General features: G+C 35.0%; 12 protein-coding genes and 1 non-coding gene across 24 annotated transcripts; 5 read left to right on the top strand and 8 right to left on the bottom strand.

The window, feature by feature from the left end:
• Positions 1-5,406: 5,406 nt before the first annotated feature.
• Positions 5,407-25,364, top strand: LOC112294730 (uncharacterized). The gene is made up of 10 exons (XM_024545508.3): positions 5,407-5,692; positions 21,403-21,863; positions 22,064-22,129; positions 22,449-22,603; positions 22,816-22,925; positions 23,263-23,552; positions 23,909-24,076; positions 24,187-24,280; positions 24,521-24,736; positions 24,960-25,364. The coding sequence occupies exons 1-10, from the start codon at positions 5,407-5,409 to the stop codon at positions 25,199-25,201; spliced, it is 2,088 nt and encodes a 695-aa protein (XP_024401276.2). The 3' UTR covers positions 25,202-25,364.
• Positions 25,365-31,936: 6,572 nt separating this feature from the next.
• On the bottom strand, positions 31,937-33,969 carry LOC112295883 (GDSL esterase/lipase At4g01130). Its single transcript, XM_024547910.3, has 5 exons — positions 33,545-33,969; positions 33,233-33,451; positions 32,895-33,073; positions 32,453-32,726; positions 31,937-32,347 (listed from the first exon to the last, which is right to left on the bottom strand). Exons 1-5 carry the CDS (start codon positions 33,792-33,794, stop codon positions 32,061-32,063), a joined length of 1,209 nt encoding a protein of 402 aa, XP_024403678.1. The 5' UTR covers positions 33,795-33,969; the 3' UTR covers positions 31,937-32,060.
• A 2,440-nt stretch (positions 33,970-36,409) lies between these two features.
• LOC112279042 (uncharacterized) lies at positions 36,410-40,270 on the bottom strand. 2 transcript variants are annotated; one of them, XM_024513100.3, is made up of 7 exons: positions 40,155-40,270; positions 39,196-39,719; positions 38,599-38,898; positions 38,147-38,464; positions 37,546-37,710; positions 37,084-37,167; positions 36,410-36,733 (listed from the first exon to the last, which is right to left on the bottom strand). In XM_024513100.3, the coding sequence occupies exons 2-7, from the start codon at positions 39,688-39,690 to the stop codon at positions 36,602-36,604; spliced, it is 1,494 nt and encodes a 497-aa protein (XP_024368868.1). In that variant the 5' UTR covers positions 39,691-39,719; positions 40,155-40,270; the 3' UTR covers positions 36,410-36,601. The 2 variants fall into 2 exon arrangements, with proteins under 2 accessions (XP_024368868.1, XP_024368867.1); XM_024513099.3 differs by having other exon boundaries at positions 39,196-40,186.
• Positions 40,271-49,925: 9,655 nt separating this feature from the next.
• On the bottom strand, positions 49,926-51,020 carry LOC112278797 (uncharacterized). 2 transcript variants are annotated; one of them, XR_016500042.1, is made up of 3 exons: positions 50,879-51,020; positions 50,646-50,729; positions 49,926-50,350 (listed from the first exon to the last, which is right to left on the bottom strand). It is a non-coding gene; the product is annotated as an uncharacterized LOC112278797 (transcript). The 2 variants fall into 2 exon arrangements; XR_012219199.2 differs by having other exon boundaries at positions 49,926-50,289.
• A 665-nt stretch (positions 51,021-51,685) lies between these two features.
• LOC141044352 (uncharacterized) lies at positions 51,686-53,157 on the bottom strand. Its single transcript, XM_073539531.2, has one exon. It carries the CDS (start codon positions 52,885-52,887, stop codon positions 51,772-51,774), a length of 1,116 nt encoding a protein of 371 aa, XP_073395632.1. The 5' UTR covers positions 52,888-53,157; the 3' UTR covers positions 51,686-51,771.
• A 988-nt stretch (positions 53,158-54,145) lies between these two features.
• Positions 54,146-57,496, top strand: LOC112278920 (UDP-galactose/UDP-glucose transporter 3). Its single transcript, XM_024512836.3, has 7 exons — positions 54,146-54,464; positions 54,999-55,096; positions 55,336-55,466; positions 55,900-55,930; positions 56,096-56,199; positions 56,511-56,632; positions 56,838-57,496. Exons 1-7 carry the CDS (start codon positions 54,364-54,366, stop codon positions 57,259-57,261), a joined length of 1,011 nt encoding a protein of 336 aa, XP_024368604.1. The 5' UTR covers positions 54,146-54,363; the 3' UTR covers positions 57,262-57,496.
• Positions 57,497-58,119: 623 nt separating this feature from the next.
• LOC112278921 (large ribosomal subunit protein uL24z) lies at positions 58,120-59,753 on the top strand. The gene is made up of 4 exons (XM_024512837.3): positions 58,120-58,192; positions 58,875-58,987; positions 59,192-59,333; positions 59,484-59,753. The coding sequence occupies exons 1-4, from the start codon at positions 58,177-58,179 to the stop codon at positions 59,654-59,656; spliced, it is 444 nt and encodes a 147-aa protein (XP_024368605.1). The 5' UTR covers positions 58,120-58,176; the 3' UTR covers positions 59,657-59,753.
• Positions 59,754-60,596: 843 nt separating this feature from the next.
• On the bottom strand, positions 60,597-72,009 carry LOC112278919 (endoribonuclease Dicer homolog 1). The gene is made up of 20 exons (XM_024512835.3): positions 71,109-72,009; positions 70,722-70,835; positions 70,329-70,539; positions 69,714-70,108; positions 69,348-69,582; positions 68,938-69,110; positions 68,455-68,577; positions 67,610-67,770; positions 67,009-67,242; positions 66,738-66,888; positions 66,403-66,585; positions 66,096-66,260; positions 65,797-65,892; positions 64,676-65,307; positions 64,161-64,261; positions 63,709-63,908; positions 62,537-63,478; positions 62,137-62,301; positions 61,452-61,837; positions 60,597-61,242 (listed from the first exon to the last, which is right to left on the bottom strand). Exons 1-20 carry the CDS (start codon positions 71,868-71,870, stop codon positions 61,071-61,073), a joined length of 5,601 nt encoding a protein of 1,866 aa, XP_024368603.1. The 5' UTR covers positions 71,871-72,009; the 3' UTR covers positions 60,597-61,070.
• A 4,971-nt stretch (positions 72,010-76,980) lies between these two features.
• Positions 76,981-79,512, top strand: LOC112279108 (short-chain dehydrogenase ptmH). The gene is made up of 4 exons (XM_024513234.3): positions 76,981-77,046; positions 77,271-77,627; positions 78,101-78,260; positions 78,630-79,512. The coding sequence occupies exons 1-4, from the start codon at positions 77,019-77,021 to the stop codon at positions 78,988-78,990; spliced, it is 906 nt and encodes a 301-aa protein (XP_024369002.1). The 5' UTR covers positions 76,981-77,018; the 3' UTR covers positions 78,991-79,512.
• A 5,115-nt stretch (positions 79,513-84,627) lies between these two features.
• On the bottom strand, positions 84,628-90,533 carry LOC112276316 (protein SPA1-RELATED 3). Of its 4 annotated transcripts, none has more exons than XM_024507505.3 (8): positions 90,073-90,215; positions 89,082-89,907; positions 88,524-88,681; positions 87,050-87,962; positions 86,505-86,651; positions 86,001-86,318; positions 85,752-85,811; positions 84,628-85,375 (listed from the first exon to the last, which is right to left on the bottom strand). In XM_024507505.3, exons 2-8 carry the CDS (start codon positions 89,880-89,882, stop codon positions 85,184-85,186), a joined length of 2,589 nt encoding a protein of 862 aa, XP_024363273.1. In that variant the 5' UTR covers positions 89,883-89,907; positions 90,073-90,215; the 3' UTR covers positions 84,628-85,183. The 4 variants fall into 4 exon arrangements, 3 of the variants coding, with proteins under 3 accessions (XP_024363273.1, XP_024363293.1, XP_090102333.1); XM_024507525.3 differs by lacking the exon at positions 90,073-90,215 and having other exon boundaries at positions 89,082-89,168; positions 89,318-89,771; XR_016500037.1 differs by having other exon boundaries at positions 86,505-86,741; positions 89,082-90,295.
• Positions 90,534-98,680: 8,147 nt separating this feature from the next.
• Positions 98,681-102,482, bottom strand: LOC112278721 (uncharacterized). Of its 3 annotated transcripts, none has more exons than XM_024512385.3 (2): positions 101,777-102,482; positions 98,681-100,619 (listed from the first exon to the last, which is right to left on the bottom strand). In XM_024512385.3, exons 1-2 carry the CDS (start codon positions 101,964-101,966, stop codon positions 99,025-99,027), a joined length of 1,785 nt encoding a protein of 594 aa, XP_024368153.1. In that variant the 5' UTR covers positions 101,967-102,482; the 3' UTR covers positions 98,681-99,024. The 3 variants fall into 3 exon arrangements, with proteins under 3 accessions (XP_024368153.1, XP_024368154.1, XP_073395612.1); XM_024512386.3 differs by having other exon boundaries at positions 100,968-102,449; XM_073539511.2 differs by lacking the exon at positions 101,777-102,482 and adding an exon at positions 101,642-101,716.
• Positions 102,483-104,954: 2,472 nt separating this feature from the next.
• On the bottom strand, positions 104,955-106,700 carry LOC112279120 (septum site-determining protein minD homolog, chloroplastic). The gene has a single exon (XM_024513259.3). It carries the CDS (start codon positions 106,492-106,494, stop codon positions 105,304-105,306), a length of 1,191 nt encoding a protein of 396 aa, XP_024369027.1. The 5' UTR covers positions 106,495-106,700; the 3' UTR covers positions 104,955-105,303.
• A 9,513-nt stretch (positions 106,701-116,213) lies between these two features.
• LOC112273932 (psbP domain-containing protein 4, chloroplastic) lies at positions 116,214-119,849 on the top strand. 5 transcript variants are annotated; one of them, XM_090246195.1, is made up of 6 exons: positions 116,214-116,318; positions 116,478-116,820; positions 116,971-116,995; positions 117,142-117,238; positions 117,431-117,540; positions 117,766-119,849. In XM_090246195.1, the coding sequence occupies exons 2-5, from the start codon at positions 116,622-116,624 to the stop codon at positions 117,536-117,538; spliced, it is 429 nt and encodes a 142-aa protein (XP_090102321.1). In that variant the 5' UTR covers positions 116,214-116,318; positions 116,478-116,621; the 3' UTR covers positions 117,539-117,540; positions 117,766-119,849. The 5 variants fall into 5 exon arrangements, with proteins under 5 accessions (XP_090102321.1, XP_090102315.1, XP_090102328.1 ...); XM_090246189.1 differs by lacking the exon at positions 117,766-119,849 and having other exon boundaries at positions 117,431-117,749; XM_024503015.3 differs by lacking the exon at positions 117,766-119,849 and having other exon boundaries at positions 116,220-116,318; positions 116,520-116,820; positions 117,431-117,749.
• Positions 119,850-123,043: the final 3,194 nt, after the last annotated feature.

Raw genomic sequence — 123,043 nt, 5'->3', positions numbered from 1 at the left:
GAGTGCCAAAAGTACCAATTGCAGTAGAAATGGGAGCAGTAGGAGACCGAACTACAAGTATGGCACTATTACCTACTTTTAGTGGTTGGCTGGGCTATGATCCCGATCACCATATATCTCAATTCTTGACAATCTGCATAGCTAATAATGGTAGAATTGAAGACATTTGGTTGAGATGGTTGCCAACAACTTTAAAAGATACAACTTTTGAATGGTATATTTGACGACCAGTGGATAGATTTTCCAATTGGGAGGCCTTGAGGAATGCCTTCTTAATCCATTTTAGACCAATTAGATTTGAAGATCGACTTAGAGAAAGTTTTATTAATAGCAAGATGTTTACGGAGGAATCAATAGAGTCCTATTATGGCCGGATCATGGATATATTTCGTAAATGGATAAATAATCAAATGCCAGATGTATTTATATTGTTGATATTAATCAATGGTTTGCATCCACCAGAATTGAAAATGTTTGTAAAAGATGCTCAACCAGCTATGGTAGAGGCATCATTGACATGAACAAAGGTGTAGAAAGAATGTCATTATGACCAATTGTTAACAGTGGAGGACATGATGATTCCAAGTTCAAGAAGCCAACAAATACAATTGGAAAATGTGTTGATGGGTAATTATTCATAAATGGCTGACTCCAACATGAAGAATGTTATGTTGCAACAACCAATTAATGCTACACTACTCCAAGCAATAGTGCCAATAACAATGACACCTTATTTTACATTGCCAACCTATCAACAATCGGAGTTGTTCACAAATGTGACTGTTAAAGATTCAAATGAGGCCTTGTTATTAAATCTAACATAGAAGATGGAAGAATTGGCCGTGAATTTGGTTAAAGATAAGGAGAAATAACATAAGCCTTCTTATATGAGACCTAATATATAGTATAATAATTGTAAGGGACAAGGTCATTTTGATATAGAATGTCCATCACCCAGACAAACGGGTGTTCAATGTACATTTTGTGGAGGAAAGCACCATACCCAAAACTGGTGGCATTTACAAAGGCAACAATAATTCAGTAATCAGACCATGATTCTACCGACTCAGTGGAAAGTCAATCAAATTCAAATGGGAATTACATATGGATGGAATGGAAATCGATCTAATCGATAAAATCGAACATTCAATAACTTTCAAAGTTCCAATTTTAATCAAAGGTCAGCATCAAACCCCCAGAACTATGAGAAAGAGCAGCAAAGATATCAAAAATATGCTCGACCAACGTCATCGAACTAAGTACCCTCCGTACCAACTGAACAACCAGGATCATTTTCTAATCCTACATAAAACAAGCCTAATAGGTATATACTGGTGGAAACACCCAATATGCCAGATGGAGGTGCAAGAAGACCACTTCGTTGTTTCCGTTGGAGACAGATTGGTCATTATGCTAGTGAATGTCTCAATCCCAGAGCCAATGATGATTATGCACCAGTGTGTGTGAATTGCAAGTAGTCGGGACATACTTATTAGCAATGTAATGCTCCGTTCAATTTCAATAATCGAGATCAGCAGATCCAAAGCCAAGGAACAATGGAAGAGATAAATCAAGGTCCTCAAGTTTCACCAGCTCATCGGATAGAAGTAGTCCAAGCTATTTTTACAAGAAGTCAGCAAAAGGAGAAAAGATCCATTCAACATTTGGATGATCTTGAAGCAAAGGACCAATTGGACCCAATTATGGAGATATCCAATCCAGGTCCTGACATGGGCCCCTTACTCAGTATAAGACCTAAATCGGTTGTGCACCCCAATGAGGTACCAATTATGGAGGCTTCAGTTCCGTCTCAAGCTGTTCTGTTTTCTATACAGTTTTAAAAAACGTCCTTTTCGTTGAAAGATCCTCTCAAAGGCGTGAATTCCAAAGAACTAATATCAGTCCAATTGGGAGAACAATCATATCCATTGAAAGAACCAATTTTACAGGCTCTGTCAAATTCAGTTTTAGTAGCTTCATCAATTTCTAATATAGAGAAAATCAATTTACCTGCGTTGGTGTCTAGGAATGGGAAGAAGAAATGGACATTGGGAATTACCACTAATACAGAATCATATGATATTCTAAAAGATTTGGACACCATACAGCCCACGATCTCTATGAAGCAACTATTGGCAATAGCACTTGAGTGCCGAACTATCTTGAATTCCTCATTAATTTGTCACAGATCTCGAAATAAAGAAATCCGAGAAGTAAGTTTGAATCTCAATCCGGATGCACCAACGATTGATGTCTCAATTGATGGAATATTATTATCAAGAGTGCAAGTAGATGGAGGATCTAGTATAAATCTTATGAATGCCACTACAATGGAGGAGTTGGGATTGGATCACTTATTGCCTATTAAAATAGTTTTGAGAATGGCTGACTCCAATCGAGTTAAACCTATGGATATTTTACAAAGTATTGATATAGTAATTGTAGGGATTACTTACAAAATTGATTATATTGTTTTCTGATTGCGAAGCTCTATATTATCATACCTAATTTTATTGGAACGACTGTGGTTATATTAAGTTAAAGCTCGAAATGACTGGGACCGAGGTACATTGATAATTGGGAAAGGTAATGATAAAATTGTGCTTCAAATGTACCCTGTCCAATATCACAGAGAAACTCAAGTTGCCAGTACAGAATTCATGTCGGATTGTGAAGATGAGTCTACAGAAAAAGAAATTGGTGTACCTTACCTAATTTATGCTGATACAAGGCAAGTTGTTGAGCATACTAGAATGAAATACCAATGCAGGGGACTAAGAGAGTACTTAGTTCCTTCAGATGTTATTAACGATTCTGATCATATGATTGCATATTGGATGAATAGACAAGATGTTAATCACGTTAGTGCTATGGAATTGGAGTTGGAAAGTTCTAATGTGTCAGAATTTATGAAAGATTTTAGAATTGAGCAAAACATTATTCTAGAGACTCTTGAAATTTTACAGTGTCAATCAATTAATTTAGGTATAGGGGAGGCTCCCCAAATCATTCAAATTTACGATGGTATAAAAGGCAAGGAGAAAGAAATTTGGGTGGATTACTTTTTAATGCATAAAACTACTTTTGCATAGCCATATGCGGATTTAAAAAGAATTCCAGCTGAAGTTTGTGAGCATCGAATTATATTGGAGGAGAATGCTACACCAGTACGCTAAAGACAACATCAACTTAATCCAAAATACTCACTTATGGTAAAAGAAGAATTGGATAAATTCTTGGAGATTGGATTTATCTATCCAATTCCTTTCACTGAATGGGTTTCACCAATTGTTATGGTACCAAAAAAGAATGGAAAAGTTTGCATCTGTCAAGATTTCCGAAAATTAAATGCGGCTACCAAGAAGGATTATTTTCCTTTACTATTCACGGATAGTATATTGGATGCTGTCGCTAGACATGAATGTTATTCATTTCTTGATGGATTCTCCGATTATAATGAAGTTAAGATTGCAAAAGAAGATCAGTTAAAAACTACTTTTACTATGGATTTGGAGACCTTTGTCTGTAAGGTTATGTCGTTTGGGCTTTGTAATGCACCAGCTACATTTCAAAGGATAATGATGCAAGTGTTCCAAGATTATCTATGAATTTCAATAGAAATATTTCTAGATGATTTTTGTACATTTAGTACGAGAGCCAAGTATTTAGAATGTCTCAATCAATGTTAGAATCAATGTGCCAAATATGAAATTTCTTTAAATTTAGAAAAGTACCAATTTGGTGTACCTTCTAGTAAACTGTTGGGTCATATAGTTTTAATGGCAGGCATTACTACAGATCTGGATAAAATAAATATTATAGTAGAATTAAAGCAACTAAACACTGTCACGGATATTAGAGCATTTGTTGGCCATATCAGTTATTATCAATGATTTATCTATCTATTCTAGAGTATAATGAAATAATTCAATATTTGACATTTCAAACCTTCTTACCTAATTTTAATAAAAAGCTTAAATGATGCTTAATATTAAAATATGCACCTTATATGATGATTGGTGAAGCTTTATATAAACAAGGCCAGGATGGAATTTTGCAATGCTATATTTATCAGACTGAAGTACGTACTATATTGGCAGATTGCCACTTGGACAGTTGAGGTAGATAGTACGGCTCGTAAAGCTTTACAAGCTAGTTATTGGTGGCCAACAATGTTTGCAGATGCCCGCCAATTCGTCTGTCATTGTGACCCATGTCAAAGAATTGGTCGACCTAGTGAAACTTCAGCAATGCCATTGGTACCAATTCTGGCTCAAGCACCTTTTAAAAAATAGAGAATTGATTTTGTGGGACCAATTGCACCAGCCTCAAGAAATGGACAAAAACGGTATATATTGGTAGCAACGGATTACATAACAAAATGGGCTAAAGCCGTAGCTACGAAAACCAATAGTACAAGTACAATAGCAACCTTTTTATATGAACATATTATTATATGGTTCGGTTGTCCAAGAGAATTGGTTAGTGATCAAAGAACTCATTTTATAAATAGTATAATCGAAGCACTCATGGTTAAATATGAGATAAAACATCGGAAGACTACACCGTATCATCCTAGAGCCAATGGACAAACGAAAAAGACTAATGAAATTTTATGTAAAATCTTAACAAAAACAATTTCAGGAGTGGGAACAGATTGTGATACTAGGTTGTTCGCAGCTTTATGAGTATACAGTACTATATATAAAGTTACTACCAATGCTACTCTTTTTCAATTGGTTTATGGCCAGGAAGCAATATTACCTATTAAATTGAAAGTCCAAAGTTTATGAATTGAAATAATAGATTGAAAGATTATGATTTATTACGGCACCGTTTAGAAGAATTGAAAAAATTGGATGAAACTAGAGCCAATGCATTAATGATAATGGAAACTACACAAAAACAAAAAAAAACTTATTATGATAGTAAGCTTAGACCAAAGGCTTTTATGCCAAATGATTTGGTACTTCTTTATGATAGTCGATTTAAAAATTTACCAGAAAAATTTCAAGTTCAATGGCATGGGCCTTATCGAGTTATTGACGGATTTCCAAATGGTTTAGTACAATTGGAAGATTTTATGGGTACTAAATTTATGACATGGATCAATGGCAATCGGCTTAAACTTTACTATATATAAAACCGAGACGGATTTTCTATTACAAAAGGGAGAGGGGAGGTAAATAATGATGATGATAGGATATTTCATCATGATGAATTGTGGGAAATAAGGGAGAGTCGATCCAATTGATTGGACTATAGTAAGAAGTAAGAGGATGGCTCTTGACAAGCATTGTGTTTTCTTTTGTGGTTAAGGAGAAGATGGCGAACATGGTATCTTAGAAAGCAAGGTTGGAGATCGATTGGAAGGAATGGCAAGAACGGTTGCAGGTAGAGGTTGCGATGTTGCAGTCTAAACTAATTGCATTAGCAAAGGAGGCTAATAATTTAGTGCGGACCAAGACGCCAATTTCAGTGACAACACCTTTGGAGATACTTTTGAAACCGACAGAAGAATGGCAAAAGTTGTTGGAAGAGCCTGAAAACCAAATTGCCCGACGTGAGTCTCACGTACGGGAATTGGGTTTGTTGAATGAAGATATGACAACGCATTTGAATGGAGAATCCTTGAATATTGAGGCAAACGATGAAGATGTAGCAGAGGAAAAGGTCACCAATTCAAACGGTGGTAAGCCAACACCATTGACTCAAGAAGCCAACGCTGCTACGTCTTTATAAGTTGAGGCTAAATAAAGTTTGCAAGGACGCTGCACAATTAAGAGTGGAGCTATATAGAATAGATAAATAAACTTTGTGATAAGTTATTAGTTGGTTATTAATAACCTTGAGAATTAGACTGATGGTTAGATAGTTTAGTTGGTAACAATAGGTTGTTAGTGGAATAAATGGTTAAGAATTCAAAGGGTCATAACCTTTGGAATCCATTGGTCCACGGATCATCTTTTTGGTAGGATAAAGAGGTTGAGGAAAGAGAATTCAGAGCCAGACTGTGAGAGTCGCAAGTTGGGGCAAGCTTGGTATTATCTCTTTTTGTTTCTTTGTTGTTGACGAATAATGGATAGTTTCTGAATATTGAGAAATTAGTTTGGAGTGCTATACTATGAGAGTTGTAATTCTGTGTGATGAATTGAGAAATTGAATATAATAGGTAAGTTGGAAATCAATAATTGAATATATCTAAACCGCAAAGAGAATAAGTGGGAGATGAACAGATAAGAATATGAAAGTATTGTTGAATTGATAGTCGTAGAATGGATTATGGGTTGAATTAAGATGAAAGTAGTAAGCCTTGGTATTTTGTAGCTAATAATTGATTTCATATAGTCAAAGTACAGTCAATTGTGACACTAATAGATCCAATTCATATAACCGATCTTTCTCCATGTTCGAACCCACCTCTATTAGTTCAATAGCTTTAGTATATTGAAGCTTGAATACAACGAGAACAATACAACGCATTAGAAATTTGTACTTTGCTGCTTCAATAAATATATTACTTCGATATTTCAAAGCTAAGGATATACAAATTGATATAATATGATTCAAATCTCTTATAGCAGATAAAAAAAAGTGTCAATTTTAATAAGGCCTATAATTATATTGTAATGAAGAAAGACATAAATTTGGAAATTATTCAAAGAAAAAAAATACAACTAGGACTAGAAGTGCAACCATTCAAAAAAATAAAGAATCTCAACCACAATAGCAAGTATGTGGCTAGGCATTTCAACACCTTAAGTTTATCAAGGGCCTTCTTTTTATGTCTAATTTACTTATTAATTTGTTATACTTTTATATTTTAGGCTATAAAAACTTCAAACAAATGATTTATTAGATTTAGATGTATTTGCTTGCTTTTTAGATGGAGATTTTTTCAAACTTTATAAAATTCTTCTAATACAAAAGTCAAAATCTATTTATGTAGAAGTAATAGATGGTTGACCTTTATCTTCAGGTAATGTTATTTGTAAGATCATACTACTAGAAATATTATTTGAAGGCAATAGTGGCAAAATAGTATTTAATATTATTAGAACCTCATCTAATTCTATCATTCTAAGACTTTTGTAGTTAAAAAGATATAATCCATCTATAAATTGGAGGTTTGATAAAATTAAATTTCTTATAAAATCCCTTTGAGAAAAACCTATTAAGAAGTTATCAACAATAAATCCTTTATTTCTTAGAGCAAAGGCTTTTATGAAGATGGTTAAGAATAAATGTTATTTATTATTTATGCAACTCTAGCTCATGAAGAAGCAAGCATGCTAATAGCTATGTCAAAGTAGTATAAGAAGTTTCAAGATGTCTTTGAAAAGATGAATGTTGACATATTGTCAAAGCATTAATTCTATAATTGTGCCATTAATCTTCAAGAAGGAGTTCAACTACCATTTGGCTCAATCTACAACCTATCATAGAACAAGCTTTTGGCATTGAAGGATTATATTGATAAAAATCTTACAAAGAACTTTATTTGATATTCCAAATTTTTAGTAGGTATACCAATATTTTTTATGAAGAAAAAAGATGGATCTTTATAAATGTGTAGTGATTATTGTTATGTCAACAAAATAGTGGCAAAAAATTATTATTTATTATCATTAATATCACGGCTTTTAGAGTAATGTAGTTAAGCTAAAATCTACACCAAAATAGATCTTTATAGAGCATACAATTTGGTACAGATTAAGGAAGGAGATGAATGAAAGACAACATTTTGGATAAGATATGGGCATTTTGAATATAACGTCATACTTTTTAGATTGAAAAATAATCTTACTATATTTTAGTATTTGATAAATGATGTTTTTTAAAAATTCTTAAATAAATTTGTTGTTTGCTATCTTAATGATATCTTAATCTACTCCAAGATTCCTAAAGAACATAAAAAGTATAAAAAATTAGTCTTACAAAAGTTATGAGATAGGAGATTATATGCCAAATTAAAAAAATATATATTCTATCATGTAAAAGTAGAATTTTTTGATATATTATATTCAATAAATACTTATTAATAGATATAAAGAAAGTTCAAGTTATAACGGAATAGACGACTTCAAAGACAATATGAAATGTATAATATTTTCTTAGATTTGCTAATTTCTATCAAATATTTATTAAGATTTATTTCAAAATTTTTACTCCTTTTACTTAAGTGACATTCAAAGATAAATTGGAAAGAGAACCTTAAGCACAAAAGACTTTTCAAGATTTGAAGGTAGTTTTTATTACAACTCTAATTTTATTGCATCTAGATTTTATAAAGGTCTTTTATTTGGAAATTGATGCTTTTGACTTTCTATTAGAAGTTGTACTATCACAAATGAAAAATGATAGAAAGTTCTATCCAACTATGTTCTATTCTAGAAAAATTTTAATTGTAGAGATCAATTATAAGATTCACCATAAAGAGCTTTTTGCAATTATAGATCCTTTTTAAGAATGACATCACTTGTTAGAAGATGCTACACATATTGTGATGTATAAATTATAAAAATTTGAAGTATTTCATATTAGGTCGGATTTTAAATCACAATCAAACTTATTGGAATATATCATTATCTTGTTTTGATTTTGTAATTACATATCAACTAAAAAGCAACAAGAACTATCAAATGTTTTATGAAGAAGTTCATATCTTCTTCTAAAGGCCAAAGAAGTAGTATTTAATCAGTAATATATTATTCTCTTAAAGCTAGAATAATTTTATCTTTGTCTTATTTTTATGATTACACTTTTGGTTTTAATTTTTTTTTAATAAATTTATGCAGTATCAACCAAAGATATTTTATCTTATACAAAAAAAGAAAAGATTTTTTTTTTGAAAAGGCTCTCTTTTAATAATATATATATCAATATCATTGCCTATTTGATGAAATCATTTTTAATTGAAGATTTCAATTTATATCAAAATTTTAAAAATCCTTTTTCAAGATATATTCTTCATGCTTCAATTCAATAAACACCATTTTATTCTAATGATGGTTACTATCTAAACATTGATTTGTTAGGTATATAAAAAGATAAAAATCTAATAGTTGAAGATCTTACAAAATAATTGTTATAACTTCAAACAACTTTGAGGCTCCATTTATAAGCAGCTTAAGATTCTTACAAAGTATCTTTAAATAAATTTCGAAAAGAATCTCTTACTTTTTAAGTTAGAAATAAAATATGGCATTTTTTTGACAAAATATCAAGATCAATTGATCTTGTAATAAGTTAGACTACTGAAGACTAGGACCATTTTGTATTCAAAGACAAATCAATCTAGTGGCTTATCAATTGGAACTACTTACATCTATGAAGGTACATCCAGTCTTTTATGTTTTTATCTTAGAGGCTTATTTAAAAAAAAATATTTCAAGAAGAATACAACCATCATCGCCTTGCCTTGAAATAAATAATCATATAGAATATGAGATAGAAAAGATCATTGATTCTTGGCAAAGAAGACATAAGTTTGTATATTTCATTCATTGACGCAACTATGATATCAATAAGCATATGTAGAAACTAACAAAAAATCTAATTAAAGATTCTAAAAATAATCTAAAAATATTTAGAAGATTTTAAATGATTTTAAGAATATTCTAATAGATTTTTAAAAAATTTAAGATGATTAAAAAAATTGTCTAAGAAGCTACCTAGGATTGCATCATCTTCAAGCAATATGAGAACTTTTTAAGAAGATTCTTAATATCTATTATATATTAGAGTCAAAGCTAAAAAGATCCTTAGTCTTGACAATATATCTTTTGAAACATTAGCTCACCTTTCTTAATATTGAACTTCTATTTATTTGATTTAATTAAGTTCTTGCCAACTTTCTTATTGAAACTCTTTTATTCAACCTCTTGTTGGTGTTTCATATAGTATATCCATGATAATATTTTAAGTATAAATTTTAGATGGAAGCCATGATAAATATAATGTATGCAAGGAATAGATATTGTACAATTGCACATACATTAATGAATCTACAAAAAGCTTGGAGTGGAAAGAAATCTTGAATTTTATGCATAAGAACTTTTAGATCTATTGCTTATGAAAAGATATTAGATTGTATAAGGTTCAAACTTGATTAAAAAATTATACAATGTATTTTTCTTAGATATTGTGAAAGTACTAAGATATACAAGCTAATGATTTTGAATACCAAGAAGATCATCAAAAATTGTGATGTTAAATTTTTAGAGCATAAAAATACTTGTAAGCACTTAAAAATATGTCCAAATAAGAGTAATAGTGTGTTTGTATATACATCTTCAAAGTCAACAAAAAAAGAAGAAGATAAAGACAATGAAGAGGGTGGACATGAGAAAAAATATAAAAAACCAAAGAAGATGGAAGAAAAAGTCTATATAACTTCTAATATTAGTAATAAAAGAAATAAATATATTAAAAATGATGATAATGAAGAATGTTAACTTTTGAATAAACAAATATAAGCTTTAAGAGAAGAAAAGCTTGAAAGAAACCATGGAGTACAATAGAACAAATCTTCTTCAAATGAAAGAAAATATTCTATGAAAAAAAAAAGACAATTAGATAATTTATAGAAGAACCACATCTTTCCTCAAGTAAATAAAAAAATACTAATATTACACTTTTTGCTGATCTATTGAATTTTTTTGATGCAATAAAATCCACATATGCTATAAAGTGAGAAAAGACCATAGAATAGAGTATAAATCACTTATAGACAATGGAGCATGGAAATTGACTCAATTTTTACCAAATCAATCTTCAAATAGTTATTAGTAGATGTTTAGAATGAAAAAAATGTATCATAGAAAATATTTTGAGATATATATAGTAAGATTGATTGTCAAAGATTATTTACAAGTTGTCCATATTGATTTCAATAAGACATATATTCTCTTAGCTAAATTTACCACTAATAGAATCATTCTAAGAATTGAAGTAATAATAGACTTGGAGTTACATAAAATAGATGTGAAGATAGCTATCTTGAAAGAAAAATTGAAAAAAGATATGGATCAACCTCAAGAAATTATTGAAGAAAGCAAAAAATACCTCATTTGTAAGTTGAAGAAATCCTTATATGGGCTCAAACAATCATAAAAGACATAGCATCAATATATTGATATTTTTTTGTAAATGAAAGATTTATAAAGAATAAGATTTATTATTCCATATATAAAATGCAATCAAAGAGTTTTTATTGATTTTTATTCTTTATGTTGATAATTTAATCACATTAAAGATGACAGATTTATCAAAGACAATATAAAAAAAGAATATGAAATGAGTGATTTGGAAGAGCTTTATTATTATTTAAGAATAGAATGTAGCAAGATATAAATAAGATATTGTATTATTGACACAAAGGCAAAGATAGTTGGAACCATGTTTGAGAAGTTATAGAAGTTTCTAGAATTGGAGCTAGATTAATAGACTATATAAGACCTACTATAGAACCTTTTAAAAAAGGCTTAAGGTGGTTATTTATATAAGGCCTACTATAGAACCTTGTAAAAAGAGTTTAGGGCAATTATCTAAGTGAGATTCATCATCTAAGAACATTCTAAAAAGTCCAAGGTATTAGAATAAAGTAGAAATAAGACTAATTAGGGCCATTTGGGACATCTAGTCAAGTATGGCTTTGATCTTTTTTTCTTTGTAAAGTTTGGTTTTTTTATTTTCCTATTTACTTTTGTTTTATTTTATTTTTGTAGTCTTTTGTGTTCTATCCTATTTAATTTTTTTTAATATTATTTTGGTCCATTTTGTCCTAGTTTGTGATGAGATTTTATATTGTTGTGGATTTAAAGAGTCTTAAAATCTCAAGATAGACTGGTCTTATTTCATTGGTATCAAAGTGAGTATTAGACTATTCTTTGGTAGTGTGTTGATAGCCATCATTTAGTTCGAGGTTAATTATTGTAGTCAATCTAGATACTATTTTGAGGTTACTACGGACTACTCCTAAAAAATCAATTCGAAGGTGAGAAGGCATTACAATAATAGAGTTTAGCGACAAAATTACAACATAGGAGATATAGTAGAGCAATCCTAGATAGAGGCTCAAATACAACATTTCTTAGACTAGATAGCTACTTTACAAGGACAAATAGAAGATTTTAGGACAAGGGAGCCAATATCTGCCAGGCTAAAATTAAATAAGCATGGTACATACTCTAGAATTTCAAGAGAAGAAGATATATGTCAATGGCTATTCAACATCCAACAATACCTCCAACTATTTGGAGCAAATACCATTGAAGGAATTATGTATGCAGCTAGTTATTTGAAAGATGTGGCAGCCATTTGGTGGTGACATTGAGCTCAAAGCTATGAAGCTCAAGGTGGATTTTGTCATTGGAAGGAGTTTGAGACCGAGTTTAGGAATCAATTTTGGCCCATCAATGCAAAAAAGATAGCATGCAATTAGTTGAAAAATCTTATACAATTTAGATTAAAGTAAGATTATGTCTCCCAATTTAAGTCTTTATATTTTCAAATTAGCAATATTTTAGAAGCAGAGATAATGGATCGATTTCTACAAGGTCTGAAACCAAGGATCGAGCAAGAGGTGGAACTAAAGAATTTACAAATATTTGAAGAAATAATTAAGATTGGAAAGAGGGTCAATGCTATAGATTTTACAAATTATAGAAGACAACCTATAGTATAAAGCCCTATGCTACTATCTAATACTATGGCACAACAACCAATGCCAATGGAGATTGATGCCTTATAAAGATTATTGATACTATAATATTTGTATAAAAATGATTAAGTTTCTATTATCGAGAGCCAAGCCATCACATTGGAGGTTGTCCAAAATGTCAAAATTCAATCACCAAAAAAATAAGACAAGTTCATAATTTCAAGATTCCCTAAGTCAATATTGAGACAAAGTAGGAAAATGAGGCTCCTCAATAAAAGTGCCGAGGGCTAGTATTGGAGATAGCTACTATCTATTAGAGACAAATGGCATAGCCTTCAACAATTATAGAAAGAGTCGAGTGGTCCATTTAATGGGACTATTAAAAGGATAACCATGTCAAGTATTTGTAGATTGTAGCTCTAAGAAAAATTACATCTCAACTAAAATTGCTGACTAATTTAGAATTAAAACTAAAGTAATCAAAGAAAAGAGTATATATCTTGCAAATGATCAAGAGAACATATTAAGTGAGACATGTGAAGAAAAAACCTTGAAGTTGATTGACACCTACATCCTAAAAGAAAAATTCAAAATAACAAAGCTAAGATATGATGTTATCTTTGGTATGCTATAGCTAAAGGTGGAAAATAAGCAAGTTGATTGAATAGCAAGGACAATCTCTTTTAAAGATGGCAGATACAAGATGACTATTTGTACCTCCGCATGAAGTGAAGAGAAAAACAATGTGCAGATAAAGACTTACTTGTAGGAATGACATTTATGAAGAAAGTAATACAACATAAAAAATTGGTATATATAGTAGTTCTAAATCTTATGTCAATGGTGGAAAAGACAATCAAAGAAATAAGATGGGTAAAGCAACTCATATGAGAATATTGAGATGTCTTTCCAATTGACCTACTTAGTGGAGTGCCTCTTAATCAAAGTGCCTTCTTTCAAATAGAACTATTACCTAGAACTAAACTAGTAACTTGGCCAATTTATCGCCTAGCACCAAATAAACTTGAAGAGCTATAGAAAATATTGGACAAATTCTTAAAGAAGAATCTTATTCGAGAAAGCACATCACTATAGGGGGACCTATACTCTTTGTATTCAAGAAGGATGGTGGACTTTAGCTTTGCATCAACTATCGAGGCTTCAATAAGTAGATTATTAAAAATGCATATCCTCTTTCATGTGTAGATGATCTTCTTGATCAACTTCAAGGTATGATCATCTTTAACAAATTAGATCTTTGAAATAAATATTAGTAGATACTTATTGGAAGAGAAGATATTTTAAATACAACATTTTGTATATGTTATAGAAATTTTAAATGGCTTATTTTAACTTTTGGCCTCACCAATGCTCCAGTCTCTTTCATGGATGACATGAATAGATTGTTTTGGGACCTTTTAAACAAGTATGTAGTTGTCTTCATTGATGATATCCTTGTATATAGTAAAACCTCTAAAGAGCATGAACAACACCTATATAAAGTGTTGTGTTGGCTACAAGATAGTTGCTTCTATTACAAGCAATCAAAATATGAACTTTAGAAGTCAAAAGTCACCTTTTTGGGGCATGTAGTATCCTCCAAAGGCGTGTGCATGGAGCAAGATAAAATAAAAATAATGGAGGAATGGTCAACCTCCAAGAAATCTTTTAAAATTTTCTCATTTTTAGGCCTTATTGAATATTATGGCCATTTTATTTGGTGATTTATGAACATTACTTCTTCATTGACAATCTATTGGAGAAGGGTGCTCCATTTGATGGAAAACTATAGTAGCAAAGTGCCTTTGATAGGTTGAAGGAGGCTCTCATTGTTGCCCCAATATTGCAATTGTATGATTCCAACCTTCTTTGTATACTTGACATTGATGCTTCTCACTTTGCTATTGGAGCGATCTTTCAATAAGACTTTGGTAGGAGCCTTCAACTTGAGGTATATGTATCACGCAAGCTCAGAAGGACAAAGCATAATTACTTTGCATGTAATCAAGAGCAATTAACAATTATACTCGCCATAAAAGTATAGCGACACTATTTGTTGGAGAAGCCAGTGGTTGTTTGGATTAACTATCAATCTTTGCTATATGATTTGCATTTGAAAAATATGAAATTATGATATCATCATTGAAAAGAATAGTTACAACTTTTTGATATCTAACTTGAGTACAAATAAAGGCAATAACATACTATGCTAGACAGATTATTCCAAAGAGCAAACTTGAAGGTTGAATTGAAAGATAAGGCATAAGTTATTACTATTTATAGTATTATTTTAAACCTAATTAAAGAGACAAAATAGAAAAAAACTCTATATTCAGATATTTATTTCAAGATGGTTAGTGATCAATTGAAGGTGGGCAATACATAGTATCAAGATTATAGTCTTAGTGATGGCTTATTCTATTTCAAAAAGCAAATTTATGTACTTGATAATGCTATATTCTAGATGCACATACTTTATGAAAGACATGACATTTCAATATCTGGACATCTAGAGTAAGAAAAGACTCTAGAATGGATTTCAAGGACATGATTTCGGACAAGTTTGGATTATGATGTTTGAGCTTTTATGCGCTCTTACAAGTCATATCAATGTAATAAAGCATGCAACACAACGTCTCTTAAACTATTGCAGCCAATTCCACTACCTACACAATGTTGACAGCAAGTGACTATGGATCTCATTACATGTTTATCTCAGACATGTCATAATCAAACTATAGTTGCTGTCTTTGTGAATCAATTTTCAAAGCAACTTCACTTAATTGTTGTACATTCAAATATTGATATCCCAACACTTGCACAGATCTTCTTTGATATTGTCTTTCGGTACCATGGATTATCTTGTATCATCATTTCAAATTGAGATCCATATTTCACGAAAAGTTTTTGGCAAGCCTTGTTTAAGCTATTAGACACACAACTTGTCATATCTACAATCTTCCATCTCTAAACAGATAGACAAATAGAGTGTGTAAATCAAACCTTGGAAGATATGTTGTGGGCATTTATGGTAGTTCATCATAATAATTGGAATGAATACTTGATGTCCTTGGAATTTGCTTACAATGATAATATTCAAGCAAGTATCGATCATTCACCATTTTTTTTTAATATTGGTCAGCATTCTATTATGCCAGTAACTCTCCATTGTCCCATGGACACCAACAACTTAACAACAAAAAAGTTTATACAATGGCTTATAACAGCCTTATAAGAGGCATAGCACTACCACCTTATTCTATAGAATTGACAAAAGCAATATGTGGATAATCATCGACAACACAAGATCTTTTGAGAGAATAATGAGGTTTTACTCTCTAAGAACAACTTACCACTTATTACATTAATCCAAATTTGTAAATTGGTACTTTGATGGCTTGGACCTTTTCGCATTTTTGCAATGATTTCTCATGTCTCATATTGCCTCAAGCTTCTACCACATATTTGGATACATCTAGTCTTCCATATTTTGCAATTGAAGAAATTACATATCGAGCCAAAGTGCTTTTTGGATTGACACAAACTACCACCACTACTAGTTGTAGTTGATGCCTAATAAGAATATGAAGTGGACAGCATTTTTGAGCATTGCTACCTTTGACATGGTAGTAGATGTCCACAACTTCAATACAAAGTTCTTTGAAAAGGTTATTCTATCAATGATGCAAAGTGGGAACCTACACAAAACTTCATTTCTTACCAAGAAACAATTTGGAAATACCATTGGAAGCAAAATAGGGATGTTCTACATTAGTGGAGGGGAATTAATTGTAATAAGGTATAGATAAGATATTTGTATTATTAACACATAGAAATAGATAGTTGGAACCATGTTTGAGAAGTTATAGAAGTTTCTAAAATTAAAGCTAGGTTAGTAGACTATATAGGATCTACCATGAAATATTCTTAAAAAGGATTAGGATAGTTATTTAGATGAGGTCTACCATAGAATCTTTTGAAAAGAATTTAAGGTAGTTATCTAAGTGGGGTCTATTATCTAAAAATATTTTAAAAAGTCTAAAGTATTAAAATAAAGTATAAATAGGACTGGCCAGGGCCTTTTGAGGCATTTGATCATGTATGGCTTTGGACCTTCTCTCTTAATAAAGTTTGGTTTTGCATCTTTATGTTTAATTCTGTTTTGTTATATTTTTGTTTATATAGTTTTGTCTTTCATCTCCTATTTTATTTAGCTCTGTTCAGTTTTGTTTAGGTCCATTTTGTCCTACTTTGTGATGAGGTTTTATGTTGCTATCAATTAGAAGAGACTTGGACTCTCGAAATAGACTAGTCATGTTTTATAGAGTGAGAGATTGTAAAAAGACAAGACTATTAGAGTGAGCTAAGGCAAGATGGCTAACATTTAGATTTTTAAGATGAAAATATTTTTTTCTTCTTAATTTAGCTAATATCAGATTACAGTTGATAAAGGTAGTTTATTGTCATGGATTTTTTTTTTATTATGGTAGAAAATAAGGAGGAATCTTAGATTTAAAACAATCCAAATCTTTACCTACTGATTGGATGTGGCTGGTGATCGCTGAGGAGCTGCTGGTCCAGGATAGTTTGGAGCCCCAGCGGATTTCTTCGGCCGCTTTCTTCATTTTCTGTTCCGTAATTGAGTAGAGAGCTCCGCATGAGGCAGAGTCTGTAAGTGCGCTTCCTTACTACGATGTTCATATTGTGGGCATGGATGTGCGGAGAAGCCACACCCAGTTGGTTTGTATTTTTATTTATTTTTTATTTTGTCTCTTTTGGAGGGCGACGGAAGCTGGCCCTTTGGTGTTTTGCTGTGGCGGCTGTGCGTTCCGGCTGCATTCTCTTTTCTCTATTCCGTTGAGGTGCTGGGCAGCAATTTTATTTTTTGTGGTCAGCGGAAAGCTCCCCAATTGTGTCAACTAGGATGGCAATGTAGAGGCTTGGTGATTTGGATCTAGACCTTCTTCTTCGCAGCCATGCAATGGGCGAGATTCGATTGTTATTTATTCTTCCTCTTTTGGTTTTGCGTGTAGTTGGAGGGCTTTGCACTAAGCGGAGTTTGCAAAGATGCTTCCCACGTGGGTGTGCACACTTTGTTGTGTTTATTTATTTATTTATTTTTAATCCTATTCTTGTAGCACAAAGGACAAGCTCGAGTGGTGCGGCATTGTGCTACTAGAGGTCGTCGTTGCGGCCATGGCTGAAGTGGATCTACTATAATAAAGGAAGGTTGTATTGTTCTATCGTTCTCCTATCAACGATCCCATTCGCCCTTAAATGAGTAGAAGAGGGTCACGTGCTTCGACCATGACTAAGGAGGCTGTTGAGCGTCAAAGATCAGGTTACATATAAGATGCGAGGTGGAGATATCGATCCCAACACATGGGTGCAAGTTTTTTGTCTGTCGCATTAAAGGCTCCATTCCTAGGCTAAATTTTACACATTAGAAAGGTGGCTTCATTGTAAGAGAAGCGAGCAAACTCGGCGGTGGTGCCATGTCGTCCCAAATTCTGACTGGCGGTGATGCTGGGACGTGTTGCACTCCAAGTACTCATGCTTCCGTTTAGTGGCCAATAATTCACCAGCGAGTATGCTTGGGTCGCAAGGCTCGCATTACCTATTCATATCTCTGATTTTTGTAATGCTAGGAGGTTAGAATAGAACTCCTTGTTGGTTGCCACGAGCACTACGACAACTATTAGACGAGATCTTTCCCTCAGCACATGTAGATGTCAACCAATTGGAATGTATTAAGAACCTCGTATTCTTAGCGTGGATGTTCTCAGTTGTAAAAGTTGTGTCTATATTGTGGTCCATATTACCATTTAGTACCACATTCTATTATTGCAACACAATAGCCTAAGAAAAGAACCGCTCCTGCACCTCTAAGTGGTCATGAATGTTTGGAGGTCGAAGGCTCTAAAGGGACGCTACTGAGAACCAAAACTTCAACAGCTCTAGTGCGCAGAAGTCGTTAGCACATCATCCGCAACAGGGCATACTTTGCTGCTAAGAGCGGAGCGGACTGCATTAGGAGCACCAAATTGCCGTTGACAAAAGCAATTCATGGGTGGATGAAGGTGTATAACTTTGACTTTTACGTTAGATGGATCTATGTTTGATTTGGTTGAATAGGTTAGAATAAGTTTAGATTAAAATTGAATGAATTATTATTGGATGAAAATCAATTAAGTGAATGAAGTTTCAATCAAGGATGATTTTTTAAGGCATGGATGAATTTTGAGTATAGATAAATTTTAAGAGTGGATGAGAAGATGAGAAATCATTTGTGGATGCAAAATTATTCACAGATGATACCTCACACTTGAATGACTTTTTGTTAATGGATGAAAATTAATATAAAATAAAATGTAAAATAAAATAAAACAAAAAAACAAACAAAAAAATAAAAAATTAAGAATTAAGAAAAGAAGATTTTGAATATGAATTTATTTAAAAAATATTGTTTATAAATAAGAATTAATGGTAGAAGTTGGACTTGATTACATAGGTGTTTAAGAAGATTAAAGAATGATTTAATTAGGATTTCATAAAGAGCTACAACTTATAGAACTTGCATAATTAATTTACTTATTATGAACAAATATAAATATCTAAGTAGTGGAGCATTATTTATCTTATACTTGGATGATTTAAGGAGGTTAAGTGTGAATTGATTAAAATTTAGATAAGAATTAGAATTTCTAAGATTTCCATAATTAATTCACTTATTGTAAAGTAGAATAAACTTTCAACTAGTGGAGGTTTATATTAGCTCAAAAGATTTAATTCCTTATCTTCAAGCAAAGTATTACTTCTATAATAGAAATACAAAGATAAATGGCATATAAATTATAAAAATTTAATTTGTTAAATCCTTTTAGCTTCTTATACTAAAAAAATTATGTAAAATTAATCCTATGATTTGATTGATAGAAGAATACATTCAAATCTATATTAAAGACTTTATAGTCTTGATTATTAAAATAAAAGATAAAAAGAAATTATTCTCTAAAATATATTATTTTTAAATACTACCAAAAAAAATTCTTCTGAAAATTCTATTTTATAATATAATCTATTTAGGTAAATATTATTAAATAAAATAAACTTTTCTTTTTTATCTTTTAATAAATATTAGATGATGTGTTACTTTCTAATAAAGAAATTAATATAATGAATTCTCTTATATTTATTTATTAATGCTCAAAATAAAATTTATAAAAATAAAAAATTATATATCTTAGAAGCTTTATATTAAAATCCATGGAAAAAATTGGCTTTGGTTGTCACTATATTTTAGTAGATAAGCCATTATTTATTGAAATAATATTAACATCAATACTATTTTATTTTTAATATTTAAAGAAGTGTTAAATAAGGATATTCTTTAATATCTTTATTTTACTTTATTATTAAAGAAATTCTAAATTATAATCAAATAAATCAAGTGGAATTAAAAAGATTATAAGGCTTATGCTTCTACTTTGTACAAACCAAATTATTCTTAGTGAATATACTAATGATTCCACTACATTCTTTACAAGTAAAAAAACCAATGTAGATACCACTCTTGAGGCAATATTTATGTTTAAATTTGATTTTAGACTCAAAGTTGATTAACTAAAGTCAAATATGATTTATTACTCAATAAACACATAAACCTTTTGGATTGACAAACATGCATAGAAGTGGTCTGACATTGATTAGAACAACATGTTTCTTAGTACTCTTGTTAAAATTAATAACAACTTTTTAATTTTTTACAAATTTTCTATCCAAAGAATACACCAAAAATAAAATATACGTTTCCTAAATATAATTATTTTTCAGAAAAACTTCTTATTATGAAACACATAATTTTTTCATTCACTTTTTCCTTCATTATGGTTTGAACTAGCTATCTTAAGACAATGCAAATAATTAGAAAAATGGCTAAAAACTTCTTACAAATAGACATAAATACAAATTCAAGGATAAAAATATCTTAGCATATAACAATCTAGTGGACAACTAAATAGTGACCCAACCTTATTAATTTAAAATTTATCTTTAAAACATTAGTAGTGAAATAGATTCTCAAATTTATTGTGCAATGTCAATCGAAGCTTCTTATCTTTCCATGGCACAAAATCCAAAAAATTCAACAATTAAAGATGTAATTTGATTTTGTCCAAATGTATTAAGAACTTAAAATTGGAGCATTCATTATTTATAGGCTATTTGTGCTTATTTTTAGATTTAATAGTAAAAATATATAAATTTAAAAATCACTTTTTTAAAAATAATATAAAAAATTAAATTAAATTAAATTAAAACTGTATCTATCTTATCCATCATAATTAGGCCCTTCTAATGTAAGACATTGTCTTTCTTGTCGTATATTAAGTAATGTAAGATACTAATTTCTACTAATAAATAACATGAAAGTTGAGCGAGGATGTGGAGGAGGAGTAGGGAATCATATGTCTATGAATAGAGAAGGCTTCAATTCTTATGCATACTGGAGTTGGACGTAAGGGACAACCTCACATTTAAAGCTCAATAACTACATGTTGTCTAATGATTGGCGTCTCATTAGATTGTGAGTTTTACAAGAGAGATCGAACAAGAGAGAGGGCGAGAGAGGGCGAGCCACAGCGAGATGGAGTCAGGCGGTTTTGGGGTGCAGAGAGGTGCAGGGAGGAGGGGGGGGTAGTAGGGCGATGCCGCGGGGCCACGTCGTTAAATCGGTGGAGACACCTCGCTTTGGCTCGTGAGGCCCAGATGCGGGACAAATCTGGGACAGGATGACGAGTTCGCCACAGGACGAGCCCTGCTCCGAACGGATGAACACCCTGGAGCCGCGGGAGAGCGACAAGTGCAACGCCCGCTCGCTGGTGGGGCCATCCTCGTGGTGCCGTTTGTGCAGGCCCTTGCGCCAGCTCCAGGTCCCAGGTCCTGCAAGCAGAACACCAGGGCTCATCTCATTGCTCCCCTTCCGTCTCGGCCTCGGCCTCGATCTCCACTGACTCCCCCTCCCCACCTCCTCAAGCTCTCCTCTTGGGAGCGCCACCAGCGTCCAATTCTATTCGTGATATGCATCGCCATGGATTTGCAGCTTCCACGCCAAGACGCTTCCACGCCCTTGCCTGCTGCTTCGTCTACTCGCCCGCTCGCTCCTCCTCCTGCTCCTTCGTCCCCTCCGTCGCTCTGCCAGGTTTGAGTTCACTTGTTTTGGAATGGTCCGCCCCCTCGGATTCTTGTGTGTGTGTGTGTGTGTGTGTTTTTTGGTGCTGGGACAAGGCGGTTTTTGATTTATAGGTGTGCGGATGGACGTAGGTTGCGGCCAGAGGGCTGCATTCGGGTGGTGATCATATTACTTAATTGCGGAATTGGTCCATCGTGTTCTTGTTGCAGGCTAAACGAGCTCGTCTTACTCCTATGAGCGATCAAATTCTCTCAGGAATGGCCAACAATGATGAGGTGGTTCCATTGCTTTGTTTTTATTGCGTTTGAGCATGTATTTCAATTCTATTAGTTTCCAAGCTGAAACGACTTTGAAGGTCTATTCATTCGCTCCTTCGAAGTTGAGAGCGTGTTAATGTTTGTTGATTGGGGAGGTGATCCATGTAAGCAAGTACAGTTGTGTGTGTGTGTGTGTGTTTGTGTGTCTCGATCTCTTCGATTGAGACAGGAATAAGAAACCTAGGAGTCAAAACGGTGAAGATCTCGGAACGCTGTGAAGGCTAAGTTTTGGAAATCGTCCTTAAAGACTGATTCGAAATTGGTGGGATGTTTGAAGGGAGTGGGTCCTGTGTACGATCCACATAGCAATAATTTAAAAGAAACGCCTCGAACAGAGAAGTTGTCGGGAATAAGCGCACTACCAAATGAAACCAATGGATTACAACCAAACAATGAAGAGCATCTGCTTGACAGCAAAATTATTCATTCCAAGTAGGATTCTAGGACCTTCACTTCGGACTTGGGGCTTAAGTTATATCACTTAAAGTAGTTTACTTTTTCTTTCCATGTTTGTACGTTCGAAGTATATGTGTGAAGTTTAGACTCAAATGCTTACATTCACGATTTATTGAATTCTAACATGTTCCTCTTGAATCTTTAGATTAAGCCCTAATAACGTTCTTTTTGACCCTCTATGCTCTTAGGTATACTGAAGAGCAACTGGCAGCAGAGCCATTACTCGGAATTGCAGAGTGGCTTAACTGTGCTCCCGCAGCTTTGACTTCACCGCCTCCGCCCAAGTACCATTCCCCAAGTAAGATCTCAATGACTTGTGAATTCTCTCCACTTAGTTTGGAATAATTGTCCTCAGCTTTCGACAGCTTTCATTCTTGGTTTGGACACTGTTTAAGACCATAATGACATAATTTGCTGTTTCTTTATGCAAACAAATCAATGCTGCGATGTTTGATTTTAGCTGGTTTTACTGGTTCCCATTCTTAATGATTAGATAAAGAGAGTGATAGTGCTATTTCAAGTGGCAAGCATAGTCTCTGTACTTTAGGGTAGGGTTTTTCATGAGCAACAAGTGTATGGTGAGGTCAGTAGTGATGCGGACAGGCAAGATCTTATGCTGGCTTTGTGGGACTAAGAATCTGGAGGATCCGATCGATCAGAGGATATCAACGAGGTTCGGAGTGGCTCCGAGACCCCACCAAAGTTACCTGAAGTTGAAGGCTCGACGAGGCCAGTGAAATCTACTGATCCAACTCTTTACGTTTGGGATTTGGATGAGACTCTAATAATATTCCAGACTCTTCGGAACGGAAGATATGCTGAGTTGTATAAAGGATCCAAGGATCCGAGGGAGGCGTGTGAACTCGGAAGACGCTGGGAGTCACTTATACTTGACATTTGTGATGACTACTTCTTTTACAAGCAGGTCAGATTACTCGCAGAAGACTCTACTGTGCTACATATACTCCTCATTAATTTAATTCTCTGCTTGTCTTCCTTTGACCATATTTGTCGTGCATTCCATGTTTCATATCGCTTCTTGATTTGAAAGTTATTATTTTTAAGTAATTGGAGCTTCGAACTCATCAGTAGTTCTCATACCTGCCTTCCTTTTTCTTATTTGTGACAATGAATGTAAAGCAGTTGGAGTTGTGGAGCTTGGAGGCTGCGAGTCTTGTGAATTTGTGTCTTTAGATGTGCAATTTAGATTTATATGTTGAAAAATGTAATCTTTTTGAGAGTAGATTTACTAATTCTATTTTTTTTATTTGTTTGAATCAGGTAGAAAATTACAATGAGCCTAGTTTATTATCTTTACAGGATTTTGACGATGGGGCTGACCTAAGCCAATACAATTTTGACGGCGACAATCTGACCGTACCCGTGGATACTGCCAATAAAAATAAGTTGGCATACCGCCATCGTTTCATTGGAGAGCTTTATGAAAAGGTCTGAGAGCCACTTAAATCCATAAACTTTAGATGTCCTTGGTTGTGTTTTTAGCTTGATATTTACTTTAAAGCCGCAGTTGAGCTGGAATTTGTGACTCTTTCATTCAGGGTCTGGAGAAGCTATTGACTCAAGATCAGTTGACAGAGTGGAACAATCTCTATGAGGCTACAGATATTTTTACAGACGGCTGGCTTACAGCAGGTAATGATGGAGTCTACATGTCATGATCATGTTTTTTTTTTCCAGGTTATTTTCCATATTCACCCTCTGTTTATGGCGTGTTCTGACCGATTATACAATAGCTTTGAGGATTCTCGTTTAGTTTTCAATTACTTTGTAATTGAGTCGTCAAAGAGAGGGGATAGACGCCTCACGATTGTGGGACTTGTGAAATTTAAGTCATTGAATCTCGAATGATTTGATCTCATTCTGGTGGTACAGGGAGGGAGCTACTGGAAGCATGCCAGAGAGCAAATCAACATCTGAATGAAAAACAACACAAAGCTGAATCCCTGAATACAGGAAATTGTGATCCTATACTTCAAGCGAGTACTTGTGTAAAAAATTACAATATCTTAGTCACATCAGGAACTTTGGTCCCAAGCCTTGTCAAATGCATGCTGTTCCGACTTGACAGTTACTTCCATCACCTTAACAGTAAGTTATCGCCTCCATTTCTTCTCTGGACTTAAACTTACTTCATATGACTTTTGGCCTAAGCAGAAGTAATTCGATTTTTTTTTTCGCAGTTCCATCTGATTGTCAAAACCGTTGGATTATGTTTTATTCTTAATTGTGTGGTATAAGATGTTAGTTTCATCGTGTTTTTCATATCGGCAAAGATGGGGTTTAAATTCTTTCGTATCGTGTGAAATTGCAGTTTACAGCTCTCGGGAGGTTGGCAAGCTCCAATGCTTTTATTGGATCAGAGAACGGGTGCAGGGATTGCCTGTGAGGTTTTGTGTTGTTGGAGATGGCATTGATGAGTGTGAAGCTGCTCAGTGGTTGGCATGGCCCTTTGTGAAGATCAATATTGGGCCAGATGCCGACAACCGGCTGCCGATTATGTCGATGGAGATATTAGAGCAAAACATGAGAACTATTTATAAACTTGATCAGTGATTCAAGTATTTCAACCGAACAGGTCTGGCTTGTATGTACTGTACAGCTGTAGAAAGGTGAGATTTTTTTAAAAAGGAGCTGAAGGCTGGTAACATTGGTCAGAACAAGTCCTTGTGCAATTTATCTGAGCAATAGAAATTTTGTCAATTATTGTCTCTCACAATTACTGAACGTAAATTGCCAGTGTTGTGTTATGTGTTTTTGCGTTTTTGAATATTGTCAAAGAAACGCAACAAGCTTTTAGCGTAAATCAAGGGTTTGTATCAAGTTGAAACTTCGGTACAAATTTATTGTTGGTTAGCAAAGTTTTCTTTATAAACTTGGCCTTGGATTGGTCAAGAAATGTCAAAATGGTCAATTTTATGCAATTTTCCCATTGTGCAGGTAAGTTGAACAAAATTATTTTATTTTATTTTATTTTATCAATTATTTTATCAGTTATTTTATTTTATTTTATTTTATCAATCTTGAGTCAATAGCTCCTCCAGACCCTGAAAGAGTGTTTTTAATCAGAAGTAAATTGTTTTTGTAAAATAGTGAGTTTCTTGATCAATTTTAGATGTTGTTTGTAATTGCATAGTACATTTGATGTAGTATATTATTTTCAACTTTATTAGTGTTATGTTTTATTTATTTTTCTTCTCCAAGTTATAATTGGTCATTATTACATCCATTACATTAAATAGAGACATTGGACATATCTTGTTTTATTGCTCATTAAAGGACAAACTTATATCTCTAATGTTGTAATTTAGATTCTCTAAAAGATTTTGATTGTTAGTAGTTTGTAGGTTTGAAAAAAATTACTAGAAATAAAACTTATATATTAATTATCAAAGTTAAATTATTAATAATTGCAAATCGATTACATCTTTTTTTTTTTAAGAATGTTATCGAATATTGCATGAAACATAACAATATTATTCTTTTGGTTTAGTAATCAAAATCATGTCATGCTTATAAATAAAGCAATATTAATAGTTTTTGATAAGCTTTTTAATTTGATTTACATCAGTATTATCATCATTATTTAATGGTATTGACATAACAACATGATCTTGCATTGTCAATCAATGGAAATAAATAAATAAATAAATAAATAGCATTTTTACTTTTTTGATTTTGATTAATTTCTTTCTATAATTTAGTTTGGCTTTAGTTGTGTACTACAATATTTTACGGTAATATAAAATGAAATTTTATTTTTTAATAATAATAATTAGAAATAAATAAATATTTTTTATTATTAATAAAAACATAAAATAATAAAATACAACTAGATAATCACTATCAACTTGGTCTAAAAAATGAAAAAATAAAATGGTGCTTAGCACTGACAGTTGCTGCAGTTAAAGTTTTCAAATCTCTTTATTGATTAATAATAGTTACAATATATTGACCATTGATTCTTTCTTTTTAACTACTAATTAATTGTTGGTGTTTCAAAGTTTTATAGACTAAACAAGATTCATTAATCAAATTTTGGATTAGGGTAGGTTAGGTAAGTTAACTCAGTTTTAGATTTGTTCAAACAAAGTAATTTTGTTACAATAGAGCGCTATATACCTCCTTTTTAAATTTTATAAAGTCATTTAACTACATAACCATTGAATGATGCAAAATCAGGTAGGTTTTTTGCTACACCAATACCAAGTTGTATTCTACTAATAATGTTTGTAAGGTATTTCATCAATCTCTAACAAATCCCAAATTTCAAAAATAACTAAAGACTTGTTAGAAACAACATATAGAGAAAGGAGAGAAGATCTCAAAGACTTGTCTTAAAGATTAACATTGTAATTGTACACTTTGGCCATAAGAACATGTTATAACAAATATTCTAGCTATTAAAGCCCATCAATATAAAAAAAAAAAAAAAAAAAAAAAAAAAAACTTCTATTGGTATAGTTGTAAGAATATTAAAAGAAATGAAATATTAGCGATACAAAGATTATTAAAGATAACTAAAATATTATACATCTATTCTAACTATTGAGCTACATAATGCTTATTTTGATATAAATATTTAAATTATATGTATTAAATAAATAATTATAAATAAATTTTTTTAAAAAAATATTTAAATTATATTTGGAGATATATGATGAATTATATAAATAAATATTAAAAAATATATTAAAAAAAATTTAAATCCAAAAATCTTGTTGATTAGAGTCTTAATTGTGATAAAATGTGATAAAATAATATTAATAATAAAACTAAAAATATAAAACATAGAATAGATTTTTTTTATTTTTTTCTTAAAAACAAAAGATTTTATTTACACATTTTTTTTAAAATTATAAAGATAATAATATAAAAAGGATTATTATAAATATAACGTGGAGATTTTTTATCAACATTTAAGAAGAATTAACACTCATTCTAGCATTATAATGCCCTATCATAATTGGAGCTGCAATACAATAAACTAAGATTTAAATTTAAATTCCTAAATAATAAATTAAAAAAACTATGATGTAATTATTTAAAGTGAATTCATATATGTATATCAAAAAAACTAATCACTTCTTGTTTCACATAATGAATATTTTTAATTAAGGCCAAGTTTATTTTTTCTATCTGATAATTAATAATAATTAAATTAATATAATATTTTTTAATACCAAGAAAATAAATAATATGTCTAAGATAATTCAAAAATAAAAATAAAATAGATACTTTTATCCATTATATAATACCTTATTACCACAAAAATAAAAATTAAGTAGAATTAATGCTTTAGAATTTGGCCATTGTTAATAGAAGTTAGTTGACCATTCTAAATTAGAAGTTGTAATTAGATATAGTTATATTAAATATCATGCTAAATTATATATACATATATTATTACCATTAATATTTTAAATAAAAACTTAAATTTGTCCATGGTTTTTTTATTAGATACTATGGTCTTTTAAATTATATTTAAAATTATATCCTAAAATATATAAGAATAATATATATATATATATATATATATATATATATATTGCTAAAAATTCATAAGAAAAAATTAGACTATAGAAAAATATAAACTTTATATTTTCAAAAAATATTATGCGGATTATGGTATAGATTGGAATATGTCAAAGAATAAAAGCTAAATCATTTTATTGCAATAGAGAAATTTTAATTATAAAAAACATAACTTGAAAGTTTTCAAAAGAAATTTTAATTTATATTACTATTTCGTATTCTCTTATTTATTCAAGTCTTCATGGAATAATAAAAAGAATAATGTACATGTGTTGGCTAGACTTGAAAAAACATTCACTGAATCATAGCATTTTTAACAAACCTACATTTTAAAAAAAAATTCAAAAAATGATACAAAATTATCCTATCACTTTTCAGTAAGTTTTTTTAAAATAAATCCTAAATTTTTATAAATTAGTAAATATCTATGGAATTAGGCAAATGATAGAAAATAAAAACTATTATATATATATATATATATATATATATATATATATATATAAATATATATATATTGAATTAATTACAATAATTAATTTTCTTATATAACTAATAAAAAACAAAATGAATTATAAAAATTCTATAATATCAAATTTAGAAAAAATATTTTGATTATAAACTTTGGTATCTTTGCTTTACTTTTTTTATTCTATTGTAATACAAAATATATCTTGATAAGTCATATTGCAACCGAAAGCCTAAAAAGAAATTATCTTTGGACTAACAAAGACAACAATATTATTAAAAGGATGCTATGGAAAATAACAAATTAATGTGTATAAATAAAGAACTCAATCTTCTAAATCTAAAAATCACTTTAAACACATTGACTATGAGATAGATGCTAAAAGCTTGTATACCAAGATATTCTCTTCTTCTAAACATCTTATATTACAAATTTCATTGTATACAATGTTTTTAAAGATATTAAAAGATAGCCTTTAGATATACTTTAGATAACTACATTATCTTTAGGAAAATATTAAATAGACCTAGGTTTTTACTAAATTGATCTACCCATGATAAAGAATATGGTAATCATTATAAATGTGATTGGTTTTCATTGGTTTTGGATCAAGTATGGAGAAATGAATCTAGAGGTTTTTTTTTTTTTTTTTTTTTTTTCTTTCTATGATAGTTAGGATAGGTGGGTCAACTTAGTGAAAGCCTAGGTTTATTTAACATTCTCATATATGTAAGATACTTCTCTAAATCAAAGTAATAGAAAAGAGTTTATAAGACATAGTAGCTTGTAACAAAGAAATCAAAAGATAACCCTTAGACAATTTTTACTTATTATCAAACTTTTAGTGTAAACAAAGTAGAATCCACATAAAGTGGGATTTAACCACCTTTGAGTTTAATCTTCTAAAATATATATATATATATATATATATATATATATAGAGAGAGAGAGAGAGAGAGGATATTTTAAATTTCTTTGATTTTTTTAAGAATTAATACAAGCACTACAACTGGACTGTTAAGGTTTTAAAATTAAAGATTTGATTGGACTTTATGACTGATATAAATTAAATCTTTGAAAAAAAAAATTAAGCCTTTCTATGTAAAATAAGAAGCAAAGATGGTGATCTATTTTTGGTAGAATATCACATAATCTAAAATAGTTATGTAGAAAAAAAAAAAAAAAAAATCATATTCAAAATATGCTATATTTTATATGTTTAATAAAAAATATTATACTTTCTACAAATTATGATATTCTTCATACATACTACAATACAAAGTAACAGAATGGTAGGGTCTCTTTTTCATACAGCACAATCTTTTGATACTTTTTGTTCATATATACAAACTTGAATTTGTTTCAATAAACTTTTTCACAGAGAAAGAAATGTTTTTTTTAACAAAGTAAAATGAAAAAAATGCTAAAAATTATAATGTAAACATGACTCTTTTATTTCTATTTAAATAAAATAAAATAAAATAAATTGGAGCCTCCTCCTAGATCATAATATTAATTGGATATCTTTGTATGGCACAAACAAAACCATATAAATATAATTATATATATATATATATTCTAATCTAATTGATTTGTCATTAAATAAATAAATAAATAAATAAATAAAATCAGTACATGAAGACAACATTCTAGAAAAACACATCAATAAATCTTTTCCTTTTATGTGCTTCATAAATTCCTGATAAATTCAGATGCAAACCCATACACAAGGTGGAATTTTACCCCCAAGATATGCACAGTACATCTTGAAGTTGAGTCTTCAATCAAGACTCATAAAACTGTACCAAAATTCTTTACTACTTGGTGAAGAGTTTCATCTCCTTCTATTTGCAAATGAAATAAAATATAACCAGTGTAAGTGTTGTATAAATTAACAAACAATTCTTCAGGAAGCAAAAAGAACATACAAAATTCAGTAAGATATTTGGATGTGAGAGTAAAGGCAAAGGGCTGTAGATCTTGCTGCTTCATTACCTCCCATGTAGTATTTTAAGTGTGTAGCTTTTCATTGTGCAATATTTTTAACATTCTTCTTGTACCCATTTGCAAAGTGATAATAATAAGTGGACATACCATCTCCATTGAAATAATGGTGAAGAAAGTTATATCCAACACTTGTCTTCGAGAAGCCATCCTTTCATTCATTTGATGCTGAGAAAGATAAAAACAGAGATTTGAAAGATCATATTCTCTTTTTTTAGTATTGATGGAAGTGTACTAAAACAACGTCAATGCAGTGTATATGGCTTTATATTCCAAAAGCTTTTTGGATTGAAATATTGCAGACAATTTTTGATTGATGTTTGTATAAGCCAAGCATGTGGAATAAGTGCACAAGTTGGATTATTTTCAGATTGCAGATTTAATTAGAAAAATAAATCTAACACATATTAAATTTAGAAAGAAAACAAATTTTGGTGATTCTTAATTGCATGTATTATGTCTACATTGTAACATTAGTAGAGTTTTCATGGTTTTAAATGAAAAAGAGATTAGAAAAATGTGGTATGAATTACCAAAGCTATTAGAGTAGATAATTAGAGAAATCTATAATTTAATTGAGTACTAAAACTCAAGTCAAAATTTTATTTTAAAATGTTTATAAAAAAAATTAAGGATTAAATTAAAATTTTAATAAATCAATATCATTTAAGAGATAATGCTTATAATTTTTTTAATGTAAATAAAGAAAAAAGTATCAACCCTGTAAATTAGAGAAAGCTTTTCAAAAAAATTAAAATAAAAAATGTACAATTATTTTTTAAAATTACTTTCTTAAAATAAGAATAAAAATAATGCACTATTAAATACGCCATACATGACTAATATTACAATAACATACTTGTTGTACATGTAGACATTTGTCATTAAAATAAAAAGTGATGTAGAGGCGAAAAAAAAAAAAAAAAGAAAAAAAAGAAGCAAACAAACAAACAAACAAACACACATACATACACGAGTTATACCTAAAGAAGAGCAAGCCAAAAAATACACAAATATAAAAAATAAAATAAAAAAAAAAAAAAAACCAAAAAACCAAAAAACCAAAAAACTGCTTCACTTAACTATCTAAGAGATAGAAAAGTTTCACCAATCCAATATTAGTAAAATAATTTCAAGACCAAATTACAATTTTAAAAAAAAAACAAAAAAAACAAAAAAACAAAAAAACAAACACTAACTCTGGTGTGAGTATTATATGTAAATATATAAACACACACTCACAAGGTATAGACAAATATATAGTCTACTAATTCACATCAACATACTTTTTGGAGTGACCCTTTGTCTCCGTCCTCAAACACAAGAACAAAAGGCGAATTGTAATACGCAACTACCATCGTTACAAAAACTGGTGTTTCCAGCAAAGCTTTTGGAATATCACATCAACTATTATGGCGGAGATGGACTGAACTGCTCAAAACTCAGTCTGCACAGCTCCGTGAGTTTGTAAACTGGTTCAGTGTGCTTCCCTTGCAAAACCGCTCTTGCTATAAAGCTAGCTGCAGCATCAGTAACGTGAACGCCATCCCAGTTAACGTATGATCCTGGATCTGAGCACGATGTCCCTTGAATTAGTTGCCCATTTACAAGTGCACTCAATCCACAGCTAACATTTGGGTTCAGGTTGTATGCTCCCCCACCAGCTCCACAACACGCCTTGAAAGTCTCTTTAAAGCCTGCCGTGTTTGCAGACAGCACACACCCATTAGTATCACGGAAACCCAACTTGGAAAGAAAAGTGATTGCAAGAGTAGGCGATTGCATGAACATGTTGCACACACCATAAGATGTGCCGTTCACGATAAGATCCTTAAGAATCGTATAGAGATCCGCGTAGATGATTGTAGCATCTGGGTGCTTTGATCGCAAGTCTTTTAGACCAGAGCGTATTAAAGAGTTTGTGGTTTCTACGGCTTCATTCACAGTTGCAAGGCACCCATGTGGATCCACTGTTGACATGTTGCGGATCCGTGGTGAGGCTAAGAAGGCTGGATAGCACCCGAGTGGTGGCACATTGAACACCATCAATGTCCGTGCCCCTTGGTTGTACAGCTCCTGATGAACAAGCCAGTTGTGAATTCTCAGTAAACCACAGTTTGTGAGATGGTAAAAGACATCAAAACTAACAAAGCAAAAAAATTGAAAAAGAAAAATCAAATGAGACTAGAGAAGGGGTGCTATGTCTTGGAAAAGCATTCAAGAGTAGACGGGATTAAGGCTTACTTCTGTGTTTTGCACCATCGCGTTGGAAATGATCGAGACGTTGGATTGAACTTGTTGGATTGAGAGACCCAGTCTGAATAAGGGAACTATGAAGTCATTGGCGCCGAATGTCGTGAAGTATAGGGCAGTCTGGAAGTGTTTCGGCTTCGTCAAAAGCTTCACGTAGCTTCTTTGAGCCCCTGCGAACAGATTCGTTGGGAACCTCTCCTGTTTTAGTAAAGAAATTCTGACCTATTTTTCGTTTGGAAGAAAAGGAAAAAAATCATAGCTTGTCAGTGAACGGAACTTGAAATGCCAGGCAATTTGATCCGGATTTGAGGATTATGAAGTTACCATACCTTTCCTCGAACTAGCTATCGTCCACAAGGCCAGTGTTCGCTCTTTGAAAAGTTGGAATTGCTTCGTCTGGACCCAATAGTAGAAGGGAGCAGTCACTGTGGCAGGATACGTGATGTTCTGCGTGGTGACTCCAGCGAATGCAAAATTTGCGCCGTGACTGAAGTCATACCCCACAGACTGCAGGTAAGGGCTCAGTAGTGGAATTTTTAGAGCCTGCGCTGCACTCACAGTTTACACACCACTCAGACGAGAACTCTCTTCATAGTGGAAAGCCTTTGCTGCATGATTTGTCTGTTTGCGGGTAGACTCACCGAAAAAGTCCAATACCACTCGGCCGTCAGAGAATCGATTTGCGGGCCTGCCGAAGAAGGTGTTTCCGTAGGGAGGATTCGATTGTGCGACAGATTGATAAGGAAAAGCAGCCTCCGAGTTGCCAGTATCTGACATTGATGCTCCGAATGCAAAGATCGCTTGAGGGCACTCCTCTTTCGCAAGTGCAGCCCAGCAGCAACTGAGCATCACAAGCGTCATGCCCCCAATTTGACCATAACCAAATTCCATGGCCTCCAGCAAACTCTCGTCTAGAAGTACCTGCTGTCCTCAAAATGTTGCAGCAGGTTCATACGCACCATGCACTGATCCTTCCTCAATCCCTCACCAAACCATCTCACCTAATACGCAAACTGCCGCAATTCGATCTGCACCTGCAACTCTAACATGGAGATTATTGATCTGTCGCCCAAAAAGCTGACAGATCCTCCACCTAAATTTCAACTGGCTCATGAGGTCCATGACGGACACGGACCGAACGTCCCGCAAAAGTCCAAGAACAAAGGACTTTGATTGGCAAGGACGTAGATGCAACGTCAAGTACGAGAATAAAACCTGGCAGCACCTCAGTTGCCTGCGAAAAGCATGCCTTCAATGCTGGAGTAGAAGCCATGCTGTAACTGCCCCCACCTTGCTTCCTTTCCGGGCACGCTAAGTTTAGCATCTTCCCTGCTTGGAGCATCCACAATCCCATCTCTCACTCTCTCGCCTTCTCCTTCCTCAAAACTCATCACCAGTTCTCTCTTTTGGTGTCTAAGCACTGCAGCAGGAAATGAGCACGAGGTGTAACTGCATCACTGTTGCACCATAGATTGACCCACAAATCTAGACATTCCAAGAATCAACAGTAATTTTGGGATTCCTCCTCCTCCGCATGTCCATGTTGGGAATCTTTGGTCTTCTTTCCTTCGTTTCTTTCTGGGACCCAGCTAGAACGCCGAACTGTTACGTTGTTCCACGAATTAGGCGTGAATGCGAAGTGTGTGCAGACCTGTGACCTTTGAGTCCATTTGTTAATCCGTTGCTCCAGCCTGGGGCTTAGTAAAAATGCCAGATTGGCTATGAACCAAACAACACATAGCGACAGTCTTGGTGTGTGTGTTAGTTTATTAAGAGTAGGACCAGAATTATTATTTCTCAGTCCTGACAAATGGGCACTTCCTTACAGTGTATATGGTCCATGTGCAGTAAAGAATACCGCCAGTGTTCTGTCGAGAGATGGACTCTGTAACGGCCAATGTGAGCTTAGTCGTTGTCATTTTTGGCTTTTTCTGGTTTGGTGTTGGGTGGGTAGTCTTTCTCCAATTGATACATCAGCTAAAGGTTGTTATGATCAAAGGTTCACCTCTTTGTTTCCTGTCTTCTACGTCTAAAAGATTCGAAACCCATGAAGGTTATGAAAGTGATAAAGTAGTTGACAACTACTTGAGGTGGAGCCCAAATTTCAACACAAAGTTCCACCTTCAAGTAGTTTTTAAAAGCAATGAGATATCTTCTTTGATATTTTCCACCGATCTAGAATAGAATATTATATCTAGAATTTAAATCATCAACTTTTTTAATGATTTTTTTATTATTATTATTTTTCACTTTTTACTTTTTTTTTCTTTTTTTTTCTAAATGTATGACTATAGAGATATTCAAAGATTGGAATATGCTTAAGCTTTGTAAGAAAAAAATATTTTTTATTAAAATTTCATATTCTAATATCTTAGTTTCAAAAACTTTTTTAACAAATTTGTATTTAAAAAATAATAATTTTTTTATTGTTAAATTTTAGAAATTTTATATTATTAATAATTATATTTCAAATATTTGAAATGTGAAGTTTTTAAAACATATATATATATATATATAAGCATAAAAAATAATCATAAATTAATAATATTTTAATATATATGTAAATAATTATTAGAGGAATAAGGCCGTGAAATACAAATAATAATAAGATGATGGTATTATTGTGTATATGCAAGGGTGTGTGGCACTCAAGAGGAGGAAGGTGGAGAAGAGGGATCCATGCAATAAAAGCAAAGTATCCAACTAGTGGTTTCTTTGATTTAAAATCAAACTGTTCATTATCTCATTTATCTCTAAAAGCTTTAATGTAACTTTACATTGTATTGTTTATTCATAAAAGCTTTGAAGCAATACACATCATGTTTTATTATTTTTTATATTTAAATTTATATTTTAAAAAATTAAAATATTACTAAATTTCTTAAAAGAACTAAATAATAGACTTTTGATGCTACCATAGTTATTGCTATTACCACAACTTATTCATATTGGTTTTTCAATTATATTATATTAAAATTATATTTATTTTCTATCTAATTTGAAAAAAAGAAAAAGAAAACATATTAGAAATACTAATATTTTTTATTAAAATTAAAATAACAAGATAACAAAATATGTCAAGTGGTAGTAGTGGCAAAAAAACTATGGTGGATTAGCAATACCACAACCTACCACCCACTTGACATATTTCTTTTGTATTGTTTTTTGCTTCAAGCAAGATTTTTGTTCAATCTTGCTTATGATTTTTGGTATTGAACAAAGATGGCATGTGTTGGATGAGAGACTGAGGTGGTATTTTGACAAATACTGTGGTGGCGTTTGCAATACCCAAAAAACATGTCCATCTTTTAACTCAAGATTATCGTTTTACAGATTCTACAATGTAAATTAGGAAACAAGCTTTTGGGTTTTTGAGGTTTTAATTCTTAAAAAATTCAATTAATGATCAGAATCTTGGTACCAGCTCCAGTAAAGTTATCAATTTTTTTCAATCCACAATCTAAGACTCACTGGAAGCTTTTAGAACACTTAGCTTGCAAGGTAGGTAGATGCAGACGCACTCTTTGGCACTCTTGATTTCATCAAAACAAAAATAACCCATGTTACAGTAAAAGCCAGATTAAAGCGGCCTGCAGTAAAGCAATTATGATTCTACTTGGTTCAGAATCTCATCAACTAGGTTTAAGAGTCACAGACCATCGGACTTCACTGGGCCCATCTACTCTACTTGATTAAGTTCAGCAAGTGTATCCAGCATATTTACTATTAAGGAGGACTCCACCCATGATAAAAACGGCATCACCCAGTAAGTAACAACGTCCTGCGTCCTCGTCAACACGAACTTTAAACTTGCCTCCCCGTACTGATGCCTGTTCAAAATCGGAGCGTACAAAAGAAAATTATGAGCCTTACAGCAACCGTTATTAACTTTGAATTAGGGGCTCAAAACATGTGATTAGATGATTCTAAAGAATATGAACCATGGTCTCTGTAGGTCTTTGTACGTCTGAAACATTGATTTCAGTGATTGGGTTTTAACAACTAGAATATTTGAGTTTCAACGACAAACTTTCATAAAAGAAAAATAAACAAGAAAACTTGAAGAGACACCTCCGACTTTGCGACACAAGGAATCCTGTACGAGCATGAACTTCAGAGCAAGAAATCATGGTAGATGACAGACAAAAACAAAAGAAATGCATACTAGAAAGGCACTCACTTGATAAGCATTCAATTCCGTTTTGCCCAATTTAGATGCCCAGTATGGTCCCAACGTGCAATGGGCACTTCCCGTTGCTGAATCCTGGTGAGAAGAAAAGGATAATTGTAAAATCCACAGAACGGATTCTAGAAAATGCTAGAATCAACCTGAGAGATGCTGATAGAAGTATTGATGGAAAACGTATATAAGAACAGTGCGCAAGCTACAACAGCGTTCGGAAGAGTATCAGCGAGGTTCAACCAGTCACCATGATGTTGCAACCTTGCCAAACAACTTGCTTAGTGTTTGGTCCTCGACTGCAAATGAGATGACTTTTCAATAAAATAAAGAACAAAAAGACTAACAACTATCTATGGTGGTTCAACCGCAGTCTCAAGTGCTAGATAGTTCATGTAATTGTTTTCAAAATCAAAGACATCAAGTGTACCAGATGAACGACAATCAGTCAAGAGGGAGTACCTCGTTTAGTCCCATTTTAGCACAGAAAAAACGTGATACGAAGTCGTACTCACTACTTCCAGCCGCAGAGGCTGTAACTATTACACCACCTCGACCAGGAAAATCTAGCATCCTTTCAAATCTGGGAGTTAAATTCACTACATCCTCACTGGATTCCAATTCCAGCTGCAAAGAAAAACAGCGGAGCCATTAGGTCAATTTGAATGATGTGCCACCTATGAGGCGCACTAAAATCGAATATTTCACAGATTACAGAACACTTAACAGTTAAGTTTGAAGATCGTCAAAAATCATATTCCCCTAATTTTCAAATCTTTACTATAGACTTAAAAGTTGTTATATTCGAGACTGGATGATTTTGAAATACCCATTGTAACCAACTGCTACATTGTATTTACTTTACATACAAAGAGGAAACTACCCCATCTATATATAAGAGTTAATTTTGAAAGAATTGCTAAGGCTCGTCCTCACTTAAGAATGTCTTTCAAAGTAAAAATAGGAGAAATGCGCAAAATATACCAAAGCTGGAATGCATATATTACGGAAAGAGTTACAGCTTATCCGTATCACATAAGGTAAGGAATTCTAGAATTCATACCAGATAGTCACCCAAGTTGCTTCGTCCAACCCACTTGACCTCAACCCCCCCCAAGGCCTCCGAAAGAAAAGACATGTCGTTACAAACAGAGGGTGGTGCTAAAGGAAGGTCTAGTTCAATCACACCCTTGCTAGAGGGTTTTCTCTGCGCACCGGATTCCTCGGCTGCAGAGGATTGCTCGTATTCCTCATAGCCAGACACTTTCTTGGCTTTCAAAATCCCCGATTTTGTGTGAAACACTGCTATATCTCCTTCCACTATCCCCGATGTGAACAATAAATGTGCAGATGCCAATGTTCCATGTCCACAAAAGACAACCTGCGGGAAATCACATCCTCAACGTCATGTTAGAGGGACACAGGAATCAAAATTCTATTGAGGCTTATACGTACCTGTCCAACAGAGCTCAAACATCTTAAAGGAAGAAAACGTTGGATAACTAAAAGAGGCACCTCGTATGTAGGCGTAAACACGCGGAGGTCGAACTCATTCTCTTCCGACAGAGAGTCGTCCATGGTGGTAGCTTCCAGACTTGTACCGCTTTCATCGACTTGCACAGAGCCACTATCCCTCTGAGTATCCATCTGAGATTTGAGGTCGCTCCTCGTGTGACGTCTTTTAACCAAAAATGCAGTCGCAGGAAGGTTGAACTCACGTGCGATTGTTTGCAGCCATCTGTCGTCTCTTTCATAGGGGATATAACATACAACTGCCGGATTGCCGCTAAATGGTTGATCTGTGAATGCATCGATCTGTTGATTCATTACCAAATATTCAATGTTCAGAAGTCGGCCCGACTCTTTACATATTGTTTTCAAAGACCGCTCTTATCTCTTGAACGCGAAATTCTGATCATAAAGTTAATCAGATAAGATAATAAGGTTACGCAGATTGAGGAGATAACCAGGATTCCACCTTGATTGAATATAAATCGATTAAGATCAATATACCGAAAGAGCCCGCAAGACTTTGAAACCAGCCAAATAACTAACACGCTGAAACCCTATGCAAACAATGGTTGAATTCGCAGGGAGTGGCGAATGCTAAACCTGGGCGTAATCAACTTCCGCGAACAGCTCCTCCTCCAAATCATACTTTTCTGCTGCCTCTTCCAAGTCCATCTCAGCGTATCGTTCTTTCACCAACTCCATCACCTGCTCCTGTGTAACCTGCAGAGGTGCACCTTCTTCTGCGCCATCCTGCACTGGAATCTCGTCCTCGTCCTCGTCCTTGGAGTATTTGTTTTTAATTTTCCTCATGACCATTTCCTTAGCACTCTGCGATAACCCCACATGCTCTGCGCCATCTGGCGATACAGCCTCATTCTCCTTCTCTTTTTGCACAGAGGAGGCAGATTCGAGAGAATTGAATGCAACCCATAGCTTCCTCTGTCCCTCTATCCTTAAGGGAGCCGTCTTGATTGGGAAAGCAGCATAGGGGTGTTGAGATTTGATCCTAGAAGTGGAGGGTAATGACTTAGGTCCGCGAATACTGACAGACGAGCAGGAGCTCAAGGACAGCTTAGCTCCAAAGCAGGCTGCCATGGTAATGTCAATTCTAACCCCTACAATACCTGTTGAATCAATCCAATGACAATCATACACCAGTGTGCAGAGGATCAAACACTACAGAAATAGTCCACTAACAATGCAAAACTTTCATTTCAATCACGCTCAGAGAACTTCATACACAATATGTGCATGAACTTTTGCATATCATGCATAGAATGTGTCAAGCGAATTCCATATCAGTAAAAACGACGAAAAACCATACTGCAAATCCGCGTATCGAAAACTAAAAAAACCCTAAACGCTAGAGACGTGATCTACTTAAGCTCTAGAGCAGGCTCCCTGCCATGCACTCCGCTTCATCGAATTGTCCCCGATGGATTTGAGGGGTTTAGACTGCCATTCTGATACGACTCTCAAGCTCGTGTCCGAAATGTCCTCCCCAACATTGCCCAACGATTACAATGGTAAGAAGCAAAAGAGAAGAGCCACAAACGAACCTGCTAAAGCAAATCAGCGCTTCTGCAGCACAACAGGAGAGGGGATGTTAGAACCGAGGCACGGCGATAGAACCCATGAGCGTCGAATGTCAATGAGCTCTGTTCACACGGCGCCAATCAATCCAAGCTTGACGGCGTCTACTGCTCCCCTTTCGTACCGCAGACGTGCGTTTGCGCCCGACTAGTGTCACCCCCGCCTCATGTCGGGTGGTCACGACGCCGTTCCAAGTCTAATTCTTCTGCTCCTTTCACACCTTTTGGTTGAAGAGTATCGAAAAGAAAATAGAGTGATTACCTCAGAGTACTCTCGTTTATGACGTGGTGCTTTTCTTCTATTATAGATGCAATTTCTTTTTGTGGTAAATTTTATATTACATGTTTAATATTAGCAACAGTTGATTGATGTGTTTTTTATATGAACTTTACAAAAAATAAAATCTTGATTTTAAAAATCATTGAATATAAGTGTGTATATATATATATATATATATAGATATGTATGTGTGTGTGTATGTGAGAAAGTTTAAAGTTTAATAATTTTTAGATTCTATCAATAAAAAAAAATAAATAAAGATTAACAATATGTTAAATATTCAAATTGTAGTTTTTTATTTATTATTTATTTCTTAAGTATATATGTAAAGATATCCAAGATTACACTTGTTGTTTACAAAATTTTATTTGCCTTGTACTTCCTTAATTTTTTGTATAAGTTTTTAAAGACTTGCAATAAAAAAGGTGGTCTATTGATACAATGTGAACAAAACTTTTCACCAATTGTTATTCGATTTTTTTATGCAAATGAATAGGCTGAGTCAGAATTCTTAACAAATTTTTAATAGATTGATGGATTTACAAATAATTATTCTCACATTTTTTTTTAATATTATGTTATATAAAATTATGTTTATTGAAAATTAAATAAAATATAAAATATAGGAATAGAAATATTTTTAAAATTACTCAAAAAAAAGAATAAATTTTTTATTAATAGATCATTTCTTTTGTTTAACTTTACCACAACACTAAACATCTAAAGTATTATTATAGGATCTTCTTACATATATATGTCACAAAAAAATATCATAACATAGTTCATGGTTCATTGTTCATAATTCTTTGTTAATTCAAAACTTTAAAGAGAAAATATCAAGAATTTCCTTGAAATTTGCTGAAATATCAAGAATATCCTTGTATTCTTGATAATATCAAATCTATCCCTCCCTTTGGTGATAATTGTAAATCTACCCTTCAACATAATAAGCTATAACTTCCTTGTTTTTTTTTAGTTGCAACTAGGGCCCAAAGCATGTGCCGACACTTTGCCTCACATCTTGGACACCTCACAAAATGGATGTCGCCTTGCTTTATTATATGCAACAATTGACGATAGGACTCTTCAAGTGGTTCCCAATAAAGCTCAAACTTCCTTTACTATGCTTACAAGCTCTTTGTAAAGATGCCTTTGACCTCACTAGCTTCTCTCTTTAAGAGTATTGTAAGCTTCAAAAAGACAACAACCTTGTATATTCATCTTTTGTGAAGTCCTTTTTAAATATCCTAAAAAAAAGTTAGCAAATTTCTTCTTTTTTTTAAAATTCATCTGTGGTGCCAAGCTCTCTTTTTATATTTCAAATATGGTCTCTTTCAATTGACAAACCTAAGTCATATCACCTACTCTTTGAAATAGTCTCAACTCGAATAATCTCAAAGATAGGAAAGAACTTAAAGACTATGCTCCTTACATTAGTGCTAGAATTTATGACCATGAGTTAAATTATCTACAACAGTACGATTATTCAGGTATCATTGCCATAGATAAAAGAAGCACAATTAACTTTACCAATCTTGATATCATATCAAACTTTAGTTAGTATTTTTTTTATTTTTTTATTTTTTTTATTTAAGCCTTGAAAGAAGAAGCAAGTATAGGTATTCAAGAATAGCTAAATTTGTAGAGTGACTTGATATCCATTGACAAGATTGAAGAATTCTTGATTATGTTTGTAGGATTGTATTTAGATGAAGATGAATTGATGATTGAAATGTTGTTATTGCTAGTGGGGTTAAGATCCTGTCAAGGACAAAGACTCGATGAGGGAAAATATACACCAAAAGGCTATCTCGATATAATAAGTCAAAATATAAACAAGTAGGTATATTAAAAGGAAACTGGAATGGCTATTGCCACAAAACAAGAAACTAAAGACTCTTGAACCTGGACTAGAAGCAAGAAAGGAGTTGACAAGAGTGAAGAAGCCTTCACTCTTGTCTCTATATATACTATCTAACTACGGGCTACGTGGCGACGTTCTATAGGACCTCCAATATGTGTTTACTTTGTAGGACACATGCCTTGACTTACAAGGCAAGTTTTTCTACGTGTGGGCTACATAGTTAGCTTGATCTTCAAGCTAACAACATGTGTGGCACATGGCCAACTTGTTGACCACGTTTCTAATCCAAAAAGTCAATTAAAGACACCTATGAAGTCAAAGCAGCGTCTAAGAAGTTTCTAGGAAGCTTCTATATTAAATATTATAGAATTAACTTATTTTTATCTACTTTTACTTACTTCTACCTATTTCTATATGTAATTATTAGCTTACATGATTATGGCCGTGACATTACCCCCCCCTTCTAGAGACGAGTTCCACGAGGAGCGGTCATCATATGTTGAGGAAATCTATGATGCGACGAATTGTATTCGCCACATATTTTGATCTCTGTTCTCTTCGAAGATGATTGATAGGGCCTCTCAACCATCGGTAGTGTCCCATACCAGGGCGGGAAGACCACCCAGTTATTTGATCATTGTTGAGGCCTTTGTAACTTCCTTCGAATAGAATATTCGGAACACCATCAGGAGTTGTTCCTACCTCTAGCAAAATCACCAAACATCGAGAGTCCCTTCCCAAATCGTGATACCAAACGCGTTGTATCTCACCATCTGTTCGAGGAAGAACATGTCGTTCTTGAAGATCTTCATCTCGATTGCGTCATCTTGAAGGTTGTGACAATCGTAATGTCTCGTCCGGCAAGTCAGCAAACGAAGGTTCTTGAGTTGAATCCGCTGGTTGTTGGCTTTCCATCTAATTAGCGTCACAAATGCAAAGAAGTTACAAACAAGGATAGGAAATTGAATGTTATCTTGCCTCAATCTTGTCTCTTTTATAAGAGAGATTTTCATCTTGGTTTTGATGGATGTCGTTGATGAAAAACTTTGACTTTAGCTGATGCATTTCCTAGATTCCTGGATGGCTCCCATGTGCGTTCACTAATATCATATCCGCGCCAATGAACAAGATATTCCAGCTTATTTTGGCGCCACCTTGAGTCTAATATCTCTTCCACCTCAAATTCTTCATTATTATCTACTTCTATAGGAGGCGGTGGCATTTGTCTTCTTCCTTGTATATCCACTGTCTTATATGGTTCAAGAAGAGACACGTGGAATACATGATGGATCTTCATTGACTCCGGTAGATGTAACCGATATGCAACTGGGTTGATCTGTTCAGAAACAGAAAAGGGGCCAAGCCTACGATAGTCCAACTTGTCACAAGGTCGAGTAGTCTTGATATTGCGACGAAGTAGCCATATCTTATCACCCACGTTGATTTGTGGTTGCTCCTTACGATATAGGTCTGCGTTTATCTTTTGTCGTTCTTGAGCTTCCTTCGATTGCGTCTTCATTATTGCATGTAACTCTGACAACCGATTTGCCATATCTTCTGCTCCACGATTATCAACTTTTGAAAAATCAAAAGTATCAAGTCATGGATGATAGCCATAATTGGCAAAGAAAGGTGTTTGTTGCATGGAAGAATGTACCGTATTATTATAAGCAAACTCTTCCAATGGCAGAAGGGTTGTCCAATCATCTTGTTGGTAGTTGATAGTACACCTTAAATATTTCTCCAAGACTTGGTTTAAGCGCTCTGTTTGTCCATCAGTTTGAGGATGGAAAGCCGAAGATAGCTTTATGTCCACTTTTAAAATCTTGAAAAGGGTCCTCCAAAATCTTGACACAAATTGAGTTCCCCTATCTGATATGATATCTTTAGGTAATCCATGATAGCGATAGATATTATCAATGAAAAGCTTAGCTGTTTCTTCACCTGTGATAGATTTTGTATATGGCACAAAATGTGCCATCTTGGTGAAACGATCTACTATCACAAATATAGAAACATAAGATCTTGAGCTTGGAAGATCTGTGATGAAATCCATAGAAACAGAAGACCATGGTTGTTCTGGTATAGGTAATGGCTGAAGAAGTCTATAAGGTCGATGACGAGGAATTTTTTATCTTGAACAAATATCACATGATTGTACAAAGTCTTTGACTGACTTCCACATTTGTGGCCACCAAAAATCTCTTGATATGAGTTCCAAAGTCTTATTATATCCAAAGTGCCCTGCTGCTGGAAAGTTATGACGTGCTTGAAGAACACGTAAACGTGCTTCTCCTTCTGGAACATATAGGCGTCTTTCAAAATATAATAGATTATTCTTGAACTCGAACTTAGAAGGATCATGAGACTTGGAAGAATTATTCTCGATATCATAAACAAGAGGGTCTGAGGACATACTGGACTGGATTTGCTTGAGAAAAGTTGAATCAACAGTCAATGTTGATTTCATTGCTCGGAGATGAAATTGCTCCGGTTTCAAGAGGACCGTTCTTTGTTGCTCAAAATCTGCATCTCCTTCTTTTGGTGCAAAATAAGAACGTCTAGATAGGGCATCAGACAAACCTTGTTGTTTTCCTAGCCGATAAGTGATAATGAACTCAAATCTTGACAAAGACATACTCCAACGAGCTTGACGACGATTCAACACGCGTGCTGACATGAAATACTCGAGGTTCTTGTGATCTATATACACAGTGATTGGACTAGAAGCGCCTTCTAGATAATGACGCCATTCTTGAAAGGAATCCACGATCGCAAGAAGTTCTTTATCGTGGATCTCATAATTGATCTCGGCTGCTGAGAATTTTCTTGAATGAAAAGCTATCGGATGAAGTTTGTCATCTAATCCCATTTGTGATAAAACTGCACCCAAGGCAAAATCTGATGCATCTGTTTCCATAAAAAATACCTTGGAAAAATCAACACGATATAAGACTGGTGCAGAGACAAACGATGTCTTCAAGGCTTCAAATGCTGCTTCCGCTTCTTGATTCCATTGGAATTTATCTTTACTAGTCAAGCGTGTAAGTGGAGCTGTAACTCGTGAGAAATCTTTGATGAAGATCCGATAGTAATTGGCAAATCCCAAGAAACATTGGACATCTCTTACTGTCCTTGGAATCTTCCAATCCATGATTATTTGGACTTTCTTAGAATCCATCATGAGACCATCATTTGAAATGATGTATCCTAAAAAGTCAACTTGAGTAGTGTGAAATACACACTTTTCCATCTTGGCGTACAATCCTGCATCTCTAAGTTTTTGTAATACTTGACGAACATGTATTTCATGTTCTTCGACGTTCTTAGAATAGATCAGGATATCGTCTAGATAGCAGACGACAAAATTGTCTAAGAATTCACGAAATACATCATTCATGAGATGTTGAAAAGCAGCTGGTGCATTCGTGAGTCCAAAGGGCATGATATTATATTCGAAATGTCCATACCTGGTTCGAAACGCAGTCTTCCATTCATCTCCTTCTTTGATCCGTACTAGATTATATGCTCCTCTTAGATCTATTTTTGTATAGATCTTAGCTTGATTCAACTGGTCAAGGAGTCCTGATATCAAAGGTAATGGATACCTGTTCTTGATTGTGATCTTGTTGAGTCCTCGATAATCAACACACATTCATAAAGATCCATCTTTTTTCTTTACGAATAGAATTGGAGCTCCTGCTGGAGATTTTGAATGGCGTATGAAATTCTTCGCTAAATTCTCGTCAATATATGTCTTGAGTTCAACCATCTCATCTTGCGATAAACTGTAAATTGGTCCAAATTGTGGCTGAGTTCCTTCCTTGAGGTCGATTGAACAATCATATGGGCGATGCTCAGGAAGAATATCTGCATTCTTTTTCTCAAAAACGTCTTGATACTCCTGATATTGACTTGGAATGCCAATTGAAGTCTTTATGTTTTCAGAAATAGGTGCAGTATAAATAGCAAAAGTTGATCCTTCTTTTGCTGCGTGTATAAATGCTTTTGCACCTATTAGTACGGGTTTTACTATACTAGACTTATAATTTTTTACTTGGTTGGTAGAACTATTAATAACGCTTTGGGAAAAGTCAAGTTTACGCGAATTCCAATCTATTCGAGGGTTATATTTTTCTAGCCAGGATAAACCTAAAATAACTGGATTGAATGGGGATTTAATTATGTTAAAAGCTATGTAGCTATCATGACCATCTATTGTTACTTTTATAGGATGAGTTTCATGAGTGACATCTCCAGAAGACAAGGGACGACCATCTATGACTTCTACATGTACTGGTTTAGGTTTCTGTACAAAGGGTATTTTACGACTTTTAACAAATTGTTCATCTAAAAAACATGCTGAGGCTCCCGAATCTAATAAAGCAGAGGCTTTGTAATTCTTAGGTCCTAAATATAAGTCTATTATAAAACAAGGGAAGGGTTCTGAGGAGAGGATAGGACCTTCATTAGGAATTGTACAAGGTTCCAGCTGCACGGTCCCTATTGTAGCTGGACGAATCCGTTTTCTGACATATTGTCTTCTTTGACCGTCGTACCCCTCATTTTATAGTTGCGTCGTTTCTTTGGACAATGTTGAGCAGTGTGCTTAGGTTCTCCGCAATATAAACATAATCCTTCTTGACGACGATGAATCTTTTCTTGCTCAGTTAGGGGTTTAAAACGTACCGCGTCAATTTGCATGTCTTCTACTTCTGAATGTACGTTTGGCAAAGATGTTGATGTTGCCATTGAGTAATAATGTTGAGGTTCCCGTGAATGATTCTCGGATCGAAATTCGAAAAGTCGATTATCACATTTTACCGCAAAATCGATTGCTTGACTCATAGTTTGAGGATCAGGTAAGTTGAGCATCAATTTCTTTACTTCGTATTGCAATCCATAAAGAAATTGACTGATGAGTGCAGCATCATCCCACTTGATGTCAATTGCAAGTTGTCGAAATTGTGAAGCATATACTGTTACTGAGCGATTTCCTTGTCATAGAATTCGGATCTTATTTGTTGCAACACGAGTTGCATCGTGTTCACCATACATAGATCGAAACTCCGCCAAAAAAGCTTCCAAATTATCCAATATTGGATTTCGTTGTTCAAGAAAAGACGAAAACCACGATAATGCAGAACCAGAAAGTAGAGTGCCAATAAACGTGACTTGTGATCCTGGAGTTGGATAGCTTTGCAATTGAAGTTCAATTGCCAATTGTACTTGATTGATGAACCTTCGAAACTTTGATCTCGTACCATCAAATTTCTTAGGTAAGGCAATTCTTGGTTCTCTAGTGCTTATAGGGTGTTGTACAATTGGAGAAGGAACGTGATTTGTTGTAGATGTTGAAGCAGCTCCGATCATCTCTATATCTCCACTTTCTGCTATTCTTGTTCTTTCCTGTGTTGGTGAATTGAGTTGATGCATCGCAAGCATTAACTCCCTCATTTGCTCTTGCATTTGTGCCATTGCACTCTTCATTTCAACAAGCTCTGCCATAATGACACTAAGAAGAAAAATTTGTTTGATATTGCTCAAGACAAAAGAAAAGAAAGACTTGATAACAAAGAAGATACTAAGAACAATATCAGTTTAGAAGTGGGTAATCCGCAAACTTCTAATACGCTTATGTCTTGTCAAGAGAAAGGGGTAATCCACTCTTACTCAAGAAAAAACAAAGCTCTGATTTTGTAAGTGTACTCTTGTCAATCTGTCAAGGACAAAGACTCGATGAGGGAAAATATACACCAAAAAGCTATCTCGATATAATAAGTCAAAATATAAACAAGTAGGTATATTAAAAAGAAACTGGAATGGCTATTGCCACAAAACAAGAAACTAAAGACTCTTGAACCTGGACTAGAAGCAAGAAAGGAGTTGACAAGAGTGAAGAAGCCTTCACTCTTGTCTCTATATATACTATCTAACTAGGGGCTACGTGGCGACGTTCTATAGGACCTCCAATATGTGTTGACTTTGTAGGACACATGCCTTGACTTACAAGGCAAGTTTTTCTACGTGTGGGCTACATAGTTAGCTTGATCTTCAAGCTAACAACATGTGTGGCACATAGCCAACTTGTTGACCACGTTTCTAATCCAAAAAGTCAATTAAAGACACCTATGAAGTCAAAGCAGCGTCTAAGAAGTTTCTAGGAAGCTTCTATATTAAATATTATAGAATTAACTTATTTTTATCTACTCTTACTTACTTCTACCTATTTCTATATGTAATTATTAGCTTACATGATTATGGCCGTGACAGATCCTTGCTACTTGCTTTGGTTGAAGGAAATATGAAGAGAATCCTTCTAATTGCCACTACACTTAGCCATGCATTTGTTTTCAAGAATGATGTGTCAAATGTTGTTGCTAACACTGAGTTGTGTTTCTTACATGTTGCAAGAACACCCTTGGTCCCTAATCAACACATCATTACCAAAGAAAATGCCAAAATTGATTCATATATGACTAATTGATGTAGCTCATATAAGCATCCATACTGGATAAGGTAGAGGTGGTGTTTATTTTGTGAGGTGCCCAAGATATGAAGCAAAGTGACATGCCAAAATCTATGTGGCACACTATTTGGGCCCCAACTGCAACTAAAAAAAACATGAAAATTATAACTTATCACATTGAAGGGCAGATTTCCAAGTAATACAAAAAAGGAAGTAGGTTTGATATTATCAAGAATTCATGGATATTCTTGATTTTGATATTTTGGCAAATTTCAAGGGTATTTATGATATTTTCCCAATTTTTAAATCATATCTATAAATTAACATATTTCAAACAAACACTACTTATTTTATTTTTTATAAAAACAAAAAAACATGTTATTCCTTTAACATATATATGCATATACACACACAAGAATTTAACATTATTTTTCGTACGTACATCAGATAAATTTATAAAATAATTCTAATAATTTGGATAGGAACTAAAGAACAGAAATGCTGACTTAAAAACAGTCAAATCCCTTTCACACACCATCTTAACAACTATTAAATACAAATAGAAGTATCAACTGCTGACTATTGTTGTCAAAAAGACAACACTATGTATCATTATGGAGTACAGTGTGATAATATTTAAAACAAAATGCATGCCAGAACATTGAAATTATGTGTTCCCATATAAGGCATACAGATCGCAGATAGACGTGACCACACTCCCAATCGTTGGCAAAGTAAGCCAAAGTGAGACATTCTTATTTTGAGCTGAAAAAGCACTAGTGGTGCTAACGAATAATGAACATTGAATGTTTGAAAAGCTGAAAATGAATGACAAGGAATTTGAGGTTGTTAAGAACCTCCACAGATGCACATGGAAGGGAAGAATCACACACGCTATTTCTGCACACCCCATTGAACTGCTTCCAGCATCAGATGGAGAAGATGAACACCATAAAAGGCTACAAACACGTACTCTACGAGCGCACAAAATTCACCATGCAATTGCATGCAGAAGCTTGTGAAGCTACCAAAGGTTGTGAGGCCTTATGAAGTTTCCCCAGCTACTTGTCAAATGCCTTTCCCAGAGGGAGTGCAACTACTTCTGCATAAGCACATACAATGATAAACATAATTAAAATCCCTCTTTATTGCGTAATAATTGACTGATAAAAGAAGCAATATCATGCTACATGACGGTATGTAAACCTCATGTGGGCTCTAAATAGTCAATCTTATGGTCGCGGGAAAAAGACTTTCAGTAAAGCCTGGTATCGATGGTATAAATTTCCACAAAACGATTCATTCTGACTCAGAAATCCGCCCCTGTTTCCAGTGTTCAACAAATGTAGAAGCTTGACAGCATCAAAGTGCGCTTTAACGTATTAAGCAACTTGAACAAGCTTAAACCAGTGTTGGATGCACTAGCTGTGCAAATACTGTACGTAGACTCATGATTCCACCGCAGCCGTCAAGAAAAACGGACTCCGTCCTAATCCTCCAAACGTCACAGAATGACATAATCTATGTGAGAGAGGTAAAACCTAGAAACTCTGTATCATTTTGACCAGATAAACAAGTGATTTAAATGCACACCCAAAACCTTCAATCTGAAAATGACGGAAACTGAAAGAAACATCCAGATCAAGTTTTGTGATTCCGCGAGAGACTTGCATATTAAAGACCAGTGGCGTTCTTCTTCAATAAAACAAGAAATAACAAATCCCAACACGGAATGGATTTGTCATAAAATAGTCAAACTGAAGGGTAAAACCTCCAACCACAAGCACATCTGAAAAAACAATCTAGGAACAATGCCATGACAGGAAAGACGAAACGAACGCTCACTTGAGATTTTTCATACTCCTCTTTCAGTCGAGCATCCCTGACGTCCATCGCTTGGTCTCATGCATCGTGTCTAGGATGTTTTGGCTGCTCTCCCCACAAATCACAACTGAGTCAGAAAAGTGGAAAAATTACACAGAGGTTTCTAACAGGAAAAAACATTACTGCATCTCAACGTCCCTTCAAAACGATCTGCCGAGCTCAAGGATCACCGCAGAGTATCAAAAGGTACAAACCTTGCCATAGATGGACGTGTAGATCACGTACTGCGACGTCCGCATGACAAAAATCATGGCAGAAATGATGCCCATGGGCAACACAGCCTCCCACGACAATGCGACGACTCTTTACGACACACGGGAATTGGCAATCAGGGAGCAGGTAGGGCGGAGCGGGGAGCTCTGAGCTATGACGGAATGAACCCTATTGTAACAAATAGCCTTGGCTTCCCGAGGGCACAGCGAAGAAGCACATACCCCTTTCCGATAAAGTACAAGGTATGGGCACGAAAACGTATCCCAGCCATCTTCTCAAGGCCATGGGAATAATACATTCCCCTAAGCCCGCATGACACGGAAGTAGGCTGAGATTTCCTCCAGAACACGCTTCAGTGAGGGTATTCGCTCAAAAGAAGCTAAACAAAGGAGGTGAGAAGGGAGCCGGAGTCACAAACAAAAAATGAACACGAACAAGTAAACTAAACCAGAAGCGCGGCGTGAAGAAGTCAGAACAAGGAGTGAGTGCTGTGCAAGAGTGAGCTGAGAAACTAAGGGAAACTGAAGCTGGGTGGAGAATCCAGCAAAAACAAGATAATCAGAATAGCGAGGAGAATCAGTAAACTAGATTCGAGGAGAATCAGTAAACTAGATTCGAGGAGAATCAATGAACTAGATTCCAGGAGGACAGCATCGGGGCAAAGTCAGAGAGGAAAGGGAAGAGGGAAATCGCAAGGCAAAGTGAAGTATGAAGGCGAGAAAGCAACACAAATCAAACCCGAAAGTAGGCAACAGGCGAATGGTCAGGGTAGAATCTGAACAAAGGTATGATCCAAACACGAGCAACAGAGAACAAATTATGAGTGAAGGGAGATGGGTAACAAGTGGAACTTCACAATCCATGGGGCTACGATTTATGGACCAGTGTTCAAATCTGTCATGTCCGGCAACACATTGCTGATGTCGGGCGTGAGAACAACGCGCTTATACACTTCCCCAAGAAATCCACAATGCTTCGTCGTTATGTTCACAGCAGCCAATTCCTGAGCAAATGTGACTTCAGTTCCGGGCAACGCATCAAATATGACATCTCCGACCTTGAATTTCACCGCGCCGCTTTCATAAATCAAAAGCTTGCCCATAGCCCCTGCTTTACCCAAGTCCTCTAGTTTCGCTGACCCCGCCGCCTCCTTCTTTCCACTAGCGTTTAAGGAAACCGGCAGTCCCTTGGGAAGCTGGAAAAAGAACAGCTGATCTCCTTCCTGCTTCTCCGTGAGCCCTAACTCCTTCGCAGCCTCCGTCACGTCCTCTTCATCTTCCTCTGGCACTTCATCATCTTCTCCAAACTCCTCTTCGTCCAATACTTGTGAGTCTCCGGCGAATGGCCTCCGCAGCGGCAACGTCACAGGAAAATACCTTTCAAGATCGAAAACCTCGACGTTCTTTCGTACTCCTCTCTTCGAATCCCCGCCAATCCCATCCGCATGCAGAAACTCGTGCTTCTCCACACCTCGGCTAGCTCCACCACCACCACCACCACTGCTACCACCTCCTCCACCACCACCACCACCTCCTCCTCCTCCACCACCTCCACCTCCTCCACCACCTCCTCCTCCTCCACCACCTCCTCCTTTACCGCCACCACTACTACTCCTGTGTTGAAACCCGGCAGATGATAGAGAGCTCCGCGAAGAAAACCCACCGAACCCAAAGGCGACCTTCGAGGTTCGCTGGTTCGGGCGAAACGTGCCCCGGCCATCATTCTCCGCCTGCTGCAACAACCTCTGCAACTCCTTGGGGATCTCTCCGCCACCTTCCCCTTCCCTAGGCTCACTCTTCACCTTCTCGGACAACTTCTTCAATCGCCGCGCCGGCACTTTAGGTTCGAATTTGGTCTTTTTCACACCCCCGTGGGTGTAAGCTTCCGCAGACAATGTCAGAGGCGTTGCAGCTGGTCCCGGTGGCTGCACCTTCTTGTTCGACCCTTCAGGCGGTGGTGGTACCGTCCTCGTCACCGCCTTGCGTTCCATGGCGACTGCTGCTGCTGCTACACCCTAAAACCCTAATTCAAGGATTTCATACCCGCCCCCAGCAATCAATCAGCACGTCTAGCACCACCTACCGATCATCCCGCGCCCAAGCCCAACAATCCAGCACAGAATATTCGCCACTCCACACACCACACGCGCAGCAATTGAAGCCGTGAGTGCATGGAACTGAATTGCGTGACAATACACACAACAACTTCGACGACGAGGGGATCTGAATTGGGGCTCCAAGACTCCAGCTTCGGCTGGACAACAGGCACCTACGGTCTCCGCATTTCCAACCGAACTGCCCCGACAAGTATGCCCTGAATGTTCTTCGTCGTTTCCTCTCATGCCCGGTTAAAGGTCCACCACCTATTTCCGATCTATTGATGAGGACCCTTTCCCGTGTTCCGGATTGGGGAGCCTTAATGGGCCATGTGAAAGGGGGTGTTGTACCTTTTAATTTGAGCTTGGGCATGTGTGGGCCCTTGTAGCACTTGCCTCAATTTTTTTCTTTTTTCTCTATCATAACCTTTCTAAATATATATATACATATATAGTATGTATGGATGTATGCGTGTGTATGTATAAATACATACATGCACACTTTAAAAAAAATAGAAAAAGAAAAGAAAAAATCACGAATATTTATCAAGATTGATATATAATAAAATAAACTTTTGTATGTACATCGTTTATAAATGTACCACAAAAGATCTATTCGTTTCAAATAGTTGCATAATTTTTTTTTTACGATTACTATATCTTATGTATTCATATGCATTTGATTTAGATGCTGTTACATATTTTTGTGATTTCGACTCATAGTTACATCATTTGCAACCAGATTTTTTCATGTGTGTCGATTATCATACTTCAATAGTTTGCTTTAATATTTTACTCTCTCAAAAAATAATTGATTAATTCGTGTGTGAGCAAAATGAAATAAAATAAAATAAACCACTCCTTTTTGTGGATGTCATTGCTTAAACAAAAACACATGCAATCACGACAATTGTAAATGTCTAACAACTAAGTTATTCCATTTGTTTGAGTTGGATGAACAGAATTCCAACTTGGAAGAAGATGGTCACCATCCACGGCAACCGGAGCTCTTCCGTGGCGGCCACGCTGGATCATTGACCACGGGCGACGGTGTCCGAGAACCCGACCCCATAACTACGGGAGCGTGACTCCGCGAGAGTAGAGACTGGTAGGCCGCCTTTCCTTGCTGAGGACTAGTGTGCATCACGCCCTTCCTCCCGACGTGCATTCTCACGACTCCGATGCATCGTGGGTTCTGTAGTCGGAGCCGCGTAATGGAACCCTGATGTATTGAGCACCTTGCAATCGGGGTCAGCTCGGTGGTCGTTCTTAAAGTAGGATTGCAAAGCTTCCATCTGAGGGACCCAACAGAGAGCCAGAGCGAGAGCGAGAGCGAGACAGGAGCTTTTGTGGTTGAGTGGAGCTAGAGCGATGGAGAGTCGGGGAGGCGGGAGCCAGATTCTGATGCTGGGCCTTTGTGTGGGGGCGATTTACGCTGCATACATCACGCAGGGTGTGGTTCAGGAGAATGTGTGAGTTTCACACACTTTGTGTGGTGTGTTTGTAGCTGGTTGACCTTGCTTGTTTCGATCGGTGCTGTGGGTGCTGCATTGTTTCGGTGGCGTGAAGTGGCCGTTCGGGTATCCTGATTGGGCGATGGTTTTTGTTCATGAGTGCCTGATTTCGGCGTGTGTGAAAAGCTCGCCCTCAATTTGTGACTATGTGTTTGCCTTGGCAGTAGCGGGATTTATTATTATTATTATCATTATTATTATAACATTAATCTTGTCATATTAGGGTTCCTCATGAGCGTGATAGGTGATTTTAATCATTGTTGGTCTAAACTGTTTTTATGGGGTAAAGACACATGCACAGTGAATACTTTCTGGCGAGGCTGGAGACAGCATCGTCGTCTATGGATGGAATTATAATTCTCATTGATGGTTACCTTAGCATTTCGGCATTGCTTAAAATTATTTCTTTTATGAATGATAAAAATATGTGGAGTGCAGCCTTTTTTTCTTAGATTCTCCAGATTGATTCGGGCAGCGGCTTTTATTTTGCAGGTCGACAAGGAAATATGGAGAGAAAGGGGAAAGATTCGAACATCTCACGTTCTTACAATTGGCCCAAAGTGTAGTATGTCTATTCTGGTCTTTATTGAGTAAGACATACTAAACAATACCACTCTCAATATTTGTTTCTCGCCCTAGAAGCTGGATAACAGTAGCGCAATCGGACGATAAGCTGATTGAAAAATTGAAGTCTGTGCGAAGACTTACGCTTATTATTGAATCCGCTGCTTTTTTTCAAAAAATTAATACGAACTGGCATGAGAAACTTGCTGTTGGATGATAGTTTTTCAAGGCACTTGAGACTATGTATCGTGATTGCATGCGACAGTGTTGCAAGTGTGGCCAAACACGAAGGGCAGTCAAGCTCCAGCTGCAGCATACTTGAAGGCCAGCCTGTCGAATGCCATCGGTCCTGCTTGTGGTATTGTCGCTTTGAAGTATATTAGCTATCCCGCGCAGGTATTGACAACCTACCTTTGGGATTGTGAATTCCTGTTTTCTCTGTGGTTCAAACAGCACCACGTGGGCATTGGCTTGGCTTGAATTTTCGAGGATTGTTCATGCGCATAATTAGTTGTAAAAGATACGATTGTGATGTATTAAATAGTCTTTAACAACCTAGAGTCACATTCATTTAGCTATTGCAGGACAATTGTTCATTGTCGCATCCAAGTCGGGTATGATTGTTCTAGAAGGTTACGAACAGTCATCAGTCGCACTTTTTCTACGTTAGCCCACAACTCATGCATTTGCCTCGTTCATCGAATCGTGATATCTCACCTACCAGAAAGGGTGTCGGTCCTTATACTTTCATGTGCTGCACTCGGTATCAATTTTCAACTGGCATTTCATATGTCTAAATATTCATTTTTGTTTTGCTTCTATGTTGCAGGTGTTGGCTAAATCATCAAAGATGATCCCAGGTTTCACTTTATAACATCACTTTCTCTCATCCATTCCTTAAATTTCTCAAATAGCAAGAGCCGCATCTGGATGTTCTTGAAATTGTCCTTGTGAAAATGTTATGAAGGATATTCGCAGCCTGAGATTTTTCATGAAACCCACTGCTGTCATTTCGTATGTGGCAGTAATGTTTATGGGAGCCCTTGTATATGGAGTTCAGTACAGCCTTTCAGAATACCTATCCACATTTTTGGTTGCTGGCGGTGTATCTATGTTTGCTTTGTTCAAGGTAAATCTTAACAGGTTTGGTGATTTCTTGAGCAGTCTAGCTGTTACAGGTCAAGAGAATTAGGAGACATCTAAGATATAGGTTCATTGGATGCATTTTGGGATTTTTTTGGTACTGTTTGTAAATAACACACATAGCAATGTCTACGGTCGTACTATTTTCTCGAGATGCATACATCTAGGGATGGTGCGCCTTCTTGGGAATGATCAATCCAAGCCATAATTAAACTCGTGCATTACGATCTATATGGTTTAGAGCGTTCAATGTTTGTCCTCAGTGTAACTAACTGCCCTTCGGAGTGCTAAATGCAGAGCAGCAAAAAGGTTGCTAGCAAACTTTCAAGTCCCAACGCGCCTTTGGGATACACTCTGTGTTTTCTGAATCTGGGATTGGATGGATTTACAAACGCTGCACAAGATTCAATCACAAAGAAGTACAGATCTTACTTCGTTCACTTTCCTTTTTACTTAGTTCATTTGTTAATGCCTTGCTAGTACTCTTGATATGGTGGGGTCGTTATTTGCATATTGGTGCTCCGTTACTTTCATTCGAGTGTCACCAAGCGGGTGTAGCCAAACTTTAGTTCATGTTGAGTTCCACTGAGTACATGTGAACTGAATCGTATCCATTCATGACAGGTACCCAGGAACAAATGCGTGGCATATTATGTACGCCATGAATTTGTGGGGCTCAATCTATATGTCAATCTACATGTTTGGTTTACCTGGCGGTGGTGGCTGGGAGGCAGTGAAGTTCATGCAACACCATCCTGTTGCCGCTTGGGACATCATGCTGTTCTGTTTGTGCGGTGCTGTTGGGCAGAACTTCATCTTTCTCACCATAAGTAGGTTCGGAGCTCTTACCAACACTACCATCACTACTACCCGCAAGTTTGTCAGCATCCTGGTCTCCTCAATCTGGAATGGGAACCATCTTTCTCTCCAGCAGTGGGCTGGGGTGATAATGGTATTCACAGGGCTAATGTATCAAATCTACCTCAAATGGAGGAAACGAAGTGCTCACAAAAAGACTGTAGTTGAGTCAGAGAAGAAGCGAGAGTGATAAACACAGTCAGGCACATAGGAATTCTTTTTTTATTTTCTAGTCTAGGCATTGACGAGGTGTAATTCTTTTCTGGAAGCATTTCATGTGGCCTTGAGAGGAGTATTCATGGGTAGACTGTTGCTTTCACCTGTATCGAAAGCAAAACATCTAAGACTTGTGGACTGATGAGAAGCTGACATTTGTATGTTTATTATTTGCTGTCGTATTTTGAACATGGTTTGGAAATTAGCTAGTTTTGGTTCTTTTCTCTTGAATGACACCCATGCATGTCTCCGGAGACATTAAGGTCAAAAGGTCAACACAAGTATTGTTGAAACGAATTACTGGATGATAAAAACCTTTCTATTTACTTATCATATTTGATTATAAAAAGTCATAATTAAGTAAAATGCCATCAATTATAGTAATGGTTTTAATAGAAACGTCTGAGTATAACGTCATGTCGGTTACAGTAAATGAATTATTAATACACTATCTTTTATAGGAAGAGAGCCAATATTATAGTAAGCATTGAGTAGGTTCGCCACTCCTACAAATCTTTCTACTTTTAAGAGAAATTCAGAAAAGTCAATAAATTTTACAGAATCGCATAAACTACCCACAAATGTATATATATAAAACATACCAATAAAGACGATTTCAATTTGATTTAACAGAAAAAAAAACTATGTTTTAAAAATCAATTAATGAATAGGATTTACAAACCGGGTGGTCACAGGATGAGATTCGATGAATGTACTATGTTCATACATCCAAATCACGAAGCTGTAGCTTCGTCCCGAACCAGTTGGCTCGGAGACAGTCTCCGAAACCTAAACGTTGCCGCAGTTGCAGAAACTCTCTCTCTTTGCAGCCATCACCAGGGCCTCGCAATCGGAGCAGAAGTGGACGCGATACCACACGCCAGCCACCATGAAATTCTCTCCGCGTAAGCGTTGTCTTCTCCTTGTTCATGAACCGTCTGCTTTTCCTTTTCATTTGCAATACCAAGAGAACGAGTCGCTTGCAAACCGGGTCCACTTGGACATGGAATGCCTACCAGTTTTTTGTTATGTTTTTTACTGGGCTCTGTTGTGGCTCGCTCCTGTAGCGTATGCACTTTGAGACCTATAATGAGTGTTCTTAGTTGATCAGTGACGGTTTTTCCGAAATGTCGAGGTATGTGTTGCTTAGTAGCGCATGTACACAGGGTTTAACAATATGCAGGTGATTTTGGTATCATTTTTTATTTTTTTTAGGGTGTTGAATTGGAAGACCACTGGATAGGTTGGGATGTTTAGGTTATCCCCTTTACTACGTCCAGTTGTGGTTCGATCACTTCTCGTTTAAGACCTAGGAGTTAGGATCCCTTGTCGAGGATTTTTAATGTAGGAAATTGTTTAGTAATGAAATTACCCTTCTCCGACAATGTTTTTGAAATCACTTTCTTTTGCTCTAATACGGTACTGGGCCTGGTTGGTTTTGTAAGTTGAAACCTATGTTTTAGTACCCGTCTGTTAAGGTGTTTATTGATCTTGTCAAGTTCTTTTTCTCTGTCACTGTTTCAGCTCAAAGTACTGCCTGCGAACTAGACTTCCAACTCTCTTCGTGTACTTGATTATCTTGTGTAGGTGTGAGCAGCTCCAGGCGCAAGTCGCGGAAGGCGCATTTTAGTGCGCCATCTAGTGAACGCCGCATTCTTATGAGTGCTCCCCTTTCGTCTGAACTTAAGAACAAGTACAATGTAAGCTTTAATTTTGTTCCTCGATGCATAGTTGATCTTACCAGGCATCCTCATCGCATTCCATCGTGCTGCGCTTTGAGATGGAACTCTGTACAGAACAAATGCGTTGCATCGTTTAAATTGTGGTGCCGATTTGTAAAGCACCGAAGCTTTTTTTAATTTTTCCTGGGAAAGCGTATAATTTGCAGTACCGTCTATTTTCAGGTACGCTCTGTTCCCGTAAGGAAAGATGACGAGGTCATGGTTGTTCGAGGCACATACAAGGGCCGAGAAGGAAAGGTCGTCCAAGTTTACAGGCGCAAGTGGGTGATCCATATTGAGCGAATCACTCGTGAGAAGGTCAATGGTATGTAATAAATTTTATATATGGGTGAAGTTGTTCTTTGATAACGTTTAGTTGTTTTATTAGCATAGTACTTTCCTTTTCCGCTCCTTGATTACTTATATTGCAACGAGTCTCGAACGTCACCCTAATTATGATAATGTGTCGTTCCAGGTGCAACTGTTGATGTTGGTATTGACACATCGAAGGTGGTGATCACGAAGCTGAAGCTTGACAAGGACCGGAAGGCCCTTCTTGAGAGGAAGGGTAAGGGTCGTGACGCTGATAAGGGCAAGGGCAAGTTCAGTGATGCGGATGTGGCTCCTCCTCTTCAAGAAGTCGATTAGATTATGCCACTCACGACTAGGAAGAGTGCACTCGTCATGGAAATGTATTGCTTGTAAGTCTTTTAATCAAATCACTCACTGGCCTTCACCCTTACAATTATCTTCTTATTGAGCGAAGAGGTCTTGTATGGACTTCAAGGTCAGCTTTTGTTTGGATTTCTTTTGCTGTATCATTTAGTTTTGGTCGCATTAGTAGATTTGTACCATTCCATGTAGGTTCAATTCATACTTCTATTAGGCCCCATGATTTACATTTCACATATCACACTGGCGTTTCTTGAGTGGTTATTTTCGCATCGCCTTTTAATAACTGAAATTTGTGGGTAACAAAATAGCTGTGGGCATCACGATCATCATAATGATACCAACCAAAATGTTTGTTTAAGTTACATTTGCATGGTCATTTACCGGTACACCCTATTATGTCGCTATTACGGCATTACGGGACACAGTTATCACTACGGAAGTAGCATCTGATTTCTGTTAACCCTGATTTGAAAGCCCGACAGCTACGTATCTGTTTGCCAAAGTGTGAACTTGTAGCTGTTCTTCATTAGACTTGGTAGATGCTTGGTGACGCCGTTGATGCCTGTTTTACGTTGATCATTTCATTTCCTTACTTTGAAACCAGTGTTAAGTAGCTACAACCATCAGTTGCTGCATTGTGTACTTGAACATCGTAGTATATTCAACTAGTGAAGTCAAGAATACCAATGCTGGCATAAATCAATCAGATCATTCCTGACCAATTAATATCGAATAATCTTCAGTCGCAGTTGCGGTACAAGAGAACGAATGACGTAGTTGTGTGACGTCATATCAAACGGGTATTTCATGAGGTATTTGTTAAAGATAACTGTCTATGATTGTAGACCAAAAAAATACACAAAAACAAAGTTTCATGAGAAACTCACTTGGCCGGATGTGTACGACATTTCAATTTGAAAGATAAAACGTAGAGTAAATTGGTAGAATTATACCAACTTTCGTCATATAATGAGTTCTCTAATAAAAGAAAAAAGCGTCACGTACCTGAAACTCGGATACACCAGGAATAAGGCAACTTGGGCTTTCCTGGAAGGAATTTTTTTCCTAAAGTACCAATCCTACTTTTTTCATATAGTACGGATTGACGAATTGTGTAATCCATCCTTCTAATCGAATACTTACGCAATAAATATTGTGTACCCAACGTGAAGACTCTGCCAATTGCCATGTCTTAGACAAGCTGGCGCTAGTGCTATCCAAACCTTGTAATGGGTGTATATCGCAGCTGCAAATCATTGATATGTAATTTGCTGTCAACAGGGCGCTATGGATTCAATCCTAGATTGTCCAAAACCAGATATTTGATCTCGTGAGTTTACTGATAACTCGAATTACTTTGGTAGTGTATATCACTATTACCCATAAACTAAGAACGCTTCAGTAAAGCCAGAAGTAAAAGTGCTGCAGAGTCTTTGGCTTTCTTCACGCTCGGCATGGGATCTCCAACACATTCTTCAGTCCATCCATCCGTGGTGGTAAGCACACGGACAGAAAACGTAAATTTCTTAGCGTGCGCTGGCCCTCCTTCCAAGACGCACCTATTGGAATTTCAAAATGAAGAATCAGAAGATTCGCTGTTTCATAAACAATCCAGGAAACCACTGAAGGATACAGCAAATATTCGAGCAACACAATCTACACTACCAGCTTGAGGTTGACACATACCGAAACCTGGAAGAACACTACCGTATCGCAGATAAGTAAAGGAGAATGACGAAACAATGTAAATGACAGATTATAAGCTTACCTGTACTGCGGCATAGGCCACTGTCTCTTTAAGCAAAGGTCATTAAGCGTTTGGCGAGTGAAATTGGTATGGCCATTCTTACTGGATTTTCCATTATTGGCCTCACTATTCTCTGCTTCGGATTTTTCTTTCGTTACCTCCTTTTCCTTCAATATGACCAACGCATTACGAGCAGCTAATTTCTGCGCCATTTTCTTCTGAGCATTTTGCGCAGATCCAATCTGTACACCGTCCACATAAACCTCCACAGTTGCAACGTTACCTGCACGTGACGCTTTATACTCCAAAGCTTCAGCTTGTTGTTGACAACGCTCCTGCAACTCTCGTACTGGATGCATCGGCAATGTTTCAGGGGTCACCATCGGCTGTAATAAGGGCTCAAAAACCTGTGCATAGTGTGTAATGGTAAGGAGATCGAGATCGTATACTATTGCATTGAGATTTACCAGTGCACATGAAGATCAACCACCTTCAATTTACCAATCTAAACATACGCACGCCCAAAATCCGAATCCTTATAATTTAAGTGCCTTCAAAAGAGCAACATCCCACTCACGCATGCATGTTACTATTAATCCCCAAAAGCCGATAATCCACAAATGATTTCGATCAAAGTGATCTACTTCCAAACAAAAATAGAACAGTTTAATTCAAGTGAGGAGAACCAAATAAAGTGAATGCGTACCTTCCACACATGGTCTGTTTCTAGACAAGCATCCAGGAATAGAGCTCCTGCAATGGACTCGAGAATGTCGCCCAGCACTTTAGGGGCCTTAAAATCTCCGAGTCCAAAAGAGTTAACTCCAGGCTTATCTAATTCGGTCTGTATATCATTCACAAAGTTGCGTATCTGAGACACACAAAGACATTGTGCCGTCAATACCAAAAACCTCATTAATGGCACTGAAGTACAATGTAGGTTCCAAAGCTAGAATATTTTCATTGTATAAAAACGGAGACAGTAACCAAATAAACAGCCGCAAAATCCCGCTATATAACAAATAATACTTAGCACATAAGACAGAAGAGTGCAGGTCCGTAGTATCAATAGTTGGATATATCCATTAAAGGTCAGGGATTATTACCTGCGTCTCTAAGGCACTAGAACCATGCCGCAAATGAAGGTGAAACGAGTGCTTCACGGCAACACGTGCGAAATTCTCATTATTCACTGCAGCAGCTCGCAAATCGGTCAATCGACCTGGCGGTAAATCAGTGTATTTGAAGAATAGGAAACGGGTAATTAGATAGTCCAACACGGCGTCCCCCACAAACTCCAGTCTTTGGTAGCAAGGAACTCCCGACGATGGTCTAGACGCATGTGTTATGGCTTCTACCAACAGGCTTCGCTTACGAAATTTATGGCCAATACTTGCCTCTAATGAGTCGAAGTCTATACTCAACATGACGGTTTCAGGAACTTCACATCCTCCAATGGCCAACTCTGCTTCTGCGTCATCAAACTCAACGGGGATGCCTATCCAATTCATCAAGTGGGTTGCAGCGTCCTGGCCCCCCTCCACATAGTATATTCCTATGAATGCTTCGACTACATCTGCCAGTGTTTTACTTGACAACACTCGATAGGCGCTGGAATCACCTTCAATTTCACCATCTTCCATGCTTGCACTTTCGGTACTCAGCTCCTTGACGACAATTTCACCTTCCTCACTGACGATCTCCACAACTTCTCTTGAAGCTTCAGCCTTCAAAGATTTGTCTGAATCATCGCCATCTTTTATATCCTCATCAAACACAGGAGGCACCCCCGGTGCGGCCCACCGGGATGGTGCGAAGCGGTCGGCTTGAATGTAACTCTGAAGTCCTTTATCAAGAGCATATTGATACAGGACAGAATTACTGACAATCTGCTGTCTCATACGTGTAAGCTGCCCCTCATGTTTACAAGGATACTTCAGGAACAATCGACGACTAACAACCCATTTCAGGTACGCGTCTCCAAGAAGTTCTGCACGCTCATAGCTGAAGGTCTCTTGACAAGACGCAGCTGTCAATGCCTCCAAAACCTGTCGCATTATTCATTCATGTTAAGCAAACGGGCTCCAAAGAGCAAGATCTATAGATGATCAGACTCAAACTGCCAGAGTAATATCATAACTGACAACACTTCATGTAGAGTTACAACTCATTTCAATCTACATATGCACTAAAAAGGATACACAGACTTGAAGTCAACTTGGTGGAGTTAGAACTAGCACTAGTATCAGTCAGGACTCAGGGCACCGGATGCACATACCTTCGAAGCAGCAATAGGGTAATCGATTTGGTGCTTTAGTTGTATGGCAAGCAACATGCTCTCTACACGTCTCATGACCGATGGCAATCTTTGTGCGCCTCTCACCAAGGATCCCGGAAGAGGATGTATAAGGCAAAGCTCAGGTGGCAGCATCACATAATACGTCTTATCCAAGGCATCCAGAGAGTCGAGTGTTCCACCTGCACAATTCAGCACAAGTTGCGAGATATTAAAGCAGAACTTCTAAGTTTCTTTTCAGTACATCACATCCTCAATGCGATACTAGTGAATAATCAAAAGCGCCAGTAGGATCCTTCTCTCTAGCTACATAAACCTTTTGTGATTGAAGTATCTGTATCTAACAACCATGAACATACTCAATCTGGAATCTCGCTCGTATAACAGCTTAGTGCTGTACGAAATATAAGCAAACGGTAGGTTGAAAAACATACCAGTAGAGGTCTCAAAACGTGGCGACAATAAATTTTTGCAATGAGAAACCCCACGACCCCTCAACAGAGGCTGTTTCTTGCAAACCAACTCGACCCCATACCTGAAACAGAATAAAATCACCGTAGCTGATGCTCAACAATTCACAAAATAGTGTTGCAATACATCAAGTGATAAAGCAACATTCATCCAAAAGTGAATTTGATGAAATGTAATAACCAGGATTGTACAGGCGGAGCCATCGACTTAGCCAAACCAGTCAAATCGACTCTGAATCAGATCCCAAAAGAGTCCACAAACGTAATAAAGGATCTACTAGTTGAATGAGCATAAAGCAGTAGCCCTCAAGGATGATAATAAACTACCCATTCTACTTATTTCCGGCAGTGAATGACCTTAAGATTCATGTGATATCACAAGTTTCATGTTCTAAGGGGCAACATTTACATTTCAATATCTCAAACGAGTTGGCTAGTTGCAATAAATGAAATGGCGTAACAATGGCTGTAGACCTTACTTTTGTTTGTAATAATCAGCGTAAGATGTGTATTCCAACGGACCAAGGTACCCATCCTTTTGAGGAAAAGAGCTATCAGCTGTCATGTCGAAGCGCACTGAATCCACATAAAACCTCTTTCCTGAGTGCACCGCAGTAACAATCCGTCCAACCAATCCTTCGACTTCAACAAAACCATCCGCTATCAGCAGCTTGCCCTCTGGGGGTACTTCCTGGACAACTGTCTTCTCCACAATATCTTGAGAAGAGAGAAGACCTGTGGCTTTCACCACATCAAATTGGGCTACCGCACCACGAATTCCATAAGTTGGATGTGCTCTTTGACCGAAGGCCAAGCCGCATCGCAGCTTTCCAAATCCGTACTCCCTACGATCTCCGCCGAGAGCACGTTCATCAGTTCCTAAATATACATCAGGCCGTGCGCGCTGCAATGGATTGCTCCACGAATCTGTTTCTATCGTCTTTCTCACCAAGCCCCAATCCACCATCTCTAAAGGATCGGAATCAACTTTATGCGCAACTGGCGCAAAAAGGTACGCTTTAGCAGGATCCCAAGGAGTAGTTGCTGGATCGACATTGACGTCTAAAACAATGCTCATAAGCCTCACATGAAAACTCTTGAGGTCAGTCAACTGCAAATACAACAAGTAACCAAATTCTTTAACGCAGTAACGACTGCAATGAATTGAACATCTGTCTATCCGGCAAATATAGCACCAGGGAGGTTCCATTCAAATTCATGGAAATTTTCTTCGTGAAATGGAACTTGAATCTTTTTAACAATCAATAAGAATGGAAATAGTTCATAGCTTATCAATAGAAGTCAAAGTGATTTAACTAGAGAACAACGGCTCACATTTCGGCGACCTAAAGCAGAGCACATTTTCTGAACAAGATACGCTTCCAAAAAATTCACGAAGAAGGCATGCAGAATAGATGTATCATCCTTCCAAAACACTTTGATAATCCTCAAATTATTCCCATCAATATACTGCCACATGCAGTTTTTTCGTGGTCATATGTTCACATGCAGTAGAATGCCAAATTATACCCTCATCCCAGATTATGTCTTTCCAGCATTGAGAAACAAAGAGTAAAGAGGGGATAGATAGTCACATTACCTCGTGTAGACTCAAGTCCAAGTTACCACAAAACTCGAGAGACGCTCTAGTAATCATTGTTCGTGCAACAAAAAGATCCATTGTCATGTCTAACACCTGCATTGAAAACGGGTTCTTAACAGACGAATATCGAACACAATTTGTATGCCAAAAACAGCAAACTTATTCTTGTGGATGTGAAATTTGATGTCACACTTCCAACCTTCGAGTTGCATGCAACTCTACGACCCAACTTCTTGAAGTCAGCCAAAAGAAGTACTCAATTATAAATTTCTGTACTAGGGCAAACGATAATTTACCTCATCTTGGAGCTTTTGACCAACGAGTATGACGAAATCAGATGTCTCAGTCAATAGATTGTCTTTCGAAAAGCCAACATTTTCACATTTGACCATGTATACATATACTAATACATTGCTGCCTGGTTTAGCATCGGGATCTTTATCAGCCAAAATCCAATCGCCCTGTCACAAATTGTGAAGTGTCATTTCACAAGGTACATACGCATGCTAATATCACATTCATGAGAACTACAGATCCAACGATCCAAGAAAAGCAAGAGTACTACCCGATGCAGATTAATTCGTAAAGCAAGGTCTGCTGTACCTTCAGTATATCGGCAATGCCCTCAGGATAGTATTCTCGATGGCGGGATGTGCCAGGAAGAGGCTCTCCTTCTTCACTACCCTCCACCTTTGCAGCCTCTTCCCCACTACCTTTATCAGGTAGTAGCATGTCGGTAAAGGCCCCCATCTCATGAAGTCTTTTACATGCCTCCAAGCACACAGACTGCATCCAAGAAATCAAGTCATTTTACTGGACATTGAACTATATAGATGAAGAAAATATTTCCTACCATGAAGACAGATCACACCTATAACAGTCTGCACTGTAGCAGTCAAAATCGACAAAACTGAAGAAAATGATTAAATTATATCCACCTGCTGCGCTCCTCGTAACGAATTGCATTCTGGCCCATCAACATTCTCAAGTGGAGCATTGCAAGGCAACTGAAGTTTGCATGAATATCTTACAGCACCCCCTTGACTCTCAATCTTGTTCATGATAAACTCGGGGCGCAAAATAGAGTACCTACAAAATCGTTGGGGTAAACTTCCACACAAAACCAACTATGATTCCCTTCGAGAGGGAAAACTAAGAAACACAAAGCGATCCGTAAAGTTACAACAGAAGCCAGGAAAAGTTAAATACCTGTCACTAGGAAGCTGAGAGCAGTAGAAGTGAATAAGACCTACAGCTGAGTTCATGCTCACTACTGCCCCAGTGGCTGGCACCTGGTAAATCTCCCTATCCCCTAAATCCATGGAGGCCAGAATTGCATTTTCTCTCCTTTCACCCAGATCAGTTCTTTCAATGGCCTCCTTCCGTAAAGTCTCCTCACTGTTTTTTGCATTCCGCAAAAACACCTTATGTTGCTGATTTCCTCTGTCGAAGTATTAGCACATGATCAATCCTTCTCGCGGTATTGACACAATTAAACAACACAGCGTTTAAACTAGTCTCAACATGCATCGAAGACACGAGAAACATTACCCGACAACAAAACCATGTGAGGAGAACATCTGTCAAACACACTTGGATGACCTAGCTGCTATAAAAAAAAATTGTTTCATTCAAATACTTGTTAGAATTTTACGCCTACCTTCTGAAGAACAAAAACAAGACCGTTCCAGGCTCACAATCCTGATATGTAAAATGAATGTGACGTAAATGTACATATCACGAACATTGGCATTTTTTCCTCCTGGAAAGAGGAAGCATTTGCGCGAAAAATGAGAAACTTTCAACATACCTCTCAAGCATGAGAATGTAATCTGAACCCGGCTTCCGAGCACGACCACGAGACTGAATGTAAGCTAGCACAGTTTTGGCGAGATCAAAACGAATGACCACATTACATTGGCGAATATCTAATCCCTCCTCAGCCACGCTTGTAGCCACCAGCAACGTCACCTAGCCCAACCAACTTTAAACCTTAGGCCAACAATTAATGTTAAGAAAATTGAAGGCGGCAACTGAGTATTGCATTATAACAATATGAATCATGAGAAACAAGCCATCCTCACTATCATCACTCAGCCCTTATAATTTGATGCATGTCCAAAAACATTATCAACAAGAAGACCACTTTTCGGTACAATGTGCAAATGTTTCCAAAGAGATTTTTTCCACCTTGACAGCTGAGCAAACCAGCTCGACAAGATGTTCATGTATAATGATTGCTTACTTTCCGCTACATGTTAAAATATACTTTCTACCAGCTGAAAACATTATCCACCAAACACAGCTGAATTGCAAACCATTGCAACCAGTAAATGCGTCATGATAACGATAAGTACGTATGAGCGGTGCAGATCTCACAAGTGCCTGTAAATCCAACATTAGCCACTCGATGAAGAGCAAACCTGGACACCCAGAAACTTAGAACAATCCGGAGGGGACCCTCGCGAAGAGACACTGTGCCCAATTGAGCAACTAGGTCATCGCTGATCACAGGGGCCTTAACTCGTTTGCTGTAAAGAATTAAGGCCTTTGTAATCAAGGACTACCTAGTGATCCAAGAGGTCATAGGTCACACATAACGCAAAGAAAGCAATGCACGCACTCAAGCCATAGTGGACTAAGGTTATAGCACACCCGTCCATCTCGAAACTGGGAAATTGTCTCCTGCATCTGCCGTGTCCGCATATCTTGATTGTTGTTATGCCCTATCAGACTGGCACATTTCACAAACTTCAATGAAGGCAATTCTGCGAAGACCTGCAAAGCGTACCAACTAATGAGAACCTACTCTCCACCTCCAAGGTCCGCTATCAAATAAAATTCAATGGAACAAAAAGTATCACTGTAAAACTTCCATGCCATAATCAAAATTAGAATTTACAACAATATCCTGTCCAAATTTTCAGTGTTCTCGGAAAAAGCTTAAAGCAGCGATGGCAAGTAGGACTTCCGCATAGATTATCAAGGAAAGCATTCAAAGCACAATCTCTCCAAATAATAGAATGCAAAGAACCAAAAAATCAAAATCATAATAGAATTCAAAGCTTTAAACAAAATCATAATGAGGTTTTGACCACTTTGAATTGTCGGTCTGTTAAAACACAAGATTCACAGTACCTTGGGCAACACCTGCGCGGCAACTACCCGCTCTACAAATATGATAGCTCGGAAGTCATCGGTGTGCTGATACCGTAGCAAGATCTTAATTAGGGACTGCACCTTCGGAGTCACCTTTCCATCTGCTACAGCAGCTCCAAGGATCTCATCCACATGTTCACCAACTGATACCGCTGCATTCACAAAATCGCAAAGACGCCAAAATGGTAAGACTTTAACCACCAAAACCAGTGAACTCTGTGTAAAACTTTTTCAAAGCAGTCATGACCAGCAAGAAGATCTCGTCCTCACCAGGTAATCGATTAAGAAGTACAAGATGACGGGTCAAAAGAAATCTGAAGGACAAAGTGGTCATCCTTCAACTTGGAAGACGCAATTTCTCTTCAAATATGGTAGAGACAAATACTCACCTTGAGAGTCAGGAAGCTCTCCTTCTTCCACATCCATTGGATCTTGTGCTTTATCGCCCTCAACAGCCACAGACTCTCCAATTTCAGCAGGAGCTTTACTAGCTACAGCGCCTTCATGTAGATTGCAGCGCAGAAGGGCGCAAACCTTCTTCAAGTACATCTCTTGAAATTTTACATCTAATTGATGACTAATTCTTTCATCATTACGTAGACTCGTAAGATATGTGAGAGAAACCTGTGAAAATAAAGACAACATACAGCATTATGTACTACACCAAAACCAAAAGCTTGGCAGTAACACCTCACAAAAATATTTTGATATCGCACCTCATAAGTAATATATTCCTAAGAAGAGCTCGAACAAACCTTGTATGCACACCATTGACCCAACTCATCAAGCGCATATATAATAGCTCTGAGCTTTTGAGAAAGACTAGCTGCGCCGTCGCTTTCTGTCCTCTCTGCAACACCATATACGAGACGCAATTCCTCTTTAGCACCCGCGTCCCGAGCGCCCATGAATTTCCATTTGCTGCGTCTGACACTTGCATTAGCAGCCTCCTCTACAGTAGACTCCATCAGTTTTATCTCCTCCCGCAATGAGAAAAGCAAGGCCGGCTTATCATATAGGACCATTATCTCTGATGGCATGGGCACGTGCTTCTCAAGCTCCTTCCGATCCTTAATTGTGCACACTATCGAATCCAGTTTACTTTCTAAGTTTCGAATCTTTATTGCACAATCCTCCTGATTCGACACTCCTGCCCAGCAAAAAGCCAAAGATCAGGCACTTTATATTCAAAAAAATAAAACTTATGTTGTTTTATTTTTCAATTAAGAACCTCAGTAAACATGTTTAATAAAAGCTAAAGACCACTGATTCAACTTAACCGACAACATCCGAGTGTGAGGCATAACGCCGTACATGACTTGCAACCCAAATCATACAATTACCAATCGAACCCTCACATCCCTTCATACCTTTAAGATTCACGGGCGACGCTGTCATCCCAAAAACACACGGTCGTTTGTCTTTAGGTGTAACATGATAGAATTCAGACATCACCAACGAGTAAGGATGTTTCTTCACGGCATGGTGACACTCGTCTAAAATGAGTAGGTGAATAGCTTCCATTCTTACAATGCTGTGCCTAAGGATGTTCAAGAGAATCTGTGCGGTCATTACAAAAATCTGCAGCAAAAAGAGCTTGCATTATGTCTAACACAGAATTCGCAGAAGAAACAGAATATTTCCCAATTATAAGAGATTCGTTGTCAGAGAACAACGAGATAAACGAGAAGATAAACGAGAATAAATTCAAAATATTTAGATCTATTCTGAAAAATGTCAAATGTCAAATGTAAAAAATGTACATCTCTGGTGTCGAATTCTCGCTGCCACCTCCGAGCATCCCAGAAATCTTGACCCATTTCCCCGCAATAATGTCCAACAACGAAATTTGTGCCGTTGCGAATCACCTCTGCTTGCTGCGATATACATACAGAACATCGGAATATCCACGACAGCACGACAATCCATAGCGTGAGCAAAATTGGCTTAAAAATCAACGAAAGTAAGTTAAGAGAAGTAGAATCAAGCCTAAGAAACAGAGTGAATCAGAAAGAACCTAACGAGTCAAGCTTCACAAGACCTGAGATAGAGGATTAGTAATTCACACCTCCAACAGTTGTAAATGAAAGCACCAATTTCAGGACGGATAAAAACAAATGAGGACTGCTGCGCAAAGGATTTCACAGCACCTGGTAGACAAGTGGTACTTTGGGGACGAGAAAGACGGCGAGCATACGCCTTCCCTGCTCCCGCAACACCTGGTACTTATGCTTCATCAATAGCACCGCAATCAGGGTCTTCCCAGCGCCTGTTTCAAGGAATGCGATGGTATTCTTCATCTTCGCTTGTGCTAGTACTTCAAGCTGATAAGTACGCGCCTTCTCCTCTTCTTCATTGTCCCCATTCTGTCCATTTTCCAACTCCACTTTCGAGTCCTCCACCCCATCCTTAATTCTCTCCTTTCCAACATGCGACCGCTCACCTTCCCTGTCGCGATCGCGAGACGGTGCAACAAATCGCTCCCGCCGGTCGTAATCCACTCTACCAATCCACTGCCTATCGCGGCCCCCTCTGGACCCGTGATAATGCCGACTACTGTCCAATTCACGATGATACCGCCTCCTCTTCTCCGTGCGCCAATCATCAGAGTCATATTCGAAAGAAGACCTCCGTCTGCGCTCACCCTTCCGCTCACCATCCTCCGCCTCTTTCCCTACACGCTCTCGCTCTATCTCTCTGGACCTCGACCTAGACCTCGACATAGACCGAAAATCTCCACCACTCCGAAATCCGCCTCGCTCGCCAACCCGCACCGACCGCTTCACGCCCCCGCCCCCGCGCCAATCGTCCCGGCCATCATCCTCCCGGCTTCTCTTCCCTCGTTCATACACCTCCTCGCTATACGCGCCTCGCCCTCGCGTCTCGCCCCTCCGCTCCCCCGTTCGCTCCATCAATCCTCACTCACTCACACAATTCCAACAAGCCGAGAGAAGCAATCTGCCACCACGCACGCAGCCCCGCAGCAGCACGCGATCTGCAGCAAGCTCGCCTGCTCTATCTTGCGCTTTTGGACGACGAGCTACGGCGACCAAAGCTCAAGGTGAGAGCAGGAGTGAGCCTCCTTTTCCTCAAGCCCATGGCAATGGAATCGATGTCAAGCCCCCCCCCCCCCCCCCCGCCCCCGTCACGAATCTTCTCCACTCGTCGCGCCTGCGCTGGGACCGTCACCCCTCCTCGAGACGAGAGCCTCTCTCTCATGCGAACCCCCACCGCACCCGGCCCAACCCGGCCTGCCCCCCTTGCCTGCCAGCCGACAGGGACTCAGGCCCAAGTCCAAGTCCAAGTCTAACCCCCCTCTTGATCACATTCCGCCTCTTCCTTTCCCCTCCCTCCCCTCCCCTCCTGCTGCCATATTTAGGATCCCATCTGCGGAAGCTTCCTCCCTCCTTCGCCTACCCCAGGACCTTCCGCATTAAAAGACACATTATGAGAGCACGGCTTTCATCCAACGAACTCTCCCCCCCTGTTACGATTTCTCATCCTCAAAAACGCTTCTGCTTCTGCTTCTGATACTCGTGTTTTTTTCTTTTTCTTTTTTTTTCCTGATTCCTTTCTCACAAAACCCTATTGTACAAGGATCTCACCTTGTATGTAAACTCTGCAATAACATTCCAATCGACTTAATCGTAAGGCGAATTTCAGATTATGACACTCAATTTTTCTATTCAAAATTTTAAAACCATCCAGGGATACCATTTAGACAGAATACAACTCTCACACAAGTGCATATCCTCTATCAGTTGAAATTAATATTCCATGGATTACAAAAAGAATAAATTATTCAATGTTCATCTATGATACAATGTGGTGGACTCAAATGTGAAAGTTAAAGGTTATAACGTTTCAAACTTAAAATGTAAGATGGTTTTATTAATGTAATTAAATACTGGTCTTTTAGGGTTTTGAAATTTGGAATTCTATTATAACAATTGTGTGAATATATAAATGTAAGCTTGTATGTCTGCACATGCTTTTTAACATGAACCACATGACTAATTTTTAAAATTTTAAATTCTACTGGTGTATGTTTTGCAAATTGGACTTTGAATATTGTGAGTTGAATTTTCTAAAGAAAAATAATGTAATTGTATAACATGGTAGAGATTATTAAGCAAAAAACTGTTGGATTTATAATCCTCTTAATATATGCCATATACATGTAGCTTTGAAAATTATCTTGAAGCATAGTTAGCTTGCTCAAGTCCATTTTGTTTTTTTTTTTTCACAATGCTTTGAGAAACAATTTAAAAACTTACCAAATTCATTTACTTATTATTTGTCTAACACTATTATTATTACTTTATTGCAATATAGAAGTTAGTACACATGAGTTTAAGCTTCAGCATCTATAAAGGATAACCCATAAATAACCCGGTTTCCTTTGGATATATTTACTCCATGGAAAGCTATGCCTTCTATTATCATCCATTCAACGAACGATCGAATTCATCCTCATATTCATCCATCCTAATGCAGAGCAGCATGCAGGGGGGGCATGACCAGGTCACACAGCTGCTCCATATTTGTCCATGTTCCAGTGCTTTTAAAATTTTCAAGTATCTTTTTATGTTCTCATGCTTTATAATGTTCTTGTAGTGCAATAATTTTTTATTTTATTTATTTATGGTAATACATGGATTTATTGTAAAAAACTCATAAAACATGGATGTATTAGTATCTTGTAATACTAAAACAATCGTTTTTATAATTTTTTAATAATCCATGTTGTATGAGCTCTATTACTACAACCTTTTCAGTGTGGATATACATATATACATACGCAACAGGAAGGCAATACAATTTACCACTTTATTTAAAACATAAAAATATTATTGATTGTTTATTATTATTATTTTTTTGTTGTTTTGATATGTGAAAATGTACAAGTTTTGAAAGAGTAAATGTAGTGACGATGTTAGAAGAAAAAAAAATATGAACCACAGCTGTAAAGAGGCATAGGTGATTCAATGGAATATAATGGAATCTTACCTAAACCCACTAATTTTCAGAAATGAATCTCGTCATTCATTGGACTTAGTGGCACAAACTTTAGATGTATTTTTTTTTTGTTTGTTTGTTTGTTTGTTTGTTTGTTTGTTTGTTTTTTTTTTTTTTTTTTTTTTTTTGCTAGGTTAGGTATTTGATGCTTGAGGAGCCATTAAAAACTGACTTTTTAAGCTCTACCATGGTTTTCAAAAGGTTCATATACAACCCCTTTATATTTCTGATTGAGAGCCTCCAGCTGAACAGTTAAAAAATTAAAATTAAAAATAAAAATAAAATCACATCCTCCAAAAAAGACCCATCCAAGGATGAGAATCAGACTTCGTGGATGATAGACAAATATCTTGGAAACTCATCCAAACGCAGCTTAAGGAGTGCAGCATTGCCTTTAGAAAATTCACTATTTAGGGTTTTTCTCATCCTCATTATAATCTCACATGGGTGCCAGAGGAATGCTTTAAAATTATTGGGTTTAAAAGACAAAAATATTAAAAATAAAATAAAAAAATGGAACAAACTTTTCAACAGTAGCTACCAGATAATCCACATTATATGGTAAAATTGATGCAAAGCTCTACAAGGAATTATTCCACAAGCATCTAAGAATAAAATCTTATTCTCTTGGAAGTAGTGGCAACTAATATGCATGCAATCAACGTTGATTTTTTGTGCTAATGGGTCCTCTTCTGCAAAAAAGAGCTTTAGAAAAATGCATGCAGATGGGATTTTTATAGGGCACTGGGATGGCTTCTAATGTTGCCCTAACCTCTTATTTTTCTATAGAAAAGTGCTGTGGTGCAAGTGAGGTTTAGAATTATTTCATAATCATCTCCACTCAAATTCTAAATACGTGCAGTTTATGCAATCGTGCCAATTGGAATACAAGGCCAATGTACATCTCAGTCTTGTATATATCCAAGTAATATTATTATGCATACATGCAATACATTGTGGTGGAGGGTTCTTTCTCATATACAAGTCAATGTATTGGGCAATACCCTAGTTCCTTATTTTCTTGAGAAACTATTATTTTTAAGCTCGTTGAATTTTTTATTTGCAAAAGTGTTCTTCCATTTGAAATTTTATTTGCATTTGAATCCACATTGACGAATGTTTTAAGTAATAAACAATTAATATCAATGGTAATGATAATATCTTTTAAGCCTCTTTTCACATTTTAAACAAAGACTTTTAAAAAATAATCTTTTTAGATCTCAAAATTATTTTAAATAAACCAGTTTATAATGATGTATATACGACTTTTTATGTATTTAAATTTTTATATGTATATATTTAAATTAAATTTTTGATTTTTTAAAATTGGAACTTTGAATCGTAAGTTACTTGGTTTAAAACACTCATTTTTTTAATCAACTAGTAGTTCACTTAGACCTTCAAAATTTTCACTTTTGTTTGATTTAATAATAATAAATGTTTAAAAGATAAAATAAAATAAATAATATTCACATTGTACGATTCATTTATTTTATGTTTATAATAGTAAAAATATTATTTTAAAGGAGATAAACCACATTGACATCTAAGAAACAAATTTAATAGATGTCATAAATTATCAGGACAACCAATATATCAATGTTTGAAATGATCAAGTTCTAGCAATGTGGCATTCATACATTTCAAGGTAAAATCTACACAATGAGTTATATGATTAAGAAATAATGAATAAGTAAATCAATTGAAATTTATCTAATTAAAATAGGAGAAAAAGAGAGACTGATAAAATTTCAAAAAACATCACAAGGGGACAAAATCTTTTTGTCCTAATAATATTGATATTGTTAATATACAAATGTCTGTAACAATAAAAGGTAATATGTTTATGATTTTGACAATATTGATAGTATTTTTTTTCCATTTGTATGAATCAAGAAGGAATATTGACTTATTTCATACTATGCTAATTATAAATTAAAAATGTAATCATTAATTATCAAACATCTACTGTTCTAAATGTCTTAAATTTGCTGTGACTGAGAGCTCCTTAAAGAATTTTATATTTCCGTCTACTAATGGATTGGTGGCATTTGCAAAGGTGATCAAATTACTTGATGATGTACTGTTACAAAACCTTAAATATGTGCATAATCTTATACTTTACATTTTAAAATTGATTGTATATATATATATATATATACATACTGCATGATGATTTGTAGATGTTGCAAGTGGCAATAAGATAAATCATTTCCTCTCTCAATGTATATTAAATTCATAATATAGTACAACTCTGTCAAATGTTTAGCTGTCATTTTAGTCAATTTATCTTTCTATATAATGTTAATGTTGTTTGCAAAATTTTGTTTGATGTTAACTTCCACTTTAAGAATAAAATCGATCATAGTTATTTTTATTTATTTTTATAATAATTGAAGAGTTTCAGAAAGTAACACCGATTTAAAATTATTACCATAGAAATCTATCTTTTTTGATTTTTAAGTTCAGCAAGGTATACAGTTATTATCATTGTTATTATTTGAAAACCAAAGTCTATCATGTACAATGATGATGAATCACAAAGTTTTACAAAAAAGAAAAAAGAAAAGAAAAGAAAACCCTCAAAATATCTATATTTGAGAATAGGTTAAAAATATTAAATAAAATAATATTTGTATTTTACTGGAAAGTTTTGTGATAAAACTTTTTTGATCTTTATATCCAAAAAAATAACTTGAAAAATCATCCGCTTCTGCAGTACATGTTACAAAAAGGGTGCATATAGAAAATTAATAATCATACATTGTAAGATGACTTCATCCGAAATAGTATTAAAGAGTTGAATTGTTGGCTTGTGGGAAAATGACGATGCCCTAACAAGGTAACTTTAAAGGCAAAGTTCATGGAAAGCACGGCAGGGTAGGTTCGGGTCGGGCCGGGCCGGGCCGAGGTGGGAGGGACAGGCTCAGCGCCACCCGGCCCGTTCCCCAAGAGCAGAGTCTTCGGAGGATTGGGCTTCGCAAGCATCCCGCAGTGTAGCGTAGGCCGGTGACAGTGCGCGACCAATTGCAGATGCGTCGATGGTGCCCTTGCAAGCAAATGCATCATGTGGGTTTTGCTCCTTAGCTGACTCCTACTGCAATCTGCTCTTCAATTTGCTCAGTGTACACTGCTAGTCGCTTCGAACGCGGCATACAGTTGCCAGTTGAATCTGTTTTTGCAGCTTTGAACCAAAAAATTGTGTCCTTTTTCTGTGGCCTGTCGGTTGGGGGTGTGCGTGCGTGAAAGCCATTTCGAGGAGCTTAAGAGGGTGGTTTTCCAAGCTGTGGCAGACATGGGTGGAGGGCCGGTGTCACCAGGACGACGAGAAGAGGTTGTCCTCATTACGGGCTGTTCCGATGGGGGGATTGGGTCTGCACTTGCCTTAGAATTTTGTGATTGCGGATTTACGGTTGTTGCCACCTCTAGGTCTTTGGAAACTATGAAGAGGTTCGAAGGTCACCAGTATATTGCGGTTCTTGCTCTTGATTTGCTGTCGGAGGAGAGCATCAAGGAGGCCGTGGCATCGGTCATGGCCTTATATGGCCGAATTGACATCCTCGTCAACAATGCAGGCATGCCTTGTACTGCTCCCCTGGTGGAAGTCCCCATTGCAATAGTGGACCAAGTCTACAGAACCAACTACCTTGGTATGACGGCTTCAATCGTCTCTTTCTCAATGAGTGGGGCTATGTGTAAAGTGTTTGACCCAATCACTTTGAAAGTGTCGCCAGGTGCAGGCCATTTATGCATGGTCGTAAGATTTCTTGTTTCAGAAATCGAGCAAGTGGAAATGACATTTGATGGTGTACATGTTTTGTGATTGGGCTTGCGTTTGACATGAGATAGGCGGTTTTTGGATTCTGGCATTGTTTTTGCGTTGAATTTTTCCTCGAAGTGATTGATCGCTACATTCAACGAAGAAGAGCTTTACAGTTTCTCGCGCGGGAATTTAAATCTAGCTTGCAGGATATGGCTTTTCATTGTCCTTTAGAAATGCATGTTCGGCGCCATAGATTTGACTGCACTCCTGAGATGTTTGCCAACTAGTTCAAGATGCGTGATTAGCGAACTAGTCTGCCCTTGTGGATTTTTACAATGTACAACCACATTGTTCACGTAGGTCCCATTATGATGATTCAAGCGGTTGTGCCGCACATGGTGGCGAAAGGGAAAGGCAAGATTGTGAATGTAAGCAGTATAGCAGTTTATGCAACTGGTCCATTTACTGGAGCCTATAGTGCTTCTAAGGCAGCGTTGCATTACAGCACTGATGCTTTGAGGTGAGTTGAATTGGATTAGAGAGCATAGAAAGATGTTAGGAATTTGTCACCACTTTTTAGTCTCGCTTTTCCAGTTTTTTTACAAAACGTACGGTTGTTTCATCTGTCCACGTCTGTGAAAACAAGTTTTGTTACAGGAATATCTTGATTTACCATAGTGCAGCAAAACCCCGCACAAGCTTTAGAGCAGAGTTGGATGGAATCATCTTCTGTTGTCGCAGTTGGCGGATCAGCTGTCTGATTTATATGAAAGACAAATCAAACGATAGAGCTCTGTAGTTCCTTCCAGCTGGAACTCTTGACTTCATGTAGATTGAAAATCTAATTAGATGGCTTGAAGATTTTTAACGTATACTCACATGTTGGTAGATTGGAGTTAAAACCATTCAACATCGACGTCATGCTTCTTGTTCCGGGTGGCGTGGTCACTGGTATCGCATCCAAGGGATACGAAATTCTGAAGAACAATTTGAGCATGTTAAAAATCTTCAAGCCTTACGAGGAGTACTTGCTGCAGCGGGCAATGTTGTCACACCACCCGAAGTCAACCCCCGCTCCCCTTTTCGCTAAGAAGGCTGTCAACGCTATTGTAGCGAAATCCTCTACTGCGTGCTACACATATGGTTTCCTGTCTCGTATTTATCGCATCCTGTTCTACTGCCCCTATTGGATTCGAGATTGGTGGTTTTCATCCAAAATTAAAGTCATCAACGTCAAGAAGCAACAATAAATGGTTGACAGGCCCCGCCATCACTTTGTGACCCCATGGCTTCTTACCTTCACTGTGAGTGTCAGGTTCGAAGGTTGTTCGAATTCTTAATCCTCATTAAATATGTCAAGGTATTCTTTCCTCTCTGAACTCAGTCGCTTGCTTCTCCGAAAAGAAACAAAGATGGAGAACATGATTTTCTTGTGTCCCTGCGGTTCACTTTGTTGAGCACAATAGTTGTGTATAGCTCACCCAGAGCCACGAATCTATACAGTAAGAGAATATTCGTGTGAAGTTGTTTCTCCTCCATAGAACCAACTCCATTACAGTCTTTGATAGCGTTAGGATAAAGGGCCAAGGCTGTCTAGCAGTTTTGCTGTAGATTGTGGGTAATGCTTCCTTTCAATATGCAGGATGAGAGATCAATTTAAGCATGATAAAAAGTTGAAATTTCGGTAACTTGAGTTTTGTCACAGCGATCTTTTGATAAAGTGACTCTGTATCCCGCGGTTTTTATATTGATGGGATTACAACTGTATGGAATATGGTCTGGGAGCTACCTGCTGTATGTTAGCTTGTGATTCTGGTCTGCCTGCTTCATTCAACTAGCTTTTGGGTACCCAATGACAAGTTAAAGTCGTGATTGTTAGTTGTACTTAGGTGGGTGTTAATGACCATGTAACCAGTATTCTCTATTTATTTGACAAAATGTTTAATTAGTTGAGTCCATTTTGATATCCGTGTGGCTGCCAGTTCTTTACATCGTATTTGTTTTGTTAGTTGTTTTGTTTGTTCTTTTGTTTCGATTAACTTGCGTTGCTTCTCACTCTTGAATCAAAGGTCGAAGTCAATAATTACAGAATGCTCGAAATTCTTGGGTAGCAGGTCCAGTTGCTTCAGGGGTTTCGAAACCAGGTTCAGGGTTGTTTTAAGTTGGTTTGAGCAAATTGAACATATTATGTTGCAATTGGTGTTAATGGCATCTCTAAATTTTCCACAATAATCATTTATTACAAATCTTGCACATGCCATTCACTTGTCAAGTTATTACCCAGCCATCTATTCAGTTCCAGTATTCGTTTGTAAGAGTAGTTTTTCGACACACACTAGCGTGGTCAACGTTGAGGCAAAATCCATTTGCTCATTTTACGACAATATTCCACTGTGAGTTTAACTCTTCTTAATGATATAATCACTCTGCTACTTCCCATTTCAGTTGAGCCTGTCTTTTTTTGAGCAACACTGTAAACCTTGTTTGAAATTATCATCTTGGTGGGAGTCAGAAGTGGTAAGGTTCTATTGTAAATTAAACCATAGTAAGAGTCATGGTCACTCAGTCTTGTGTGGCACAAAACTCATTTTTTTAGTCTTCATTGTGGGATCTTGCATGCACCCATTCAATAATAATTGTAAACTTTGGATAAACATGTTGTATACAATTTGTTTGTTTATATGTTGAAATTTTAAGTTTTATTTTTACAATTTTTTCTTTACTTTTTTCTTTTTCACAAAATAAATATAATGAATATTTAAATTTAATGAATGAATAATTGAAATAATTTGAAATAAATTTGGAATTCTTTTGAAATAAAGCATTTTCAATAGATTTGTATTTGAATTAAGTAAGCATTCTAATGTAATTTAGTTGTTGCAAATATATATGTATATGATTTTTTTAAAAATAATAGTAAGTAAAGAAACATTTTTTTTGAAGAATTTTACCTTCTTATAAGTTTTAACTTTGCATAATAGGTTCAGGATTTTAGGGTTTATAACTAGTTAATTAAGAATTTAAATATTAAAAAAATATAACTTTATAAGATTTTTAGAAGCCATAAATGTTTTGAGAAATACAAGGGATTTTTTAATTATTGGTGCAAAAAGAAAAAAATCCTAATAGTTAGATAATGTATATACAATTATTAATACTTTATATTCTTCAACTAATTTATATTAAAGAGTATATTGACAAAAGAAATTTGTTAAATCTAGATAAATAAGCTAAATTATTTTAAAAATAAAAAATAAGTTTATAATTAATTAATTATTATTCATCAAAATAAGAAAAATTATAAAAAAATACTATAATCATCAATGTCTTGCTTCTTTTATATCTATGGTAAATTATGATTCCAAAAAGAATTACTAAAAAAATATTCTTCTAAAAAGTAGTTTTAAGAGATCTAGTATTTTAATTTATAGATTAAAAAATACAATAATAATTTCTAAAAAATACATAAGAATATTTAATTCAATTTCAAAACAACTTAGATTTTAATTTGAGATTTTTGAAAATAAATAGCTTCCATTAAATATTACATTTCTTATAGCATTATAGAAACATTAAAAATGTTGGTCTTTTTTTAAAATACAATCTTATCTTTCTATAATTATAAATTTTTATTTATTTTTATTTAAAAAAAATTATACAATTGAATCTCAATAAATTTTACCACAATATAAGTTATTTCACTCTATAAGTTAATATATATACTTTCTAAAATATTACAAGGTTAATAGTTAAGTTATTAATAATTAGCTTTTTATACTCTCTCTAGTGTTGAGTGTAACTTGATAATAGTTAGAACCCTTCTACACTAGTCAAACATACTCAATTTTTCTGCAAAAAAATAGATAATACAAGTAGGCTTTCCAATCATTGCAAGTAGAAACCATTTGTTTGTTGTTAGCATTTTCACTAACTTACAACAACTAAAGATATAGAGCCCTCTTGTTATTACAAGTAGGATTACAATGTACTTTTGTATGTAGTAGAAAACTTAGATCTAAAAATCACAATAGAGATAGATGTATAAATTAAACAAAGGACTTGAAATCTCCATACTATAAACTAATAGATTTAATACTATAGAAGTCCTTGCATTTGATTGATTATGTACAAGGATGAATTTGGAGAGTGCGTTGCTCTTCTTTGGTGAATCAATACTGTAATTTACACATCTCTATTTACATGATTTAGTGTGTTTTTTTTTTTTTTTTTTTTTTTTTTCTTCCTAAATTTTCTTGTAGATACATGTTATCAAGACTAATTGAATCATTTTGAGTCCAAATTTGCAAAAACAATTGCCAATTAGAGTTGTATTTTAGTAGATATAGGCGCCAAAAAATTTAAAACTATTCTGATTTTTATTTTTTGGATCCCACATCTATCAAAATACAACTACAATTGAGGATTTTTTTTTTTTTTTTTTTTTGTAGAGTTGGATTCAAAATGATCCAATTAATGTAGAATGTATTGAGTTGAAGTCAAATTTTGATTAATTTATTTATTTTTAAACAATTTTTTTTTTCTTTTTTCTTTTTTCTATCCATTATTATTGCAATGCTTTTTGTATGGCTGTTTTCATTATAGATTTGAGTTTATAGGAATGTAATTAGTTTAGTAGAGTGTCGTGTAAAGTACACCATTGAAATGGTATATTGAATTGGTGTGTGATTGATAGTATAAAGTTAGAATTTAAACTAAAACTCACTCATAAGACTATTATACAATATTACAATTTATGTTTTTATCAACTTCTAAAATCACTTAATTCAAACTCAAATTTATGTTTATGATTATATAGATGTTATATTGTCATAACTATATTTTCGACAAGATGATTTAAGTATATTTTAAAGATATCACTTCTAATGAATGCAACAAGATTATTTGAGCCTAATAATAGAGTGAAGCATTAAAAATTGACTTTTGAGCAAAACAATTGATTGTAAAGCTTATGAGAGAGAAATAAATGGTGCAAAATCTATAACTAATTGTACATTGGCAATATTAGCATCTTCTAAGGTAAGATTTTTAATTAAAAAATGATTATTTTTAAACTTTTCAAAAAGAAAAAGTAGATCTCTACTATGTTGAAGTCTTTCAATGATAAAAAGAGAAGGAAAAAGGTTTAATATCTACTAGTTGAAGAGGCTACTTACTAGTGAATTTAAGTAATACAAGAAAAAAATGCCACATTGATGAGACATAGTTATTGCAGTTGCTAAGAGGTTTTATGTTAGAATTGAGACTAGAGAAGGTAATAGAGAGTTTTTTTTTTTTAAAAGATGGTTAGCGGATTTTAAGAAGCGTTATGATATTAAATCCTATATAAGACATGGTAAAGATATCTTTGTAGATAAATCAAAACCTACTTAATTATAAATGTTTGAGATTAAGGATTAGATAGGAGAGTATGATCTTATTGATATTTATATTATGGATGAGACTAGATTGTTTTATTGTTTTAAAGCCTAATCAATCTTTAGCAACTCATTCATTGAAGAGTAATAAAACGACATAAAGAACAACTTACTATTGTTGTAACAAGCCATATGGATGATAGTTTTAAATTGCCTCTTTATGTCATCAATAAGAATTTGCATCTAAGAGCTTTTAGTGTGATAAATGCTGTAAGGCTAGAGAATTTGGAAATTTTATAGGGAGAAAATTCTTGAGTATAGATGATAATATATAGAGGATGCATCTTAGACAAAAAGAAAAAAAAAAAAAATTACTATCACTTGATAATTTTTTAGACCACAAAATTATGAATATTGGAGCAGAAATCTATATTATAACACTAGAGTTTTTGCCATCAAATACTACAAGTCATTATCAACCAATGGATGCTAGTATTATAACATCATTTAAAGTACAATTATTGAAAAGATTTTGTACAAAGATTAATTGATGTTTTTATGTCAAATGTGGAGCCTAAAATTGATGTGTATGATGCAGTTACTAAGATAGTAAAAGCATAGCATACTAATGTCTTAGCTGATACTATATGCCATTGATGGAGATACATTGGTTTATATCATATAATTGATTTAAATGATGATACTAGGACTTTAATGCTTCTTCCTATTAGAAAGATTGATTGATGATATACTTTAACACCTTTCAAACTTATCACTTGACAATAAAAACCAACCTACTCTAGGTGTTGTGGAGTGTATTCAAATTGAGGCAAAATTTAATTTGAATACAAGTCCTAATGATGACATAGAAGAGAAAATTGTAAACCAAATTTTGCCTTTAATTAGTACTATAAAAGATGATGAATTTACATTGGAAGTTGAATAACTATCTATTCTGTATTCAAATGTGGTATCAAGTATTGCAAACATTTGTTTGTATTTGAAACAACATACTAGTAATACTAGTAGTTTATTAGAAAAATTGTTAAGCTTAGAAAAAGATATTTCAAGCTTATATATCAAACATAGAACACATCAATCTACACTTCATTGTTATTTTCAATGAATGGTATCGTTATTGTTGTTTCATACCTCAATAAATTAGTAATATTTACGTTTTAAACTGATTCATTGGATAAAAGTTACTTTTTAAAAATTCAATTCAAAATACAACTATTTTTGGTCCATTCATTGAAATATCATTTCTAACACTCACAATGTGTTTTTCTTATAGATTTTGGGAAAATCCCGTCTAGATGAATTTCTTATCAAAAAAGAAAAAGAAAAAGAAATACTCATGTACAGTACTCAACATTAGAATTAACATTTATGTCAGTATTTTCTTTGAATGCATTTGTACCTTATGAACAGTTATTAGGATTCAAAAATATTACAAATTCAGAACTGTAGAACAAATTTTATATCCTTTCAACACATATTATTACTGAAAACTATGCTACAAACACTTTAAGAAGTTTATATTACAATAAAGTTCAGTGACTACATCAGCTATCAAGCGGGAAATGGGTGAGCCATTCAATCTATAATAGAATCCAAAAAAAAATTTGAATATTTTGTTGGTCATCCGCCTGGATGCTAGAACTGTATGGAGTTGAATCTTATGAAGCAACGTGAAGTATCTACAATGTACTGCCCTAAATCAACATCACAGACCGTGGAAAAGCCAAATAGTTAAGGTTGCGACTTGATTAAACGTACTTAGTATAGACCCTCTTCACTCCATCTAGTAGCATACTCTGGAGGTGAACCAAATTTTTTCAGAGAAAGTTATAAATTTAGAGCACTTTCTCCCTTTATCAATCTGTTCTTTTTTAATATATTACGTCATCCTACCAGTCTCTCTAGCGGCATCTGGCAGTTAAAACAAGGTGCTTTACTGACGAGAAATTTTAACCACCTACACCTGAGTGCATGGAACGGTTCATCCAGAAGGGCTAACCCTACTGGAATTAGACAAGGAGCAAAAGTCAAAACATGAAAAAAAACCTCACACCATTTCCAAAATCTTGATATTACCCATGGAGTTAGCAGCCACTAGAGTTTGCGACTTCCCTCTCCAACACACACTCGAAACGAATTGTCCACCATCTTCTTCAACTTCCCGGCCTGTGATAGGATCTGTGCACCCAAATTTGTGGGATGCCATTTCCATAGGTAGGGATTTGTGATAAGCGAACACCTGCAAGAAAAAGAAAAAGAAAACCATACTTCCGTAAAAATCCCAACCGTTAAGTTTCTAGGAGATTAGACATTACAAGTTGGGAGCAAAACTTGGCACATGATGGTGGAGACGGGACAAAGTCTGGCTACATTTATTATCGCACAATTTTCTTCACCACTCAATCAACTACTACCCTAAATCCTCTAAACGCCTTTAGTAGATCTCTTTCTCAACTTTCTACAAGAGAAGTTCCTGTAAACCTCATATTGGTATACAAAGAATGCAATTTAACACTTATCAAATATACCATTAAAGACAGAGGGAAGAAGCAGCAAACAAGGTAATGAAAGTATCTACTAATTTCAAATATTAATTTCAAGGCAGAGGGACTGACTGCATTCGTTTCCGATCCACAAGCGATATAACCATCCGCAATGGAGAGGCCAATGAAATTCTGCAGATTAAAACACACTTGTTAAATCAATCACTACAATAGTCCACAGCAAACCTCCGAGTCAGGGCGCAACCAGTCCGCAAGAAGACAGCTGCAGGCAGTTTCAAAGGCTGATTACAAAACAGTTTCAAAGGCTAAAAGCAGACAAAACGTAAGTAAACAAGTGTAATCATATGCAGATGGCGTTACCTTCTCATTAGTATGTCCAGTATATGTAAGCGAACAGCCGGTCTGGGCATGTGGGGCTGTGTTAGCTCTTGTCAAATCCCATAGCTTAAGCGTGTTGTCTGTAGATGCGGAGACAAGAGTAACCGAATCCACAAACTTCACATAGCTCACAGCCTTCTGATGACTCGCTAAAATACACAACGGCAGCTTAGTAGTACGTAAATCATAAACATAAACCTTGTAGTCAGCTGATCCGAACGTCAGAAGGTGCCCTGAGTCAGGTGGAAACTGAATACAGCATACGTTGGCCTTGGTCTTGATCGTACCTATACTTCTCTCCTGTATTTCCACATCAATGTCGATAAGAAGTCAGAGAACCATCAGAAAACTACCAACTCGAAACAAATGCACGGCGAATAAAATTCAAAAAACACTGATATAGAAGGAAATAGCCCTTGACATCATCGAGGTTAATAGAATCTATGTACATCATACTATAACTAGGGTAAGCCAAATTAAAAATACCTGATTGATACTCCACAGCTTCACAGTCCCATCATCACTGCCGCTAGCTAATTTTGTTGGGTAGGCCTTTGAAAAATCGACAGACCAAGCTCTTTTCTCATGTTCCTCGTACTCCTTCAGAACTCGATTGTTACTGGCATCCCACAACTGATCCAAAAGTACTTCCAGTGAGAAAGGTATTCATCGTCAATTTTTTAATCAGGAATTATTTGCACAAGCATTGCACATAACCGTCAGCTGCTGTCAAAAAGAAGGAGAGTTAGTACTTAGTTTGACAATATATCTTCCTAAACGCATATTTAACAGTATGCCCAAGGTTAACATTACGGACGTAATCATGAAATCACCAATTGTCCCAGGATTACACAATTTAAAATATAAACTGAAAAGGGATCAGAAGAATCCCGTATACTCAAAGCTTTAAATGTCCATCCTAAAAATTTGCCAACCCCATGTAAAAATATCCAATGTAAAAACATGCCTCACCAACAGTTGTAACCACATGTTTCCACCGAAATGAAGGGATCCAAGCAAGGTAAACCCACCTGAACAACACCCTCATAGTCACAGGAGGCTAGGTGGCTCTTTATGTAACCATTCCAGCATACACTGCTCAACTTGGATCGGCACGGTATTTCAACCACGGGATAGTGAATATCTACATGCTCGTTGAGTATTGTGTCACATTCAAAAACTTTGATACGTTTACACACCCCAGCAGTTGCGAAATATTCTTCGTCCCGATCAAAACTTAATGAACAAACCATGTTCGCTGTGTTCAATAAATCGCCATGACGCAACGTAGCCTTCACTTCAAACCGGCTGTAGCGCGCATACTTGCATAAGCTATCAAAGAAACAGCCCAACCAATCCTCTTCATTTTCCTCTCCTGATCTTGAGGTTGCTTTCAATTCGTCACTCGCGGCACAACCAATACTCAGACCTTCTGCTCCTTGCCTTGAACTCGATTTAGACATACCCATACCAGGTGCACAAGCTCTCCAGTTCATAGAGAAGTAAACTTTTTCTAGATGATTGAAGTTACTCATAAATCTAGCACTTTTCGATAATATTTTACCTCGCCCATCTATACAAGCAATCCCTTTTTCCCTAAACCCAACCCCGTCTTCTGGGTGCTGTCTCTTTCCCTGAAGCCCCTTCCGTTCTTGCATGTTAGCACCTGTGACCCGCCTCTGCCCACTATTCTCCACCTTTGTTATCGGACCGCGCTTTTTCTTCAACGCCAGCCGTCTTCTTTCAACTTCTTGAATGTCTGCGCTCAACCGTGACACATCATGCGCCAGCTTTCGGGCATTTTCTTGCTTCTGATTTTGCATTCGTAACAAAAACTCAAACAACACTTCTGACTCAGCTTCTTTCTCTTCCAATAGCACTGCGGCTTGTCTCTCAGCTATTGCGTCCCCAGCTTCCATCAAGATCTCACAATTAAAAATATCCCTGTATGCAAAATGAGTTATTGCGATTATCGATTACATAACAGCCGTGTGATACGCAACTCTATGTCAAAGAAGTCAAATATATAGAAAAGAAATCTGATTCACAAGGAGGTGAAGGAATTTATTAAGATCCTGCCGATCACAGGCACACTTTGAGCGCGGAACAAGAACTTCACAACAAAAAGCAATCAAATGCTGCCCAGACTTGGAAGCAGACGAGACCAAAGTGATAAAATACCAGGCATATCATCTGCTGCCATCTTGAAGCACTTCGATTTGTATGGTGAACTCATTATCAGCCTTCATTAAATGCATCTGCTACAATATCTACAGACGAGTTTCGCAAGCAGTAGCACGTAAATGATACGTAGAACGAGTGTGCCGAGATAATATGGCTTAGAACTGGCAGCAACCAGCTGCTATTTCGACTTTTTTCTTATGGGTAATACACATCTATCATAAGACGTAAATTTTTCGAGTATTTTTTGCAATAACCAGAGGTAGCATAAAGCTTCCTTCTGAAACATTGATTGCGAGAGACTGCCTTCATGCATAAGCTTACCTCGCTTTTGGCCTGCAAGATGGATCAGGGTGCAGCAACCAGAGGCAGAGAGACGCTTCCTTTGGACACTCTGACAACAGGCGTGGTGGAAGTATACGATTCCGCAGATCAGCCATGACTCTCATACGCTCTACTTCTGACCCAAATGAGCAAAATAACTGAAAGAAAACAGTAATAAAAAAGTTAAATCAAATGATAATCACTAACTTCTCAATACACATTAACGTGATCAACACAAACTTCGACTTAGAACATTTCATTCACCAACTATGTCTTAGTATTTTAAGGACAACGTACAAAGTTCACTTGTTTGTTGATTACTGCAAATAGGAATAAAAAATTCATGCATCACTACTTAACTATTCTGTAAGACAAACGACCACACCAAGGTCCATTAGCACTCTAGAGTGCTGCTACCACCCTAAATATAACAAAACCAAACACTACAAATTAAACTAAAATTTAAATTTAAAAGATGCAAGAAAATGAAATTCTTAGAGGCTGAAAAGTGAAACTATAATAATAAATAACCAGCTGAGGTTGGTTAGACAGAAGTACCTCGAACATAAATACCCCTAAGCTGTAAATGTCAGAGGCAAATGTGATCGTGCCAGTTGCATGCTCCTCCGAGCTAGTGTACCATGCCTGCTCCATAAGCAACAACTGCCTCTGAGGAAAACAATATTCTCCATTTCGAAGTAGCCCGTCACTATTGTTCATATCCACTTGCTTACCAGAAGAGGAAGTAATTTCATAGGATTGCACTCCATCTCTGGATACTGCTCTCCTCTCACCTTCAGATCCTGTACTTTCTCTCCAGTCTGGCAACCAGGGACCAGACACGGCCCTATCTTGTCTTTGGGGCTCCGATTCACGGCTGCTTGATGTGGGCCTTGATGTGACTGTTCCAGCTGGAGGGCGAACCAAGAGCTCCGCCTGATTTCTCTCCACCCCAACATCACCCTGTCTCCTTTCAGGGGAGGGGGACCCCTTACCGGGAGAATTCTCACAGTATTGTTCTGAGCTGCTTCGAGTACTGGCAGAATCAATGAATGCAACCCTGTTTGAAGGAAACAACAGGAAGCAGGACGGGCGAATGTTCCGCAACATAACACCTTGACCGTGGGCTAGGTCTACGAAATCTAGCACCTGCTTGAATACGTGAAGACTTTGCACCCTGTCTACTTCTCGGTTGGGCCTGCTGAGCCACTGCCTTACCGTAATCTCCTCCCCACAAAATCTATCGCTTCCCCCGGAATCTACGTCGTTGGAGGCCCGAGCTGCTTTCGCTGGCGAGCGACCCTGAGCAGAAGAGACCTCCGTTACGCCTCCAGATTTTCTGCCTGGTAACTCCTTCATTGCGCTAGCTCAGCTGATCCTGACACTACAATTCTCTTCACACTCAAATTACCATTCAACCTTCCTCGCCATCATCTAAGCTTCTTTCCGTCAGCAACCCTAACGCTATCTAAATTCCTGATATTCCACTCCGCAACGCACGGATCGGAAAGGGGTCAAGATCACTGAATTACCACAAACACTACCTCACCTGTTTCCCGAGTTGCAAATGGTATACGACATACCATCAGCAGCGGACGCCAACCTCCCGGAACCCACCCTCGAGAATGTAAGCTGCTCATGGCCGCTAAGCCTGATTACACCACCTCCACACTCAATTCCACATCCCTCCATTACTACAGCCCAATCCATCCTGGTCCAACCCGCCACTTAATGTTAGCCCTCCTCCTCCGACTGCTCCTCCTCCTCTCTGCCGCCCCCCTCCCCTCCAAAACCCTCCCGAATCTGCCATGCCCTTACATGGTTCCCCTCTCACCTCCGAATTCACGGACACAAAGCCACCACCCCTTTCTTATCATCCTCGGCACCATTCCAACTCCACCACCTCTCCTAACCCCCACACCCTTCACCTCCACCACAATTCCATTGTATCAGCAGCTCCGACCAAAGAAAAAAATGAAGGAGGAGGAGAAACACGGAATGAAGGAAAGCTCGAATTACGCCTGTATCCCAAATTGCAACTCCTCCCCTCACAAGGGATACTTGAGAACAAGCACGATCCAGCCGCTTCCACAACACTGACCATCACTCGAAGTAAGTCCAGTGTGTGTTGAAACCGCAGAAAGGCTGACGGCTTGGTGTCCACACAAAGGTAAAGCAGGGGCCGGGCCGGGCCCGGCCGGGCCTTTACACAACGGAACAGCCAGCCTCACCCTTCGCCCTCACGTCCTCACGTTCATCCCGCGTACACCCGGCCACCATTTTCCCCTCCACTTGTTCACTGCTTAATTCTGGCGATGGCGGAGGCCAGCTACCGCTCCTTATCTCTCCCCTGCCCTGCGCTGCCTTGCTCTCAGAAAATTTCTGCTCCCTCGCCCGTGCTTTGCTTGTCCGTCGTCTTTGCACAGTCCTGCGGCCTTTGACCAACTGCCTGTCGTCGGATCCTTGCCTCTAACCTCGCGCGGTCGTTAGCTGCGGTTTGCTGTGTGCAGTTACTGGTATTCGATATTCCAGTGTGTGATGGCCAAGCAGCGGCAGAGGTCGACACCTGCTTCTCGATCACTCGCTCCCTGGCTCTTTATTTTGGTCAACGTTCGTGCAGTGATTGCTTCACTGGATATTATGAGCACCATTCGTTTATGAACTCCCTCGATCCATCCTCCCTCGACAGCTTCTAAGTGTTCGCCTGTTGATTGAAATCTCCGTTGGAACGAACGCTATCGAGTTCATTTATTCTCGTTGTAAGCCATTTGTAGGCTCTTAGTGGCGCAATTCTTGAATGGGCATCCACACACAAATCACAGCATGAGGTATATTAAACTTATGTGATTTTTTTAAAGAAATGTTATATCTATAAGTATATATATATATATATATATATATATGTATATTTGTTTTCTTTTTTTATTAAGTAATGTGCATTTGTTGTTTGTTGTAAAGATCTTAAAATTTAAAATACCTCAATTATACAAAAATATTTTATAATAAATTATATAACCAAAATGTGATTTGAAGCTTATACAATAATAATTTAACTTGCAAATATTATTAAAAGATTTTAAAAAATATAATCTATAAGGTATCATCTTGTAAAAATAGAATAATAATTGGATATTAATTTATCAAATTAAAATATAATATAATATAAATAGAAAGAAATAAAATATACAATGGAGCTTTCAGGTATGAAGTAGGATAAGTAAATCCATGCCTTTGTCATAAATAATATACAAAAAAAGTAATTAATTTAATTCAAGGAATTACTTGTGAAAATATAAAAAAACATTAAATTATATTAAAAAATCATAAAAGCATGTTAAGACATTTAAAGATGTATTAAAGTTAATAAAAAAATAAAATATAAAATATAAATTATAAATTATAAATAAATTAATAATATAAATAAATTACTAATATTTATTTAATTAAAACTTTTAGAAAAATAATATTTAGCTTGGAATTTAAATTTTCATTTCTAAGAAGAAGAATCTTGATAGAATGGGAGGAAGTACATCAAGAGAGTGCTATATAAAGTTGACCATAAAAAAAAATTGTTGTAGATCCAAACTAATATATTTCACTAATTGTCTTTGGAATTTATTTATTATTATAGCAAATGTAAGACGGATTGGAAATTACTTCTTCTTTAGAAAAAATAGAAGTTCTTTTGTTGTAGAAGTTAATGTAATTTGTGGAATAAACACTAAATTTTCAGCAAATTTCCTCGAAGAATTCTTGTTTCAAGAACTCGATCCATTAGTCATGTAATTATCAATTGGATTCTATTGCAAAGTCTTTAGCAAAGAACAATATTTCTTAGTAGCATCATCAGAGTCCCAAACTTAAGATAGCCTTAATTTGGGCATTCTAAATGGATTAAGCGACTTGATGAATTCCAGTATATAAACATTATTCTGTCGACACCATCTTCAACAACAACTCCATCAATGCTTAGATATTCTTGTTCTTTTTTGGAAAATATGGCCATAATCTTTTCATTAATATCCTCTATATCATTATTCTATGCACATAAATTGATTATATTTCTAAAGAAGGCATCATTTGCTACACCATCTTTTGGCAATCTTGGATAAATGACATCTACTAACAACATCAATTGTTGATTAACAATCATGTGATTAGAAAGTGTAGCTATATTATTGAATAATAAGTTTGTACCATTATTAATGTGGCAAGTAGCAAATAAAAATATTAGTCAATAATAATACAACCATAAAGAATTTGAATGCACTACCATCTATATATGCAATGCGTGTATGCATTATATACCTAAAGAAGCCAATTAGCAAATTCAATATCTACTTGAAGTGCTCCTGAATTCAACTTCATGTTTTCTTTTAATGTATAGATTTTTATTTGAAGTCAAAGTATAGAACATCAAAAAGATATTGCTACAAATTTTTCTTGAATTCCTTTTACAATGATTGGCAATATTTGGCAAAAATCTCCACCAAAAACTATTGTAGCCCTTCCAAATAGATAATCAACATCTCAAATGTTTCTAAAGGAATAATCAACTATGTCAAGACAATAATAATGTTGTTTTGGAAGTTCATTCCAATTAATAAGCAAAATTTGGCAAATAAATTCAGCATGGTCAAAATTCTTAGTTTAACAAAAAAAAGTCTTTGTTACAATCTAGTAGAATCTTGAATGTAGAATGGGCAGTTCTTCCTTCTTCAAGTAGCAATGCAATAATTCTTGATGATACAATATATATATATATATATATATATATATGACAATCATTTGCATCAATCAAACTGTAATTGCCAAAGTATTATAGACAAATGTCTTTTCAGTTTTTGCAAGTTTGTTTAGAAAAAACATGTATCCATATTCTTCCATTATAAAGGCCACAATATCATCATATGTCTTTTTTTTTGTTCAAGATTCAATTATGGAATATATTAATGTTAATTTGTTTTTAATTATTGAATGTCCTATACTCTTTCTTTAGCAATAAATTTATTTTCATTAATTATTGTATTCCAATAATTTGTCACAAACATACATATTTACTATGATATTTATCTATATGATTAAGTAGAAGTAGATAAAAGTAGATTTATTTTATAATATTTTCTAGAAAAGCTTCATAAATGGTGCTTTGATTTTACATGTGTTTATAGTTGATTGGTAGGATAGAAACTTAGTCAATAATTTAACCACATATTGGTAGCTTGAAAAAGAAGCCAATTAGGTGGCTTACATATAGAAAACTTGCCTTGCAAGTTAAGATATGTGTCTTACAAAGTCAACATGTTTTGAAGGTTCTACAGGATATCGCTACATAGCTCCTAATTAAGAGTATATATAGACACAAGAGTGAAGCCTTCTTTACTCTTATCAATAATTTTTTAGTTTTTAGTCTTGTTTCAAGTCTTTCTAGTTTTCTAGTTCATCTTTGAGTGACTTTCTAGTTCTTTTGAATGATATAAGAGATTTTTGAGGATTTCTTTTTTTGAACTTCATATCCTTGACATTATTTCTTAGTAATAGCATTGAAAGAAACTATGCAAGCATTTTGTTGGAGTCTTGCAAAATCTTATGTAACAAAAAAGGTCTAAAATTCTTAATATGTTCTTCCATTGGATTGTTAATTCTATATTTTCTTTACAAATGGACATTGAGATTATCAAAGATGCTTTTCTAAAATCTTTTCCATAGATTTAATGGATTTAATAAATTTTCTTGCAATATCAAAACATCAAACAATGCCCTCAATTGAAATCTAGTTTATATTCTTGATGCCTCTTATAAATATTTTTGCTACTTTCTATCATCTTTAAGCAATCTTAAAGCTGTACTTTTAAATGTGAGATAGAAAATTCCATGAATAGTTTTTAAGTGCTTAAATGATTTTGGACCTTTAATGTGGATTAACAAAAGCCTTAAATAATATCTTTCTCCAATTACAAGATTTATAAAATATAATCATTCAATAGCAAATCTACATTTTTTTTAATGTCCACATCCTTCTTCTCTTATGCCAAATAAAATGTTGTGGAAACTATTGGTATGTAAATTGTATTACCATTGCAATTGCTACACATGTTTCAAAAAATAAAATTAATGTTATTTTTTTGTCTTTCAGCATATTCTAAAATTATAATTGCTTTGTCATTTGGATCATATACCACTTGATGTATTTTTTGTAGATGAACAAATATACTTGACAATACAAATAGATGGACATACCTCAACATTAATATGATAATTATACTTTTGAGATAATTTTGAACAAAATGGAATAATATTCCTGGCACTATTCTTCAAAATTGATGAGAAATTTAATGAAATATTTGAAGAATAGTACCAAAAAGTTGAAAATAAGTTCCAAGATGATTTCTTTAAGTTTGATGATGCAAAAGAACTTACGATGGCTTATGAAGTAATCATCAGCTCTTATTCACTCAAAATATCATTTTCAAATCATATAATTAGATTTTGAATTATTTTATGTATGAATCTAATGTCCAATTTTTCCAAACCACAAGAATGTCAAAAGAGCTTTAGGCCATTCTTTCACTTGAATAGCAGTATTTGCAATGGCTAAATATTACAAAAAAGCTTCAAATTAGTTAGTCTTTTAGCCTTTTAGGATTCAAGAGTTGCATTGGACTTATTGAAGGAATATAATTTTTATTGAATCAATGCCTTAATGATGGAGACTTATTCTTTGATAAGAAGAAGATATATTCTATTAATACTTAAATTTTTTATGACCTTGATTGCCATATTATTAGTGTAATCATTCATTGGCTTGGATCATGTACAAATGCAATATTATTGAAGAAGATAGAGATATTCAAAAATCCTAAAAAAACTTTTGATCATTTGCAATATTTGTTGGCAAACTTCGTATATAATATGAACTAGATGGTTATCCCTAACTATAAGTCTCTAACCATCAAATGATTTATCAATATGGAGTTTAATTATTTTTTACGTAAAGTACAAGTTGCAAATATATATTACATTGGGATCCTAAAAGAAAAGTACACTTTGCTTAAAGAAATTCATATCCAAGTCAATCAAAGAACAAATATGAAATTTATTATGGATTGGATTTTTGCTTGTTACATTTTGCATAATGTATTTGTCAACTTGGATGACATATGGGCAATTGAACTCACTAAGATTGGCTGAGAGTCGTCAATTTTTTTTGTTAATACATCAAAAGAGACAACTATGTTCAAAGAAAAAATTTCGAACAAAGTCATGGCATATAATTATGCATTGGATGTTTTTTCAATGCATGATTTAGACTAATTTATTGCAACCAGGTTTAGGATTTAGAATCTTTAGTCATTAAGATTGTTAATATATGATGTTCTTTGTGTATTGCATAAGTAATAATAAAAATAATTCTTTTGATTCTTGCTACAATATTTCTCTCCTTTATATTATTCATCAATGTATTGTAGAAACTTGAGTCTTCCAATAAATTGAAAAGCATAGTAATAGGTAAGCAAAGCTTACTTTGTCTTATATGATAATTATATCTTATAAATCATATATATCTATATTAATATTGTATATTTAAATTAATTAATATGTAGATAGATGGAAATAAATATGTTGAGAGAAGTGATTTATTATTAATAATTTTGATATGAAAGAAGTATTGACAATGGAAAAAAATTATGGAATATAGTATAGTAGGATTTAGGATACATGAGGTGTTTTGGAGATTATATCAATATACCTTCCTTCTCCCTTTGACTCAATACTTCCTTGTATTATGACCAAGTGCTGCATCAATTAGCAAACATAGAAGTTATTGAATGCCTCAAAGGACTTATCAAGGAAATATCATTGGTGAAATATTACTCTTAATTTTACTTGTGTAATTTAGTTGTGGTAGTAATTAAAAAATTTATAAGTGTCTTTTGATGCACTTGGAGCTGATTTTACTTTTCTTATAATCAAAATTAGATCCCAAGTTTTTTTCTTTTTCTTTTTCTTTTTCTTTTTCTTTTAACTGAGTTTTGGATTTTATATAGAAAATGATCTAAATACCACAATTTTTTAAGACTAGCTATTTTGTTTGAAATATAATTTATCAAAAAAAGAAAAAAAAAAAAAAAAAGATTAGAAATTTAGTAAAAAATATAATATATTATTTCAAGATAAATAACATAATCTATTGAATTTTGTTGTCTTTTGCAATAGCTCACAAAGACATATTCTCCAAAATCCAAGGCCTCTATAACCTTGCATCTAAGGAATTCTAAACCATGCATCCAAGGCCACGTTCCTTACCTCTCTTCCTGCTAATCTTGTGTCATGAAATTTGTGCCAATGCATCAAGTTTTTGGATTGTCAATAGTATAACCTTGTAATGCAAACCATGAAATTCAAGACATAAAAAAATAAACACAATTCAAGTCACAAAACATTTTTTTTATTCATATGCTTTCTTTACAAGAGCTATGATTTATTCTATTTCTTATACATACTTTTCTTGAATTAATTGAGACTATACAAGATCAAAGAACTTGTTATTTGTATCACATTTTCAAATCACCTCCCTTTCCTCTTGTTCTACAACTAATTTTTTTCTTTTAAACACCTTCTTATCTATTACTAACTTCTCCTTCATTTCTAGTTCTTTTTATAAACAAGTCTTAGCTCTTTTACTTTCTTACTTTAGTAGAACAAAGCACTCTATTACTACATCAATTTTTTGTTGTCATGACTCCGCAAATGCATTGACCATTGTATAACACCTCTTTAGAAATTTTCCTTTGGACTTTGAAACAAATAAGTGGTTCTTTTTTTTTAGAGTAACAATGGCAGTGTTGCTAAGTGATGGACATTGTACAAAAGACAATACTAGTAAAATGGACAAGGACCAAAGCAAAATGGAAGAGAATAAAAAATTATGATTCTTTTTGCAAACCTCTTTTGGTTCATCAAATTTGTCTTGTGGTGAAGCCTCCCAAGTATCCTAAGGTAGTGATTTCTCATGTAACAAATTCAAATTGAGCAACAAACTTGGTGAATTGGTTACTGATACTGCCATAGGGTCTTAATATTTTTGATCTTTATCATCAATGGCAGTATTGATATTCATTGACCAATCATACACCACCACAAATTTTGCTTTGAAAGTACATAATTGATCTAACATGTTTGCCCTCGAAAGGTTGGACTTGCTCTTCAATACCTTCTTCACTTTGGCAACCAACTACACCAAAGCTCTAGTCTTGATCATTTACTTCTCCCATATCTTTGTCTTGGTAGAACTATACAGTTTTTGGAAATTTGATGGATTTTCCAACCAACTAACAATCGTTGCATACTCATTTATTTCAAAATGACCTCCTTTGCCTTTGTCTTCAAGGTTCAAGAACTTCTTTGGAGGCAAAATAAATACTACAAAAGAATAGGATGGATGTTGAATATTAAATCGATTTAATATTACTTCATACATCATCAAAATATCAAGTGATACTTTACAAACTTAAAGATGGTAATAAAGTTTGAATAGTGATATTTTTATTTAAGATTTCGAGTGATTCTGATAATAATCAGGTGCTAAATTCCAATTATATGGTTGTGCTAAAGTGCCATGTTTGAATCTCCTAGTAATGAATTATTTGCCAATGCTTAGGATGATATGATTGAGTTGACGCTTATTAAAGATCTATCTCTTTCTCCAAAGATTTTTCAATCATTTAAAAAGTAAACAAATAAAATAATATAGAAAAGAGAGAAGTACAAAGAAGAAGCAATCCTCCTACATCTTTCTATTGCAACTAATTAAAAAAATATTCTTTTGTAAAGAGTCCATGTACTTTTTAAGAATAATAAAAGATAGAATAAACCCAAAGATCTCTGAAGAAGTTTGGAAACACAGGGATGAAAAGACAAGCACCTAGCAATTCTAGATACAAGAGGTTCCATCAAATGAAACTACATCCTCACTCAACTTCCCTACTTAGGTAAGATAGAACACTTAACCTTATGTCTTAAGTTGAAGCCCTCAATCTAAATCAGTCTGATATATTAAATATTGCATTAGTCACCAAAGTGGTATACCCCTTCTGTTTCAAGCTAAAAAAGCAAAAAAAGCACAAAGACAAAACAAACTAACAAACAAGTACTGATGAAAGAGAACATGCAAACGATTTAAGGGTTACTAATTTAGTGGTATAATACACTTCATCTGGACCATCATGATCTGAAATCCTTTTTACATGCATGCAGGCCACTGTTCAATGTAGCCATCTAAGACAGAGACACAATTAAATACGCAACAGATAATTTCGACATCTTAAACTAGCTACAGAAAACTTCCATGCGCACTAGCCACAGAACTAGACAAAAAATCTACCATTGTTCATTCGTAGAAACCTAAAACCTTACTCAAAACTATTCAATCTGACTTCAAGGTTAAGCAGTAGTTTGGAGCCTCTGAAATCGCAGAAAGGCAGGGTATTCATATATTAAACTAATCTCGTTTGTCTTCTTCTAAATCATCATCCAGACTAAACACATCAGTGTTGACTGACTTCCGTTCCTTCGAATCAGGTTTAACACCACTTTTCTCAATCTCTACAATCAGAGATGGTTTAGTTGCCGTCGTGCTTGCTGTAAGTGCAACCTCCTCTTCGTCCAAATCCTCCCCAACTTCTTCAGAATAGGCATAACGTGTAGAGTTTTGTGACGGAGCCCACAAAACACAGATTACGATAAGAAGAATAAATGCAAGCACATACCAGAAAGCTGGAATGACCCAGAAGCTCTGCCATCGCTCACCGAATGGATCAGTTGCTTTGAAGTAAAGCTCATACCCAATCCATGCCACAGAAACTACAACTGCCATTGCAAGAGAATTTGTAAACTTCCTGTAAAGCTCAAGCTTTGCAAATCTTCTTCGAGCTTGCAACTTCTCCAGAGTTCGAGACAAAGAGGTGAATGTCCACAAGATGAACAACGCATCAAGCATGGCAACTGGCAAGACCAAAAATAATCGTTCTTTTCCAGGGGGATCATTGATTGTATTGACGTTCTCAACTACGTCCAAGGACTCTGCGGCCAAAAAATAAGTCCCTCCCAGAAGGAGAACTTTTGAGGTAAGTCCCCCTAGAGTAGGGCGCACCACGCCAAATCCCATGGAAACAACCAGAATCAATAGCCTGGAGACGGTTTTCTTCACAGCCCCTACCGTGACTGCCCACATCGTGATTCCCATTGGTCTTGATCCGGTCATGTTGAAATTGAGATAGTCAAAGTACCAAAGGGCCATCTCAGACATCCCCAAAGCAATCACTGCACTGATACAGTTCTGAAGCTGAAGTATATCCTTCCAGTTTCGCATGTACTGGAAAAACCAGAACGCACCCAATAACCCATAAGCAAGAGCCATAAATGAATAAAAAGTCATGAAGGGCGACATTCGTCCCGGCAAGTAACCCGTAGGGTTCTTCCAGACAGTTTTTCCTTCTACAGTCAGCCCTTCCAATTCACGTTCACAGGCGACGAAAATTAGCGTGTACATTCCGGTTTTCGTTATGTTAATCTTCTGGTGGATCATGGATGCAGTGAGATGTTGACCTGTAAATCGGGTCACAATCGACAAAGGCCAGTTTTGAGCATCGGGTTCTATTATAGCGCTACCTTCCTTACATCCCGTACTTCTCGCAAGATCTGCAGTGCAACACAGAGCTAACTTCCCAGGAAAAGCATGGTCACCAATTTTGTTTTTGTCTTTAACCTCCACTACAATAGCTTCTACCTGAGAATTGGTGGTTCCCGGTTCGTGCATTTTCGCAGCTTCCTCAGTTCGTGTGAAAGTGACAGACTCAAATGAAATGAATGATCTCCCGTTGGCAGCACCCTGCCCTTGCACGTGGTTAGATGAGGCATAAAGACCCTCATTTCCACCCCAATAGATGAATGCATTGCTCTCTGCCGCAAACTTGCCATTCTTGTAAGTGTGAATTGACGCATCCACGTGCAGAGCTCGTAACATCAACACTGAGAACAGTAACCACACTGGTGCACACCGAACTCCCTTCATGATTGGCCTCAGAGAATGCAATTCTGCAAAAGATTAAAGCTCACATCAGAAACACATTTTCGTATATGATCTACGACTTTCAAACTAGTGCAACCTTGTAATCCGCCCGATGTATATTACTTGGGGCAGATACTTCTAATATACAAGGTCTCATGATTGTAACGAATAGATACGAGTAGGTACGAGACACGTTTGTTTCGTACCTACTCGTATCGGCTAGAGCGATAATAATCAAAAGTTGAATAACATCGCACCTAATAAATACAGTCCACCCCTCAACATACCTAGGGAAATCAGCCCCTCTATTCAGCGCCTCACGACTACATCAAATGATATCCCGGCTTTTCGTCCCTCTTGAAAGACAAACTTACATCACTTCGTTTTGTCTTTCGTCCTGACAGCACATGTGTATATCGCAAAGAAAAACTCGCCTCTCGATCGAACTGAGACTGAAACTTAACACGAGCTGGCCGTTCACCTTTTGTGAGGATCAGAAACCTCGCAGTGCCAGATTCTAGATACAGTGCCCAGATCGCCAGCTCTATATCACCCGAACATATACACACTGAAATAACATACCACCAATGACCAGAGTGCCAACAGAATCCTGGGAAGTAATCACAATTGGCCTCTGTCGAGCATAGGGTTCATACTCAGATCCGACTGTAGGAGAGAGAGAGAGAGAGAGAGAGGGAAAAAGAAAATCTCCTTGTATCGAGACACAACCCGACCTATTTGAATATACGACCGCTACTCAGTCACGAAAAGGTTCAATGTCACTACCACTCTAGAATTACAGTTGACAGACTCCAAACATCGAAGATCCAACAAAGTCTTCCGAGTGAAACACCTTGAGATGTCGACACAAAAAGTACACAGAACACCAAGCACTACTGCACACCAAATAAGCCTCTAAACTAGCACACAGATCTCACAAGCGCGGTACAAACCACCACTCGCACGTCATTAACCACCATATGCAGACTCCAGTGACTATACACCAATGCAGCCACGCTACAAACCATCAAAAAACCACTCAAGCTACCTGGATCTACTCCCAGACCACGTTTACGTCCTCCCCTACACCCAGACAAAAAGCACAACTCCAACCTCAGCAACTCATCCAACAAGAAAACAAACAAGACAAAACCAAAAAACGAGCTGAAGAACAAAACAGTACGAGAATTTCGGCTCCACTTGGCTCCACGGCTCCACGACTGCGAGACGAAGACCACGGCAACAAGCTGGCTCATCGCTTCCGACTCCCAGCGATGAGTCCACATCCCCCCTTCCCCCGTCCAAGCTCTCTGCTCAGTCCAGGCCCATGGCCACATATGACAATCAAACCCTAGCCCTTCTGCAGAGTACATGCAACTAATTCTACAGTACTGATGCTTCCACTTTATATTCACTTTCTCCCCCTCGACACAATTTCACCTCGTGCTTACTTACTCACTCACTAACTCACTCACTCGTCCTTCTCTCTTTCTCTCCTCCTCCTCCTCCTCCTCCTCCTCCGCACCAAGTCCTGCGACCTGCTTGCACGTTGCCACTCCACTGACGTAACATGAGCTTTCCACGTTTTCACGTCCCACGCAACGAAACCATAACGGATTGATTCAGTTGCATTTTCCTGTCGCCATCGCACTCACTCACTCACTTCCTCCTGCACTGCTTCCAACCCGCCGGTGCCAATCCCTCCCTCGCTCGCTCCCTGCCTGCGAGATCCTCGCAATCACCACCACCACAACAGCAACAACAGTGACTGCGCCGATGCGTGTTAGTCAGATTTGCATTCTCTCAGTTGGGCAGGCGCATGTGCGAGGCCGTGCCCTGTTTTAGGGTTCCAAAGCAGGGGCTGAATGATTGCGTGGAACTGAGTGATAATTGTAAAAAGGGAGTTTTGATTTATTATTCTTCTTATTATTGTTATTGTTGTTATTCGAGATCATTCTAGTATTTCAGAGAAGTTGGGATCGTGAATGGGGTCTGGACCCATGCAATTTTGCGATGTCCGCTCCTTCCATGCTTTGTTTGTTTGTTTGTTTGTTTGTTTTGTTGGTACTTGTGCTTTGTGGTGTACACAACTTATTTCCACAACTTTTATACATAAGTTATTGTGGTGTACACATAACTTTTTTGCTTATAGTTATGTGTTGAGCACATCCTGTTCAGATGTTGTGTCAAGATGGACGTACAGCAAATATGATGGAGTTTGGAGAGGTTTGTATGCACATGTCCCAAATTGGATACATTTATTTGTTTTTATTTTGGATTGTTATTTCTTTGTTTCATTTTGCAACAAGACCATGGAGTGGATAGCAATAAGGAACATTGAATGACCATCTATCTTTATTTTTTAATTTTTTTAATTTTTTCTAGAATATAACTAACTCCCACATAATAAAATTGAAACAAAATACTTAACAACATGTAGGTAATGTATGTTGGTTAGTGTAAGCAATTTTGTTTAAAATATGTAGATGCACAAGTTAAGATTGTAATACATAATATTAAAATATATTCTTTATCTCCTTTGTACAAGTCATATACATATACACTACAAAACAAAATATGTTTATATTTTTAAAATCTAATGCTAACCATGATCAGAATGTTATTACTAAACATATTTTTTTTATTGAAATTTTTATTTGTGCCTTTGAAAGTGATTTAAAAATTGATTAGTTATTGTTTAATATTATTAGTATATATCAAAATTATTATAGTTTAGTTTTTAATTTTTCTAATTTTAAAAAATCTTCTTTACATTTATTTATTACAATATTTGTAATTTTAATTTTTTTTCAAGATTATAAAATTTTATTTTTTGATATGTATATTTAGCATCTAAATCTAATTATAACATAAGTTTATGATTTTTATACTATTTAATTTTTATTTACTATAAAATAATAATGGTCTATATCTTTCATATTGTTGATTGATTACATGTAAGAATGTAATGATTAAAACATAAAAAAAGATTGATATATCTTTGTAGATGTATGTATTTTAATTTTTTTTAAATATATATATATATATATATATATATATATATTTATCAATGTTTTTCAATATATCTAATTTAAATGAACATTTTTTTTGAGTTTTTGTATCTTTATTTAATAGAATTTTGTAAAATCATTGTGATTTTCTTTTTTCTTTTTTTCTTCTATTTTAAAGTACTGTGTATTTTTCAAAAGTTGGGTTCATTCAAATTTAACTCCAACCATGTATTTTAATAAATTGGTCAAATGATACACTTTATGTATTTATTCTGCATTTCAAAAACTGTATTTTATTTACATTGAAATCTATGATGTACAAAGATTTTTTTTGTATACGGAATCTTGAAAAGTATTTAATTTTTAGCATTATCTCTTTTCTTTTTTCTAATAGCTTACCATTTTAAAACATGGCCTTTCAAAAAATGTGTTTGAAAATTGAAATTTGTAGTCTTTGTAAACTGGTTTTCTATTAAATACATTTTTAGATTTTATACTGTAAAATTAGGTCCCCAACAATGTTTTTAAGGTATATAAATATTACTATAGTTTTCTTTAGAAAATTAAATAAACATTTTGCAGTCAAAATTTCTCAATCGACAAATTCTAGCTAATTCATTTTTCTACCTTCCTACTTACGGATTCCTTTCATCAATTGAATTTTTTATCCGAGTCCTAGAATGTTTTTGCAACTTTTAGTAAGCACAACTAAAAAATACCATCTCTTTTAATAAAATTCCTTTAAGATTTGAGTACCCTCACGTTTTGGTGTATGCCTTACACATGCTTTGACTTTTTCTACTAAATTGTCATTAAAGCACTATCAACAAGATATTTATTTCGCAGCACAGAAAGTTGTTCAAAAGACAAAAAATTGATTTCTTCCTAAATTATTATTTTCTTTTCTATATAATCTTTTTGTGTGTACAAAAGAATCGAAAGTTTATTTTGTTATCATGTATTGCAAACATTGCTTCGACATTCTTTTACAACAAACAAGGATCACTCTGCATCCTGCATGTTTTGGTTAGCAGCTTGTTCTTGTTTTCAATTGTTTCAAAACTACCATCACATACGTGCATTCTCATTAACATCGAGAATCTGTAAGCAATGCCGCCACGCTTAAGCAGAAAGAAAGTAGGCATTTTACATAGGTAGAACTGTATAAAACTGAGGTATGCAACTTTTCTGCCTGAATCTCAATTATGAGCAAGGAAGATATACACTATGCTGACATTTTGGGGCACAGCCTAAATCATCAGGGAATACTTTCAGATAGGACCTCATTATCGTTGCGAACAGGATGAGCAAATATCTAGAGTCATCAAAGAAACAATACCAGTTCAAATATGAATAAATTGTGCACCTTAATAAACGACAATACTGTTACAATACCCAACTGTCAAAGTTTCAGTACTTCAACACTTTGTTATCTTGAAGCAAATCAACCCGAAAAAAGGATGTAAGGAATGGACACCGCAGATTCTGTATCAGGACATTGAAGTCCAGGTCACATTCGCGAAGTAGCAACCCCAGCCTCCTCTACATGATCCTCGGTTTTTCCACCATTTCGCAGAGTTGGATGGACCAGGCACTGCTATGATCTGAATTGCTATGAAAGTTGATTAAGATTCTACAGTGGACAGTGCAATCGCTCTAAACTTCCTAATAACCAGTGCACTGATTGAGCTTTAAATTATCAATTCTTGCCACCCATGAAAGGGAAAAGGCTTCGTTTCTGTGGAGCTTCTTCAATCAAGATTGCTTTCATGCTGTCCTTTTCCACTAATCTCCAAGCCATCTGCTCCAACGCCAAACCTGCTAGTGTTGGCGGATTCTTAAGCACCAATGGGTAACCTCTGTTGGTGCTTTTGATAACTTCCGAATCTTCTGGGACAACACCCAGCAAAGGCAGACCGAGCATTTCTTGCACATCAAGCACTGACATCATGTCCTCCCCCTTGATCATGTCACTTCTAACTCTATTCACCACCATCTTTATATCTTTGATTCCGTCACATTCGAGAAGACCTGTCACTCGATCCGCATCTCTCAGACTGGTGATGTCAGGAGTAGTGACAAGAATTGCCTCCTTAGCTGGAGTAATCGCAGTGATGAAACCAGCATCAATACCTGCAGGGCAATCGATCAATATGAAATGAGGTTGCCCCTCAGGTCTCTTCTTCAAGGCATCGACTAACCACGTAAGGGCTTTTCCTCCAAAACCAAGAGGCATTTTATACCGAGGTTTATTGATACACAAGAGCTCAAAATTTGTCCATCGCTTATCTCTAATCAGCGCCTGATCGAGTCGACACTCTCCATTAAGAACCTCCATTGCTGTGTAGTTCACTCGATTTTCTAGACCAAGCAGCAAATCGAGATTTCGAAGGCCGACGTCCGCATCAATAGCGACGACTTTGAAGTTCAGACGCGCAAGACACATCCCAAGGTTGGCAGTCGTGGTTGTCTTCCCCACTCCTCCTTTCCCTGATGTGATGACCACCACCCTCGGAATCTCCCCAACGAGCTCGGGTCTTCTGTTCCACTGCAACAAAGCCTGCGGCACTACCCGACATCGCCTCCCATGCTCGCTTTCTCTCCCTCTCAACACCAATTGTCTCCCCTTCAATCCCTGCAATCCTCCTCCACCAATGAGTCCCGCTCTGTTCTGCGCCAATTGCCTCTCCTCCCGGCCACTCCCGATCATAACTAAACCCCTTGAACCCGAACCGCAACTGATCTGCACTCTCGCTGAGGAAGCACCGGCACCAAATCCGGCTCCAACTATCCCCGACGCTGCCACATCCTCCCTGAACCTCCCCTCCACACCATTGCTACAACAGCCGTGCTGCAACGCCAATGAAGCAGGCCCAACCGCGAACCTCATCGTTCCCCGCCTCTCTACCTACGCCTCCAACAACAAACTCCTCCCACGCGATGGACACCCCGCCTTCCCGGCTACCACAAGATGCATCACTATTTTCCTGCGTCCCCTCTCCCACGAACTCTCTCGCACACTTCTCCGGATTCGCGATATTCGCTAATCCGTGTCTGTGTGAGCTCGCCACGAACAATAGAGATCGAAAAACATTTTAGGGCTTGAAAAGAAACGGAGGTGACACCCTGGATGACTGTGGCCCACTTCAGATATCTGTTCACTGGCGGACGAATGTCATCCACTTTTGCACACTGACGAGCCGTTTCGTCAAACGTTAGAAGCGACTGTCTGTTTCGCGGCCCTGAAGAGGAGGTGGGTCTTCGTCTTCTCCTTCATCTCAGCTTTCACCACCAAATTGAGAGGACATCTGAACAATGGTTTGACAACATTGTTTACACAATTACCGTCAGAATACATTGTTTTTCAGCTATCTCGGGGGGGGGGGGGGCTTCAGAAAAAAATATTTTTTGGTAGAGAAATAAGATTGTGATGTGCTCCAAAAGAAAAGAAAAGAAAAGAAAAAAATACAAAATCCATAGTGGTTTAATTGATGTAAAATTTCAAAGGGCTTTACACTTTGAGCCCTTGAACCAATACATATACTTGGCCAAAACTATCCATAAAAACACATGAAACCACCGCCTCCATCACATTAAAGCACTAACTTCATGTTTGTATAGTTTGCCAATCATTGGTAGGTTTGGAATGGATCTGGAATCTTTCTATATGATATATGATTGGTTTTGGGCTTGTGTAAGGGCGGCTTTTCACAAGGTCTATGGATTGATTCAAGGGTGTAAAATACTTTAAGGTATTTTGATGTTATAGAATCATCACAAAAGAATAAATATTTGATATTTGGAAGCAATATTCTTTCTAGTTAGAATAGACCTAAAAAATTGTGTTCCTAATCCTACTTCTTTATAGTACTTATCAAAGTCTTAGATCTTAGGTAATTCTATGTATTGTATGAAATGTATCCACACAAATATGGGATTATAGAAATAAAAACCTTATTTTCAATAAGATTCTTTTAAACATTGGATGAACATCCAATTTCTTTGGTAGCTTCAATTAACCACATAATTTGTGGCAAGTCTTGTTGCTTCATAAGACAATATGTTTTAAAATATATTTTTTTGTTTTTGTTATTGAATTTATATATATATGTTTATTTATTTAAGTTATACTTCAATTTTAATAAATATAATTTTTTTATATGAAATGTGTGTCATGGACTTACATATTTATTTTAATATTTACTTATATGATTAAGTAGAAGTAAGTAAAAGTAGATTCATTTCATAACATTTTTTAGAAAATCTTCTTAAAAGCTTCATAGATGTTTTTATGTCTTTGCATGTATTTATAGTTGATTGATAGGTTAGAAACTTAGTCAACAAGTTAACCACATTTTTGTAGCTTGTGGAATAAGCTAACTATGTAGCATATATATAGAAACCTTGCTTTGCAATTAAAGATATATGTCTTGCAAATTCAACATGTTGTGGAGGTCTTATAAGACATCACTACATAGCACTTAGTTAAGAGTATATATGGAGGCAAGAGTGAAGCCTTCTTTGTTCTTGTCAATGCCTGTTTAGTTCTTAATCTTATTTCAAGTCTTTTTAGTCTTTTTGTTGTTGGCAATAGCCATTTTAATTTAATATTAAATCATCTTTGAATAATTTTTTAGTCTTTTTAAGTGACACAAGAAAGTATTAATATTTTAATTCTTAGAGGTTCATGTCCTTGATAGTTTGACAATAGTTTGAACTTATTGCTCTTATCTTGTTTTAGAAGTGAGTGGATTATTCTACTTCTATTATTGTATTTGAAGGTTGCGGATTATCTACCTTTAAACAAATTGTTTAGTTTTCTAATACTAATTTTTTTCATAAAGATAGTAGATTATCCTTCTTCATAGAAATTTTTATTTGATATTAAAGATTGCAGATTATCCTTCTCTAATTTGATTTGTATATTTGTCAAGTTGTTTGAAATGGAAGGAAAAATAATAGATGTTATACTTAGTGAAAATAAAAATTATAGGTGTTATCCTTGGTGGAAGTAAAAATAGATTTGTAACTATTATACATCTTCACGAACTTGTCAACACTCTTAAGATGGAAATTTTATGCATCACTAGTGTCAGGCAAGGAAACACTAATCTTACACCTTTGAAAGAAATTTAGAGTCTGTATAAAGAAGTTGTACAATTGAAGGAAATAAGTAGATCAACCTCATAACCAAATATAAAAAGTTTTACTTTTACAAGTATAATAGGGACAAAGATTAATATGCTCAAGAAATTTAATGGAACAAGATTAAAATTTTGAGGATTTTTACAACAAGTCAATCTCTACCTAAAGCTCCATTTCTTTTGATATTTTGATGGATTTATTCAAGTTGGATTTATAGGAATTCTTCTATCTAGAAGTGGTCTCTCTTGGTTTGCATCTTTGATGAAAATGAATTTATGACTCCTTTATGATTTAACCATGTTGTTGAAATCTTATGCAACTCCTAGTAAAGGTCATATTTTCTTGTGAGATCCCTCACTTTGTTTTAGAATAGAAGTTTGTTTAGGACCAAAAAATCACAAAGTCTTAGCCTTTTTGGATTCAAGAGACTCAACCTATTTTATAGACAAAGACTTTGTCAAAAAATAAGATATATTTTTATTTGAGAAAATCAAACATGTGCATATAGAAATAATAGATTATTATTTATTATTTTTTAGAAAAATTAGACATGAAACTATTCTTGTAGAAATAACAACTAGTCGTTATAATAATTTAGTAATATTTAATATGATTGGATATTCTTTTAACTCAATTATTTTAAAATAATAGTGGTTATAAAAGTATAATTCTCAAATAGACTAGATTTCTCGCAATCTTGATTTTTTTCCATAGTTTAGTCTAAGATTTTGCTAGGCAAATAAAAATCTGTAAGTTTGATACATTCAAATCATTATTAGTAGGTGCAAGAACTTTCACGAATGTTGCAAAAGAAGGATCAACTTTTGTTATATATGCCACACCTATTGTTGATAGAGAAAAGATTTCAGGTGATATTCCAAGCCAATACTAAGATTATTAAGATGTCTTTGAAAAAAAAATGTAGATATTCTTTCAAAGTATTATCCTTATGATTGTTCCATTGATCTTCAAGAATGGGCTCAATTACCATTTAAATAAATCTATAGCCTATCATTGAACAAGTTAGCTGCACTCAAGGAACACATTGATAAAAATTTGGCTAAAAACTTCATATGCTATTCTAAATCTCCAATTAAAGCTCATATCTTATTTGTGAAGAAAAAAGATGGATATCTATGGATGTGTGTGGACTATCAATGACTCAACAAGATCACCATCAAGAATAGATATCCTCTATCTTTGATTTTAGGACTTCTTGATCAACTGAATCAAGCAAAAATCTATATAAAAATAAATCTATGAGGAGCATACAATTTGATACACATTAAAGAAAGAGACAAATAAAAAATTATATTTCAAAGTAAATATGCACATTTCAAATATAATGTCATACCTTTTGGACTCACAAATGCACCAATTGCTTTTCAACATTTAATGAATGATATTTTTTGTGAATTTTTTGACTGTTTTATTATTATTTTATTTAGGTGACATCTTGATCTACTTTAAGAATACAAAAAAGTATGAATTTTATATTCATTGTATATTACAAAAATTAAGAGATGTAGGATTATATGCCAAGATAGAAAAGTATATATTTTATACTACTTAAGTTGACTTCTTAGGATACATTATTTCAAATAGTGGTCTTATGATAGATCCTAAGAAGGTTCAAACTATCATTGATTAGAAGATTCCAAAAACAATCAGAGATGTATAATATTTTTTGGAATTTCTCAATTATTACTAAATTTTCATAAAGAATTTTTTTCAAGTTGTGGCCTCTCTTATATGCTTGACATGTTAAGACAAACTTAAGTAGAGTAAAGAAATTGAAGCATATTTTGAAGTCTTGAAGACAACACTTATTTTTGTACCAATCTTATATGTTATTGATTTTTTGAAGGTGTTCTTTATAGAAATAGATATATTAGACTTTGTTATGTATGTTATTTTATAATAAATGGATATTATTTTATAACAAATTTCTATGTCCATCTCATAGCTTTTAATTCCAAGAAATTTTTAGCAATTGAAATTAATTATGAAATCTATAACAAAAAGCTTCTTACAATTGTAGATTCATTTTAAGCATGGCATCATTATCTAAAAGGTGCTTCTAGTCCAGTCATCATATATACAAATCACAAGAATCTCAAATATTTCATATCAATACATGTTTTAAATCATCTTAAAGTGCATTGGAACATGTTTTTATCAATATTTGATTTTAAAATTACTTATTGACTCAAAAAATAATAAGATTTGTCAAACGCTTTTTCTAAACATTTTTATCTTATACCAAAAGAAAAAGATGTAGGTTTAATTAACAAAAAATGATTCTCTTAAAGCTTTAAAATTTTCATCTTTCTACAATAAAATCAACATTGTCTGTTGATTCAACTTTTTTCAAGCAAATTCAATCAAGTATGTCATCTAATCTTCTTATTTATGATATCAAGGAAAATTCTTCTAACTCTTATTATACTTCCAAATTTGAATTTAAGAATAATCTACTCTATTTTAAAAGATGATTATATATTCTAGAATGCAAAGCATGATTATATATTCTTCAAGCTTGTCATAATTTTTCAGCAGCTAGATATTTTGGATATAATAAGACTTTAGAACTAATATTAAGATATTTTTGGTGGCCTAAAATATGAAAGGCAATTAAAGACTTTATACAATCATCTAATATTTGTTCAAGATTTAAAACTCCTCGTCATTGAGCTTATGGATTTTTTTTAGCCATTACCTATTTGAAAAAACTATAATCTTCCGTTTCTATGGATTTTATTACAAATCTTCTAGTTTCAATTTTGTATAATTTTATATTTATAATAATATATTATTTTACTAAAATAGCATATTTTATATTATTTATAAAATCTATGAAAAATTAAAAAAATAGTTAAATTTTTTCTTGACAACATCTATCGCTATTATAAATTTTTTAAAGATATTATATCAAATAAGAAGACTCGATTTATATCAAGATTCTAGAAAATCTTTTTTTTTAAGTTCCTAAAGATAGATATAAAGTTCACTTTGGCTTTTCATCTTTAAATTGATGGACAAACGGAATAGGTGAATTAAGTTTTAAAGCAGTATATGAGGTGTACCATCAACTATCATCAAGATGATTGAACAATTCTTTGTCAATAATTTAGAAATATAAAGTATGGATACTTTGTCACAATATCAAGACTACTTATTTTTGTGGCAAATTGAAATATTGTAGGCTTGAACTTTTTTTTATTTGTAAATAAGTCAATCATATTGCTTATCGATCATATCTATTAGGATCTATGAAGATTCAACTCATATTCCACATATTTTTTCTTGAGCCATATAAGATAGTGAATATCTTAAAAAGAAGATAAATGCCACTTCTTCCTATAAAAGTGGATAATAATAAAAAATTTGAAATAGAAGAAGTCTTAGATTAAGGCACTACCAAAATAGATTAGAATATCTTCTTCATTGGTATGGATATGATATTAATGAATGCACATAAGAGCCAACAAAGAATCTTGAAAATGCAACAAAGAAGTTTGAGGCTTTTCATCAATGACATCCATCGAAATCTAGATAAAGAATAGTAAATCTTTGCTATAAAAGAAACGAGATTTTAAAAAGATAGCATTTTATCTTCTACTCTTATTTGTAACTTTTGTATATTTGTCATATCAAGGAAATGGAGAATCAACTAGGAGATTCAACTCAAGATTTATCACTTGCTTACTTATCAAATAAGACATTATATTTGTCACAACCTTCAAAATGACATAATCAAGATGAAGATCATGAAGAACAACATATCTTTCCTTAAATAGATGGCAAGATATAATATGTTTGATATCATGACCTTGGAATAAACTTGGATATTTGGTAATTTTATTAGAAATTGAAACAATTCTTAATAATATTTAAAATAATTTATTTGAAAGGAATTATGAAGGTCTTAATAATGATCAAATAAAAAGGTGGTCTTTCTACCATGATATAGAATACTATTGATGGCTAAGAGGACCTATCAACTATCTTCAAAGAGAACTAAAATCAAAGTATGTGGCAAATATAATTTGTTGCATCTTATATTCCTTCAATATATGATGATCACTTCTCATGGGATTCAATTTTAGAAAGAAGAATAATGTCACAGATATACATATTTATTCTAATATTTATCTATATAATTAAGTAGAAGTAAATAAAAGAAGATTTATTTCATAATATTTTTTTGTAAAGCTTCTTAGAAGTTTCATAGACATTTTTGTGACTTTAAATATGTTTGTAGTTGATTGATAGATTAGAAACTTGGTCAAAAAATTAACCATATGTTGGTAGCTTGTGGAATAAGCTAATTATGTGGCACACATATAAAAAACTTGGCTTGCAAGTTAAGATATTTATTTTACAAAGTCAATATATTTTAAATATCCAATAAGACATTGCCACATAATTTTTAGTTAAGAATATATATGGAGGCAAGAGTGAAGCCTTCTTCACTCTTGTCAATATCTTTTTAGTCCTTAGTCTTATTTCAAGACTTTCTAGTCTTTTTGCCTTTGGTAATAGCCATTATAGTTTAATATTGTATCATCTTTAAATGATTTTCTAGTCTTTTCAAGTGACACAAGAGTGTATTGACATTTTAGTTCTTTGAAGTTCATGTCCTTGACAATGTGCCAAAGCTTGTTATACTTCTTTTTTCAAGTGAGGTTTGGCAAATGTTGTCTTTATGTTGTCAGAAGGGATTAAGGAACATTAATAGATTTTATTTTCTTAACTTCATTCTAATTTTTGGATTTTTATATAATTATTGAGGTACTTACTAATAATTTTTTTATAATTACTATAATAAGAACTTTTACTTAAATTCTTTAATGACTCATATTTCAAGTCCATAAATATTTATCAAGAATAAAAGTCATAAATTATTATTTTTTTCAAATATTAGAACATCAATAGAATTGCTTTTATAAAAATAATATAGAAATTATATGTATATCTTCTAAATCTTTGGATTTCAACTCTATCTTCTTATATTTTTAAAAGATTGTCATTTTTTATTTTGAGCATTTTTACATAAATAATTTTTTTTAAAGATTCAAATATTCTTATAAAAGATACTTCAATTAAGATTTATATTTTATTTTATGTTAATTTTATTAGTAAAAAAATAATTAATACTAATTTTAATTAAAAAATTATATATCATATTAATTTTATTTATTTAATTTATAGTCTTTGCATCATTAATTTGTTATCATTTTTCTTCTTTAAAGGTTCACCAATAGCTTATATGAGACTAATAAAATTATTATAGAAATTTAATACCAATTTATTAATCTTTCAAAATAAAATAAATTTTAATAAAATCTATTAGCTATTTATTACAAATTCTTTAGAGGCTTCAATTTCATATGTAACTATTTTATTCTCAAAATTTATACCAAATAATTTTAAAATTTTATTTATGTATTTAATAATTTTAGATAATTTTATTTTTGAAAATAATCCAAAATTTTAGATGCTAATTAGATAATATAAATTATATAGTTTTAAAATAATACACATAATTATTGCATAAGGACTAAATATGATTATATTGGATAATAGTTATTACTGGATATACATTTAAAACAAAATCTTTAATAAATATAAATATATATATACATAAAAATAAATTTTTTCTAATAATCAATTTATCCACAATTAATAACTTCTAATAATTAATCAAAATTTGAAAAATCAACTCTATTCTATAATGTATAACTAATTATATCTTTATTTTTAATAATATTTTTTTATTAGGTTTTATTAATTAACAAAGATAATTAATATAATTCATATAGCAAGCATGGCCATGTGGCAAGTAGAGCCACATGATTGCCAAAGCAAAAACATACAACATAGACTATGAAATTATAGTCTTAATTAATACACCACCTCTAATGTTAAATAATCTTTGATAATTAATATTTTTCCTTACAACAAATGCTATTGATTAATAGAAGAAATATTTTATATAAAATATTTTTTAATTTTAAAATAATAAAAATTTAGTAAATAATTAGAATATTTTATTTTTTTCCATTCTATAGCAAAGTCAAATTTCATAAAGATTATGTGGATATTAAGCATTGATTTCTAAGATTAATTTAAAAATAAAAATGCCAATAATTTATTTCCAGAAATTATAAGAATTTACACAATATTTAAAGATAAACTCTTAGTTTGCCTTAAATAATTCTTATTGCTTTATATTCTCTACTTTGCTACTTATTTTATCCTCCAAAAGCATAGTATAGATTTTAATTGTTGGAGAATAAAAAATTCATTAATCATGTGAAATTTTAGCAATCTAAGACCAAGTTATGTATAAAATCACAAAATTTATAATATAATTTTTTATAAAATAATTAAATATATCATGTTTTAAATTTTTAGTTATATTATTATATAGCTCTTTACAATAAAATATTAATATACTTAAAAAGTCAAATTTTATATTAAATAAAAACAATAGAAATTTTATACAATGAAATAATTAACTATTCTATTTTTTTAAGTTTGATTAGTATAAAAATTAAATGCAAAAAGTACACAAGAAATAATTTAGTTTTATTTTAAACATTGGATTTATATTAAACATTGCATTGACATGTTTAGAGCATTGACTGATTTAGATATCAAACCAAGATAAATCTTATCTATAATAAATCAAATCCTAAACTAAGATAATAAAAAAAGTTATGATCAATAAAAATTGTGATCAATCACATATATGTATCTATAAATAAAATAAAAAAATACATATTCCACAATATTTTAAAATAATTGTATATCCAAATTCATAGTGACATGGCAAATTATGCTATGGTATGCTATATATATATATATATATATATTCACTAGTGGTTAAACCATTGGCTTTGCCATCATCAAGTACGTTTTTGGCAACCAATCAAAAAAATAAAAAATAACACAATATACCAATCAATGTTCCTCACTATGATTAAAAATTTAAAAATTAAAAACAATGCTAGGTCAGCTAGTTGTGGGTCGGGTTCATTAGAACTGCTACCATAGCCAACTCGGCCCATCACATCTTCTGATCCTAGTAACTTGGTAATTTGGCAATAATTAGATTTAACCACTCTACTACTCCAATGGAATTTTATGATGCTCTAACCAAACATAGGTTGGTTGACCTTTTTACATAGATAGATATATAATATTTATTTTTTTATATTTTTCTAAATTTATTATTATTATTATTATTATTATTATTTTCTTAAATCATAAAAACTCAACCTGAAAATTTGATCTAGTAGTGCTATGCTTGGGTCCGAGGTCATTGGTGGAGGCTTGGAAGAGGTTTTCCATTGACCCGTTTCACGGGTTTCAACCGACGCAGCGACGGAACGTCGACGAAATAGCTTCTCGTTCACACACCGTCTGAACTTCATGCAGCTCCGCGGTGGAAGCCTTACAAATCTGTCCACAGCCCTCCCTCCATTCCTTCATGTGCGCCATCCGTCGCAGTTCTATCTGAGCGTTCTGTGTGCAATAGGTTCCAATGTTCAATCCCGTCAGGTAATTCATCGGAGGATCACTTTGAAGAGCATTCTATACGTGCATCACATATTCCTGTCTCGATGAAGTTTGATAATCCCTGGATTGTGCCGGAAGGATTCGATGTTTGAGGATTGTTGCGAATATGGAATTAAGATACTACCAGGTCTGAATGTGCAGAGCGAGGGCCTTCTGAATTGATGTGTGCGCATGATGCCTCAGGGAGCACTTCGGTGACGGGCAAGGACTGAGCAGCGAATAATTGCCGTGCGAGTAGGGCTGTGCTGGTAGTGTGCATGAATTCGGGACAGGTTCCAGGGCAGAATGAGGATTCAAGGGAACAACGGCAATGTAGAGATCACATGTAATGGGACTGTGCTTACCCGGAGAGGAGCGTTGACTGGTCTGAGTTTGAGCGCAGCAGCAGTGGCAGCTCTGGCGTTCTGTTCGGAGGATACATCCGCCTTTGAACAGACTTCCTTACCTGGTCGCATTCCTGGACTTTCCGAGCCGTATTCTAATGGTACAGTCAACTCTTTCGTTTTCTAGCTATTGCAGATATGCAGTATTGCAATGACGTATAGATGATTTTAACGTAGATAAAAAATTGCTACCTTCGATGGATATGGACTCGAGGATTCTTAGATGTGTTGTAACAAATTAATTTTTGCAGGATTGTGGACATACGGTGATTCATGGTAAATCAGGAGTTGGTTGGGGTTCGATGATTCTTTACTCTGTCATAGTTCCTCGAAATTGGTAGAAGGTGAGTTAAATAGGAGGTTCACTCTGTCGGATAGTTCCTGAACTACTAAATCATGATTTCCAAAGTTTCAATGTGAAGGAAAGCTGCAAGGCGGGGCAAAAAACTATTATTGGCTGGGCATGAGGTTGGCTCAAAGCAAATTATTATAATGATACTAGACGAGGGATTCTCGCAAGTACGTCATGTTTATAATACTTCTAGTGTTCTTAGTCACGATTCTTTCCAGTTGGAGACCTGAATTTATCAATGTATAGGGTACGGATGTATATGCCATAAAACATGCAATAGCAAACGAGAGCAAACGGTTGAGTTTTGTCAGCAGCGTAGTACACAGTGTGTAATATAACAGTCGATTCATTGTCAACAGGTACTGCCGTCCATTGCGGATCTTGGAGGATCGAAGATTGATCTTGGATTTAGAATGCTTGGGAAGGTGGCATCCGCATGGGATAGCACCCGTCTCATCTTTCTCTAGCTGTGAGTCGTTGCAAAGTTTATGGCCTGCTGTACATCAGATAGATCATTATCGCTTATGCATGAAGCTTGCCGAAGAAGTCATTGCAAAGAATTAGATGTCTGTACACGCCTATTCGTCTAGTCAACCTTGTTTTCTCATCGGGGATAATTGTTGATCACAGTTGTAAATTTGCAACAATTGGAGTTAATGTGAACTTGAATTGCAAGAATGTTGGATTGTCCCAGGACGTCAGTGGAAGACAAACGCTTCGGAGTTGAAACAGACCATGAAATCCTGCAGAATCGATTAAAATGAGGTCTAACTTATAATTGTTTTAGTGGTCTCTTCGTTTGTATATTCCTTAAGATTAGATACGTGGAAACCGAACTCTGTTTATCTAATTCCCTGCAAATGTGAGGAAATCCGACGTGTTTTCCCTGTAAAATAGCAAGAATAGCATCCGACGCTCATCAATACAGGCGATTTTTAATTGTACAATAATTTAATGTGCCTTTGAACCATACTAAATGTTTTAAGCATGCAGCGAGAAACAAACAACCGGATTTGGCTTTGAATCGGAGTTGTGAAATGCTTAGCTGTCTAGTTTGATTTACTGCAGCCGTCAATCAAACTAAATGTTTTGATGCTCAAGTCATTCAGTAAGATGGAAGGGTAGAAGCTCGCATGAAAGAAGCTCGTTGTCCGCAGTGTGTGTTCGTAAAAACACATACAAACATGTAAAAAAGTGATACTGTTCTAAGCGAAGCATGCTTATTGCAAGTGACTTAGGATCAATTTCTGCATGTGGCATGATGAGTTGCACGCAGGGTGTGTCCTAAAATTTCTACCGTCAGCACTGGCGAGCTAATGCAGAGAACGGAAATTCAGCTTTTCAATTGCCAAAGACAGAACCTCTGGTCTTCATAAACTACTCCGCGATTTACACCGCAAACCACAGTTTATGACAGTGTGTGCTAGAGAAGGTTAAGGCTTGATTAGTATGTTAGAGAAGGATTAAGCGAACAATTTAATGCACTGAAATGACGGATTCAACACCAATGATTTTTGATGGGGTGCCATTTTGTGCAGGGTTTGATGCAAGCGAGTTGATTGCAAATTTGGAATCGATTATCACAGTTTTGTCCTCTGCAAAGTCCTCGCATTATGTCTAAGTTCCCAAGCAAAAAATGAAAATGGGGATTCAAATTTTTGTACATCATGCCTTGAATCAATTATCACAATTTTGTCTTCTACAAAGATAATAACGTTGGCTTGTGCACTCCAAAGTGATACTTTGGCAAACTGTAAAACTTGACGTATCCATGACGTGCTGAAGCCTCCTCTACCACCATTCCACTCCACCCAACCTATAGCACCGCACAAACACATTACTCACCAAAGACTAGTCCAGTCTTACAATAATACACAAGCACGTGTCACACCTAAAATAGCTCTACAACAAAACCAGGTGTTTGTTGCACAACCCAGCTCTACTGCCAAGATCCTAGCCACACTAAAGACATTGGCAGCAAACCCGTTGTTTTTTACTTACTATTTGGAGTATTCGTGGATTGGGTATGTGATTGGCAACACATAAGTATAAGTGACCTTTTTTGAATTCTCCGTGAGCCAAGAGCAACAATTTTTGACTCAGGAGCGACGCCCTTTGTACCAATGAAACGAAAAATGGAAGAAAAATAGCTTATATATTGTGCCTTGTGCATTTCAGCGATCACTGCAAACTCTCAAGGAGAGTAGGCTTGAAGTCTGAATTGAGATTGAACAACATTTCCAATTATACATAGAATACCTAATAATACACAAATTATACATCTTTTTCTTTAATACATCCATAATTAATTTTTAAAATTATTTTATATATACATATTGATTTTTTTTTTCTTCATGTAGTTCTTCTATAATGTTATATATAAGTGTACATTTCTTTTGTAAAAGTGAAGCATATATAGTGGTCAAAAATTTGTAATAGATTCTTTACAAAAGATTTGGATAAAAATAATATGTTTTTGGAAAGCTCACAATATATAACCTATAGTTAAATTGCATTCTTGAGATTTTAGAAACAACATGTTAGAAATTCAATTCATCTCCAAATCAACACCCCTCTCAAAATTGACAATTTTGGGCAATAATATCTGTTGGAAATACAACCTATAATCTCATACTTACAACATTGAATAGATTCCATCTTTTTAAAGAGCCTCGCCATATGCCTTGACTATATTATTGTATCATTAGATCCCTTCTTAAGGTTCTTATTTTCAGCAACATACTTCAAAAAAAAAAAAAAAAAAAAAAAAACAATAAAGATTAGCTCTCTTAAAAAAACATGCCTAAAACCAAAGCGCTCAACTCGACTTGCTTTATTTGTAAATGCTTATTTCTTTCAATTAACAATTTTTTTTACTTTCTTGAATAGTACTTACTTTGATAAGAGAAATTTAGTTCTATACCACTAAACTATGTCTTAGACTATAAGACATAAACTTAATAGAGAAAAAAATTGATAATTAATTCATAGAGACTAAAGGTTTTTTTATTTTTTTAATAGACTATGAATAGATTATCATCCTTGGATGGTAGAAGAATAGTGTCTAAATTCAAATCAACATTGACATCTTTGCCTATTTGCTTCATGCAATGAATTACGCTGCATTATTGATCTTCAGTGTCTATTGGTGTAATAAGTTATACAACATTATCAATCTTCAATGTCTATTGATGTAATAATTTACATGGCATTATCAATCTTTAGTGTCTATTGATATAAATGTGATTAAGTGATCTCTAAGGGGCATAGCTTTGAGAACAAGTGGCAATCACTTTTTTGACTTCTCCTTCCACTTTTTCATACATTAGAGTAAAAATTCTAATTATCTATATACAAACTCTTTAATACATACTTTCTTCAAATTCACTTATGATATGTGTTTGTGCTAGCAAATTTAGATCGTCAATTATTTGATTCTAGCTAGTCAATAGATCCATGGCATTTACCAATTTTAAGGTCCATTTCTTCTTCTATCTAATATTATCATGCTAGAAAGTAATATAATATACAAAAATAATATGAAATATTATGAAATTTTGATTTATAATTAAAAATAGAATAAAATAAAAAATAAAATAAATATATAAATAAAATCAAGTACTTATTTAATTTTTTTAAAATTACACTTTAAGTTTTGTAATTAAAAATAGAAATTATAAGATTTTTTAGTAAGGAATTTAAAAGAGCTTTGGTATCAACAGCATAATATTTTGATTTCTAAGCCATTTCATATAGGTGGATAAGATGAATGATAGAAGACTTCATTTTCATTGGTTGAAAGTCATATCCAATGGACTTTAAGATTTTATTTGAAACTACAATAGAATTTGGGACCATTTTAGGGCGGTCCATTCAAGGCAAGGTAGAATATTCAAGGAAAGGAAATCAATTCAAATTCTAGAGATTGGATTCAAAAAGCTTATGTTTTGAAATAGAATTTGGAAGAAAAAAATATGTGATTTGGAGTTTTGATGAAAAAAATATAGTTATTTGAAATTAGGATATAATTTTGGTATCTTCTATTTTTCTTTTAAGCATATAGAGAGTTATAAAAAGGCATTTTGTAATCAAAAAATGAGTTTCAAAAGTTGACTTGAAGAGCTACTTTTTATGTAAAGAAATTAATATATTTCAATCAAGAACAAAGGATAAAGAGTTATTGGAAGTTAGTATTCAAAATAAAGATTTCTTAAAAGACTTGTTTTTAATGGAGGTTTTGGTTTAGACCATATCTTGAATTTTTTGACGAATTTTTGGCTCATAAATTTTGATAAGTATAGATGACTATGTTAAAAAGTTGTATATATAAAATTCATGGTAATTAAGTATTGAATTTTTGAGATATGATGGAATTAGTGTGCTGGTATGTAGAAATTGATATGTTTAGTACCTTCTAGAAATTAGGCAGTATCTAAAGACTTGCAATGAATTTATCATTGGATTTTTGTGTTAAAGTAGTTAAGGATATAATTTAACTTGTGGATAATTTTGAATCTAATTGGATGATTAAATTAAAAGTTATAGGATTATACATATTCAAAAAGAATTTTAATAAGAATAGAAGTGATTTTTAACATATCTAGTCATTTCTTGGAAACTCTTGTACATCTTAGACTTGTGTATTTGATGTAATTATCTTCTTAAAGATGAACTATAAATAACATTTATATTTTATAAATTTACAACTTCTTCGAACAATTAATAGTAGCTAAAGACCCAATACTTTCTTGAGGCAAACTTTCTCTAGTACAACAATGTAGTTTAGAAAAACCAATTTCGGAGACCTCAAGCAAGTAGGACTTTTGATACATAGGAGTAAAGAATTGTGGTACTAGTGGTGCTTCATTTGACTTCAATCATAGTAACAAGTACTTGTGCTAAGCATGCTAAAATCTTTTTATTTTTATTTTTATTTTTATTTTTTATGTCTACATTCTCACATCCTTCTATTTATGATCTTATTATAAATGCTTGAATTCTTCAATCACATGCATACTAGAAAAACTATAGTTTACCAATGATAAATTATAATCTTGATGTTTTACTTCTCTTGACTTTATTTCTAATTTTAATATTAGCAAAAGTACTTAATAATTAATATTCTTACTTAGATTTGGACTTGATTGCAATGTAAGATACATATTTACTTATTAGCACTTGAAGGGCACTAGAGAAGAAGCAAAGTTGGCCGAGTTAGTAGATCTATGGCATTAATGACATTAATGACTATTTGCTCTTACATCCAATATAATTAAGAAAAATTAGTTTTCAAGATGTAAACAAATCCTAAGGTTTCAAAAGAATTTTATATCAAAGTGCAAACAAGTTTATACAATAGTTGTGAGGTAATACATAATTGCTCTATCAACCTAGTATATAATATTGAAGGCTTAATTTAGTGCTGAAATATTTTATTTATTTTTCAAACTATAGAAGAGACAATAAACAATGGAAAATCTAACTAAAGAAAAGAAAAGTCACTTGGAGATGACAATCCAAAGAAGATGCTTAAAAAAGAGGCTAGAGTTTATAGTGGAGTCATATGAAAAAATATCACCTCCAAAAAGCCCCACAAACATTGGAAAATCAAGTGAAAGCAAGCATAAGGGCCTTAGTGATGATGTTAGTTGTTTATCAAAGAGGCAGATTGTAGTGGACGGATCCAATAGAAAAGATGTTATATCTTATGTTCTTTTGCCTCTTCTTTCTAATTTGTCTAGGAGAAGTCTTTAGGTATTGGTATTTTAAATTATGTATATATATAAGCTTGTTATTGTCAATAGCTAATTTGAAGATTCATGCAGTTTCTAATTTCTTATCTTATAGCATCCAAAGATCATTGTGATTTTTATCAATTTTAGTAGTCTATGCTATATAAATTAATTTCTAATATTACCTTCTTTTTAAATAAATATTTTTTATATGATTGAATCTGTAGTAGCAAGTATCTT

Source organism: Physcomitrium patens, chromosome 2 (assembly GCF_059467195.1).
Source record: "Physcomitrium patens ecotype Gransden chromosome 2, ASM5946719v1, whole genome shotgun sequence".
In the NCBI taxonomy this organism is placed as follows: domain Eukaryota; kingdom Viridiplantae; phylum Streptophyta; class Bryopsida; order Funariales; family Funariaceae; genus Physcomitrium; species Physcomitrium patens.
This window is presented reverse-complemented; position numbering and strand designations above follow the sequence as displayed.

Bases quoted from the DNA above. Each gene is read 5' to 3' on its own strand.
- LOC112294730 (XM_024545508.3), top strand. From the start codon at position 5,407: ATGTTGCAGTCTAAACTAATTGCATTAGCAAAGGAGGCTAATAATTTA. The intron at 21,864-22,063 runs GTTTGAGTTCAC...TTCTTGTTGCAG, and splicing joins CCCCTCCGTCGCTCTGCCAG to GCTAAACGAGCTCGTCTTAC. The intron at 22,604-22,815 runs GTAGGATTCTAG...CTATGCTCTTAG, and splicing joins AGCAAAATTATTCATTCCAA to GTATACTGAAGAGCAACTGG.
- LOC112295883 (XM_024547910.3), bottom strand. From the start codon at position 33,794: ATGGAATTTGGTTATGGTCAAATTGGGGGCATGACGCTTGTGATGCTC. The intron at 33,452-33,544 runs GTGAGTCTACCC...CTGTGAGTGCAG, and splicing joins AGTGGTATTGGACTTTTTCG to CGCAGGCTCTAAAAATTCCA. The intron at 32,727-32,894 runs GTAAGCCTTAAT...CTTGTTCATCAG, and splicing joins CGATGGTGCAAAACACAGAA to GAGCTGTACAACCAAGGGGC.
- LOC112279042 (XM_024513100.3), bottom strand. From the start codon at position 39,690: ATGGCAGCCTGCTTTGGAGCTAAGCTGTCCTTGAGCTCCTGCTCGTCT. The intron at 38,465-38,598 runs GTGCCTCTTTTA...GATTTCCCGCAG, and splicing joins TGTTTACGCCTACATACGAG to GTTGTCTTTTGTGGACATGG. The intron at 37,711-38,146 runs GTATGAATTCTA...TTTTCTTTGCAG, and splicing joins GCAACTTGGGTGACTATCTG to CTGGAATTGGAATCCAGTGA.
- LOC141044352 (XM_073539531.2), bottom strand. From the start codon at position 52,887: ATGGAACGCAAGGCGGTGACGAGGACGGTACCACCACCGCCTGAAGGG.
- LOC112278920 (XM_024512836.3), top strand. From the start codon at position 54,364: ATGGAGAGTCGGGGAGGCGGGAGCCAGATTCTGATGCTGGGCCTTTGT. The intron at 54,465-54,998 runs GTGAGTTTCACA...TTTATTTTGCAG, and splicing joins GGTGTGGTTCAGGAGAATGT to GTCGACAAGGAAATATGGAG. The intron at 56,633-56,837 runs GTACAGATCTTA...CATTCATGACAG, and splicing joins CAAGATTCAATCACAAAGAA to GTACCCAGGAACAAATGCGT.
- LOC112278921 (XM_024512837.3), top strand. The intron at 58,988-59,191 runs GTAAGCTTTAAT...GTCTATTTTCAG, and splicing joins AACTTAAGAACAAGTACAAT to GTACGCTCTGTTCCCGTAAG. The intron at 59,334-59,483 runs GTATGTAATAAA...GTGTCGTTCCAG, and splicing joins CACTCGTGAGAAGGTCAATG to GTGCAACTGTTGATGTTGGT.
- LOC112278919 (XM_024512835.3), bottom strand. From the start codon at position 71,870: ATGGAGCGAACGGGGGAGCGGAGGGGCGAGACGCGAGGGCGAGGCGCG. The intron at 70,109-70,328 runs GTATGAAGGGAT...TTTGCTGGGCAG, and splicing joins GTCGCCCGTGAATCTTAAAG to GAGTGTCGAATCAGGAGGAT. The intron at 69,111-69,347 runs GTGAGTATTTGT...TTGTGAATGCAG, and splicing joins AGAGCTTCCTGACTCTCAAG to CGGTATCAGTTGGTGAACAT.
- LOC112279108 (XM_024513234.3), top strand. From the start codon at position 77,019: ATGGTGCCCTTGCAAGCAAATGCATCAT. The intron at 77,047-77,270 runs GTGGGTTTTGCT...AAGCTGTGGCAG, and splicing joins CTTGCAAGCAAATGCATCAT to ACATGGGTGGAGGGCCGGTG. The intron at 77,628-78,100 runs GTATGACGGCTT...TTGTTCACGTAG, and splicing joins CTACAGAACCAACTACCTTG to GTCCCATTATGATGATTCAA.
- LOC112276316 (XM_090246207.1), bottom strand. From the start codon at position 89,882: ATGAAGGAGTTACCAGGCAGAAAATCTGGAGGCGTAACGGAGGTCTCT. The intron at 88,682-89,081 runs GTACTTCTGTCT...GTTTTCTTTCAG, and splicing joins TAGGGGTATTTATGTTCGAG to TTATTTTGCTCATTTGGGTC. The intron at 86,652-87,049 runs GTGGGTTTACCT...CTTTTGGATCAG, and splicing joins ACTATGAGGGTGTTGTTCAG to TTGTGGGATGCCAGTAACAA.
- LOC112278721 (XM_024512385.3), bottom strand. From the start codon at position 101,966: ATGTACTCTGCAGAAGGGCTAGGGTTTGATTGTCATATGTGGCCATGG. The intron at 100,620-101,776 runs GTACTGTTTTGT...AATCTTTTGCAG, and splicing joins CAAGTGGAGCCGAAATTCTC to AATTGCATTCTCTGAGGCCA.
- LOC112279120 (XM_024513259.3), bottom strand. From the start codon at position 106,494: ATGAGGTTCGCGGTTGGGCCTGCTTCATTGGCGTTGCAGCACGGCTGT.
- LOC112273932 (XM_090246195.1), top strand. From the start codon at position 116,622: ATGAGGATTCAAGGGAACAACGGCAATGTAGAGATCACATGTAATGGG. The intron at 116,996-117,141 runs GTAAATCAGGAG...TTCAATGTGAAG, and splicing joins TGGACATACGGTGATTCATG to GAAAGCTGCAAGGCGGGGCA. The intron at 117,239-117,430 runs GTACGTCATGTT...CATTGTCAACAG, and splicing joins TAGACGAGGGATTCTCGCAA to GTACTGCCGTCCATTGCGGA.